At 34.7% G+C, this 144179-nt stretch overlaps 3 protein-coding genes, 2 long non-coding RNA genes and 12 other non-coding genes across 19 annotated transcripts; 7 read left to right on the top strand and 10 right to left on the bottom strand.

Moving 5' to 3' along the window:
• Positions 1-14209: 14209 nt before the first annotated feature.
• LOC127855926 (heparan-alpha-glucosaminide N-acetyltransferase-like) lies at positions 14210-35671 on the bottom strand. Of its 2 annotated transcripts, XM_052391841.1 has the most exons (17): positions 35538-35671; positions 32436-32605; positions 28345-28475; positions 26989-27104; positions 26068-26137; positions 25452-25521; positions 24907-25001; positions 24509-24616; positions 23945-24093; positions 22782-22894; positions 22208-22329; positions 21789-21915; positions 19783-19869; positions 18143-18217; positions 17148-17218; positions 16752-16864; positions 14210-15448 (listed from the first exon to the last, which is right to left on the bottom strand). In XM_052391841.1, the coding sequence occupies exons 1-17, from the start codon at positions 35584-35586 to the stop codon at positions 15273-15275; spliced, it is 1842 nt and encodes a 613-aa protein (XP_052247801.1). In that variant the 5' UTR covers positions 35587-35671; the 3' UTR covers positions 14210-15272. The 2 variants fall into 2 exon arrangements, with proteins under 2 accessions (XP_052247801.1, XP_052247802.1); XM_052391842.1 differs by lacking the exon at positions 14210-15448 and having other exon boundaries at positions 19758-19869.
• A 2826-nt stretch (positions 35672-38497) lies between these two features.
• On the top strand, positions 38498-38569 carry Trnat-ugu (transfer RNA threonine (anticodon UGU)). Its single transcript has one exon. It is a non-coding gene; the product is annotated as a tRNA-Thr (tRNA).
• A 5634-nt stretch (positions 38570-44203) lies between these two features.
• Trnat-cgu (transfer RNA threonine (anticodon CGU)) lies at positions 44204-44275 on the bottom strand. Its single transcript has one exon. It is a non-coding gene; the product is annotated as a tRNA-Thr (tRNA).
• Positions 44276-44418: 143 nt separating this feature from the next.
• On the top strand, positions 44419-44490 carry Trnat-ugu (transfer RNA threonine (anticodon UGU)). Its single transcript has one exon. It is a non-coding gene; the product is annotated as a tRNA-Thr (tRNA).
• An 18906-nt stretch (positions 44491-63396) lies between these two features.
• On the bottom strand, positions 63397-63468 carry Trnat-cgu (transfer RNA threonine (anticodon CGU)). The gene has a single exon. It is a non-coding gene; the product is annotated as a tRNA-Thr (tRNA).
• A 139-nt stretch (positions 63469-63607) lies between these two features.
• On the top strand, positions 63608-63679 carry Trnat-ugu (transfer RNA threonine (anticodon UGU)). The gene has a single exon. It is a non-coding gene; the product is annotated as a tRNA-Thr (tRNA).
• A 9251-nt stretch (positions 63680-72930) lies between these two features.
• Positions 72931-73002, top strand: Trnat-ugu (transfer RNA threonine (anticodon UGU)). Its single transcript has one exon. It is a non-coding gene; the product is annotated as a tRNA-Thr (tRNA).
• Positions 73003-75435: 2433 nt separating this feature from the next.
• Positions 75436-75507, bottom strand: Trnat-cgu (transfer RNA threonine (anticodon CGU)). The gene has a single exon. It is a non-coding gene; the product is annotated as a tRNA-Thr (tRNA).
• Positions 75508-82951: 7444 nt separating this feature from the next.
• Positions 82952-85208, top strand: LOC127855166 (uncharacterized). The gene is made up of 3 exons (XR_008037380.1): positions 82952-83096; positions 83421-83521; positions 85083-85208. It is a non-coding gene; the product is annotated as an uncharacterized LOC127855166 (long non-coding RNA).
• Positions 85209-85769: 561 nt separating this feature from the next.
• LOC127855704 (uncharacterized) lies at positions 85770-122040 on the top strand. Of its 2 annotated transcripts, none has more exons than XM_052391485.1 (6): positions 85770-85960; positions 87340-87375; positions 87687-87836; positions 88733-88829; positions 89390-90015; positions 121903-122040. In XM_052391485.1, exons 1-6 carry the CDS (start codon positions 85837-85839, stop codon positions 121995-121997), a joined length of 1128 nt encoding a protein of 375 aa, XP_052247445.1. In that variant the 5' UTR covers positions 85770-85836; the 3' UTR covers positions 121998-122040. The 2 variants fall into 2 exon arrangements, with proteins under 2 accessions (XP_052247445.1, XP_052247444.1); XM_052391484.1 differs by lacking the exon at positions 121903-122040 and adding an exon at positions 102425-105163 and having other exon boundaries at positions 85771-85960.
• Positions 94644-94716, bottom strand: Trnat-ugu (transfer RNA threonine (anticodon UGU)). The gene has a single exon. It is a non-coding gene; the product is annotated as a tRNA-Thr (tRNA).
• Positions 95375-95446, bottom strand: Trnat-ugu (transfer RNA threonine (anticodon UGU)). The gene has a single exon. It is a non-coding gene; the product is annotated as a tRNA-Thr (tRNA).
• Positions 107034-107105, bottom strand: Trnat-ugu (transfer RNA threonine (anticodon UGU)). Its single transcript has one exon. It is a non-coding gene; the product is annotated as a tRNA-Thr (tRNA).
• Positions 113515-117374, top strand: LOC127855706 (uncharacterized). The gene is made up of 3 exons (XR_008037646.1): positions 113515-113646; positions 115622-115700; positions 116696-117374. It is a non-coding gene; the product is annotated as an uncharacterized LOC127855706 (long non-coding RNA).
• A 4489-nt stretch (positions 122041-126529) lies between the features above and the next one.
• Positions 126530-126601, bottom strand: Trnat-ugu (transfer RNA threonine (anticodon UGU)). Its single transcript has one exon. It is a non-coding gene; the product is annotated as a tRNA-Thr (tRNA).
• A 686-nt stretch (positions 126602-127287) lies between these two features.
• Positions 127288-127359, bottom strand: Trnat-ugu (transfer RNA threonine (anticodon UGU)). The gene has a single exon. It is a non-coding gene; the product is annotated as a tRNA-Thr (tRNA).
• Positions 127360-138158: 10799 nt separating this feature from the next.
• LOC127854646 (uncharacterized) lies at positions 138159-143167 on the bottom strand. The gene is made up of 3 exons (XM_052389708.1): positions 143009-143167; positions 141045-142111; positions 138159-139328 (listed from the first exon to the last, which is right to left on the bottom strand). Exons 2-3 carry the CDS (start codon positions 142101-142103, stop codon positions 138159-138161), a joined length of 2229 nt encoding a protein of 742 aa, XP_052245668.1. The 5' UTR covers positions 142104-142111; positions 143009-143167.
• Between the last annotated feature and the right edge of the window lie 1012 nt (positions 143168-144179).

Here is a 144179-nt window from a genome sequence, read left to right as displayed (position 1 = left end):
GTAGACTTTTACCGAGATCAATACGAGGTCTTATTATTGGTAAAAGCGGATGTGGAAAAACTATACTATTGTTAAACCTTTTACTTCAACCAGGCTGGTTAGACTACAACAACTTGCAAGTTTTTGGCAAGTCGCTATTTCAGCCGGAGTACAGAATTATTAAGAAAGCGTTTGAAGAAAAGCTGCCTAAAGAAGAGATTCTGAAATTGTTTGCCGAACAAGACTATATAATAGAGAATGACGTTTCACCAGCTCTTTTAGTTGAAGAAATGGCTAAAATTTTAGATAAGCCAGCTGATATTGAATGTAATTTTTTTGAAACGTCTGATGATGTACCTGATCCTAGAGACTTGAATAGCTCTAAAAAGAATTTAATGATTTTTGACGACCTTCAGTTGGAAAAACAAAACAAATGTGAAACTTATTACATAAGAGGACGCCACAGCAATGTAGACTGCTTTTATCTCGCACAAAACTACTTTAAACTTCCAAGACAAACAATACGTGAAAATGCAAACTTTATGTGTTTGTTTCCACAGGACATGAAAAATATTAATCACATCTACTACGATCACGTTTCAACTGATATGTCAAAAGAAGAATTTAGAAATTTTTGTAAAGTAGCCTGGGACCGTCCTCATGGATTTGCTGTTATAGATCTTACTAGTAAAAAAAATAATGGTAAGTATAGATCAGGATTTGACTATTTTTACATACCTCAATAATAAAAAAAAATATATATAAAATGGAACGAGTACTAGAACAAATGTTGGCGGAAATAAAACAAATTAGAATTAATACCAGTCCGAAAAATTCTTTTTATATTATATTGCAGGGTAATAGCTCAAGAATTTGTACTTCTTTAGGACCACCAATTCAACTAGATGTAGACAAAACATATGAAATGGCCCTAGTTAGTTTGGAGACCTACTATTCATTTCCAAATATAGACTCTTCAAACAATAACTTTCGCTATAGCTATGACGACGGAAAAAATTATGTTGATATAAATATTCCCGAAGGTTCATACGAATTGGATGATATAGGCGATTACATTCAACGAATAATGAAGGAGAATAATCATTACAAATCTGACACGGACGAGTACAATATAACCCTAGAGCCGAACGACAACACACTCAGAACAGTACTAAATATAGCACCAAAGTATAAAATAGACTTTACACCTGCAAACTCTATAAGATCGTTATTGGGTTTTAATGCTAAAATATACTCATCAGGATATAATGAGGCTGAAAATATTGTCGAAATATTAAGTATTAGTAGCTTGAAAGTAACTAGTGATATAATTAGCTCATCATATGTTAACAATTCGACTGAAAACGTAATATACAGCTTTTTCCCTTCGGTTGGACCCGGGTATAAAATTATGGAAACACCAGCTAATTTGGTTTATTTACCAGTTAATTTGTCGACAATTTCGTCAATTGAGACAAAACTCACCGATCAGAACGGAAAACTTATAAATATGCGTGGTGAAAATATTTTTATTAAATTTCATATAAAAGAAAAGTAAAAAAAAACTTTTTTTTATATCATATATAAAATGAGTCGTTTCGTAAATGTATCAGTAAATATAAGCGAAGGTCAGAAAGAAAAAATTAAAAAAGCTATTCAATTAGGAGCTCCCGTGTCTATTCGCCTATCACACGAGGATTTATCTGGAGAACACATGCTAGCCCTCACTCAAGCACAGATTAACAAAATGACAAAAGCTTACCAAAGTGGTAAAGGAGTGACGATTAAAATGTCGAAAACACAAATAGAACACAACAAAACAGTTGAAGGGGGATTTATTGGAGCTATTTTACCGATGTTGGCTACCGCGGGTAAGTTTCTTATGTCAAGCGTTTTACCAGGACTTGCAACCGGTTTGCTAACCGGTGTAGGAGCCGCAGCCGGTAGTAAAGTTGTCGACAAAATTAGTGGATCGGGTGTTTTGTATTTAAAAAAAAACGGAAGCGGTTGTAAAGTAATACAAGCAGGTAAAGGATTGTATTTAGCTCCGTGGAAGAAAGGTAGTTCGTTAGGACAGGGGCTGTATCTTAAATCTGGAAAAGGAATGTACATGAGAGCAGGATCAGGATTGCTACTAGGACCGAATTCACCATTTAGCAGTATTCCAATACTAGGAATGCTTTTATAAAAAATATTTACATATATAAAAATGCAAAGATATATGCCACCAATTCACAAATTTATTCACAAGCATAAACGACCAACACCAGCGGCAGTTAAATGGCTGCCACACGAGAATCTTGCGCATCCTGCAGAACAACTGCATGGTAAATGGATTATTTCGATGCAGCAATCGCTCACTATTCAACCGAAAGAAGCACTTCCTATTAAATTAAAAATAGGTTTACGGCTAGTTCAAGGTGTTTGTTCGGTATCGCTCAAACAAAGTTTAAAGGAAAAGAAATGTAGTTTACTAGATGGAATTATTGCTGAATCTGTTGACGACATAATTGTTACAATTCAAAACAACTCAAAGGATGCAGTTAATATTGTTGAAGGTGAATCTTTATGCTTTGTTACACATCAGTTGCTTTAAAAAATATTTTTTCAAATATAAAAATGGAGTACAAAGAGTCAAAATGTATTGCTAAATTATATCCATCTTTACCACCAGTTGCCGTTCCGTCGGCTCCTCCAGAACCGACTAGCGATGAAGGAACTGCTCAGTCATACAGGCTTCAAAAGATAAACGAAATTCAAAAAGAAATTGCCACAGAAAGAGACAAGCGTGCAAACTTGTCTAAAAAGTATCACAGAGGAGTGAGAGTTATAGCAGGAGTGGACTACGCTCTTGTTGTTTCTTCAATGGTGCTAGGTGCGGCGGGGATAGGAGTATTGAGCACAATCATTGCGGCACCAGTTGCAATAGCAATGGAGGGAGCTGCAATAGGTATAGGACTATTGTCTATCATTGGAGGTCAAACCAATAAAAAGCTATTAATGAAAGCTGAAAAACACGAAAAAATTAAAACACTTGCAGAAGCAAAATTGAACACAATAAGTGATCTTATATCAAAGGCATTGGCAGACGATCAAATTTCCGATAAAGAATACTCACTGATTCTAAGTGAACTAGACAAATTCAATCAGATGAAAGAAGAAATAAGATCTAAAATAAGAGTAGGTATAGACGAGGAAACAAAACAGTCCCTTATTGCGAAAGGACGTGAAGATGCAATTTTATCGTTTCAAAACATGTTTAGTAAATCGAGAGAAAAACAGACGAACACCTCTCAATCAACGTAATTTTTAACGTATAAAATCACGTTAAAAATCACGTCAAAAATTACGTCTCAAATCACGTCAAAAATTACGTTAAAAATCACGTCAAAAATTACGTCTCAAATCACGTCTAAAAACATTATTATTTCTATTTAAAAATGTCGTTTTTAAAGATAACAGATCCGGAAAAAAGGGACTCCATGGTGCATGAGTATCTTATGTTAAGAAATAAAATTCGTCAAGACTCTTTATCTGAAAAGCTAGGAGACATTGATCAACACATAGAACTAACAAAACTTTACAAACCTATCACCGATTCGCAAAGAGAGTTAAAAGAAGCAACGTCAAGTGCGATACAAGCACTGCCAGCAGCATTAGCAGCTACAACACCAAATGCCATTACTTTCCCTCAATACCCAAGCATACAAGCAGAAGAGGATAAAAGACCGAAAGAAACATTAATAGAACTAGGTTCAATAGCAACTGAATACTTGAGATCGATGGCGGGCAAACAATTAACCGATAAAACATTTGGACTGTATGATAAAGGTGGCGCTTTTTATATTGGAGATTCAGAGGTAAAACTATTTGGAGATGATATAATTGTTGGAGAAACAAAATATAATGGAACCCAAGGACTTTGGGAGCTAATAACATCGAAATATCCTGATTCCGATAAATATACTTCACAAGACATTGACTCCTACAAAACAATTTTACTAAACACCAATGCTATTGTGAATCCTGACACGGGAAAGGTTAAATCAAGTTCAGGAGAAAAGTACAGAAAAATTATTAAACCAATCTATGAAGAATATTTAAAACCTAAAAAGACACCCAAAATAATGAACTTATTCAAGAAAAAAGGAGAAGGAATAGCGTTAATGCCTTCTGATCCAAACAGACTCGTTGAAATGCTTACATTACGAGTTAATAGTTATAATGCAGGTAATACTGGAGTAAAAAATGAAATCATAGACATAGCAGATGAACTGGTGAGACAAGCGGTAATAGACAAAGAATATTATAAAAAATTAATGTTACGTATTTAAAAAATGATTGTTAAACGCAGGTATAAAAAAAAATACGTTATCGGCGGTTCTGGAATGTTTGATACCGTCTCAAATTTCTTTAAGCGAATGGTAGGATCAACGGCTGCGAAAACTGCTGCAAATGTCGCAAAAACGGTGGCATCAAAAGTGAGTAGCGCATCGAAAACAGAAATAGGTAAAACGGCTATCGAAGCCGGAAAGTCGGTTGTAAAAGAAGTTGGTTTAAAAGCTATTGATGTTGGAAAAGATGTAGCTATAGCCAAAGCTAAAGCTTTAATTGATGGATATAATGCGCCAAAAAATCACGAAGTAACGCAAGAATCGAGGGATGCGTTAGCGTCTCTCGTAAATATGGGTTCTATTAAAGAAACAAACATTAACAACTTGCTTGCGGGTTACGGCATCGGGGTGAAGAAAGGTGTCGCAAGGGCAAACGCAAGGGCAAACGCAATATCAATTCAAGATCTTGTAAAAAGGTTGAACACAGGATCCGGTCTTCGTCTGGCTTAAAAAAAATTATTCTTTCTTATAAAAAAGTAAGAATGTCGAGCGAAATATTAAATTTTACAGAAGCTATAACCGTTGATGAATCCATTGAAAAATATGAGTTTAAGGCGTATGAGTCTGTAAATGGTACGAATTTAAATTCACCGGGTACCATAAATATCGATATCGGGATGTATGATGTATTTGCTCATCCAGCGGAATCGTACCTACTCATTGAAGGTAAACTAACTAAAGCTGATGGGACTGCATACGCAGACGCTGACATGGTAGCGTTAACAAACAATGGGCTTATGCATTTATTTTCCAATATTACGTATAAGCTATCCGATCAACAAATAGAATCGGTGAATCATCCAGGACAGGCTACAACCATGATTGGATTGCTAAAGTATCCGAATGGGTTTTCAAAAGCGCAAGGACTCAATCAGCTTTGGACTAAAGATACGACGGCAGCAACTGATGTAAAAGATAACGATGGCTTTAAAATCAGGCAGGCATACCTTATTAAGATGCCAGACCCTAAGGGAACATTCTCGTTCGTTGTTCCGCTGAAACACATTTTCGGCTTTTGTGATGACTATGACAAGATTGTGTATGGATTTAAACATACGCTCGCACTTGTTAGAAAAACTGACGACGATGCCATATTTAAAACAACTCCACCAGCGGATGGAGGAGCAGCGCCTGCTGCGGGTAAAGTAAGCATTGATAAATTGGCATGGTTTATGCCTATGATTTTACCTGCAGATAGTGAAAAATTTCAACTGTACAAATCAATTGAATCAAAGGTAACAGTACCCGTTCCTTTTAGGTCTAGACATTGCGAAAGTATTACAGTGCCACAGTCTACATCGTTCAACTGGAGACTAAGTGTAAGAACACCAACCGAAAAACCGCGATACATTTTGGTTGGATTCCAAACTGCGCGCAAAAATTCGCAAACAAAAAATGCAGCGCTATTCGATCATTGCAAACTAAATAACATGTATGTGACTGTTAACAATCAACGATACCCTGAGGCTGATTACAACTTATCTTTTCCAAACCAAAAATTCTCACGAGCTTACTATGAAGCGGCTAGATTTAGCGAAAAGTTTTATGGAATGGATCCGCTGGTAACACAGAGTAACATTACACCGGCGGATTTCAAAGACCTGTTTCCTATTATGGTGTTTGATGTCAGCAAACAAAGTGAGCGGTTAAAATATGCATCGGTAGAAATGCAAATCCAGGCAACATTCACCGAGGCTGTGCCGGCGTATACAGAAGCGTACGCAGTTGTTATTTCCGACCAAATGATAAAATTTACCTCTGACGGATCTAAAATGTATATAGTAATGAAATAATAAATTAGCTTAAGTTTTTTTTTTTTTATTATTAAAAAAATGAAGTACACAAAGAAAGTATTAATTAAAATGCTCGAAAGTATTAACGTTCCTGCTACGACTAATCAAAGTATAATGGAGTTAATGTTAATTGCAAAGGAAAACGGACTAGATTGGAAACGAGAAGATGTTGTTATACCAGAACCTAATGAAAAAAGACGGCGGGGCAGACCTATACAGTTTTCGCCTAAAGTAATTGTTAAGTTAACGAATGTTGAAACTGGAGAGGAAACAACCTATAACTCAAAATACCAAGCAATAAAAGCGCTTGGTTGTAATATAAAAAAGAGAAACAACGGACAAGTGGTAAATGGAATGAGGTATGAGGTCATGTTTTTATAAGCAAAACACATGCTTATAAAAAAATTGAAATGATCTATATATTTTTTTTATATATATAAAATGAATAACAAAACTGTAAAAGAGTTGAAGAAAGCCGCAAAAGATCAGGGTCTGGGCGGATATGCGAAGCTCACAAAAGCTGAGTTGATAGCGAGGCTGAGCGGACACAACGATGAGGATTCGGGTGATGATGTATGGGAAAATGCAAGGGAGGATGCATGGGATAATGATGTATGGGAAAATGCGAGGGAGGATACAAGGGCTGAACCAGCTAAAAAACCTACTATGATAAATAGGTTATTTAATTGGGCTGTTAAACCTGTAAAGACTGCTGTAAAAAATAGCTATGATTGGGCTGTTAAACCTGTAAAGACAGCTGCAAAAAATAGCTATGATTGGATTATTACACATACACCAGAGCCTTTAAGAAAAGCAATAAGCGAAAAGGCTAATGCGTTTAAAGCAGAAGTCGAATCTATTTATAATAATTACTATAAGAAGCAGCAAAGAAGTGAAAGTGCCATTAAAATTAGTGAAAGTGCCATAGTAATTAAAGAAAGTAAAACTGCACTTAAACGTTTTGCAAGGCAATATGTTATTGATGGGGTTGAAAAAACTGATGCTCCAACATTTTTAGATATTGTTAAACCCGAAGTTGTAAAGTTTATGAGCAAACATCGTCAAATAAAAATGAATCTAGTGCTAGTGTGTGAGATGGAGCGGCATTCTATGGAACATGAAACTGGTGTAATCGAAAAAATACCCTTTGTTTCAAGAACTGAAATAGTATTGGAGGGAACTGATGTTGCTGAATTATTTACCCAAATGGTAGATAGAATTTTGGAATCGTTTGCAAATTTTCAAATGAAGGGAAGCAATTGGAGGCTAAAGTCCGTCATTAGACTGGAAATTAACACCGGTACGTATAAGCCGTTAAAAGGTAAATCATACATTCCATTGCCGAAAGAGTTGGCTGCTAAAAAGGCAATTATTAACATAAAGAATGAAGATGACGAATGTTTCAAGTGGTGCGTCACGAGAGCATTAAATCCTATTGTAAAACATTCCGAAAGAATAACCGAAGAATTAAAGAAACACGCAAAGTCGTTAAATTGGGATGGTATTAAATTTCCTGTTGCAGTGGATGAAAATGTAATAAGTAAATTTGAAAGAAACAACAACTTGAACATCAATATATTCGGTTATGATTCTAAAAAAATGAATATTTTCCCACTAATAATAAGTAAAAACAAAAGTGAAAAGGCTATTGATTTATTGCTGATTTCAAATGGAAAAACAAAACATTATTGCTTAATTAAAAATTTTAACAAATTAGCTTCAGGGCGAACTGAAACCAGTCACAATAAAATGAATTATTGTAAAAGGTGCTTAACAGGTTATCGAACAGTTGAGGGTCTTCAAAAACACAATGAATATTGTTCATTACACGGCGCACAAAAAATAGTGATGCCGGCAGAGGGAGCCAAAGAGTATTTCAAGCATTACTGTAGATCAATGAGGGTTCCGTTTGTAATATATGCAGACTTCGAATCGTTTATCGAGCCTATTAGTTCTTGTAATCCGAATCCTGCGACGTCGTTTACACACAAGTTCCAAAAGCATACGCCTAGCGCGTTTTGCTATCACGTGGTATGCTCTGATGGTTCATTGTATAGTCGAGAGCCAGTTGTGTATTCAGCTAAGAATCAAACAGATGATGTCGCGCAATTATTTGTTAACTCGGTTGAACAAACCACTAAGGATATTTACAACAAATTTAAATTTTCCGCGGAAAAAATATTCACAAAAGATGATCAAGTTAAATACGATGCTGCAACCACATGTTGTATATGCGAAGGTGACAAAGGCAAGTTTAGGTTAGAAAACAACACTGATAGCTATACAAAGGTTCGCAATCATTGTCACTTGACTGGAAAGTTTAGAGGAGCGGCACATTCAAAGTGTAATTTAGGGTATAAAATCCCTAAATTTTTTCCAGTATTACTACACAATCTTTCTGGATATGACTGTCATCTATTTATTAAAAAGTTAAGTATTGGAGGAAAAATTAGCTGCATTCCAAATAACGAGGAAAAGTATATTTCGTTCAGTAAAAAGGTTGTTTTTGACACGTATACAAACAAAAAAGGACGGAAAAAGCCTATTTATCGTGATATTAGGTTTATCGATACCTATAGGTTTATGCGATCGAGTTTGGATGATTTATCAGGAAATCTTACCGATGATCAGTTTCATGAATTGGCTAAGGTCTATAGCGGTAATGAGTTTACACTCTTGAAACAAAAGGGCATCTTTCCATATGATTATGTGAGCTCTGTTGAAAAACTCGCAGAAACGTCATTGCCCCCAAAGGAAGCATTCTACTCAAAGCTCTCGGGTGAGGCTATTAGTAATGATGATTATGAATTTGTAAACAAAGTATGGAAGGCTTTTGGCTGTAAATCAATAAGAGACTACCTTGAACTCTACATAAAGAGTGATGTCTTGCTGCTAGCCGACGTTTTCGAAAACTTCAGAGATGCTAGCAATAAATACTATAAACTAGATCCGGCATGGTATTATACAGCGCCAGGACTATCTATGGATGCGTGTCTTAAGTTGACAAAGGTAAAACTTGAGCTTATAAACGATTATGACGTGTTGCTAATGTTAAAGCAAGGTATTCGAGGTGGGGTTAGTACAATTTCAACGCGTCTTGGTATTGGAAACAATAAGTATATGGGCAATGATTATGATGAAAGCAAAGACTCATCGTTTATCATTTATCTGGATGCTAACAATCTCTACGGGTGCGCGATGAGTAAGCCACTTCCAACCGGGGGGTTTAAGTGGATGAATGAAAATGAGCTTAACGATTGGAAAAACATTTCATGCACAGAAGGACAGGGGTGTATTTTAGAAGTTGACCTGGAATATCCTGATGAATTACATAATCTTCATAATGACTATCCATTAGCCCCTGAAAACATTATACCTAAGGGATCAAAAGTTAAAAAGCTTATTCCAAACTTGAACAACAAAACCAAGTATGTAGTACATTATGAAAACTTGCAGCAGTATGAAAAGCTAGGGCTCAGAGTTACCAAAATTCACAAAGGAATTAGGTTTAATGAAAGCCCATGGTTAAAAACATATATCGACTTGAACACTAAATTGCGAACAGCTGCAGCTAACAACTTTGAAAAAGACTTCTTCAAGTTGATGAACAACAGTGTGTTTGGAAAAACAATGGAGAACATCGAAAATCGTGTTGATATCCGATTGGTTAATAATAATACTCAGGCGGAAAAGCTCGTTGCAATGGTTAATTTTGACCGCATGACTATATTTGATGAAAATTTAATAGCAGTACATATGAGAAAAACCAAGTTATGTTATAACAAACCCATTTATCTCGGAATGTCTATTCTAGACTTGAGCAAGACAATCATGTATGAGTTTCACTATAATTACATCAAGGCTAAATATGGGCAAATGGCCAAGCTATTGTTTACCGACACAGACAGTCTTGTCTACGAAATTAAAACTAAAGATTTTTATGCAGACATTTCAAACGATGTTGAAAGACTGTTTGATACAAGCGATTATCCAAAAGATCACCCCTCAGGAATTAAAACGGGTGTGAACAAAAAGGTTATCGGAATGTTTAAAGATGAGGCAGCTGGAAAACAAATAGAGGAATTTGTTGGACTCCGAGCTAAACTGTATTCTTGTAAAATGTATGAAGGAAAGGAAAACAAAAAGTGTAAGGGGGTAAAAAAGAGCGTTATCGAAAACACCATTACGCACAACGATTATAAAAACACGCTGTTTTCTCGTCAAGAAGTGCTAAGACCAATGAACGTTTTCAGATCATACGCGCATGAAATATATACTGAAACGGTCAATAAGGTAGCTCTTAGCGCAAATGATGATAAGCGTGTTATACTAAAAGACGGTATTCATACAATGGCTTATGGACATAACCTCCTAAGAAAAAAACAAAATGAGCAATAATCTCACAGACAATCAAAAAATAATAATAAAAAAGTTTAAGAGCGTGGGTGGGCGTGTTGTCCCCAACATCCCCATATACAGCACGTTCTCAAGCACATCACAACTTATTGATGTCGCAAAGCAACTAAAAAGCTTAAACGTTAGAGTAAGGTATGTGCGCGACAATTATCCCAATATGCCGGGAACACACTGGACGGCATGAATCAAAAACAAAACATTAATAGCACTTTATAAAAATGAGTTTTAATACTGAAAAGTATATTAATGTTGAAGGAGTTGTCTTACCAAACGAACCTCTTTCCAATTTCCAGTTAATAGATGCCGCTAAAAAGTTAAAAATTAAACACTTTAGGGGTGTCTATGTTCGCGATGAACTTCCGAAAAGCCCTAAAAAGGAAGAGTGTGGAATTCTAAATCTATGCGACTCGCGAGGAAATGGTACACACTGGACTGCATGGATCAAAAAAGGTCATGAAAAACTGTACTTTGACAGTTATGGGTTAGCACCGCCTGTTGAACTCGTCAGCTATATAAGGAATCCTGTGTATTATAATAGCGAAAGAGTACAAACGGATGGTGAGGTATTTTGTGGTCACCTATGTCTTTACATTCTTAAACAATGTGAAAGCGTAAGCTTACAACATGTGATAAACTCATTGTATTAAAAAAAATGTGTATATAAAAATGTCTGTAAACAAATTTGGTCAAACAAACGTCGGATCATCGCAAAGAGTGATTTCAGGAGGGGTTACATTATCACAGGCCATTAATACGTTCTTAAGGCGAGATGGTAGAAATGCCGCTGACGCAAATATTAATATGGATTCTCACAATATAATCAATGTATTGGATCCTGCTAATGCTCAAGACGCTGCAACGAAAAATTATGTTGATAATCGCGCTGTTTCAAAGTCTGGAGATACTATGACTGGTGAACTAAAAATGCGTTCTAACAAAATAAGAAGTGTTGGTGATCCTATTAATGCTCAGGATGCTGCAACTAAAAGTTATGTTGATAAGCATCTTCCATTAGCAGGTGGTGCTTTAACAGGTGTACTAAATATAAACTCTAACAAAATAATCAATGTATTGGATCCTTCAGACGATCAAGACGCTGCAACTAAACATTATGTTGATAAGCATATTAGTATAGCTAAAGAAAACATAAGTGTGCCATGTTTAAGTGGATATATTCCTGCTTTGGAAAAAAATGTTAGTGTAACTGGGTTTATTGCTACTTCAAGCCCAGTAATTGGTCAAGCTTTTAAACCATATAATGCTTTTACTCATCTTAATACTGATGCGTGGGTTATTACTGGCTCAGGATGGATTACAATTGAGTGTCCTGAACCAGTAAAAATTTGGAGAATTGCGCTATTAGCTGAAAAAAATATGACAATTACAAAATGGCTTTTTGAAGGTAGCAAAAATGCTACAGAATGGCGTATTCTTCTTCAATCTAAAGATAAGCTGTATGGTACAAGTTCTGCTGTTACGTTTTTTTCTATACCGCCTTTTCCATCTTCTACAACTATTGATGAATATAAATTTTATAAACTTACTATAAGCTCTGGTGCATCTGATGAGACAATTGGTATTCAATATATGCAAATGTATGCTTTATCAAACTAATATAAATAAAGAATCCTTAATATAAAAAATGAAATTTTATCCGTTTTTTCTTGAATGTAGTAAGCGTGAAACTGATAAGGAAAATAAAAGGTATTTGGAGCTTCTAGGGTTCGGAAAATGTGGTATGATTATTGACAATGATGATGGAACGTCTACCTTATTAAAATTCAATAAAACGTTTAAAATACCAAAAACATACAGCGTTCAACTGCATGATGAACTTAATAAAATGCTCGAAACTAAAAACAATGAGTTTGAAAAAATGGAAGCATCCATTAAAAAGTCAATGAAACAGTGGGTAAACGTTAAAAAACGGGATCAACTTAGGTTAATTGACAAATACGTGTTAAACTTAAAGTGTGATATGAAGGAGAAAAAATATCGCAAAGGTGCTATTACCACGGCATTCTTACTCGGAATGATCAAACCAAACGACATTGTTTACCAAGACTTTGAAATTAAACATATAAACGAAATATTTTTCAAAGGCCTTCACGAATAATGGAAGTGGTCAAAAGTCCTCGAGCCGCCGCGTTTGCGAATGGGATGCCGCCCTGAAATATGAAAAAGATATTATACATTTATATATATATAGAATTTCCTGAGGGATATATAATATCTTGAAAAAGATATTATACATTTATATATAGAATTGCCTGGGACACGGATGGGAAACGGATGGGAAACGGATGGGAAACGGATGGAAAACGGTTGGGAAACGGTTCTGTCCCAGAAGCCTAATTTTCCCTCTACTGGTGTTCAAGCCAAAGTCATTGCATTCCTACGGTTATGTTATTTAAGGTTGAAAACAAATGTTCGCTTTAACAGCGAAGTGTGGTGTGACAGGTCAAAATTATTATTTCCGATAATTGCAACATAAACGCTGAAATTTGGATATGCTTGCTGATATAACTAATGTAAAAGGCAATATGCACAGCGTTGATTCCATTAATTCTTTAAGTAAATTAGTTTATGATTGTTTTATCATTCTATTGCAATACGTATACGTTTATTTCACCATTTACGTGTTTTTATGTAAAATATCGTTTAAACATCTGATAAATTAACAAAATTAAATCGGCTCAATGACAACTTAATGTCAATGTTTATTTAAGTCAAGTGGTATACTTATTGATTAGAAAAATATGCCAGATCCGTTTCAGCAAATTGTATGCAGAAGTATTCACATTTTACCGCAATAAAACTTGGCTGGAATGAAACTTTATTTATCATTCAAGTTTAAAATTATTTCCCAAAATGTTAACTTTTGCGGAGACTTCTTATTTCGTGGTATACCTGTCTTCCTACCACAACCACCAAGATCAAACTTAAAGGTCAACGGTTATATTTGGCTTGAAACAACGTGTCTGGACTGTCCATTGATCATTCAGAATGCGCAAATGTTCACCATCTGTAGACGACGTGTCGCGTGTAAGACCAACATCCATAGCTAAAAGGTCAAGGTCAAACTTAAGGTCAAAGGTAAAATCCAAGCAATATTGTTCTAATTCACCATTCTCTTTTTAAGCAACTTACCACACATGTTCACTTTATGGTGTTCAAGAACTGATCCCCTTGACCGAATCAAGGTCATAATGCAAATTCAAATTTCCGATTTGGGAACACTGCTGCTTGCACACCTGTAACTTTAATATTTATGAATCATTTGAAAAGTAATAAATCACATATGTTCACCGCGTTGAGAAAGTGTCGGGCCCAAGTCGTTTAGTTAAAAGGTCAAGGTCAAATGTACAGGTCGAAAGTTAAAAAACGTTATGATGCAGCTTTTAAAATGCATGCATTCTTAACAATGGCCTTTACATGTTTCCGACTGGTACTTAGTTCTAGCCTTTCCGTTATTTCGTAAAGTTAATATTTTAAATATGAAAATGTTCTTTGTCAAAATTACACCCAAAGCCCCTTGTCACAGTAAATGCACCCTTAAGTTCATCTTTCAACGAAACCCAATAACGGAACTCAAAGGGTACAAGAAATAAACACAGAAGGCACGCCTCAGACTCATCTATATTTTATATTTGAGGCGATATGTAACTAGTGAGAAACGTGCGACAGGTCAAATAGTTTACAGCAAATAAAGGAAGTGTATTGTTATCGATGTGACCACCACTTCGAAATGGTTAATGCATTTCTAAATTACAAAATACTATTTATGTATTTTGTATACATGTAGTCTATTATTTGTTTTTTCTTCAGATTTATTAAGCTAAATCTCCGAAAATTAAATCAGTTTATTACATAAAATTCAAACATTTTACATGGGTCAGTTCTTTAAATAATGACGAAAACCCACATACAACACTTATGTTTGATGTATCGTCTATAAAATTAAGGATATTTGTTACAAAAATACCTTAGGCAAATTAAAACAAAGAAACCAAAATAAATGATTATAAAACAAACACAAATTTAATAACCTGAATGGAAGACGATAGCAAACAAAAAAACTGAGTGGACGACGATCGCAAACATTAGATTTGAATGAACAACGTCCTCAATGAATACGCATGAATTGAAGACATCGACATAAAAGGCAAATTATCTCAGTGCAATTGCATAAACGGAAACGATGCCAAGTTATCGACATGAATGTAAGACGATCACAAAGCATGGAAATTTATATGAACCAAATAGAAAGCAAAATAAATGAACGACATTCACACATAACAGAAATTAACGGCGAATCAAAAGACAAATAGATCAGTATTCTTGCTACAGAGAACGAACATCCAATAAATTTTCTATATTAATGGAAGAAGAATACAAGTAAAATTAACAGCAATGAATTCACATAATTATTAATTTCCAACTCAGTAGCAAAGTGAAAATGTCAATATGCAGCCAGCAGACAAATAGAACAGCCTGCGAGTGACTTCTAGTATGTTTTGGTTTTGTGCTGCTTGCTATTCATCAGTATCTTGGACTTTGAAACAAAGCCTTTAAAACTTGAATTATTACGACAGGTTTTTAATTTAATTTGATTTTTAAGAGACTACAAATGAGTCAATGTTCGTATTTCAGTGGTGTTACTTTACAACATATAACACTGATTTATGAATCACAAAGCAATGAAGATCTTCTTGCAGTAGAGGACAAAGGCGAGGCTGAGCCAGATGATGACGTCCCAGAGCGCCTTCAGGAGCAGCTTCCAGTGCACGGGATCCACGTGGAAATTCACCGGGAAGAACCGATAGAAGATGTCGTGGCACAGATACAGGATCAGCGGGTTCATGCCTATGAGACGAAGATCATATTCATGAGCATATTGAGGGTTGAGTGCGAAAATATCGTATCTCATACGGAGATGTTTAGAAGATACAACTGTTTTGCAATTAAGCTTCGAAATAGTTGTTCCACGTATTGCATTGAACTTTACTCATAATCTTCTGAAGTGTTACGTTTATTCTAACGAACGTAAAATTGAAAAAGACTGCGAATATATATGGAGTAAACATATAATACAAGTACTAAGTTGAGAAACTATATATAACGAAGTAGAGGGGAACTAAAATCATCGTCTGTCTGACCATCCGTTCGTCTCTGTGTCTTGGTCGGACTACATGGACTTTTGTCTGTGCATGTCCGCCGAAACAACCTCGTCAAATGAATTTCTCGTAAACCTTTCAACGTACACTTTTAGGTTTACATAGTTTGTTCTTATGGGATCTGCTGCGTATTTATCCCACGGTACAGATGACAAAATAAGCCCCGTTTTCCACACAGAATCGTTATCACAATATTATTAATACCGTTTTTACTCTTAGTTTTCGGACATTGTAAGTTTTTCTGACCCCTCTTTTTAGCGGGTCAAAAATCCTGGCATATGATAGCAAAATTCAGTGAATCGTTACATTTTCCTAATTTAGGTGCAATAGCCTGTATTCCGGATCTCCGGTAGATAATAGATGCAGCCACAGGGACCGAACGACCGAATACACTTTGAAGTTTGCACACCTACGGCACATAAACGTTTCACCCGCAAGCAAGTTTAACCTATTTATGCTAGCTGACTCACCCATTCTTCTAAATTGGATCAACTTGTTTCCAAAATTAGGGATGTCTAGTATATATTTTTCTATATTTAGAATATTTCTTACAGAAATTCCTTTAAGCAAACAGCGCAGACACTGATGAGACGCCGCATGATGATTTAGAAGGATGGGAGCGTCCACTAGGCATAAATGGGTTAAGTTACTTCAATGTGAGCCTATTGCAAATTATTATTTAGTAACCACGCGTGTGTAGATTTGAATAGACGCGTTATTACCATGTGGTCAAAGTCAAACATTCCACAACTTAATTTATAATTTATACGCACTGAATGGTGGATATAGTGTTTGCGATGTAACCATGAGATCATGTGGTTTGATCCCAACGTAACATCTTTTAAAGACACCACTTACTGATTATTCTCAGGAAACTAACTCGACCTTTTAGTTTAATTTGTCTAAACAAATAGGTTGTAACTTAATGTAGTTCAGGAAAACATAACAAACCAGACGCCAATGTGATTCACAAACTATGTCGTCATACACACCTGCGAAAATGAATGGTTCCCCGCCCCAAAGTTGAAGGATGTCCACTATGACGTAGAGGAAGGCCAACAGGAAGTAGCCGAAACAAGCGGTGACCAGGCTGAAGGACACTGACCTGAAACCGAGGCTAACAGTCATCAAACAACAACAACTACAGCAACAACAACATTTTCGCGTACTTACATCTCGATCTCTGGTCATCAAAACTTATGCTAATTTTATAACTATCATATTTAATGTTAAAAAAAACAAAACTTTAGAAATGAAGCAATTTAAACTTATTTTTTCTTATTTTTTTTTTAAATAAATTAAATGTGATTGTACCCAATTATAACCCTAGTAAACCAGTAGCGCCGAATGCGATTTTCGTCCATGTTTTTCTCGGACGATACACTTACCACAAGTTCTTGTTGAGAGGAATGATTCCGTCGTTTTTTGAGCAGTTACATAACGCGGCCCCGATAGCACCCTAAAATATATAAATGAAGAACATAAATTAGTTTGTAAATATGGTTTGTGTCAAAGAGTGGCATACACGACTTACCCGTTATCCCATCGTCATGCGATTGCATATTATTCCATAGATCGCTTTTAAGATGGGCTTCTTCGGGGCATTTTTTCTTATATGACAAATGCACATCCATCCCCCCTCTCATACTCATACTAAAACCCTTCATACAAAGTTCTAGAATCGGATAATGGATAAGTCAATATATTCAAGTTCATTGTTTGACGGAAAATCTTCTTATATGTAACTACAAAATACAGGTCATTTCGTTGGAGATGTAAACGTCTCAGTTTCGGAATAATAGTAAAGAAATTTTCATTAACATTTGTTGTTTGTTCTTGTGGTAACTCTTAAGTTCTAATATGGGTCGAGTCCATTTACAAACATTGCCAGGGAGCGTTACAGTTTTCCGTGTATGGCTATTATGAAACCACTTAAAAACTCAAAAAAGTCTCATTTTTGTTCAATATGCATAAAAGTTGCTGGGAACATTTTTTATCATGGTATCTCAGTCGAGGTCGAAATTGGTTCCGGTCCGTTGAAAACTATGGCTTCAAGGGACTAGGGCAGTTTTCCTTATATGGCTATAGTTACACCTTGTGAACACTCAATAAGTCATGTTTTTGCCAAATCAGCATCAAAACACTTGTTCCAATGATCGTACTCCAGGAAAACCCAAGGTAAGAAGTCACATTTATTAAATAAATATCACAAAAGCTGCTTTGAACAGTTCAGTATCATCGGTTCTCATGTGCGCGATATAGGACATTTATCAATTCGTTTAAACTTTCTTCGCCGTCCGGACTAAAGAATCGTTGTTATTTATTACTCGATAAACAACGACAAATCGAAAAATAATTCCTTTACACATGTGCGTTAACGTACCGTAACTAGCGCCCAGAAAACTAGACGGACGAGGCGCCCTCTGTGGTCCTGGTATGTCATGAACACACGTCCAGCCTGTGAAGAACATGAGCCTCGTTCTGAGAATTCTGGGCTTCATGCATATATATTGATTTAATGACATCCAACAATGTTAAAGTAATAAAAAATCTGGCTGTTTTTGTTCATAAAGCTTTTGAAATGAGAAGAAATTTTAATGAATAACATGATCAAAGGCAACTGTTTTAAGGTGAAAATATTGTACATTATACTATTAAAGGGATCTTTTCACGGTTTGGTAAATTGACAAATTTGAAAAAAGTTGTTTCAGATTCGCAAATTTTCGGTTTAGTTATGATATTTGTGAGGAAACAGTATTACTGAACATTTGCCATGGTCTAATATAGCCACTATATGCATCTTTTGACGATTTAAAAATCTTAAAAATTATTAAGCGTTGCAACGCGAAACGATTGCATAATTTGGAGAGTTTTGTTTTTGTCGTTTAAATTTGTGAAACTACGAAGATTGCTTATATAACGTATAAAATACGCATGCTATGTATGCTTGGCAGGATAGCTCAGTTGGCTAATGCGTTTAAACTTCAGGATTCCGGGTGTCACTGGTTCGAGCCCTGCTGCGGGCTACTATTTTTCCTTTTTTAAATTTTATTTTTGATTTTTTACTGGAGCTTTTAAAATTTAATGTTAACATTTATCAATATAAAGCATTTAATGACAAACTTCAAAACATGCCAAAATCTGTGAAAAGGCCCCTTTAATAATACTATTATCGCCAAGTGTTAAAAACTATTTATTTAATATGCATTATGTATGTTACGTATGTTGACGACATTGACTATGTTTATATGTGTGTGATTTGTTATGTGTGTGATTAATTAATATGTCAGCTTGTGTTTTTTTTTAAAGATTGCATAAGACAAGAGCATCTTGTAGTTGGTTCGACCGACTTAGATATTATCGAGTTTCGAAAGTAGTCACTAACATGCATTAAGCCCGGGTTTCCGAGAACGCGACTCAAATATTTAAACCCTGAATCATAAAAGCCAAAAGGTCAAATCTTTACACCGGTATACGCTAAGACGGCAGATAAAGCATTCTGGACCTCGTCAAGCGATAGGTTATATAATAAAATGGAACAATTATGAACGAGAATAAACTCATATCAGGAAAAAAGATGTAACTTTATGTATATCATTACGATTCTTTTATAAATACTGTTGAACAAAAATGATTAGTATACATTTGTTTGTAGATTTGTTAAATAACAGTGATTAACTTTATGTAAACCTGTAGAAGATTGTGCATTTAAATTTCATCAAAATATCATAAAAAAGAGAACAAAATAGGTAATTGATAAATATTTTTACAATTACATGTTATGTTATATTTTAAATGTGCGGTATAAAACGAAAAACGGAACTGCGTAAAACGTCAACTGAAATCAGCAGGTACTTTATTTAGGCAGACTTAAAAGCAATGCATGATGTCTATGACTTCATTATATACGGTTTATTTCATTATAAAAAGCTATACAATTGCATCAATCAATAAAGTTAATCGAATTTAAACAAATATGTGCGCCAGTCTTAGCTTACAAAATTGGGACCGGATGTGGTGTACCTGGAGCCCGAGGAAGCAGAGGAAGGCGGCAGACAGCGTGCCCAGTATTCCCTCCGGGTCATATGGCGCCTCGGTCTGATATATAGCCTGTAACAATATTCACTGCGATTAGTTGGTGATCAACATACCGGACAGGTGGTTTCACTTCGTGTATTCCGGCTTCCCATAATAACAAATGGCACACTGATATAAAATTAAATACTAGTAGCTGGACATTGCACTTATAATCTAAAATTGTTCCAAAATGTCGAGGGTTAAGTAGGTTAACCCTTTCAGTGCGGGAACCGAATTTTAAGGCCTTTGCAAACAGTTTGGATCCAGATGAGACGCCACAGAACGTGGCGTCTCATCAGGATCCAAATTGTTTGCTATTATGATAGTATTCTTTGAAAAAAAATCGAAAAAAAATGCGAATTTTATAAATTCAGCAGACGACATTTAAGCAGACGACAAATTTCCCAGCATGCAAAGGGTTAAATAGGCATCAGTGCAGGGACACACTCCGGATCATCACATAATGCAGCATCAGGCGCGGAAGGGACTCATATGCTTCTAAACACACTCACACACACACTTTACGATACATGTATGGCCATTCATTATGTTCAGCTGTATAAATTGTTTGATTGTGTTTGACTTGTACTGTATAGTATTCCCTTTTATACATATCTTGTTTTTTCCTTTAAAAGGGCCTTTTCACGTTTGGGTAAATTGACAAAATTGAAAAAAGTTGTTAAAGATTTACAAATGTTTGTTTTAGTTATGATATTTGTGAATAAACAGTAATACTGAATTAACCATGCCCTTAAATAGCCATTATATGCATCTTTTGACGATTTAAAAACCCGAAAATTATAAAGCGTTGCAACGCGAAAAGAATTAATAATTTTGAGAGTTCTGATGATGTCGTTATATTTTGTGAAACTACGAGGATTGCTTATATAAAGTATAAAATACATCTGTTAATGTATTCGGAACAATGGCCGAGTGGTATAAAAGGTAGACTTTTTACTCCAGGAATCCAGGGGTCAGTGGTTCGAGCCCTGCTGGGGGTTACCTTTGTTTTAACCTTCTTTTTTTTCATTTTATTCTTCATTTTTACTGGAGCTTGTTGTATCCAATGTTTACATTTATCAAAATACAGCAGTTAATGACAAACTTCAAAACATGCCAAAATCTGTGAAAAGGCCCCTTTAAAACTTTCATATTTAACCACATTATGGGAATGAAAACAACAGAATAATGTATCATTTTGAATGTAGTCTTTTTAACATATCAAATTGACTGCTGGCGACATTTTTTTGTAAACTTCTTGCAGTTTGATGGAAATTAATGTATTTCGTTTCGCACGCCTTTACAACTGTAATGCAGTATATAAATAGTGAAGCAAATAAGACTTATACTTTCACTATTCGTTTACTAAAAAGCAGAGACGTATACTCAGAAGTTCAGAACTAATATACACTTTTTTCAGTGATTTATTTTAATTGCCACTTATGAAGTAGAAGTCGTTTTGAAGAATGTTATGTCAGCATATTTGGTCAATAATAAAATATTATGAAATTAAGGCGTCTTAAACTATTGTGTAGATAACATGTTTCCATAGAAGTTTATTTCTAACAAGCAACCGGTAACCGATTAAGAAATGTATTGCTGATTTAACTGACATGAATTTTTACAGTGCTTAATTATGTAATTTATCGGCAAATTTAAGGGGACGGTACTAAGATCACTTGGTATATATAGACAGGATATACGCACAGAAGAAAATGACTTAAACAACAGAAAATCAATTGGTGGTAAATTATACTGTTTTAAATAATTAAACAAATATTTAAACAAAATAACAAGAGAAACTAAACTGCATGTATATTTTTATAGTTTTTTTATGATGGCGGTTATGTTTTATACGCTTCCACATGGTAACGGCTGTGTAACAGCAATCAGTTATCCACGAGTCTAGCTCTAGCATAAGTCCTCGGTATCCATTGTCGACAGCAGGTTACCTTGGGCGTAGGGTTGCCGTAAATGTGCGAGTCCCCCAGCACCAGTCGGTCTATGTAGCCTGCCGCTCCTCCCGTGCAGCGCACGTGCGTCTTGCCCTCGTGCAGTCCTCCTGGGCCTATGTAACCGCTGAACAGAGAACCACTGACGTTATTTCCTAAGGATTTGATCCATTGAAACTGTCAGACGGATCGCGTGATTAGTTGGACGGACATGCATGTCTTGAAGGGAGATCAAAGTATGCTAAGCTAGAGAACGCCTTTGTAGTTCCTTTTGGTACTTGAAATGTTTGTTTTGGCATATGTTCTATGTTACGATAATTGATTTTTACTCATGCATTAACTTCCTGTAAAATTGCATCAATATATTTTCGATCGTTACGAATACAATTCCTCTTGCATAAAGTTTTTTAAACACTCACGTCGGACATCCAGGAACCGGTAGAGCAAAAGTCAATGCCAGATAGACGGCTAGCATGCTCAGACTTAACAACCATTCCGGAAGTAAGTAAATGACGTCACGACACCACGCCCATGGTTTTTCCTACCAATAAAAGACCATTAAATACAAAATTTAATACCCATTTCTGTGATAAGTCAAACGCGATAAAGCGGTTCAAATGCCGTTTTAGTATTTATTAAGTAGTAATTGCACACCATCGATGATTGCAACGTGTTGTTTATATGTGTATGCTACAGTTCGTACAAATGTATGAACTGAAGTTATAAATTCTTTTCTTGCACCGAGTCCACCGAGGCAACTTTCATTGAACCTTTTGCGACTCACATGGTAGATATCGAAACAGAAAATTAATCAATACGTATGCAGCGTTAAGAGGTTGGTTTAAATACACAATATTGATTCGGATTGTTCTTTATAACCCGGATCTTAACAATTTTGGCTAAACAAATCTCATGTCGCGTTTCTATTGTCGCGATTCTAATGTCGCGTGCCTAATGTCGCGTTACTACAGTCGCGTTCATAATCCTACGTACCTTTCCGCGGTCGTCAGCTGTTGCGAACACCGTCTCCATGGCGGCGACAAGCAGGTAACAGAGGCTCAGGCGCTGTAGCACCCCGGGGATGCGCAGCTTCCGGAGGTCCACCGCTGTCAGCGATAAAAACATCACGCACATGTACAAGATATAGCGAATTCAGCCAAACCTCTCTTTCGAGACCCTGCATGGCAAAACTTAATATAGGTCTTTTGCACATGCTGTCTCTTCGATGTAGGTTGACTTGTAAGGGCAATTAGTCTTTTGACTTCCTTGTATATGTATGCATGCTTGCTGCTTTAATGTGTACACAAATGTTTAAGCATTGTTAAGGGTTTCGTCGAAACAATCCTAATAATGGTTCAAATGCATCAACTCTACCAAATACTAGTATAACACTTGAAGCACATGAGGTCCACGTAAACGTTATTTATATAATTTGAAAGATTAATACCACATACAAGTCTAGCTTTAATATAGTGTATAACAGAAATGAAGTGCAATTATCTTATTCGACGACAATCGCCAACCGATGTGTTGACATTTCAACATGCACTATTTCTTATAAAATGATTAATAAGCATTAATCAGTAATAAGTTAACAGAATATAGTTTATACTTTGTACCACTTTCCAAAATATTTATTTTTACGTTTAAAGTGTTGGAATGTGATTGGTAGTTTCTAAAATATTTTAATAAAAAGTACAACATAAATGTTATCATTTGCTTGGCATTTTCAGATATTTGTTCAGTTTCGTTGCTTTTTTGATATGAGCAGAGTCTACCGAAAATGGGTCTTATGATATATGCGACTAGCGCATCTTCGAACCAGACTGCGCGATCGCGCCATCTGGTCAGGAGCTACGCTGTCCGCTATAACGTTACGCAATGTTTTGTAGTCTCATCAGCTGACAGCGTAGCTCCTGACAAGACTATACGCATGCGCATGCTGGTCTGGACTTTACGCGACCGCATATGGCATAAGACCCATTTACGCATGACACGGCTCATATTGTGTTAAATGTTTCTATTTTAGCTGCGTCTGTATGAGGCAGGTCACTCCAGTGGAAGTATAAACAAATAAACACAAATTTTACTTTATATACTTGAAAAAAAGGTTATTGTGTGAATGTGTCAACGACCACATTGTTAAAAGCACCTACGTCCCCAGTTTGTATTCATGACGATTCCGAAAGCAAACAAAAGGGCGCTGCGTCGTACAACCTTCCACAAGATGGCAGCTCGCGACTTCCGGCGCTTAAGCATAGACCGGAATGAGAAATTCATGGAGACGCCCATGATGAAAACAAACCTGTTGGTATAATGAATAAACAAGCACATAGACATATAAAGTATAGCAATAACATTTAAGTGAGTGTGACGATGTTCAACTATGCTAGTTAATACGTTTTGACCTGACTTGTCTGTGGTATATTTATATTATATAATGGAAGCTCATTTACCAGTGTCTGTTATATAACTAACAATGACAGGAACGCTCACGCCACAGTCACAAATGTCATATAATATTTTACATTGTTAAGTTGCGTTGTTTACATTACTGATACTTACTGAATACATTGTTGTTCATCGTGTAGATACATATGTTACCTTATACCTATATTGAAGACTCTAACTTCGAGTCCACACTTTCATAACCGTGTGAAAGTGACACATTTTTTTACATTATTGAATATTTGTTTTCAAATAAATGACAGCCTTGTTACCATGGAAACACGAGGTCCGCTATGGTTATGCCGTTCCAAGGCGGGTGATCAAAGAACCAGTACCCTCCACCCCCGTAGTTAATAAATATCATCATCAAGAGACTCAGCCTGAGAGGGAATAACAATAATAACAACAATAATAATAATAATATGAAAAAATGTTATAATAATGTTGTTATTCTTATTATTTTACCAATAACAAAAAACGTTTAAACGACTAGACCCATGCAGTCAAGTTTGATCTCGTGCTCATACACTAAACAAATTTCAACGGAAAAGGCCAACTTTATCAAATGTTGTTGTTTTTAATCTTTCCCCTTGCATTGTACATATTTTGTAGTAAACGCATAGTTAAACAGTACATGTATATATTTATAAGAAAAAGATCACAACGCTACCCGCGAAAAGTATCGAGCGAATGCAGACGCTGCCGCTTGGAGTGGGTGTCGGGTGGGATCTCCTCCCTGACGGTGCTCTCCGTGGGTTTCATTTCCTACAAACCAAATAGGACGCCATCTAAGAAAAAAGGTGCTAAATGTATGTGCGTAAAGTCTCGTGCTAGATTTGCCTGTGCAATCCGCACAGGCTTATCCAGGACGACACTTTCCAACTAAGCTAAATTTTCTTTAAGAAGAGATTTCCTTATATCGAAATATACCATAACAGTAAAATATGTCTTTCCTGATTAGCCTGTGCGGACTGCACAGTCTTATCTGGGACGACACTATACGTATATGCATTAAGCAACGGTTCCCAATAGCGAGGCTCAACTATACTGTTTGTAGCGATATAGATGGAGCTGTAAAGAGACCTATGGATAGAGTGTCAATAAAAGATACAAACAACATTGTATTTAAAAAAACGTAACTATGTTTTACACAAAAAAATGTTCAGCCATATGTGAAGCTGAATAAAGTGGAACCTTGAATAAAAGTCATGCTACCATAGTTTTGTCTGGTGGTTGTGTTAGATAGGATTCTACACTGTACTCCTTCTTGCGCGAGAGTCTCTTCCTAGAAAGTAACATAAGGCTTGAAAGTGCATCGTACCAATAAAGTTAATGCGAAGTCTTACTTATAATTCCGATTGCGTATATATAATGCCAATAATAAACACACTAAACAAACCGTGCTGTAGTAATTGATAAACTATATAAACAGGTAGACTTACTAGAAAGGTTTGAAGCCTACTTTTGGTAAAATTATCATGTTAGTCCTAAACGACAAATGCACGTGTAAAGAATATGCTACAGGTTTTTTTAAACCATATGTTTCATACAAAAATGAAATCTTAATTTATTCGCAAGCAACTCAATTCGCGATAAAAACAAACCCACCCCATCTTACTACCACCAACAATAATTTAATCGACGATAAAAACAATACTCATATAAACTAGCAGCAACCCAATTAAAATACATTCATTTGATGTAACAATACCTTGTACACGGTGTAAAATGTTTGCATACCTTTATAAATTTGAGTATTAAAAAACTACGTGATGGGACTGTGTTATGTGATAAACGTTGGACAGTTTTTATACTTGTACTTGTTTATTACCGGTAGACGCAAGCGATGATTTTAACAATGATCCAGAGCCCGACTATCCCTGCAGCCACGTACAGTATAGCTGAAATATGACAAACATGTCAAGCAATTGGAGTTCGAATTAATAATGGATTTTATACCTGTTTACGTTCAACACCGACGTCAACGCTGAAATGATCACACGTATACTTAAATCCGTCTTTCGAAAATGTATCAAAGCCCATATGCGGCAAGCGAAGCTCCTGACCAGCCTGCGCATCCGCCAAGATTGTCCAGGAGTAACCCTGTCCGCTTTAAAGTTACGCAAGGTCTCGTGTTCTCGCTGATGCGCAGATCGGTCTGGTGCTACTCTGGCCGCATATGGCATAAGAAGCATTTTCGCATAACTAAACACATGTGATGATAACTCCATCCAAACTTTCTGAATGCCACAACTCATGGGTAATAAAAAAAATGATATTGATTTGCCTTTACAGTAATACGACGAACTATTTTTCTGAGTAAAAGAGACAAAAACATTTTACGCGCGCAAACGCAAGTGAAAATGAGTCCATGTTCTCACTTTACCGATAAATTATTTTACGGCATAAGCCCAAAAGCAAACACCTTTTCTTTGTTTTTTATTCTCTTATTAATAAATATGATAAGTTTTTATTTAGATGTTTATTAGTATTTGTTCTTATTGATTGACATTGCAGAGACATGTTGCATTACAATAAATGTAACGTCATTGTTAACGTAACCGGTCGGGGCGTCTACTGGCCCTTCCTGTCGACATAACAACTAGGGCCGTCACGTGGTTAAGTCTTTTTTTTACCTTTGCGCATTTTATAAACACGTATTACATCAATTATCGATCTTTGTTAGAAAAGCAAATAAAATGAAAGTACGAATAAGCACAAGTCAACGCTATTAACAAAGCAACCAACTTACGCAACTCTGCTGATGCCGGATCATTGGCTAAGGAAATGTCACATGACGAAGTCTCGAAATCGGACTGGTTGAAGAACAACCAATAGTCGCCGTTCTCTCTAAACTTTTCAGAAAATCTGAAATTGTATATACTGTTTTTCAAAACGCGTACATACATTTTAAATTTATATTTTATCGCACAAAAAAACACAAATAAAAGAACGGTACAATTTATGATGATAACATTTGCACTCCTTTTAGATTTTTTTTAATGTAAAAAATACATAGGTATTAGTTATTTATCATGATCACGATTGTAAAATTCACGCCGCCGGTTTCATTTGATGCGATGTTAATAAGTAGAAGCACTGATTGAGTATACCCGGTACCAATTTACAATCAAAACAACATTGTAACAATGGGATTTAAAACGTTTTGCTTGTTTAGTTTTGTACCAACGTTACGTAATTTAACCAGTTATGAAAAAAAGCGTGAGGTACACAACTATTTATTTGGCAAACAACACACACACGCAAAAAATGCAATAATATGCATAATGGGAAATAGAGTCATTTCAATAACGGTTTAATAATTCACATGCATGTAAACTTATTTGATAATTGTATACATATCGCAACACTTGAACGCAAAATATGCTGAGTACACGCATCCAATTCTAGTGGACTGCGTCTGTGAACTTAACATACTATTAATGGATTGAGACCCCACCAAACACCTCGCGTTGATTATCTCGCCAACATATTAAAGGTCACTACAACCGTCACAAAAACTACATTATTATCGACGGATTTTGAATTATTTTTCTTAGTTAATGAAACTTTTTGCAATGGTCATTATATCTGAGTTCAATACTTATTGTTTGTTGTAAATAGTGAAAACAAAGATAACTTATTTATGAATTGGTTCACCAATAAAAGAAATTCTTGAATAGAGCATCTACACATGCTTTGTTATGACGGCATTGTTTCGATGATAGCTCCAACTAATAAAAGGTTTACAACACCTTAAATGCTTACCACTACCATAACAAGTACACAAAAAGCCTTGGAGGGAATTTTAACTTTAAATATGTCTGATAAAAGAAAAATAAACACACTTTTATGCACAATTAGATTTGTTACATATACCGGTAACAATCTGTCAAAGCCGAAGCAGATAAAAGAAAATTAATTCTAGAATGAAAATAAAATACACAAATAAAAAACAACAACAAAATATTCAATCAATCATCATCACGGGGTTGAATGGACGACAAGGATTGGTAGAAGATCTATATTCGGAACCAGTCAATCTGTGAGCGGATGTTGCTATATGATATGCTGGGAACAAGTCTAATCTCTGAGTTTACGGACCCACCTGCAGATAGTGGCCTGCACATCCTGCATGATGACATCCATCCGTATCTCCATGTCCGTCCAGAAGGTAGTATTGACCTTGACCGCGAGGGAGGTGCCGTGAGGTACCTTGACCAGGTACACCGAGTCGCACTGACATAGACAATAGACACTTAACCGTGAAGGTGGTGACGTGAGGTACCTTGGCCATGTACACCGAGTCGCACAGGCATATACAATAGACACTTGACCGTGTAGGTGTTGCCGTGAGTTACCTTGGCCATGTAAACCGAGTCGCACAGGCAAAGACAATAGACACTTGGCCGTGAAGGTGGTGCCGTGAGGTACCTTGGCCAGGTAAACCGAGTCGCACTGACATAGACAATAGACACTCGACCGTGAGGCTCTTGCCGTGAGGTACCTTGACCAGGTAAACCGAGTCGCATAGGGAGAGACAATAGTCACTTGACCGTGAAGGTGGTGCCGTGAGGTACCTTGACCATGTACACCGAGTCGCACTGACATAGACAATAGACACTTGACCGTGAAGGTGGTGCCGTGAGGTACCTTGGTCAGGTTCACCGAGTCGCACTAACATAGACAATAGACACTTGACCATGAGGTACCTGGGCCAGGTACACCGAGTCGCACTGACATAGACAATAGACACTTGACCGTTAAGGTGGTGCCGTGAGGTACCTGGACCAGGTCAACCGAATCGCACTGACATTGACAATAGACACTTGACCGTGAGGATTATGCCGTGAGGTACCTTGGCCAGGTACAACAAGTCCCACTGACATCGACAATAGACACTTGACCGTGAGGATTGTGCCGTGAGATACCTGGGCAAGGTAAACCGAGTCGCACTAACATAGACAATAGACACTTGACCGTGAATCTGTTGCCGTGAGATACATGGGCCAGGTAAACCGAGTCGTACTAACATAGACAATAGACACTTGACCGTGAATGTGGTGTCGTGAGAAACCTGGGCCAAGTAAACCGAGTCGAACTAACATAGACAATAGACACTTAACCGTGAAGGGAGTGCCGTGAGGTACCTGGGCCAGGTAAACCGAGTCGCACTGACAAAGACAATAGACAATTGACCGTGAAGGTGGTGCCGTGAGATACCTGGGCCAGGTAAACCGAGTCGCACTGACATAGACAATAGACACTTGACCGTGAAGGTGGTGCCGTGAGGTACCTTGGCCATGTACACCGAGTCGCACTAACATTGACAATATACACTTAACCGTGAAGGTGGTGCCGTGAGGTACCTTTGCCATGTCCACCGAGTCGCACTGACATAGGAAATAGAAACTAAATCGTGAAGGTGGTGCCGTGAGGTACCTTGGCCATGTACGCCGAGTCGCACTGACATATACTAAAGACACTTAACCGTGAAGGTGGTGCCGTGAGGAACCCTGGCCATGTACACCGAGTTGCACTAACATTTACAATATACACTTAACCGTGAAGGTGGTGCCGTGGGGTACCCTGGCCATGTACACCGAGTCGCACTAATATTGACAATAGACACTTAAACGTGAAGGTGGTGCCGTGAGGTACCTTGGTCATGTACACCGTGTCGCACTTACATATACAATAGACACTAAACCGTAAGGGTGGTGCCGTGAGTTACCTTGGCCAGGTACACCGAGTCGAACTGATAAAGACAATAGACACTTAACCGTGAGTGTGGTGCCGTGAGGTACCTTGGCCAGGTACACCGAGTCGAACTGTCATAGACAATAGACACTTAACCGTGATGGTGCTGCCGTGAGGTACCTGGGCCAGGTACATCGAGTCGCACTTACATAGACAATAGACGCTTAACCGTGAAGGTGGTGCCGTGGGGTACTTTGGCCATGTACACCGAGTCGCACTGACATAGACAATAGGCACTTAACCGTGAAGGCGGTGCTATGAGGTATCTTGGCCATGTACACCGAGTCGCACTGACATAGACAATAGACACCTGACCGTGAGGGTGTTGCCGTGAGGTAACTGGGCCAGGTAAACCGATTCGTACTGACATAGACAATAGACACTTGACCGTGAAGGTGGTACCGTGGGGTACTTTGGCCATGTACACCGAGTCGCACTCACATAGACAACAGACACTTAACCGCGAGGGTGGTGCCATGGGGTAGCTTGGCCATGTACACCGAGTCACACTGACATAGACAATAGACACTTAAACGTGAAGGGGGTGCCGTGAGGTACCTAAGCCAGGTAAACCGAGTCGCTATGACACAGACAAAAGAATCTTGACCGTGAGGGTGGTGCCGTGAGGTAACTTGACCAGATTAACCGAGTCGCACTGTCATAGACAATAGACACTTGACCGTGAGGGTGGTGTCATGAGGTACCTTGGCCAAGTTTTCAGAACCGCACTGACACAGACAATATACACTTTGCCGTGGGGGTGGTGCCGTGAGGTACCTTGGCCATGTACACCGAGTCGCACTAACATTGACAATATACACTTAACCGTGAAGGTGGTGCCGTGAGGTACCTTTGCCATGTCCACCGAGTCGCACTGACATAGGAAATAGACACTTAATCGTGAAGGTGGTGCCGTGAGGTACCTTGGCCATGTACGCCGAGTCGCACTGACATATACTAAAGACACTTAACCGTGAAGGTGGTGCCGTGAGGAACCCTGGCCATGTACACCGAGTTGCACTAACATTTACAATATACACTTAACCGTGAAGGTGGTGCCGTTGGGTACCCTGGCCATGTACACCGAGTCGCACTAATATTGACAATAGACACTTAAACGTGAAGGTGGTGCCGTGAGGTACCTTGGTCATGTACACCGAGTCGCACTTACATATACAATAGACACTAAACCGTAAGGGTGGTGCCGTGAGTTACCTTGGCCAGGTACACCGAGTCGAACTGATAAAGACAATAGACACTTAACCGTGAGGGTGGTGCCGTGAGGTACCTTGGCCAGGTACACCGAGTCGAACTGTCATAGACAATAGACACTTAACCGTGATGGTGCTGCCGTGAGGTACCTGGGCCAGGTACATCGAGTCGCACTTACATAGACAATAGACGCTTAACCGTGAAGGTGGTGCCGTGGGGTACTTTGGCCATGTACACCGAGTCGCACTGACATAGACAATAGGCACTTAACCGTGAAGGCGGTGCTATGAGGTATCTTGGCCATGTACACCGAGTCGCACTGACATAGACAATAGACACCTGACCGTGAGGGTGGTGCCGTGAGGCAACTGGGCCAGGTAAACCGATTCGTACTGACATAGACAATAGACACTTGACCGTGAAGGTGGTACCGTGGGGTACTTTGGCCATGTACACCGAGTCGCACTCACATAGACAACAGACACTTAACCGCGAGGGTGGTGCCATGGGGTAGCTTGGCCATGTACACCGAGTCACACTGACATAGACAATAGACACTTAAACGTGAAGGGGGTGCCGTGAGGTACCTAAGCCAGGTAAACCGAGTCGCTATGACACAGACAAAAGAATCTTGACCGTGAGGGTGGTGCCGTGAGGTAACTTGACCAGATTAACCGAGTCGCACTGTCATAGACAATAGACACTTGACCGTGAGGGTGGTGTCATGAGGTACCTTGGCCAAGTTTTCAGAACCGCACTGACACAGACAATATACACTTTGCCGTGGGGGTGGTGCCGTGAGGTACCTTTCCCCGGTACACCAAGTCGCACTGACAAAGACAATAGACACACAGGCGTGCGTTATAACAGATAGTAAACCCATAATGGTTAAATACGATGTAAACAGTTCTTGAGAATCGAACTAGAAATATGCAATGGGCATTCAATATAGCAAAGTAATTGTATATATTCGAGCAGTATTTAAGCAGAGTACATGTATAATATGCATTGTTGCAACGCACTGACACATGCACAATATAAGATTGCAGACATATTTTAAGTTACAATACAGTAAACTATATGTAATTACTTCTGCTCTATCGCTATCGCACGGTTACATCATACATTAAGTATTGTAGTTACACAATACAAACTCAGTATTATATATATATCTGTAATGTTATTGGTTAAGCTTGCTGAACTGCACAAATTCATGACTTGTATTACCTTCCAGCATTCCTGATTGTGGTAATACACTTGGAGGTCAAATGTCACGGAGTTGTTGAAGGTCAACCATCCCTCGTCGTAAGAGAGATCCGCTTTGTCGTTAGCCCGATAATTGTTATGGTTAGTAACGAACTGCTTTTCGTCTGGAGTCAACTCTTTCAAGCCATGCCCTGCAAACATGACAATTTAGCATGTTGACAGAGTGAACACCCTACACAGCCTAACGGATATTTAATATCCTTATAAGAAATATCAGATTTGGGTTACCGCGGCAAGGTCAGACTATGATATTCAAAGTAGGTCGCGAGCGATGAAAAAAACAACAACAAGAAAGCATATAGTAAATATAAATGAAAAAGGAAACACTTCAATATGTCAATAAGTGCAAGTGTCGAGTTTATGCTTTGTGAGTTAAAACTATACTTTAAAGTCAACATACAGGTGTATGAATGTAGTTCTTTGCTCATACGGTCAAAACTATGACAGCATTGAACGACTGATGGCGAGTAATTGAAATAAGCAACTTAATGGCAAATGAAATGCACCCATTTGTACCTAAAAGGATACGTTTAAAATTTAATATCCGCATTACCATTTTACATCGAGCACATCTAAAAGCTCGTAGCGAACCATCTAAAAAATGTTAAGTATATGTATAATTATTATAAATACTTATATAATTATTATACATACTTATATAATTATTAAACATACTTATGTAATCATATCATCTATGCAAACTGGTTAAAATAAAGAAAAGGCTATAATTACACACGTGTATTATAAAATAATATATTCCGGAGCCTACAAAACAACAGCATATACAACTTGTAGAAGGATATGATATCTCCGCCCCCTTTACAGTTGTGTTGAAAACGCTGCTTGCATTTCTTAAAGATATTCTCGATAGTCATCGACTGGTCGATGAAGAAAATATTGGATAGGCCAAACAGTTGACCCGCATAATTAAGATTGAGGTCATCGACTACGCATACCACATTGGCCACCTTTCGTGTTCCCTCATCCATATAATGCAGAAAAACTAAGCGTTTTCAAGAAGGAAGGACTAGAGATCAGCGTCAACAAGACCGTTTGCATATTAATAAACCCAGGTAACACTCAAAGCATACACAAAGATGGACACGCCCCTGAAGTTCTTCACGTATCTGTGATGCATTTTAAGCAACGCGTGGAGAAGGGCACAAAGGAATTCGTCGAAGAGAGGATATGGAAATCCCGCCATTCGTTTCCAATCCCGAGGCACGAATACGATAATGGGAAAATATATTGCGTGGTAAATTTCTAATTATCGCCTTATGTATTCTTATTTTCGATCTTTATATTTACACCTGCGAGAACGGTAACATATGATACTAGGGCACAATATAACGATGTGAGATCGCGATATGAGTTTTTAGAGCTGGCATCGAAATCTTACATCTTGAATTCACTGTTTGGTAACGTGCTCGCGCGTTCTCGTTGGTTCCCTAGTCGCTTAGCAATAGAACACATATAAAAATCGTATATACCCGCTTTAAGCTTTTATGCACAGCGTCATTACAGTGCATTGCACAGAAGGACATGCATTGCTAGCTCGTTGAAATTAGCCAAAGACAGCAACACGTTATTAAGCCATACAGTGTTAAATCGGTGTTGACGTAGATTTTGTTGATGCCAGACCTTAACAATTTAAGTCAAGATCGGTTACCGGAGTACGCTGAAATACAGTACATTAAAGATACGTATGTAGAAAGGTGTCACTGTGTATACGCATGTAGACGTTGACACTTCAAATAGTATGTGTCGTACGGGTATCTTTAAATAAAAAAGTGTAATGATACTGTTCCTTGTAAGACAGTGTTATCAGTGTTTGAATGAAGAGCGAATTATATTTAATCCAGTAATCCAGAGGGTTCGCCTTCAAATCTCAGCTATTGTGGAATTTATCGACACTTTATTCATCGTTAAGACATATAAAGTCGTCTGTAATCAACGAACGAGTTATGTATGTATTAAGGAACACGTTGCGATATTGACATATGTGTACGGTTAACTTATTTTAAAGTTTTCCTTAAAGCTTATTAAACAGTTTTCCGTAAAGCCACTTTAAAGAAGATAAGCAAAACGAGCGTGTTGGGCTATCAAAGTTTACTTTTGTTCACCTCTTTTTGCAATTTCTTTCACTCATTTAAATTGTTGACAAATTGTTTGTATAGGTTCTTGTGTATGTTTTGTATTGTGATCTCCAATTTTCTCCCAAGGTCTCGCTAGCAATCACGATAGAAACACTCACAAATGCATTACGCGCCTAGTGACACGCACGTGTATTCAATCATATAACTTTTGAAGATTGCAAAATGAATTTCATTCCGTCCATACATTACAGTAATAATGATGTATTGTCTGACTCCATGTACATCAAATGGGAAGTGTTTAAGTGTTTAAGTAAGACGAATGATAAATACCAAGCTATATACAATGTATGTTATATATGTGAATTTTGTGGCGAGCTACGTTTTATTAGCACTTGAAATGTGTAATGTATACCCGTTTGAGTCCGATAAGAGGCGATATGAGATCTTCAGATGCTCTAACAAGTTTATTTTATGCAAAATTGTTAGGAATATTTCAGTCATATTTATTTATTGAGTAGCAAGCAAAATAAAAATAAATTTTACTGATTATTTGTGACCCTTACTTGACTACGCAAATCATGTAAACGTATGAAGACAAATAAGTTATTGTTTGTTTGTAACGAACAAGTAATTTAAAAAGCAACAAAACGCGATATATTATACGTTTTACAAATCAGTGAAAGAACTGAACTCTCAAAGAAAAGAAAAATAATGATTGTATTTTTTTAAATAATTACTGGAGGTATGCTTTGCTGACGTGAGACAATTTAAGTCGTTATTCGTGTGTAACGTTTCGAATTTCCTCCAACACGTTAAGTCGTTATTTACGATATTTTTCAATGTATTGATGTAAAAATTTGAATCTAAACGTCCGTCACTAAACGTGTTTAAAACACATGATATAAATTCTCGATTTGAAACTTGATCAAAGAACAACCAACAATACAATAAGAATTAAAATACTAACCGTTGTGAACGAAGGTAAATACAAGTACCAGTATATTAGGCCTGAACATCCTGGTGTGCAGTTTTAGAAACGCTACTATAAAGTTTGAAGTCGATTACGCTGACAGCCACTCGACAAGGTTGCGGTTTAGTGATAAATAACGGATAAAGCGGCATGTGCACAGATTGCCTTATTTAGATTTTATTTGTGTGTGTGTAACTGTTTCCGTATATGAAAGGGATGGGAATATAAACGCTCTTGACATAAATGCAGAAAACAACGTTTCGTTTATACGTTTCGAAAAATTATCGCTTCAACTTGAGCTAATTTATAACGCGATTGCAACGCTTAATTTATTGAAAACTCGAGAATGTATCTGCTGATTTTGTTAATATGTTTAAAACGTGTATCATTTATATAATTTTAAAAGCCCAGATCTAATAATGCAGCCACGAGGACACAGCTTTTTATGCGTCGAGTTTTAATTCCTGCGCGACGAACCTTTTCTTTCCTTCTTTTATCATTACGGTGTTAATGTCTAGATGGGTTTTGAAAAAAATTTCTGGCGTTAATTATACTCAGCGGAAACAGTGCCTGCCAATCAAATTGCGCCATTGATTATATCTTTCAGGGAATGCATACTATCAAAAACAGTTTCAAGTATTTGAGAACGAATTAAGTGATTATATGTTGTAATCAAAATGGTATATTTTTATTCACGGAAACAAATAACTGTTTTATTTAGCCTACACAAACTAAATTATATTGCGCATGCGTGTTTATTCGAATGCATTTAATAATGTATTCATCAAGTAATAGTTTAATCGGGGTCGGTCTGTATAATTTATTAAGAGTAATGGTAATTTCGGGGTTGTATTAACATTCGTGGTCCAATCAGGGAATAAAATAAAAATAAATATATCATTAAAAAACGGAATACATGTTATTGCATTGCGTGACATATTTATACTTTAGGGTGTAGATGTATCGTTGTAAAAAATTAGGGACTACAAGCAACATACTTTAAAAATCTGCAGGACAATAAAATGTATTGATCTGTTGCCAACATAATGAAAATACCCCTTAAAACGTGAAACGTAAAGGTAAGAATTTTCAATTATGCACTTTCAATACATTTTCTATTGTTTACAGTTAACTGATTAGATGGCGATTTTTGTTATTTTCGTGTTATTTTTTTTTAAGTACGTTTCCTTTATATTTTAGGTACTATTTCACATATTAATTGTTTATACTATTCTCTTATTTTCTGGTCAGAAATGTTGAAATCATGATGACCCAATATAAACTGTTGAAATCTCTGAAACGTATAGATTTGTGTTGATTTTTAATTACATTTTTTTAGACATAAATTCAAAGTGGGCGTGACTTAAAAATCTGCAGAGTTACATGATAATCTCAACTATGGGCGGGGCTCGAATAGTTACAATGCTCTTTTATTAAAGAAAGTGACCGGAGTAAATTTTGTGCATCGATCAGTGTCGTAATAACACTGTCTTTTATTCCAAATTATCGGAAAGGCATTATTTGGTCGTTGTCATGACAGTTTAATAACAAATACCTTTATCCTGTTTTCTCGATTTAATTAAGTGAACTTATATATGTTCCCGAAACGGCGTGAATGTTTACGGCCTTCACGAATGCTTAGTACTGTTTAGAACTACTCATATCATATGCAATAGTTATTGCATTTGTTTTATAAACGTATCCAGTCCTTTAATTTTTATTTAAGATGCTTCACCGATTTCTTTCTTAAAAAGGAAACTTCATTTAAACTTACCGCGCATTTATTGCAGGCCAGCATGTTAAACTACCGCGCTTTACGTGTTTTCAGCAGACGCTTATGAGTTATCACCTTGATAAACCGAGAATGAGTTGATCATGGACTAATTTTGTAGGCGGAAACGGCTCTCAATCCACACTCTCGCAAACGCCATAAAATTGGGAATGTTTGATTTTTCAATCACTCTTACTGATTTGAATATATTTAATGACTTTATGTTAATTAAAAGTAAGCTTTAAGCTAGGCTATTTATTAAATAGGGGGTAAATATCGCGAATAACTTTTTCTGACGTATACAGTAAAATGTTTGTGTTTGTGTGCCCCACACCCTGACCTATAATGTCTCAGCCGCGACTTAGTGTGCATGGACTTGATAACACGTTTTGTTTTCCTGTTACAGAAATCGCCATTCCATCATAAAAGATGTGTTCGTAAAAGCAAAGCGAATACACCTTTAACATGTACATTTTTTGTAACGACTTTAAAACGTGCTTCTATTTGATGATTGAGTGTGCGTGTGTGTATTTCAAAATATTCGGAAATTCCCGTCGCCAAAACCACGATCGATTAAGACGCAATAGTAATATAACGATATTACGATAGAAACTTCATCAAAGCGCTGACTACAATAATGATGCTTTTCCGTAAAATTTGGTTTAACAATAAGTTATTTGTTGCAAATATTGATTGCAAAGAAAATTAAATGTCATGTTATGTTCTTGAGAAAAATGTGAAATATTTTCGAAATACAAATCGGTATACGTTTTAGTATACCAGTATTTAGCATGATTAAGAAATTGAATAATTCCGAAGCATTCGTCTTTGTATTAGGATCGGAGTTAGTGTTCGTGTGTCGTATGAATAGATATCGTTGCAGGAATTAAAAAAAAACGTTAAACTAAGTTTTGATTCACATGGTACATGTATGGTATACATGCTGGCGAATTCAGCTGTACAGCCGTTTTCAATTTCAGAATTAAATATCTGGCTTATTTCGCATTTTTCGACACATGTTCTTCTTAACTTCTATTTTAATTAATATTGAAATATATATCTAATAAGTTTTTTACACATTTTATATAAATTCATAAATATTTGACAAAATCGTATAATCTCGCTTTAATGGTATATGTTACTGCTCTTTGATAGATTGTTAAATATGAGGAAATAGCGCACATATGCCTCCATAGCTCAGTGGCAGAGCACTGGTCTTGTAAACCAGGGGTCGTGAGATCGATCCTCACTGGGGGCAAAATGTGGATTCTTTTCATGTTCAGCTAAATTGTCTAAATTAAAATAATATCAGTGCTCCAGCTAGGACTAAATCGAAGGGGGCCGCGCCCTGCCCTCCCGAACCTCCGCCCTGCCCCCCCGAACCTCCGCCCTGCCCCCCCCTTCAATTTTTTTTTTTTTTTTTTTTTTACATATGATAATTCATAAATCTCTTATTACATTGTAATTAGTTTAATCCTCATTGTAGACATTATATTTGAATGGTTTAATAATCATGGGAATAATACAATTATTTATAACATATAAATTAACATGCAATAGAAAGCATTCCAGAAACACCCGCGCGCTCGAACGTGCCCTTTTCACAAAATACTGCGCGTCGAAAGTGCCCTTTTCACAAAATACTGTGCGTCGAAAGTGTCCTTTTGACAAAAAAGCTCCCCTGCCCTTTTCAAATCCTAGCTGGAGCACTGTAATATTAATACGAATAATTATTATTATCGTTACTGTTTTTAAACTTAGTTATTTTTGCGTTTTTTATAATAAGTACAGCTATTTTACTGTATTATTAGTCATTATTGAATTATAAACGTATATATGGATAGACTACTTTTAAAAAACTACCGATACACAATAAACATAACTGTTTAGTTAGGTCGATCTTTTCATGATGATGGTCTAGAATATTTGTTATGAAACATTTGCTTCATGGTGCTGGTGCAAAACGGTCAGAATGGATAAAACACTCTCGACACCAATTATTTGTAAAAAACATTATACTTATTATAGTAAATTCACACATGCAATCATGAAAAGGCGATGGAAAACATCCGATAAATAACAAGTCTAATCAATGTGTTGAGTTAAAGCATTATAACGAACATGTACAACCCAATGCATCTACAATAATCAGTTGATCCCACAAAGCATCGACACACACTTATCCGTTTACTAGTTTCAAATTTTTGTCGATGCGAACAGCATCGTCCAAGGTATCATAAACCATCAAAAAAAATTCACAATGGCGACCTATGTAAAAGACCGAGCCAGTCCGATTGAGATAACTCGATTTTTCAGTTACTTCCCTTTTGCATTCGCCACTGCGTAGGAGATTGCTCGTCATTGATAACATTCTCCTAGCAAAGTTGTCGTTCGTGTTTCAACATTAAACAATGGCCGCCGCCATGAGAGTCTCGATTCAAAACTTTCTTACTGCATAAACTGGCTTGTTTCGCTATTTAGAAGCTGCCATTTAGGATATATGAATTATTTATTCACTAAATCTCCGCTTATGACAACAATAGTTGGAATTCGAAGGATATATACTCGATGTGAATGAAGGACTTTCTGGATCGTAACAGCTTGACACCGCAAAACTGGCATACTGGTATTTTTAGTTATCAATATAAGTCACATTGTGCTTTATAAATTGTATTCGAGCATTTTGCGACTTATTGAATGACTATGATACCCGATATCAACATTTCATCGGGGATTTGCAGATCACCAAGCTGTCCTGAAATTCAACATTGATTTCAAACTCTTTACTGGTTTGTATACTCTTTCTTAGTGTTAGTACTTTTTATCATTTTAAAGTTAAATGAACTGTGTCACAGTAAAAGAGACATTAAGGCGATTGTGGCCAGTTTGGATCTAGATCAGCCTGCAGTCGCTTGAAAGCTGTTTGCTTAAAAGCGTTTTTCTGACAATAACAAATAATTTAATTTGATACTGACTTGACTGCGCTTTTCCTGTGACCTGGCTCAAATAATAGAATTGTCATTAATCAAATGATTTATTTCGAACATTAATCAATTGTTTTTCTTGTCCCTCGGGATCAATGACTCCAGCACTTTCCTGTTGAGAATTGAATACTGCTAAAGGCGATGCAAGGGGGCGTGAGAGATGTTGCACCTTCCAGTTTCGCTCGATTGTTCATTGTCGGCTTGGGTACTACGTACATGTACCCCGGGTACTCTTAAGTATACTTACATGTATCCCGGGTACGGTAAATATACTAAAATGTACCCGGGAAATTTAACCCTAAATCAGTCGTTGTCGACTTTTTTTTGTAATAATTATATATACACATCAGGGCTTAACACTAACTTTTTTCAACTAGCCCGTTCGGGCTAGTAAATGCAGAACCTACTAGCCCTGACCAATCTTTCATGTGCCCTTACCCAAGTATTATAAAAACCTTTATATTTATCATTCAACTTGTATTTTCCTGTGCTTGGAGATGCGCTTTTATAATTAAATCATTCTTATTAGCTTGCCTTACTAATGCTATTGAATTCAATATTCATCTATTTAAGACATCTATTTGTAATCTTCACGCCATTTCTGGAGAAATTTTCTTGTTTTTTTTTATTTCCTCATACTTTCTCTTACTTTCCTCCTTCCCTCTCTTTTGGTATCCGAGGAACCCTCATCCCCACCCGTAAAACCAAACTTAAACAACGACATGAACGTTAAAACCTTTTTTACATAGATTGCCGGGTTACCGTCTTACAAGAAATGGTAAGTGAATCTTAGCAAAATAACGTGTTACGGTAGTTGTAACAATTGTACAGGGTTTACTCTCTACTAAAAGCCGGGATCGACCATTAATATTAGTTTTGCTAATTGAATTGCGTAAAAAATATTGTCAAAACACTTCTAATATAAATAAAGTCTCTATCTTCCTCTAAATGGATTTATTAATCGTCTAAAGGATGGAATAACTTTTCCATAATGACAACAAATTAAAATTATTTAAAATTGATAAATAACTATTAATTTTATAGTTACTTTGTGTTAATGTCGAGTTTTATACCTTCATCATTCCAGACGATCCTGGGCGATCCCGGCTTTTAGTTTCAAACGTATTTTCATTGAGAAAACACGTCACCTCGAGGAAACCAATCAAAAACCGTGTCTAGCGGCATTCCGTTTAAAAATAGGTACTGACGTGTTTTACCAGGAAAACCGCCGGGGATTTTCTGAATTGTCGGCCTCTTTTTGATTGCAATCAGGGGGTTCCGAATCTATTTCGAGATACGATCCGTTTGTTGTCTCCGAACTCACTCTGGGATTAAATTGTCATCTGATCGTACTGTATTAAGATTTTTGCATCTTTGAAAAGCTTATTTAAAACGCAGTTTATTGATATAGAACATATAATCCCGCCCAAAATACACACGACCGGTCAAGCATGTTCCTGGGACATTGGCTAGCCCGGACCAAGGTACAGGCAGTGAATGTCGATCGGACGTGCCTTAGTGTTAAGCCCTGCACATTTATGTCAATTTTCTGTAGAATGGCCTCTATATTAACGGAACATATACTCAAAAAGCATGTTGATGCAGTGTTTTTTGAAGAGAAGTGTGTTTAAGATAATCGGTTGCGCGTTTTACGACATCGGATTTTGGGCGCGAATACAACTCGGGTACAGTCTAATATGGACCGAGTACAATTACGTTTATTTACCGTACCTGGGGTACATGTAAGTATACTTAGAGTACCCAGGGTACATGCATGTATACTTAAGAGTACCCGGGGTACATGTAAGTAGTACCAGAGCCGACAATGACCAATCGAGCTCCATTATCCCTCATGAACCGACTCAAAAAACCGAGTCGGCAATATTTGACTTAATTTTTGGTTTGGTTGCTCTCGAGGGATCGACAATTTCAGAAATTCCCTAAAAGCCCTACAGGTTTGATCCCCAGAAGCGACATTGAAAACTAGCATACTTTGTTATCTAAAAGACTGCTAAAACTGATATACAATGATAATGTGAATTTTCTCTCACATGATGTTCAGAAGTCATATTATATACAAACTTACAGCAGTAGTAAACAACTGGACAATAATTAATGAACGCATCTTTCATTTGTCTTTGACACTTTGATTTTGACATGGCCTAGATTTAAATATGTGACTTGACTTTACCAGCACTCTTGTAACAGAGCTAAAGTTTAAATGTACCATTGAAGATCACCTAAATCCAGATTTGCTTTTATAGACGTGTGGAAAGTTTTAAGGGTGTGACAAGTAAGCAAAAATTGGTCATTACCCAGAGGCCACAACTGATCTATGACTGTATTAAAACAAGAAAAATCAGTGCCTGATTTAGATTTCCTTAGAAAGTTCAATAAAAACAAATTTCATAAGCCTGGTAACAGTTTAACGGTAATGCTACCAATGTGTCACACCAGGGCCTTGAATTTGAAATCTAGGACATGCATGGTCATTTCTTCATGAAATACGGACACAAAATTGTATTTTAAGTCCTTAATTGACCTGGCTATAGTTCTCAGATTATTTAAAGCTCAATCAGTATATTTATATCATTATTTATGCTTTGTGTATTGTAAACATATACACAATCATGCAGTTACATGATAGCAATAAATAATATCAAAGCTACCCTTACTATAAAGGTCATTGACAAAGCCTATGGTCAAAATGTGAACACATTGAGTGTAATCGCCCTCTCGTGCCAGCAAAAACAACACGTTGACAGGTTGTCATTTTTGACAGTTCTACTTTCATTTTGTGATATCAAACTATTAACAATTATGTGGCTGAGAAAAATATCGCCATTGCTTTTTATGCCCCCGGTAGGGTGGCCTATATCAGTTGAACTGTCAGTCAGCCAGTCAGTGTGTCAGTCTGTCCGTCCGTCCGAAAACTTTAATGGCCATAACTTTTTAAATATTGAACATAGCAACTTGATATTTGGCATACATGTGCATCTCATGGAGCTGCTAATTTTCAGTTGTGAAAGGTGAAGGTGAAGGTCATCCTTCAAGGTAAAATGTCAAATATAAAGCGTCTGTCTGTCTGTCCAAAAACGTTTACATTGGCCATAACTTTTTCAATATTGGCGTGCATGCGTATCTCATAGAGCTGCACATATTGATTGGTGAAAGATCAAGGTCATCCTTCAAGGTCAAGGTCAAAGGTCAAATTTGCAGGGGGCATTGTGTTTCACAAACACAGCTTTGTTTAATATATTTTCTGGACATTTCTTAAAAAAACTTACATCAATACACGATTTTCTTCGTTAATTCAATCATTCCTGACAGACTTGTGTACATATTTCGCTTACATTTTGACGCGCGTAGGTAGGACCGCATTACCGCTTCCGAAATGTGTATTCATACTATTGCCTTCGAGGAACTTATCTGATGTTTGACGGAAAGGACCGAAAATGTGCAAGTGTGGGTCAAGTTCCCCACAGGTACTACTTTCCCGTTCCCCCAATTTTTTGTCCGTACCTAAAATTGTTCATACCCAATTTTTTTTTCGTACCCAATTTTTTTTCATCCCCAATTTTTTGTTCGTACCCAAAAAATTTTCGGTCCCAATTTTTTTGTTCCCAAATATTTTTCGTACCCAAAATATTTTTTCGTACCCAAATTTATTATCATACCCAATTTTTTTTCGCAAAATTTGTGTACCAATTTTTTTTCCGTATCAACATACACAATTGTTGTGATTGTGGTGATGTAGATAAACTTAACTTGATGCTTTTATATCCATCCTCTCAAAAGCATCGTCACACCAGTACTGTCAGTACTTCGATTTCCATAAGTTGTTGGTTAACTAATTTATAACGAGTGCTTTATAAAAACTGGTCTAAAAACTACACCACAAACGTCAATGCCTCCAGTGAGGTTTGAACTCACGACCCCTGGTTTACGAGACCAGTGCTCTACCACTGAGCTATGGAGGCATGAATTAAGTTTTAAGTTTAGCATATTCATGTTTAAATTAGGTCCTTATTTGTTTAATGACTGCAGATATAAGCTATCTTTCAATGCTTTATATATTCCTCATATTTGTTTTTTTTTTCAAAATGAATACTGGAGAAGATGTGCCTCCATAGCTCAGTGGCAGAGCACTGGTCTTGTAAACCAGGGGACGTGAGATCGATCCTCACTGGGGGCAAACATGTTGATTGTTTTTTTGTAGTGCAAATATCTTTATAAAAATGATAATACCAATACTAATTGTGAGCATTACTAGTATTTTACGAGGTTACGTTTGAGTGTTTAATCATTACTAAAATCATTTTACTGTGTTATTAAAAGGAAACATCAGTAAAATAACAAGTCAAAATAATATGTCGAGTTAAAGAAAACATTATGAAGATAAGGTACAACCCAATGTATCTACAATAATCAGGTCATCCCATACAGCATCGATACAGAGGTAACTTTATACTAGTTTCACAATGTTTTCAATAAGTTGTATGTTTAGTTATTTATAACGATCGCTTTATAAGAATTGACCAGCCCTTTCTCTGAGTAAACTTAATGCCAAACAACAACTCCTCCAGTGAGGTTTTGAAATCACGACCCCTGCCGTACGAGACCAGTGCTCTATCGCTGAGAAAATAATATCCGTTGTATTGCGCTGTAACAAACTTCTGGACAAACACCTGCAATTCAAACACTTGCTGGAGGCAGATTTTGCCGATGAGATGTCATATAAAGATCCGAAACAACAAGTTCCAGGGCGAAAACGCAAGAGAAACAAAATACATATACCATTATACAAACGAAATGATGGTGGATAGGCGACACTCTGCGAAGAGCACAGCCCAAAATTGCAAGACAGGCATTAAGCTAAGAGGAAGGCCAACAAACTCCTGATGTAGACGCCTTGAGAAAGCTTGGGTCATGGAACAGCAGGCGTTAAGTGTTAAAAGCCATATGCTTCGACTGTAGTGAAGATGACTTAGAGGACTTAAAAATTAGTAAGTATGCATAACTATGTGCTACCCTTGGACAGGCTGAAATAGGCGTATAGAGAACCTATCCAGTCTCATAATGAATAAAGTCTGCAAAGTGTTGAGGTAGTTCAAAGATTCACATTCAGGAAATCGCACTACATAATACTGATACAGCATATTTGATATTATCTTGGTTTCGCAATCTCTCATTGCAATCCTTGCAATCATGCATCTCATTCACTCTATTTTACATCTTATTCCCGTGAACTTGCATCGTGTTTTCGCGTTATCACGCCTTGAAATTGAAGGGTCGACCGTGTAAAATAACGATCCAAAAGGGCGAGAATATGATGCAAGATTGCGATATGACGAAGCACGATTGCGATAATGCGAAAACAGATTGTGAGGTACATTTCCAAATTTTGCCTCGTGTATTCGTATTTTCGACCTTTATATTTACACCTGCGAGAACGTTAACATATGCTTCTAGGGCACAATATAACGATGTGAGATCGCGATATGGGTTTTTAGAGCTAGCATCGAAATCTCGAAACCTTACATCTTGAATTCACTGTTAACGTGATCGCGCGTTCTTGTGGGATTCCCTAGTGGTTGCAATCGCGAACAACGTATGACCCTAACCATAACTAGTAATTTGATGAGTAATTTTGCGCTTAAATATAGACACACGACAACCACTCCATTGTGGAATGCCTATGGGCAGTTTAAAATATGGCAGACACATGGCTAATTTCATATGACAACTTTTTATTTTAATTTATCAATCGATAAAAAAAGAATAAAAAAAAATGCTTTAATATATCTTTATTATAAAAAAATAAAAACAATTAAGCTTCTTATATGTACTTATTCCTTAACTTTGACCCAAAAATAAATCAAGTGCATGATGGCGCAAAACTGCCTTACGATAACTGACACATGAGCAGTAAGTTTAAACAAGATTTACATACTTTTCTAAATATTATACTGTTTTTAAGGAACATGTATTTTTAAAATATGTTTCATTCAGAAGAGAAAGTTTGCTTATTTGAATATTATGCATACATTTTTTTTTATTCTAGGAGATTTTTCTATGGAACATGTAATTTCCCAAAAATTTGAGCACATTCTTTAGGGGCGTTTCATGTCATTATATAAATGCGTTTTTGAGCACTTTAAAATAAAACTATGCATTCTAGAAATATGAAGAGTACATCAATAATCTTACAAAGTTAAGCTTTTATACACAGCGGCATAACATTGCCATGCACAGGGAGACATGAATTGCTAACTCGTTGAAATTATGCCAATACAATACAACGTTATGTTCTAGGTTGCAGTGTTGTAGCGGATATGGTGTCCGCCTAGCGACCAGGAGGTTAGATCCCAACTGTGTGAGCGTTCTTTCGATCTCCCCATAGACACCAAGTACTGATCCCAGGAGACGGACTCGATAGTGTTTTAAATAAGCATTAAGCTTTCTATGCAGCCAAGTTTAAATAAATAAGTTAAAAAATAACGTCATGACGCCATACAGTGTTAAATCGGAGTTGACGTTGGAGATTTTGTTGATGCAAGACCTTAACAACTTAAGTCAAGATCGGGTTCCGGAGAACGCTGATATACAGTACATTAAAGATACGATTGTAGAAATGTGTCACTGTGTATACGCATGTAGCCGTCAAAACTTCAAATAATATGTGTCGTACGGGTATCTTTAAATAAAAATTGTAATGATAGTTTTCCTTGAAAGACAGTGTTATCAGTGTTTAAATTAAGAGCGCATTACATTTAATCCAGAGGTTTCGCCTTCAAATCACAGCTATTGTGGAATTCATCGACACTTAAATCAGCGTTAAGACATAAAAAGTCATCTGTAATCAACGAAACAGTTATGTATGTATTAAGGGACACATATGTTGCGATATTGACATAGGTGTACGGTTAACTTATTTAAAAGTTTTCCTTAAAGCTTATTAAAAAGTTTTCCTTAAAGCCACTTTAAAGAAGATAAGCAAAACGAGTGTGTTGGGCCATAGAATTTTACTTCTGTTCACCTTTTTTGGCAATTTCTTTCACTCATTTAAATTGTTTACAAATTGTTTGTATATGTTCTTGTGTATGTTTTGCCTTGTGATGTCCAATTTTCTCTCTAGGTCTCTCTAGCAATCACGATAGAAACACTTACAAAATGGATTAAGCAACTAGTGACACGCTATGTATTAATTCATATAACTTTGAAAGATGGCAAAATGAATTTCATTCCGTCCATACATTACAGTATTAATGATTTATTGCCTGAATCCATGTACATCAAACCAAACTGAAAGTGTTTATGAAAGACAAATGAAATTTACCAAGCTGTTTATGTTAGATAAAGTGAATTTTGAGGCGAGATACGTTTTATAAGCACTTGAAATGTTTACCGTATACCCGTTTATGTCCGATAAGAGACGATAAGAGATCTTCAGATGCTCTTACAAGTTTATTTAATGCAAAATTGATAGGAATGTATCAGTCATATTTATTTATGAAGAAGCAAGCAAAATAAAAATAAAAATTACTATTTACTTGTGACAGTAACGTGACTACGCCAATTATGTAAACGTATGAAGACAAACAAGTTAAAGTTCATTTGTAATTAACAAGAAATTTCAAAAGCAACAAAAAGCGATATCATACGTTTTACAAATCAGTGAAAGAAATGAAATCTCAAAGAAAAGACACATCATGATTATATTTTTTTTTAAATAATTACTGACGGTATGCTTTGCTGACGTGAGGCATATAAAGTCGTTATTCGTGTGTAACGTTTCGAAATTCCCCCAAAACGTTATGTCGTTATTGACGATATTTTTCAATGAATTGATATAATGTAAACACTTGAATCTAAACGTCCGTCACTAAACTAGTTTAAAACACATTAAAACACATTATATGAATTCTCGATTTAAAATTTGATCAAAGAACAACCAACAATACAATAAGAATTAAAATACTAACCGCTGTGAACGAAGGTAAGTAAAAGTACCAGCATATTAGGCCTGAACATCCTGGCGTGCAGTTTAAGACAGTTTTTAGTCGATACGCTGGTAGCCACTCGAGAAGTTTGCGGTGCAGTAATAAATGAAACATTATCGCTTCTAATTGATTTAATTTATAACGCGTTTGTAACGTTTAATTTATTGAACACTTCTGAATGTATCTGCTGATTTTGTTAATGTGTTTAAAAACGTGCATCATTAACATTATTTAAAAAGCCCAGATCTAATAATGCGGCCACGAGGACATAGCATCAAGTTTTAATTTCTGCGCGACGAACCTTTTCTTTCCTTCTTTTAATATTTCGGTGTAAATTTCTAAGATGGGTTTTGACCAAAATTTCTGGCGTTAATTATATGCAGCGGAAACAGTGCCTGCCATTTAAATTGCGCTATTGTTTATGTCTTTCAGAGAATGCATAATATCAAAAACAGTTTCAAGTATTTGAGAACGAATTAAGTGATTATATGTTCTAATCATTATGGTATATATTTATTCACGGAAACAAATAACTGTTTTACTAAGCCTACACAAACAAATTAATATTGCGCCAGTGTGATTATACGAACGCATTTAATAGTGTATTAATCAAATTATAGTTAGTCGGTATGTATAATTTATTAAGAGATAATGTAAATTTCGGGGTTGTATTTATATTCATGAGCCAATCATGGGCCAATCAGGGAATTAAATAAAAATAAATATATCATTAAAAAACACGGAATAATTGCATTGCATGACTTATTCATAATCTATGATGTAGATGTATCGTTTTCAACAATTAATGACTGCAAGTAACATCCAAATCTGCAGAACAATAACATGTCTTTATATGTTGCCAACGTAACGAAAATACTCCTTAAAACGTGAATTGCATTTTAAAGGTAAGACTTTTCAATTATGCATTTTCAATACATTTTCTATTGTTTAGATGGCGATTGTTGTTATTTTCGTGTAGTTTTTATGCAAGTACGTTTCCTATTTATTTAAGGTACTATTTCACATACATGTATATTAATTATTCATACTATTCGCTTATTTTCTGGTCAGAAATGTTGAAATCATGATGACCCCAATATAAACTGTTTAAATCTCTGAAGCGTATAGATTTGTGTTGATTTTTAATTACTTCTTCATCGAAATAAATTTTAAGCGGACAAGACTTAAATTTCTGCAGAGTTACATGATAATCTCAAATATGGGCGGGGCTCAAATAATAACAATGCCATTTTATTAAAGAAAGTGGGCGAAATAAATGTGTGCTATCAGTCAGTGTCCTTAAAAAACTGTCTTTTATCCCAAATAATATCGGAAAGGCAATATTTGATCGTTTCATGACAGTTGAATTACAAAAATGTTTTAGAATGCATCCTGCTCTTAAATTTTGATTTCAGATTTTTAACCGATTTCTTTCTTAAAAGGGACAGTTTATCTTTAAGTTACCGGGCATTTATGGCAGGCCAACATGTTAAACTACCGCGCCTTACGTGTTATCAGTAGAAAAATAGGAGTTATCACCTCCATAAATCGAGAATGAGTTGATCATGGACTGATCTTGTAAGGTAGGATGGTGGGTTGGGTGGAAACGGCTCTCGCTCCCCACCCTCGCAAACGCAATAAATTTGAGAATGTTTGATTTTTCAATCACGCTAACTGATTTGAAGGGCTTACTGATTTGAATAAAGACGTTTTCATTAAATGAATTTATGTTAATTTCCAGTAATATTTTAGCTCGGCTTTTTTCCTAGGTCGTCAATATCGCTTTTTCCGAATGATAAAATAACATGTTTGTGTTTGTGTGCCCACACCATGGCCCAAAATATATAAGCCGCGCCTTAGTTCGCATGGACTTGGTAACACTTTGTGATCTCCTGTAACAGAAATCATAATTCCATCATAAAAATGTATTGGTAAAAGCAAAGCGAATACACCTTTAACATGCATATTTTTTGTTACGACGTTTAAACTTGCTTTCATTTGATGATTAAGTGGTATATGTGCGTGTGTTTATTTCAAACTATTTGGAAATTCCCGCAGCCAAATCCGCGATTGATTACGACGGAATAGTAATATCACGATATTTCATCAAAGCGCTGACTACATTAACTTGTGCTTTTGTTTAACATTTGGTAACACAATAAGTTATTTGTTGCAAATATTAATTGCAAAACAAATTAAATGTTATGTTCTTGATAAAAATTTGGTATATTTTCGAAATACAAATCGGTATGCGCTTTAGTATACCAGTTTTTAACATTAAGAAATTGAATAATTCTGAAAACATTTTTTTTTCCAAATGATTGATCACTTTCAACTTCATATGAGTTTCAGGCAGATCTTTACTAATTTATAATTTATTTACGTTTTAAATATGACAATATTTTTTACTGACTGCATGTATAATATAAAGAAGTGAAACTCCAGCTGCTGGAGCAGTATTGAATTCTCATTATGAACAATTAGTTGGGCCTTTATTTAAGGCAAGTGACGGATTGCCCAAACAGTACAAAACAGCACAATACAAACCAACATAAACACAAAATATGAATAAAGCTGGGGTCACCGCCTTGGAACGGTCAATGCAAAGCATTGGTGGTTTAAACCGGTTATAGAGCGCTCAACCTCACATTTGGCCAAGCAATATTCATAATACATTTAAGTGTAAATAAAATTTAACGTCATAGCATTGTAACTCAACTAAACAATAATAAAAGGGAATTAAAACGAATTCAATTTAATTACAATTTTATTACTCAATGGTATTGATTAAACCAGAGCAACAGAGTTACAACTTTTTGACGAACGATCAAATGAAACTACAAACAAGTGTCAACTACATTCCTTCTTTATAGAAAAAGATTTAAGAATATAGCGTCATTAAGTTAATAATTCAGATAATCATCGCGCAAATACAGGAAAAAGCAGCAATAAAGGGTGTAAAAATTCCATATAAACTTGCTTGGTTGTTTATGTGACTGCTAAAAAATAAAATAATAATAATTTAATCAAACAAGAAACGCCTATCAGAGAGAAAATATAAATAAAATTGAACGTTATAAACCCAATGACCTATGCATGTAGATGACAACTGAAAAGTTGATCGTATGACGTCAAAAAATCCATGTACCCAGGAACAGAGAAAGAGTTATTACGTAATTGACAAGCGAAGACACAATGACGTGAACAAAATCCAGGGGCAGTACTGTAAAGTAATAATCAAACTATTAATGGGGGGGGGCTACTGAAAAATTAAACTACTAATAAAACAAGTTTAGTTGATTAAATATTAAGAATCAAATGTATACAAATGGTAATTCCATTAAAGCGACATTATTGGAATCAAACAGTATATAGGTGTTTTGACAACTGACGACAGAAATGATTTGATGTATGATGTGAGTCCAAATGTAGTTTTCATGCAGATTTGTGCATACGACACAAAGACACAATTTTGTTCAATAGTGAAAAATGCCTTTAATATCACTAATGATTCCAAATTTTAAGAGAAGAAAGATATAGTGAATCGAAAACCATCAAACACGTGTTTTTAAGTACATAAGCATCGTATGCTTTTGATAAAAACAAGTTAATTAAATTGAAAAGTTTAATAAGAACATTTGGTTTAACATATTTTAATTTGCGGACACGCTTAAAAACATCTCCATTAAATGATTGATGGGAAATTCCATTATTTAAATGCCATTTTAAAGAAACCTTATATTTTAAAATTAAATCAGCATACTAAGAGTAAAATTTAGCGGATTTACTTCTTAGGTTATGATACAAAAATCCTTGTTTTAGCAAATTTTTTTGTCAAAATTATATTACGATCATTAAAATCTTTAATACATGAACATGCTCTGGCATAACGTACCAACTGCGAAATGTAAATACCATAGGAAGGTCCTTTAGGGATGTTGCCATCTAGGAACGGAAAATTCACAATACCAAAGTTAAAGTCGTCCCGTTTGTCGTATAAACTAGTTTTGATCAAATTATTATTAATAGTTAAATGTAAGTCTAAATACGCAGCGTCTGTATTGGATATACAAGATCTATATAAGACTAGTTCTTTTGGGTAGATTTTGTGAATATATTGTTCAAATAATGGATTATCTAAATTTAGTATGTCATCAATGTACCTACTAGTAAGGTTAAAACAATGAATCAAATCTACTTGCTTAGTTTTAGATAATTCTAACATAAATTCGCTTTCATAACAATATAAAAAAGGTCAGCTATAAGTGGCGCACAATTAGTACTATAGGAACGCCAATAATTTGTTTAAATGTTTACCATTAAATTCAACAAACAAGTTATCCAGAAGAAAAGTAAGTGCTGCACAAAAGTCAAGACCAGTCCAAATGATGTTATTATCTAATATCTGATTAGTAAAAAAAGCTGTTTTAGTGTTCAAAGCTAGATACAAACACTTCTCTCTAGCAAAAGTTTTTTCAATCAAAGAAACAAGTTTGGGTTTTATTAAAGCGTGTGGAAGCGTTGTATATAGTGTAGACAAATCATAAGTACTTACCTGTGACACCTTATATTTTTTCTTTTCAATTTTATCAATAACTTCTAAGGAGTTTTTTTATTGACCAAAATAGGTTAATATTACTATTTTCATAAACTTTATTACAAAATTTAGCTATATGATATCTAATAGCACTCAATGCAGATGTAAGATACACTGATAATTGTTTGGTGGTACAAGACACTGAATTAGCGATAAAATGACTTTTATATGGCGTCTTATGTAATTTAGGTATCCAGTAAAGTGATGGCAATTTCTTGTCAGTAATATTGACTATCACATTTATTTTTTTGCATTGGGCAATATGGTCGGCAATAATTTCATTAGGTTGCTTATTGTACTCACAATATGATGTAGTTTGTGAAAGTTCTTGTGAAATAGTTTGAACATAAAACACTCGTCATATTATTATAACATTATTAGCTGCCTTATCAGCAGGAACTATGATGAATTTCGATTTTAAGTCTTCAAGCAATTTACAGAGATTTTGTTTATTAAATTAAGGTGAATGTGGTAGGGCCAAAGGATGTGTATCATAAAAACATATTTTATTCATGGCCATACTAAATATTTTTGTTTTCCAATCATTGATTGCAGTTATTTCAGCATTTTCCTTCCTGCACCATTAAGTGCAATAATCCTGTATGGATGTTACGATTTTCTTAATGCAGTCATCGAAATCAACAGGAATAGGCAGTCTGTACTTAGGGCCTCTGCGTAGTAAATTTCTAAGGTTTTTATTTTGAATGAAATTAATGTCCCCAGTAATAACATGTCCAACTGGACCATATATATTTGGAACTATAACAGTCACATAATGTAGGACAATTTCTTATTACATTTATATCTGTGGAAATAGAATTATAATTAAAAACGATACTTCTTACAGCTTTACTATATTTGTAGCAAATAAGTGGTGATTCAGTATTGCGGAAATATGGGGGAATCAACCGACGTACATTTTTATCATTGAATATTTTTGGAAGGTCAATTAAATCAAGACCTTTGTTACAAAACTCAATTTTGATACGATTTCTAGTTTTGTTAAGTGCATTTTCAATAAAAGGTTTAAGATAGTAGTCAGTGAAAGATTCAATAATACAAGCAAATTCATATAGAGGGTCAGATTGAAGTAAAATAAGTTTACACTCCTTATCAATATGCGCCTACGAAAAAACAGAAAGAGAACAAAGTGCACTTAGTAATTTATGTTTACCCCCATTTTGTAATAATGTGTAGCAGTCATTTAAAGAAAGCAGACGTTTAAATTTACGCCTTAAATTGCCATTTTTTCCTTATGCCGGGTGAACGTTTATTTCTTAGACGTTTACTAAACAGAGAAAATGAATAAATAAGCCATGTTTCAATTGTTTATATATGCTTCATATTTGATATATTGTTCAATATGAATGATGGATGTGCGTTAAGACACACTCTTTATAAATCTGAATTGGTTGTGTTCATTTCAAACTTGCGATTTAAAAAGCTATTAGATAATTTTGAAAAGTGAGTTGAGTCTAAGATTATGCAACAGCGAACCACTTTAGTGTCTTCAGCGCTTTGATTCAAATATATGATCGATCCTAACTCTGACAAAATGTGGATTCATTGTATGATCTTCACACATTTCTTAATAAAAATAATAAAAATATGAACTGGGGGCAAAATGTCGATTGTTTTTGACGATGCTGCTCCAGCAGCTCGTCTAAGTTATCATATCACGAAAAAATTCTTGACAATGGCGAGCTATGTAAAAGACCGAGCCAGTCCGATTGAGATAACTCATTTTTTCTTATCGGCTGATTAGCATTGATAACATTCTCCAGCAGAGTTGTCGTTCGTGCCTCAACATACAACAATGGCCGCGCCCATGAGAGAATGTTCACACTCCTGTCAAAACTTTCTTACAGCATACATCGACTTGTTTGGCTATTTAGAAACTGTCATTTAGGATATATGAGTTATTTATTAATTAAATCTAAGCTAATGTCAACAATGGATTGAATACGAAGGATTTATTTGATGTGAATGCAGGACTTTCTGGATTTTGACAGCTTCGCACGGCAAAACTGGTATTTTAAGTTATCAATTTAAGTCAAATTTAGCTTTGTAAATTGTATTCGAGCATTTTGCGACTTATTGAATGACTATGATACCCGATATCAACATATCACATGGGATTTGCAGATCACCAAACTGTCCTGAAAACATTGATTACACAGTTTTTACTGAAATTACTGGTTTGTATTATTTCTTCTTTCTATTTTAGTAATTCATATCATTTTTGAGTCAAATGAACTGTGTCACAGTAAAAGAGACATTAAGGCGATTGTGGCCCGTTTGGATCGAGATCAGCGTGCAGTCGCTTGAAAGCTGTTTGCTTAAAAGCGGTTTTCTGACAATAACAAATAGTTTAATTAGATACTGATTAGACTGCCCTTTCCCTGTGACCTAGCTCAAATAACAGTTTTTTCATTAATCAAATGATTTTATTTCGAACATTTATCAAGGTTTTTTTTTCTGGTCCCTCGGGATCAATGACTCTAGCACTTTGGTGCTGAGAATTAAATAATGCTTAAAGGGATCTTTTCACGTTTTGGTAAATTGACAAAACTGAAAAAAAATTGTTTAAATTTGCAAGTTTTCGTTTATGTTTTGATATTTGTGAGTAAACAGTAATACTGAACATTTACCATGGTCTAATATAGCCATTATATGCATCTTTTGACGATTTAAAAACCTGTAAATTCTATAGAGTTGCAACGCGAAATGATTGAATAATTTGGAGAGTTCTGTTGTTATCGTTTAATTTTGTGAAAGTACAAAGATTGCTTATATAAACTATAAAATACGTCTCACCAACATACTTGGCAGGATGGCCGAGCGGTCTAATTGAGTTTTACTTCAGGACTCCAGGGTCACTGGTTCGAGACCTACTGCGGGCTACTTTTTACCCCTTCTTTTTGCCCCCCCCCTTCGAAGAAGAGGGGGTATATTGTTTTGCACATGTCGGTCCGTCCGTCGGTCCGTCCACCGAATGGTTTCCGGATGATAACTCAAGCCATGATCATGACTCGCAGATGACCCCTATTGATTTTCAGGTCACTAGGTCAAAGATCAAGGTCACGGTGACTCGAACCAGTAAAATGGTTTCCGGATTATAACTCAAGAACGCCTAAGCCTAGGATCATGAAACTTCATAGGTACATTGATCATGACTCGCAGATGACCCTTATTGATTTTCAGGTCACTAGGTAAAAGGTCAAGGTCACAGTGACAAAAAACGTATTCACACAATGGCTGCCACTACAACTGACAGCCCATATGGGGGGCATGCACGTTTTACAAACAGCCATTGTTTAATTTTAAGCTTGGTGTTTAACTGGAGCTTTTTAGATCCAATGTTTACATTTATCAATATAAAGCATTTAATGACAGACTTCAAAACATGCCAAAATCTGTGAAAAGGCCCCTTTAAGGCGATGCTAGGGTGCGTGAGAGATTTTGCATCTCTCATGAACTGTCTCAATAATACCGAGTCGGCAATATTTGACTTAATTTTTGGTTTGGTTGCTCTGACGAGGGATCGAAATATTTCAGAATCTTCCTAAAAGCCTAATGGTACAGTGTCGTCTTTGATTGCCTGAGGTTACTGTGCTGCGGGTTTGATCCCCAGAAGCGACATTGACAACTAGCCAACTTTGTTTACTAAAAGGCTGCTAAAACTGATATACTAAGATAATGTAAATTTTCTCTCACATGATGGTCATCAGTTATATTAAATAAAAAAATCGCAGCAGTAGTAAACAATGGGACAATAATTAATGAACGCATCTTTCATTTGTCTTTGACACTTTGAGTTTGACATGGCCTAGATTGAAATATGTGACTTGACTTTACCAGCACTCTTGTGACAGAGCTAAAGTGTAAATGTACCATTGAAGATCACCTTAATCCAGATTTGCTATTATAGAAGTGTGGAAAGTTTTAAGGTTGTGACATGTAAGCAAAAATGGGTCATAACCGAGAGGTCACAACTGATCTATGACTGTTTAAGCAAGAAAAATCAGTGCCCGATTTAGATTTCATTACATAGTTCAATACACTAACAGTTCTGCCAAACCCACCAAATGATATTATTGAAGATATAAAATCAGAAATATTTAATTTCATATGGGACGGTAAACCTGGTTAAATTAAACGAACTCAGTTAATTCAATCTGTAGAAAATGGAGGTATCAAATTAACGGACATTGACTCATTTTTGAATGAAATCAAATGCTGCTGGGTTAAAAGATACCTAGATAATACCAACACCAGGAAATGGAAATTATTCTACCAGAAAATCTTTAAAAAATATGGTGACTCCTTACTTTTTGAACGTAATATCGACAATAAAGTTTTAGATGCAATTTCAACCAAAAACATATTTCTATCGAATGTTCTATCGGCATGGTGTAAAGTTACTCATAATTTAGAAACCAAAATAAACAGTAAAATTATTTTATGGAACAATAAAGATATAACTACTAACAATAAAACGTTTTTTCTATAAACATTGGTTTGAACAAAACATAAAAGATCAATTGTACGACTACAGAATAAACGACTTCTATTCTTTTGAAAACGTATGCTACATATACGGAATACCTACAAGTAATTTCCTGATGTACTACACATTGATCAAAAGTATACCCATGCATATTAAAGCTGCTAACAATACAAATAACACACCGAGCACATCTAAAAGCTCGTAGTGTACCATCTAAAAATGGTTAAGAATATGTGAACATATATATCTGTATACTAATGTAATCATATTATCTATATATGCCAACTGGTTGAATTAAAAAAAAAAACTCTATAATTACACAGGTGTATTATATAATAATATAATCCGGAGCCTACAAAACAACAGCATATACCACTTGAAGAAGGATATGATATCTCCGTCCCCTTTACAGTTGTGTTGAAAACGCTGTTTGCATTTCTTAAAGATATACTCGATAGTCATCGACTGGTCGATGAAGAAAATATTGGAAAGGCCAAACAGTGGACCGGAACAATGGAAAAATATATTGCGAGGTAAGTTTCTAATTATCGCCTCGTGTATTCGTATTTTCGATCTTTATATTTACACCCGCGAGAACGTTAACATATGATACTAGGGCACAATATCACGATGTGAGATCTCGATATGAATTTTAGAGCTGGCATCGAAACCTTAAATCTTGAATTCGCTGTTTGGTAACGTGCTCGCGCGTTCTCGTTGGTTCCCTAGTCGCGAAGCAACGAATGACCCCATAAGTAGTAATTTGGTGAGTAATTTTGCGCTAACATATAGACCCACGACAACCACTCCATTGTTGAATGCCTATGGGCAGTTTGAATAATGGAAGACACATGGCTGATTACATATAAACACTTTTTTTTAATTCATCACGCGATATAAATAAGGATTTGTCATAAAATATATCTTTGTTATTCAAAGTTAAAAACAATAACCCTTGTAGTATGTAATGGTTCCTAAACTTTCACACAAACAATCAAGTGCATGGTGGCACAGAACTGCCTTACGATAACCGACACATGAACAGTAAGTTCCGAACAAGACTTTTCTAAATATAATATTTTTTTTATTTTTATGAATAGATATTTTAAAAATTTGTCTATAATGCATACATTCTTTTTTTATTCTATGAGATCTTTCTTTAGAACATGTAATTTCCTTAAAATTTGAAAACATTTTTTAGGGCCATTTCATGTCATTATATAAATGCGTTTTTTGAGCGATTTAAATCAAAACAATACAATCCAGAACTATGAAAAGCAAATCAATACCCTTACAAACTTAAGTTTTTATGCACAGCGGCTTTACAGTGCATTGCACAGAAGGGCATGCATTGCTAGCTCGTTGAAATAAGCCCAAGACCGAACCACTTTATGACGCCATACAGTGTTAAATCGGTGTTTACGAAGGAGATTTTGTTGATGCCAGACCTTTACAGTTTAAGTCAAGATCGGTTACCGGAGTACGCTGAAATACACGGGCGTTAATCACGCGCGCCACCTCTTTTTAACCTGCATTATTTAATGAGCCAATGCAACTTCCGAGGTGGCGCTCAGGCCCGGATGTTTTGAAATTTCATGGATAATTTTACAGGGTGATTATGTTTTATATGTCTATTCAACATATTTCGCATTCTTTTTACAATCGGGTAATGTAGTGCGATTCAGCGAAAATTAATTCATCCAAAAATGTCAAAAACATACATTGTCAACCCATTTAAAAACGTGAGAACCTTTATAAGTTGTGGCATGGTGGAGTTTTAAAAAGCATTTCGATGAGTTTTTCTTGTGTGACAAGAATATTTTGACCCAATTAAATCGCTAACGGCATCAAACGATTGCGTACAACATACATTAGATGCTACATGCATACAAATATTTGCTTTTTGCCGACGTTTTAGATGATTTTGCAGTTTTCCAAAAGAGATGGAGCCAATGCTTCGGATGTTGCGCTAATGATAGGAGGTGGCGCCAATGCAGGATGTATCAATTAACAGTCGTATCGCAATGCCATTATCACATGACGTACATTTGATAGATAATGTTATTTGTTATATTTACATTATGTTTTCAACGTACATACGAAGACCAAAATCTTTACAGAACATAAACACATTCTATAGACAATAAGATGCTTTTTTTTTAAATTTATAATGATCAACTAGATTAAGAAGTCCCCAACATGAATAAAACATTTTGTACGATATATATGAACCAATAATGTGTAATACTCAATTAAACCAATAACTCAATGTTCAACACTATCAAATAATCGACCGCACTAATTGTATACAGTGTGATAATTCACGAAATAAATATAAGACAATACGTCTTCTTGAAACTATGATTTTTGTCCCTTAATCCAAATGCTTACTTTACTAAAAGGTCAATGTCACCGAATCTTAATTAGGCTCATATATGTTGTTTTTCCCACGATCAAATCCAAAAATTGAAGATAGCTCGGTTTTTTATTTAAAAAAGCACGAAACTAAAATGTGATGAAGTAGACAACTTACACAAATTAATGTCAGTCCTGTAAACATAATAGAAACAATAACATAAATAACATAAAATATTTCACTTTAAAATAGCTAAAAATGTGCATTGGTGCCACCTCCTTATCTGAGCGCCACCTCCTTGGCATTGGCTCCATCTCTTTTTGAAAAATGCAAATGTATCTATTAGATCGGCTAGAAGCCGATGTTTTTGTGTACGCATTAACTTGTACAGGTTCAAAGAAATCGTTTTATGTAATGAGTGATAAAAATGGCTGGAAATTTGCTCGTCACACAGGCAAAGACATCGATTTGCTTTTACGAATTCTACTATGCCACAACTTATAAAGGTCCTCACGTTTCCAAATGGGCTGTTATTGTATGTTTCTGTACATCTTTGGATAATCGCTGAATCGCACCACATCGAACATTTTTAAAGAATAATGCGAAATATGTTGAAGAGCGCATTATATTTAATCCAGTAATCCAGAAGGTTCGTCTTCAAATCTCAGCTATTGTGGAATTCATCGACACTTAATTTAGCGTTAAGACCTATAAAGTCATCTGTAATCAACGAACGAGTTATGTATGTATTAAGGAACAAATATACTGCGATATTGACATAGGTGTACGGTTAACTCATTAAAATGTTTTCCTTAAAGCCACTTTAAAGAAGATATGCAAAACAAGCGTGTCGCGTTATCGAATTTTACTTGTGTTCACCTTTTTTCACAATTTCTTGCACTTAGATCATTACAATTGTTGACACGTTGTTTTAAAGGGTTTTGTGTATGTTTTGTCTTATGATGTCCAATTTTCTCCCTAGGTCTCGCTAGCAATCACGATAGAAACACTTACAAATTCATTAAGCACCTATTTACATGCACGTGTATTAATTCTTATAACTTTTGAAGATTGCAAAATGAATTTTATTCCGTCCATACATTACAGTAGTAAAGATGTATTGTTTGAATCCATGTACATCAAATGGGAAGTGTTTAAGTAAGGCAAATGATAAATACCAAGTTATATACAATAAATGTTATATATGTTAATTTTGTGGCGAGCTACGTTTTATTAGCACTGGAAATGTGTACCTTATACCCGTTTATGTCCGATAAGAGACGATAAGAGATCTTCAGATTCTCTAACAAGTTTATTTAATGCAAAATTTATAGGAATATTTCAGTCATATTTTTTATGAAGAAGCAAGCAAAATAAAAATACATTTTACTGATTAGTTGTGACACTTACTTGACTACGCAAATCATGTAAACGTATGAAGACAAATAAGATATTGTTCGTTTGTAACGAACAAGAAATTTAAAAATCAACAAAAACCGATATATAATACGTTCTACAAATCAGTGAAAGAACTGAAATATCAAAGAAAAGAAAAATCATGATTGTATTTTTTTTATAATAACTGACGGTATGCTTTGCTGACATGAGAAAATTTAAATCGCTATTCGTGTGTAACGTTTCGAAATTCCTCCAACACGTTAAGTCGTTATTTACGATATTTTTCAATGTATTGATGTAAACATTTGAATCTGAACGTCCGTCACTAAACTTGTTTAAAACACATGATATGAATTCTTGATTTAAAACTTGACCAAAGAACAACCAACAATACAATAAGAATAAAAATACTAACCGTTGTGAACAAAGGTAAGTACAAGTACCAGTGTATAAGGCCTGAACATCCTGGCGTGCAGTTTTTAAACGCTACTATACAGTTTGAAGTCGATTACGCTGACAGCCACTCGACAAGGTTGCGGTGCAGTGATAAATGACGGATAAAGGGGCATGTGCACAGATTGTCTTATTTAGATTTTTATTTGTGTGTGCAACTTTTTCCGAACATAAAAGGGAGGGGAATATAAGCGCTCCTGACATAAATATAGAAAACAACAAATCGTTTATACATTTTGAAAAAATATCGCTTCAACTTGATTTAATTTATAACGCGTTTTTTTACTTTTAATTTATTGAAAACTTCGGAATGTATCTGCTGACTTTGTTAATGTGTTTAAAAACGTGTATCATTTACATGATTTAAAAAACCCAGATCTAATAATGCAGCCACGAGGACACAGCATTTTATGCGATAGCGTCAAGTTTTAATTCCTGCGCGACAAACCTTTTCTTTCCTTCTTTTATTATTTCGGTGTAAATGTCTAGATGGGTTTTGACCAAAATTTCTGGCGTTAATTATATGCAGCGGAACCAGTGCCTGCCAATTTAATTGCGCCATTGATTATGTCTTTCAGGGAATGCATAATATCAAAAACAGTTTCAAGTATTTGAGAACGAATTAAGTGATTATATGTTGTAATCAGTGTGGTATATATTTATTTACGGAAACAAATAACTGTTTTGTTAAGCCTACACAAACTAATTAATATTGCGCGACTGTGTTTATACGAACGCATGTAATTATGTATTAATCAAGTTATAGTTAAATCGTGGTCGTTATGTATAATTTATTAAGAGATAAGTAAATGAGAAAGTAAATGTAAGACTTTTCAATTATGCATTTTCAATACGTTTTCTACTGTTTACAGTTAACTGTTTAGATGGCGATTGTTGTTAATTTATATCTGTTTAATTGTAATACATTGATAAAATATGTAACAATAACACAAAATAGATAAGAAAAATTATACATTAAAGCCGAATTTCATAAAATGCAGCAAAGACAAATTAGCGCCATGAGCCGATTGTGACGTACATATTTTCCTACAATAACCATTTTTGATAGATTGTTAAATATGAGAAAATTGTGCATATATGCCTCCATAGCTCAGTGGCAGAGCGCTGGTCTTGTAAACCAGGAGTCGTGATATCGATCCGCACTGGGTGCTAAATGTGGATTCTTTTCATGTTCAGCTAAATTGTCTAAAATAAAATAATATTAATACGAATAATTAGTATTATCGTTACTATTGTTAAACTTCGTTACTTTTGCGTTTTTTATAATAAGTACAGCTATTGTACTGTATTATTAGTCATTATTGAATTATTAACGTAGATATGGATAGACTACTTTTAATAAACTACCGATACACATTTAACACAACTGTTAAGTTAGATCGATCTTTTCATGATGATGATCTAGAATATTTGTTACGAAACATTTGCTTCATGGTGCTGGTGCAAAACGGTCAGAATGGATTCAACACGCTCGATCTCAATTATATGAAAAAACCATTACACTTCTTATAGTAATCATGCAATCATGAAAAGGCAATGGAAAACATTCGATAAATAACAAGTTTAATCAATGTGTTGAGTTCAAGCATTATAACGAACAGGCACAACCCAATGCATCTACATGAATCAGTTGATCCCACATAGCATCGACACACACTTATCCGTTTACTAGTTTCAATTTTTTTTTCCATTAGTTGTTGGTTAATTAATTCATTACGAGTGCTTTATAAAAACTGGTCTAAACATTACAGCACAAACGTCAATGCCTCCAGTAAGGTTTGAACTCACGACCCCTGGTTTACGAGACCAGTGCTCTACCACTGAGCTATGGAGGCATGAAATAAGCTATAAGTTTAGCATATTCATGTTTCAATTATGTCCTTATTGGTTTAATGACTGCAGGTATAAGCTATCTTTCAAAGGTTTATATATGCCTTCATATTTGATTTTTGAATGTGAATAATGGGACGATGTGCCTCCATAGCTCAGTGGGAGAGCACTGGTCTTGTAAACCAGGGGTCGTGAGATCGATCCTCACTTGCGGCAAAAATGTTGATTGCATTTTGTACTGCACATATCTTTATAAAAATGATAATACCAATACTAATTGTTAGCATTACTAGTATTTTACGAGGTTACGGTTGAGTGTTTAATCATTACTAAAATCATTTTACTGTATTATTAAAAGGCTTTGGAAACATCAGTAAAATAACAAGTCAAAATAATATGTCGAGTTAAAGAAAACATTATGAAGATAAGGTACAACCCAATGTATCTACAATAATCAGGTCATCCCACACAGCATCGATACAGAGGTAACTTTATACTAGTTTCACAATGCTTTCAATAAATTTTAGGTTTAATTATTTATAACGATCGCTTTATAAGAATTGACCAGCCCTTTCTCTATGTAAACTTAATGCCAAACAACAACTCCTCCAGTGATGTTTTGAAATCACGACCCTGCCGTACGAGACCAGTGCTCTATCGTTAAGAAAATAATATCCGTTGTATTGCGCTGAAAAAACTTCTGGACAAACACCTGCAATTCTTCGCCAACACTTTCTTAAGGCAGATTTTGCCGATGACATGTCATATAAAGATCCCAAACTACAAATTCTATGGCGAAAACGCAAGAGAAACAAAATACATATACCATTATACAAACGAAATGATGGTGGATAGGCGACACTCTGCGAAGCGCACAGCCCAAAATTGCAAGACATGCATTACCGGTAAGCTAAGAGGAAGGTCAACAGACTCCTTGTGTAGACGCCTTGAGAAAGCTTGGGTCATGGAACAGCAGGCGTAAAGTGTTAAAAGCCATATGCTTCGACTGTAGCGAAGATGACTTAGAGGACTTAAAAAATAGTAAGTATGCATAACAATGTGCTACCCTTGGACAGGCTGAAATAGGCGTCTAGAGAACCTATCCAGTCTCATAATGAATAAAGTCTGCAAAGTGTTGAAGTAGTTCAAAGATTCACATTCAGGAAATCGCACTACATAATACTGATACAACATATTTGATATTATCTTGGTTTCGCAATCTCTCATCGCAATCCTTGCAATCATGCTTCTCATTCACTCTATTTTACATCTTATTCCTGTGAACTTGCATCGTGTTTTCTTGTTATCACGCCTTGAAATTGAAGGGTCGACCGTGTAAAATAACGATGCAAAACACGATCCGAAAGGGCGAGAATACGATGCAAGATTGTGATATGACGAAGCACGATTGCGATAATGAGAAAATAGATTGCGAGGTAAATTTCCAATTTCTAATCGTGTATTCGTATTTTCGACCTTTATATTTAGACCTGCGAGAACGTTAACATATACTACTAGGGCACAATATAACGATGTGAGATCGCGATATGAGTTTTTAGAACTTTTATCGAAATCTCGAAACCTGACATCTTGAATTCACTGTTTGGTAACGTGCTCGTGCGTTCTTGCGGGATTGCCCAGGGACCTATACAATATACCTATTGTTTGTATAGGTCCTTGGATTGCCTAGTGGTTGCAATCGCGAAGCAACGAATGACCCTAACCATCACTAGTAATTTGGTGAGTAATTTTGCTCTTACATAAAATACTAACCGTTGTGAACGAAGGTGAGTAAAAGTACCAGTATATTAGACCTGAACATAATGGCGTGCAGTTTTAGGAACGCTACTTAACAGTTTGTAGTCAATACGCTGACAGCCACTCGACAAGGTTGCGGTACAGTGATCAATGACGTTTTAAAGGACTTGTTCACAGATTGCCTTATTTAAAAAGAATTCTTACTGTTTCCGTACATAAAGGGGAGAGGAATATAACCGCTTCTGACATAAATACGGAAAACAAAGTTTCGTTTATACAAACTCGTCGTTTATATTTGATTTCATGTATTACGCACTTGTAACGCTTAATTTACGTAATGCATCTGATTTTTTTGTTAATATGTGTTAAAAACACGCGTATCATTTACATAATAAAAAACAGATCTAATAATGCAGCCGTGAGAACACAACATTTGATGCGATAAAGTCAAGTTTTAATTCCTGCGGGTCGAACCTTTAATTTCCTTCTTTCATTATTTCTGTGTAAATGTCTAAAATGGATTTTGACCGAATTTCTGGCGTTAATTATATGCAACGGAAACAGTGCCTGCCAATTAAATTGCGCAATTATGTCTTTCAGGGAATGCATAATATCCAAAACAGTTTCAAGTATTTTATTAAAGAAAATGGGCGGAGTAAATTTGTGCTATCGGTCAGTGTTCTAATAACACTGTCTTTATTTCCAAATTATCGGAAAGGCATTATTTGATCGTTTTCATGACAGTTGAATAACAAATACCTTAATCCTGTTATCTCGATTCCATTTAACGGCGTGAATGTTAACGAACTTCACGAATGCTTAATACTGTTTAGAACTACTCCTTTAATATGTAATAGTTCTTGCATCCAGCTCTTAAATTTTTATTTCAGATGTTTAACCGACTTCTTTCTAAAAAGGAAAGTTTATCCATAACTTACCGGGCATTTATGGCAGGCCCACATGTTAAACTTCCGTGCTTTACGTGTTATCAGTAGAAAATTACGAGGTATCACCTTCATAAATCGAGAATGAGTTGATCATGGACTAATCTTGTAAGGTAGGATGGTGGGAGGGGCTTAAACGGCTTTCACTCCCCACCCTCACAAACGCCATAAATTTGAGAATGTTTGATTTTTCAATCACGCTTACTGATTTGAATGGCTTACTGGTTTGAATGAAGACGTTTTTATTAAATTTATGTTTATGTTAATTTATGTTAATTTACAGTAAGATTTTAGCTAGGCCTTTTTACTAGGTCGTCAATATCGCTTTTTCCGAATGATAAAATAACATGTTTGTGTTTGTGTGCCCAAAATGTATGAGCCGCGCCTTAGTTAGGATGGACTTGATAACACTTTTTGTTTACCTGTAACAGAAATCGTCATTCCATCATAAAAATGTGTTCGTAAAAGCAAAGCGAATACACCTTTAACATGCACATTTTTGTTACGACGCTTAAACGTGCTTTCATTTGATGATTAAGTGGTATATGTTTATGTTTTATGTTTATTTCATATCAGATCCAGAAGGCCAATAACAGCCCAAGTGGACAATGATTATGCATACAGTGTTAACAAATATGCAATATATAAGGATATCAATGTATGACAGTTGAAACATAAGTACTACCACTAGTTATGATAATACTAATAAGACTAATAATAATAATACTTCAACTAAAAATAATAATAATCATTATAATAATAATAATAATAATAATAATAAAATAATAATAATAATAATAATAATCAAAATAATAATAACAAATATTTTCTACGATAATGATGCAGGGTATATCATGTAAATTTACATAACATGCAATTCAAACTTATTGGTTTAATCACATCTAAAATCGCTAAAGCAAACGTATAATGATTATTATAATGATACTAATACAATGTATAAAATGTACATTGGCATACAATGCATTGCAACATTATTGATGAAATGACATATATAGCCGCTAAAGATAACCTGTAATAATTGTGATAATTATAATTATGATAATTATACATGACATGCATCACAAAAGTTATTGGTTGGATAACATATAAACAGGCAAAAGCGGGCTTGTAGCATTTTGTTAGCGTGTAAAGTGAATAGTAACCACCTCGTTATTAGTGAATAATAATTTGTGTAATCAGATATATAACATAGAACGAATAACTATGATTCTTTATAATTACACATTAGAGTAGTAAAAGCATGATATATCTTTTTGTATTTATTAAACTTATATATTGTTACAAAGGCTCTATTAAAGACTGTATAAAAAGTTACTATAAAATGCTAGTTATGTAACCTAAACCTAATGAATATAAAAAATACTATCATATTGACTGAAACTATTCATTTTTGCTAGCGCCTTGTCTTGGCTACCTATTCGAAATCGAAAAATAGATAGCAATAAGGCTTGAAAATGTATAAATAGATAACAAAATTATAATAATGATCATAAAGGACGTATAATATTCCTTTCTAAAACTTAGGGTAGCTGCCTTGACTGTATACAAAGTTACTAATAAATACTAGCACAGGCTTGACTATTTATTCGAAAAGAGATATAAAAAGTAATTATGAAAGCTAAACAATAATAAATATAAGAAGTTACTTTTTCATATTGACATAACTGATGTGCGTGTGTTTATTTCAAAATATTTGGAAATTCCCGCAGCCAAAACCGCGATTGATTACGACGGAATAGTAACATCACGATATTTCATCAAAGCGCTGACTACATTAACTTTTTCGTTTGCTTGAAATTTGGTATTACAATACGTTATCTGTTGCAAATATTGATTGCAAAACAAATTAAATGTTATGTTATGTTCTTGATAAAAATTTGGTATATTTTCGAAATATTAATCGGTATACGTTTAAGTATATCAGTATTTAACATTAAGAAATTAAATAATTCTGAAAACATTTTTTTTCCAAATGCTTGATCACTTTCAACTTCAGATGAGTTTCAGGCAAATCTTTACTAATTGATAATTTATTTACGTTTTAAATATGACCTTATTTTTTACTGACTGCATACAAAAGCCAAGTTTCAATTGTTTATATGTGCTTCATATTTGATATATTGTTCAATATGAATGATGGCGATTACGTGCCTCCATAGCTGAAGTGGTAGAGCACTGATCTTGTAAACCAGGGGTCGCGAGATCGATCTTTACTGGGGGCAGAATGTCGATTTTTTTGTACTGCTGATATCTTAGTAAAATGATAATACCAATAATAATTATTGTTTGCATTAACGAGGTTACGTTTGAGGTTTTTATCAGTATAACAATCATTTTTACTGTATAATGAGTAATTATTAAAATATCAACGTAGATGTGGACAGAACACTATTATTTGAACTACCGATACACTATGAAAATAACTTTAAAGCTAGTTTGTTCCCTATATGATCAGTTCATGATGCAGATCTATGCTATTTGTTAAGCAACTTTTTTCCATTGTGCTTGGGAGTGGATCAAACACTCTCTGCCCCGCTTACATTGAATACCAGTATACTTCGTTCAATACAATTCACAAATGCAAACATGAAAAGGCAATGGAAAAATCAGAACAAGAGCACCGCATAACGGGTGCCACGCTCGGCTGCGAAAGCTTGTCAGATGTTTTTTTTATAGGTCACAGTGAACTTGACATTTCAACTAGTGACCCCAAAATGAAAGTGGCGTGTAGAACTCATCAAGGTGCATCTGCATATGAAGTTTCAAAGTTGTAGGTGGAAGCACTTTGATTTTAGAGCCAATGTTAAGGTTTTAACACGACGCCGGCGGACGACACGACGAGCTGACTATAACATTAGCTAGGGTTTTCTCCGAAAACAGCCTCGCTAAAAATAACTATTTAAAATAATATGTCCGGTTAAAGAAAACAATATGAAGAACAGGCACAATTCAATATATCTTCAATAATTAATTTATCCCACACAGCATCGATGCACAAGTGAACGTATACTTGTTTCACAATGTTTACAGTAAGTTGTAGGTTTAGCTATTTATAACGAGCGCTTTATAAGATTTGACCAGCCCTTTCCAATCCTTCCTTTCTCAATGCCAAACAACAACTTCTCCAGTGAGGTATACACTCACGATCCTTTGTTTACAAGACCATTGCGCTACCAATGAGCTTTAGAGGCATAACATTTGCTTTACCTTTAGCATGTTCAATTTTTAGTTGTTCGCTTGCGAACAACTAAGGTTAAGGGCAAGTTTTGCAATCCAGTTTTTATCATTATCCTTAACCTGATCACTGCCTGCAGCCTGCATACGCACCGAGAAATTATTCACGTTTCAGTTCTTGAACTACAATCATTTACAAATTAAAACATTATATGAATATCATGTTAACTAAAATAATTTTGAAAGGATCATTTATATTAAAATTAAAAAACAAACAATTTGTTTAGCTATACTTGTCGCGGAAGAGTAAGTTTATGAATGATTAAAAAAGCCCACTACGTGCTTCGTTAGACAAATGGTTTTCTTTCCGCAGCACAGTTCATCCCAAATCTGAGGCTAGTAATAGACGACTTTTGCGTAACCTCTTCGATAGCGCTTGACTGATTTCTGGTTGTACAGCGGGAGGGGTCGGGGGGGGGGGAGGGAATCTGAAATGGCTGGAAAATGTTCGGAGATTCGCAATAGACTGATCTCGGAATTCGCTCGAGTTAAGAAAACCCCACTTATCACCCCGGTACAAATAACGCCGGTCCATTATATCAATCAATGATACTTATGACTTGTGAATACAGTGATTTAAATAATAGAGGTTGATACGGTGTGTGTTTTTGAAAGGATTATAAACACGCACAGACATTTCCTTTTCTGATCAAAGGGAGAAAACAGAAACACTCAATACCATTTTTCTAAGTGATCAATAGAACCATTGTTTCATTATGTTAAGCTAAACAAATGTTAAAAGGAAAATGTTTTATTGTAATATGCATATAAATTCTATTTCATTATGTCTCATAATGATACGTAAAACGTTAATTAAGAAAAATCGTGACAATCGGAAATAAATGATCCATATTCGCATAAGACACATTTCATATGGTGAATATGCGACAAACAAGTGACAACAACAACAAAAACAATTTTAACCTTTTTTGTAAATAAAATTATTAAAAAAAACGTTACTTTTAAGACTAATATTGGTGACGGGGTGGGGGTAGAGGAGTTACACGTTAATGTCAGTACGTGGCAATTAATAAAGATTAAATGGAAATAAATTTAATGCGCATTTAATTTCTTGCGAAAAATATTATAAAGAAAATTAATATGGTTTGCTTGAACCCGAAATTTTCCTGCCAAACATTTAAATCACACTTTCATAGCCGCGATTTGCGAAAATGGGTCTTACGGTCTATCGGCCAGCGGAGCTCAAGTTTTAATGTGGTTTGCTTGAGAGTTTAATACAATGCTGTTTAATACCAATACATTCATTATCATAATTTGTGCAGTGGTTCATTGTTTATTCGACTCAAACCAAGCGACGGGTAAATTCACGTTGTTAGTAAGCATCATACTTTACACTCAACCTGCATTCGCACAAAGAAATGGTCAACTAGGTGCTACGTTTCCATTATTTACTTCAGTTAGAGGTCAAAGTTTAATTGGTTAGTTATACATAGAAGTTTTTGTGAATGATACGTCTCGCGTAAGTGTATATTTTTGCATAATAAAAATACGACGTCATACTCAATACTACAGGTATAATAAAGACAACGACAAAAATGCTTTATACTCGCATTAAACGAATATTAGAAACTAAATATAATAAGAAATATCTTTAAAAAAAGATATTCGGCGAACATGCTGACTTTGAAATAAAGTTTGAATTTTATGTTCCTAAATTGAATTAAATTGAAAAACAAAAGTAAACGCTACGGGCGTTCACATCGTATGTGTTCTCACATGGCTTATTATGAGTTTATTGCTCCACCATCGAAATATAACGTGTGTTAATATGTAACACGCAGTTTTCTTTCGAAACATTCAAATCACACTTGCATAACCGCGTCATGCGAAAATGGGTCTTATGCCATTTCGGCCGGCGTAGCTTAAGCCCAGCCTGTGCATTTGCGTAGTGTGGTGAGAGGCGATGCTTTCCGCTATAAAATCACTCAAGGTTTTATAGTCTTATTATGTATCTTCTGACCAGACTGAGACATGCGCAGGCTGGGTGGGCTATAGCTTTGATGGGCTCATATGGTAATAAGACCCATTTTCGCATAACGCGGGTCTTTTTAAATCTCATTGCGAGTTGTAAATGGTGTATTTTAGCACAATGCATTTCGATATAAAATTGAATTCAAAAAAGCAAAAACTTAAAATAAGGGTAGCATATTCAGCCCTTCAGGAACGATTTTCAGACGTGCTGACCGAGAACGTCACACATTTGTGGTTAGATAATATAACAAATTTCCTCTTAAAGTGACACTATAATATTTCGGTAATGTTTGTTTTCTCATCTTGAAAGCAACACTGTGTTTATCAATGGCCAATTATGTCTTTCCTCGACGATTTAGTGACTCTGAAATTCTGCGAGATGGATTTTAACGCGTAATTGTAACTGGGCCACAATATGTGTCTATAGGTCGCTTGAACATGCAGAGAATAGTCCGGAATTCCGTACATTGAACAGTGTTACATCCTTTACGCTCTGCACAGACACAGTGATGAAGCCAAATTTCAGGTGATTTCTGTCGAATCAGCCTATATCATATTCGAATGAATTTATTCTTGTCTGCTGGCATTATGTATAGGTCATTTAAGGTGAAAAGCTGGGTAAAACAGCTATGCCGAAAAAGCGTATGAGTGTTCTATACCGATGTTAAGGTCAGAGGACTGGTTGACACCGTGTGATCTACTGGGTTAACAAGTAATGCATAAACAACAAAGTACAGGTCAATAGTGCTGTCTTTATGGATACCTAATTCGTGAGTAAAAAGTACTGCTCGCAGATTTATTTATTTGATTAATTTCATCAATTCTCTTATTGTTTATTTTGAATTGTATATTGTTTCAAAAGTTTTGAAAGGGGAATTTCCATCATGAAATTATATTCTTAGTGTGATATTCCCACAATGTTTATTTAATATAATGGTGATCGCAATTTTTTTTTACATGAACTTGTTCTCATTATAACATTTACATAATAATTGTAATGCTTTTAGAACGTCTAAAAATAACATGTTGTTGTTATTTTGTTTAAGTTATCTCTTACACATAAATATGATGATAAACAGCGCGCACACATCTAGAACTGTGCGTTAAGACACACTCTTTATAAATCTGAATTGGTTGTATTCATTTCAAACTTGCTATTTAAAAAGCTATTAGATAATTTTGAACAGTGAGTTGAGTCTAAGAATATGCAATAGCGAACCACTTTAGTGTCTTCAGAGCTTTGATTCAAATACACGATCGATCCTCACTCTGGCAAAATGTGGATTCATTTTATGATCTGCACACTTGTCTTCATAAAAATAATAATGATATCAATCAGTCTTATAAGTAGTAGTACTATTATTAAACGATGTTTCGTTTCGTTATTAGTTGTAGGTTTAGTTATTTTTATATCGAGCGCTTTATATAAATTGACCCGCCCTTTGATGAGTTCAATGGTTTATCTAATTGCTATTTTGAACAACATATATTGTTAAATATGAAAATGTGCGCATGTGCGCCTCCATAGCTCAGTGGCAGAGCACTGGTCTTGTAAACCAGGGGTCGTGAGATCGATCCTCACTGGGGGCAAAATGTGGATTCATTTTATGTTCAGCTAAATTGTCTAAATTAAAATAATATTAATACGAGTATTTATTAGTATCGTTACTATTTTTAAACTTTGTTACGTTTTGCGTATTTATAATAAGTACAACTATCTTACTGTATTATTAGTCATTATTGAATTATAAACGTAGACATAGACAGTGTAACATGAATTGAACTACCGATACACAATAATAATACATGTTAAGTTAGTACCTTCCGTATATGATCATTTCATGATGATGATCTAGAATATTTGTATGTGAACGTTTGCTTTCATGGTGCCCAGTGGCAAAACGTTCAGAGTGGATTATACACTCTCGGCCCCAGTGCATAGTTCCGCTCACTGATCCGTCCTTAGTGATTGTTGCTACGCTTCACACGCTACCTCCAAAATGGCGTCCGCTGATGCTGAAGCATCTGATATGCTTGTTAATATTTCTGACAATATTCCAGTTAAATTCCTATCAAATTATGATAAACTAGCTGATATAATTTTAAATTGAGGTCTAAATTATTACACTCAAGGATACATTCATAATATAAAGATTTTTAATGAAGAAAACCGTGTGCGTGTCGTCGCTGAATGCTCAAGATCAATGCGGTAAAATGAAAAAACCACATCGTTTAAACATCAATTTGTTTGATGAAAAGATTACAGAATCACTTTGCAGTTGTAAAGTCGTGTGAGTTATTATACATGATTATTCAAATATTTAAAAAGTATTAATTGATATTGGTAACATCTATATTAATCGTTAGTTTTTTATGTAAATTGCACAATGCAGAATATTAAAATTATTTCAGACTGACTGGGCACTGCTGACACATCATAGGGTTGCTTAGAACACAACAGGGATTTAAACTGCATAACATTTCCGCAGTTCCTAGCTTACTTAGCTGTACAAGTGTTTCACAACAATGGCATGCCCCAAGAGTAGAAAAGATCAAGCCCGTTCCAATAAATCACGTTGTTGTTGCCATTACAGATTTTAATGTACTTGCCGACAATTCGCAAAATGATTCCAACGAGACAAAGATATATCCCCGAAAATATATTTTAAGATATTGATTTGAATTAAATAAACACAAATCGCAGATTTGTAAATTCCAACGGATTGGGTGAGATCAACAATAATCACAGAGAATCAATAAACATCACAATTAAAGTGATATTATGGGCATTTTTCGCTTTTGAATTAAGCTGAAAAGAATTTACAGGTCAAAATAGTTCGTTAATATGTGGTTACTTACAAAGATTCTACAACTCATCTTGCTACCAGTTGTTTATTAAAAGAATATAGTACATTCGATATTTTACATGACTCACCAAGTCCTTTAAGCCGAAATGATCCGTAAACCAAAATTGTGTCTTTGTGTCGTATGAACTAATTGGCATGAAAACTACACTTAGATTCACATCGTATCATTTCTGTCGTCAGTTGTCAAAACGAAATTACGGTTGATATTCAAATGCATTAGTTTTCTATTTCCGGGATATTGTTTTAGTATATTGATGCTGCATTAACAAAATAAGTGTGTATGAAGTGAAAACTCCAAAAAATAAACAAGGGTTGCGATAGACACCTATAAACATAGCATATACTGTTACATGCCCATAATATCACTTTAATCGGTTGAGATCAACAGTTATCACAGATGAGCAATAATGAACACACTTATTCGTATGAGATCAACCATTATCATAATCAATTTAAAACATAATAATAAATATAACACCAATAATCATATTAAAAACAGGAATACCAAACAAAACACCACAAGATAAACGATAAGAAACATAATGTTTTGGATGCAAACTCACACGTAATACTATATATTATTGTATTCAAGTCTGGTTTTTCACTAATAAAGAAAATAATCGCGGTACATTTGTTAGAAATATTTAAGAAAAAGGTTAAATATAATTCTTGGTGATGACATCGTCATATAACTAGGCAAGGTGATTTTCAGATCTGTGCTTTGATAGACTACTGCGATGTCTGTACATTTTGAAATTATTTGATTAATACTTTCGTTAGCAACACTTTTCACTTTTGATTTAACGAATGACGTGTGAAGCGTAGCAGCAAGCTGTCTGGCAGCGGAAACAGTACCGCTATTTGATTGGTTGAAAATACGACTGCAGGAACTATGCCTTACATTGAATACCATTATTCTTCTCATAATGGAATCACACTTGCAATCATGTCAAATCTATTTGTCGAGTAATATAAAGGATAATAACGAAAAGGCACAACCCAATTTATCTACAATAATCAGTAAATCGCACATGGAATCGACACACACTTAACCGTATACTAATTTCACAATTTTAAACAGTAGTTGTTGGTTTACTTATTTATAACGAGCGCTTTATTAAAATTGATCAATAAGTAAACTTAGGCCAAATGCCATTGCCTCCAGTGAGGGTTGAACTCACGACCCCTGGTTTACGAGACCAGTGCTCTACCACTGAGCTATGGAGGCATAAAATAAACTATAATTGTAGCATATTCACACTTAAAATATGTCCTTATTGGCTTAATGACTGCAGATACAAGTTATGTTTCAGTGGTTTATATATATGCTTAATATTTCATATATATTTCAATATGAATACTGGCGAAGATGTGCATCCTTAGCTCTGTGATAGAGCACTTGTCTCGTAAACCAGGGGTCGTGAGATCGATCCTCACTGGGGGCAATATGTTGATCGTTTTTTGTACTGCAAATATGTTAATAAAACTGTTTATACCAATTATAATTATTGTTAGCATTACTAGCATTTTACGAGGTTACGTTTGATTTTTTTACCATTACTAAAATCATTTTACTGTATTATTAAAAGGCTTTGGAAACATCAGTAAAATAGCATGTCAAAATAATATGTCGATTTAAAGAACACATTATGAAAAACAGGCACAATTCAATGCATCTACAATAATCAAGTTATCCCACACAGCATCGATGCACAAGTAAATGTATACTTGTTTCACAATGTTTACAATAAGTTGTAGGTTTAGCTATTTATAACGAGCGCTTTGACCAACCCTTTTAATGAGTAAACTCAAGACCAAACAACAACTCCTCCAGTGAGGTTTAAACTCACGACACCTGCCTTACGAGACCAGTGCTCTACCGCTGAGCAAATTATATCCTTTGTATTGCGCTGATACAAACTTCTGGATAAACACCTGCAATTCTTCGTCAATACTTGCTTCAGGCAGATTTTGGCGATCGGATGGCATATAAAGGTCCCAAACTACGAAGTCAATGGCGAAAACGCAAGAGAAACAAAATACATATACAGACGAAATTGTGGTGGATAGGCGACACACTGCGAAGAGCACTGTCCAAAATTGCAAGACAGTCACTAAGCTAAGAGGAAGGCCAACAAACTCCCTGTGTATACGCCTTGAGAAAGCTTGAAATATGGATCAAATCAGCAGGCCTGATGTGTTAAAAGCCATATATTCTGACTGTTGTGAAGATGACTTAGAAGACTTAAAAAAAAAGTAAGTATGCATAACAATGTGCTACCCTTGGACAGGCTAAAATAGCCGATTAGAGAACCGATCCAGTCTCAAAATAAATAAAGCCTGTAAAGTCTTAAAGAAGTTAAAAGATTCACATTCAGGAAATCGCACTACCGAATACTGATACAACGTATTTGATATTATTTTAGTTTCTCAATCTCTCATCGCAATCCATGCAATCATGCATCTTATTCACTCTATTTTACATCCTTAGTCCCGTGAACTTGCATCGTGTTTTCACGTTATCACGCCTTGAAATTGAAGGGTCGAACGTGTAAAATAACGATGCCAAAATACGATTCTAATGGGCGAGAATACGATGTAAGAATTCGATATGAAGAAGCGCGGTTGCGTTATTGAGAAAATAGATTGCGAGGTAAATTTCGAATTATCGCCTTGTGTATTGGTATTTTTGATCTTTATATTTACACATGCGAGAACGTTAACATATGATACTAGGGCACAATATAACGATGCGAGTTCGCGATATGAGTTTTTAGAGCTGGCATCGAAACCTCGAACCTTACATCTTGAATTCACTGTATGGTAACGTGCTGGCGCGTTCACGTGGGATTCCCTAGTGGTCGCAAGCGCAAAACAACGACTGACCCTAACTATAACTAGACATTTGGTGAGTAATTTTGCGCTTACATAAAGACCCACGACAACCACTCCATTGTTGAATGCCTATTGGAAGTTTAAAATATGGCAGACGCATGGCTTATGTCATATAACAGTTATCACGCGATATAAATAAGGATTAAACAATGTTTTAATATATCTTTATTTAAAAAAAATTAAGCTAATAATATGTACTTATTCCTTAACTTTGACCAAATAATAAATCAAGTGCATGATGGCACAGAACTGCCGTACGATAACCGCCAAATGAGCAGTAAGTTTCAAACAAGATTTACATCCTTTTCTAAATATAATGTCAAAATAACTGGTGTAGTGAAGTTAAAGATATTATGACAAAAATTGGATCAAATGATCAGTTCACTAGCCGCCAACCAATAAATCTAGAAGAAGCCAAACAATCCATCACTGAACTTCATAAAACTGATTGGCGCTTACAAGTAACTCAGGTTTCCAAATTACGAACGTACATCCAATTTAAGACTGACTTTGAAAAGGAATCGTATCTTAATCTTAATTTAAAGCGAAATGAGTGGTCTCTTCTCGCACAGCTCAGATGTGGTATTCTGCCACTCCGCATAGAAACCGGGCGGTATGTTGGTGAGGAGCCAGAACAGAGACTCTGTAAACTATGTAACACTGCTTCAGTTGAAGATGAAATGCACTATGTATTGAAATGTCCCTTATACCAGGATAAAAGACTATGTTATCTTAGTGAAATTCTCACAAGTGATGAATTTATGAACATGAGAGACTGTGATAAATTTGTTAACCTTGTAAAATATCACCCCAAAAGATTAGCAAAGTATTTAGTAGCCTCATATTTGAAACGTAGGAGCAATTTATTCCATATATGAAGCAATTATAATGTTAATCCATTAATATAAGTTATTTTTGTTGTGAATGGTGACTGTATTTATAAAATCATATCATAATAAATGTCGCTGCCATACCATTTTAATTAAAGCATTGATAAGATACGTTGAACATTACATGCATGTTGCTGTAACACTTCATTCATGTTAAGTATATGTATAACACATTAGTATAGTATACATGTGGCGTTTTGTTACTGTTTTATGTTCTGAATCCATCAGTCGCATACTTAAAACCCTTGATATTGTTTATTTTCTTGAAGTGTAAATCTTGATCTTTCGACTCGATTAAGAATACACTTTTATTTAAATATTACAATAAATATTAGATTGTTTTCATGTTTCATCCTTGTAGTTTGAATTTTCGTACAAGGATGAATATTTTGATCATTACATACACTTTGAAGTATGAGTTTTGATTAAAATCAAATTATGTACAAATGTAACTTCATTGAAGTCAGAACTTACATGCCGCTATTTTTGGCGCTACATGTAATATTATGGAATGTGATTTAGCAGGAAAATACTAATTTACTTAACTTAATGACAATTTAGCACATATATTTTGCCTTATTAGAATGAAGAATATATATTTTTTGATTGACGTCTGAATTTGTGATATGGCCATATCGATAATTCTTGATATACTGACTATGTTACTGACCATTGAATCGCTAACTGTTTTCATGCTTAATGTTTTATCATGTATTATGTGACTTATAGGCCCGTTTGGGCCGGGTGCATGCCTTTTTGTAATTGTCTGTTGTTATTTCTATATATGTTTGCACATGTCACTTTAATAAAATATTTACTTACTTATTTACTTACTTACTAATAATACTGTAATATTTTTATGATTTTTTTTAATTTGTTTTATTCAGAAGATAAAGTTTGCTTTTTTGGATATTATGCATAAATTCTTTTTTGATTCTAGTAGATTTTTCTTTGGAATGTTATTTCCCAAAATGTGAACACATTCTCTAGAGCCGTTTCATGCCTTGATATAAATGCGCTTGTGAGCGATTTAAAAATCGAAACATGGCAGACTTTTGTGTCTCAGTGGGCCACGCATGCGCCAAGTTCGACCGCCCGCCTCGGTTCCGTCGTTTCCGATGAAAGTGTCGCCGAAGTTGCGCTTTACGCCCCGTATTAGCTCCGTAACCCGATAATGGGAGCGAATATAACGTTAACCAACATTTTAGGACAGTAAATTAGAACAATTTCGGCTGGTTAAGTAATTCGATTCGAATAAGGTTTTTTATGTTTTAGATTGTTTGAATGAATATTTTCACATACATATTTATGTCACTAATTAACAAAATAAGCCTTCTTGTCTAGCTTTAAATTAGAATATCAAGAAAATCAAGTAATTGCAGTTGCAACCATGTGGTAAAGTAGCATCCTTCTTATGAAATATAGCTTCATATCTCTAGTAACTAACATATATAATAATGCACTTAACCAATTAATGAGCCAACCTCTAAATTGATATATATCTTCACCATGTAAAACACATGCACCGAAAAACTAGGGTAGACCTTGCTATTTATCGACATGTTTTGGAAAAAAAAGAAATACGAGGAGACAGAGTAAAACCCGTTTATTTCAAAATCAGAATTCCTTCTTGTTTTTGTCGCCATGTGAAAGTTTTGTTATTGATTTATAAGTGGCGTTAGCGATAATAATAGGCACAAAACATTCCCCATTAATGTCTCATCGTTACACATTTTAAATTTTGATCTGTAAAACTTCTGTACAGGAAATTATGTTGGTAAGATTCATTATAATTTAAGTGTATATCCTGTAACACTTTAATATATAATGTATTTAATAGTTCTTCCTTGTAAAGTAATCCGTTAATTTATCACTACGACTATCGTTATCATTATTACTATGACTATAGTAATTATGGAAAGCCATAGCTGTCTAACGTTGTTACATTTATTTCTGTTTTCTTTAGAAGGTGTCTTATTAGGTCAAACCGTCGTGATATTTTGTCCATATTTGGTATTGACTTGTAAAAATACAGTCGTATTATGTCAAACAGTCGTGTTATCATGTTCAAATGTGGTTTTGACTCGTCAAAATACAGTCCTATTATGTCAAACCGTCGTATTATCTTGTTTAAATTTGATGTTGACTTGTCGTTTTATCTTGTCCAAATGTGATGTTTACTTGTCAAACCGTCATGTTATCTTGTCCAAATGTGGTGTTGACTTGTCACCAGATTTGGGCTAGATAACATTACTGTTTGACATAATAAGACTGTATTTTGACAAGTCAACATCACATTTAGACAAGATAACACGACGGCTCGACAAAATCAGATCAGTCAGTACCAGATTTAGACAAGATAACACGGCTGTTTGACATAATAGGACTGTGTTTTGACAAGTCAAAATCACATTTGGACAAGATAACACGACGGTTTGACATATTATGACTGTATTTTGACAAGTCAGCACCAGATTTGGACACAATAACACGACTGTTTGACATAATAACACTGTATTTTGACAAGTCAAAATCACATTTGGACAAGATTACACGACGGTTTGACATAATAAGAATGTACTTTGATAAGTAAGCACCAGATTTGGACAAGATAACACGACTGTTTGACATAATAAGACTGTATTTTGACAATTCAAAACCCCATTTGGACAAGATAACACGACGGTTTGACATAAAAGGACTGTAGTTTGACAAGTCAGTACATGTATCAGATTTGGACAAGATAACACGACTGTTCGACATAATAGGACTTTGTTTTGACAAGTCGACATCACATTTGGACAATATTACTGTTTGACATAATAAGACTGTATTTTGACAAGTCAGCACAAGTCATACGACGGTTTGACACAATAAGGCTGGATTTTGACAAGTCAACATCACATTTGGACAAGATAACACGACGGCTAGACAAAATCAGATCAGTCAGTACCAGATTTAGGCAAGATAACACGGCTGTTTGACATAATAGAACTGTGTTTTGACAAGTCAAAATCACATTTGGACAAGATAACACGACGGTTTGACATATTATGACTGTATTTTGACAAGTCAGCACCAGATTTGGACACAATAACACGACTGTTTGACATAATAACACTGTATTTTGACAAGTCAAAATCACATTTGGACAAGATAACACGACGGTTTGACATAATAAGAATGTACTTTGATAAGTAAGCACCAGATTTGGACAAGATAACACGACTGTTTGACATAATAAGACTGTATTTTGACAATTCAAAACCACATTTGGACAAGATAACACGACGGTTTGACATAAAAGGACTGTAGTTTGACAAGTCAGTACATTTATCAGATTTGGACAAGATAACACGACTGTTCGACATAATAGGACTTTGTTTTGACAAGTCGACATCACATTTGGACAATATTACTGTTTGACATAATAAGACTGTATTTTGACAAGTTAGCACAAGTCATACGACGGTTTGACACAATAAGGCTGGATTTTGACAAGTCAACATCACATTTGGACAAGATAACACGACGGTCTGACATAATAAGACTGTATAAAGACAAGTCAGCACCACATTCAGATAAGATAACACGACGGTTTGACATAATACGACTGTGTTTTGACAAGACAACAACACATATGGACAAGATATCACGACGGTTCGACATAATATGACACCTTCTAAAGAAGACAGAAAGAAATGTAACAACGGAAGGCAGCTATGGCGTTCCATAGTAATGATAGACGAATAACCATGACGACGGGCATGGCTTATTTTTGTCCACAACTACAAAGTTCACCATTACCACTACTCTTACCTCCATTAACACGAAGGTCATCCCCATCATCAACAATACGACAATAATCTCCATCATCACCATGACTATTAGCTACATCATCAAAATGAATACCACATCCAATTTTTAGTAACTTACAGGGGAACGATTCTGCTTAATTTCAGTTCAATATTGTGGAGGATCCTCTATGACCTCAAACAATGATCCCCAAACGAAACATGTTTATTATCAAATCAAAATATATATTTTCTCACGGATGTCATTATATTATCCTATTTTATATTTGGTTTATTTTAACTAGTTAAAGGGGCATTTCAAGTTTTGGTAAATTTACAAAATTATATGTTGTTTCAGATTTGCATATTTTCGTTTAAGTTATGATATTTTTGAGGAAATAGTAATACTCAACATAAACAATGCTCTAAAATAGTCATTATATGCATATTTTGACGATTTGATAACCTAAAAATTATAAAGCGTTGCAACGCGAAACGATTGTATAATTTGGAAAGTTTTGTTGCGGTCGTTATATTTTGTGAAACTACGAGGATTGCTTATATAAAGTATAAAAGAGTCACCCCATGAGCACGGATGGCCGAGTGGTGTAAGCGGAAGATTTTATACTCCAGGACTCCAGGGGTCAGTGGTTCGAGCCTATTTAGTGTTACATTTTTTAATTGTATACTTGTTTTATTACTGGATATTTTTAGGTCCAATGTTAAAATGTATCAATATAAAGCATTAAAGGACTAACTTCAATACATGCCAAAATCTGTGAAAAGGCCCCTTTGATGAATGTTTACTTATAAATAATTGACCCCATATTATTTGACTAATTCAAGTACCATTACCGTGGATGAAATATTCTTTCAATATCTGAAGGAGATACAAACAGCGCTTTACATGCATCCTGTCAACTAATTACAAATTTACTTTTATTCTTAAAACTAATTTCAAAGTCATAAGTTATATTACACAAAACTAAGCGCCTGACTCTAACTCAAAATGGCCATATAGGGCCTCCATACATATAAACACTTGTGAACACAGTCAAAATATTTCAATACATAACGTTTTCCTTCCTCATCAGACGATTTCACATTATGATAAATTTAAACGAATATTAACTTCCAGAATCAAAAACACATGCTTGTAGACAGATTCGCAATAATGAATTTAGGAATGCGTTTATTAAGCTTTCTTGCAGTCTTTGTATGGATAGTTACAACCGAAGGTAACTTTATATTGTATTAAGAGATAATGTTTGTTGGAGTGTTGTTCATCGGGTTATTTGCAAACGCTTAAGAACTATGATAAACGAACATTTTCAGATGTAAGAACATACTTTGATTCGTTTTTTTATGCTTTAATATGCTCACATATGGGGAAATATTATCTGTTTTAGTAAATTCAAATGTTTAAGATATTTAATATAAAACAGATCTCTACATAAAATGATAAGAGAACTTTAATTTTTGTGGGAATTAAAGGACGTTTTACCTTACTAAGGAGCGTTTTAAAGTCTTGCTTGACTGTAATTTACATCTTCTTCAAACAGGAGATGAATCACACAGTGGTTGTAAGTGTGGTAAAAAAGAGAAAAGTCGTTTTGGCGGTGATGCTTTTTGCTGCGGAACGCTTTTTGTGGATCCGGCCGAGGTAAAGTGTAAACCGATTTGTTTAAGACCAAATATAAGATTTAAACGCGATCCGTTGAAAAGGGGACATTAGAAGACATAAGTATTATAATGAATGTCCATGGTTTTCGTCAAGAATTATGTAATGTAAAACATAAAGAAATAACATAAACAAATCGTTTTAAATAACAAATTATGTTGATGTATTTGGGGTGTCGGAATTGAACGCTATCCAGTAAATACTATTTTTTATTTAAGCGTTCTTTTAAAGGACAGTTTAAAGAAGAAAAACTGTGATGTAAAAACGTTAAGCCTTCACTGTTTACCATTCTCGAAATTTTAACGATGGATGTTAATTAAACCAACGGTAATGACCTGATTTGAACAACTTGGTGTGAAGTTATGAGTACCGTACGCAAATTACTAATACAGAGCATAATGTGGCAATTTACCTTGTCTTGAAATAATAATCTTGATTCCAGAGTGTCTTCTGGATCACAAACTCAAATGAATATTCAGATTGTGTTCAATTTTTCTGCGCTCCACTCTCTGACGGTAACCATTGCAATCACAAGTTAAGCCCTCAACATCTAGAAGAACTATCAGTTTAAACTTAATTTAAGTCCTTTTCAACCACCGTCACCCCCACCCCCTCCACGCAAAAGGTCATTGTTTGGTTTACACCTGATTCAAAAATAAAGGTATTGTAATCGACCATCATAAGGGGTAGAGAAATGGCGGCAGGGACTTTATAAGAGTTAAGCTCTGAACCAGTCAAGTTGTAACGCACAGGCTGAGATAAATCACTAGCTATGCAAGTGAACCAGTCAAGTTGTAACGCACAGGCTGAGATAAATCACTAGCTATGCAAGACTGAACCAGTCAAGTTGTAACGCACAGGCTGAGATAAATCACTAGCTATGCAAGACTGAACCAGTCAAGTTGTAACGCACAGGCTGAGATAAATCACTAGCTGTGCAAGACTGAACCAGTCAAGTTGTAACGCACAGGCTGAGATAAATCACTAGCTATGCCTCTGAACCAGTTAAGTTGTAACGCACAGGCTGAGATAAAACACTAGCTATGCCTCTGAACCAGTCAAGTTGTAACGCACAGGCTGAGATAAAACACTAGCTATGCCTCTGAACCAGTCAAGTTGCAACGCACAGGCTGAGATAAAACACTAGCTATGCCTCTGAACCAGTCAAGTTGTAACGCACAGGCTGAGATAAATCACTAGCTATGCAAGACTGACACTCTGAACCAGTCAAGTTGTAACGCACAGGCTGAGATAAATCACTAGCTATGCAAGACTGACACAGATAAATCACTAGCTATGCAAGACTGACACAGATAAATCACTAGCTATGCAAGACTGACACAGATAAATCACTAGCTATGCAAGACTGACACAGATAAATCACTAGCTATGCAAGACTGACACAGATAAATCACTAGCTATGCAAGACTGACACTTTGGAGAGGGTTGGCTGGTATTTTTTGTTTAGTTTTAATAACATAATTGTTTTAAATCGATATTATATCATAACACACATAAATATGATATACCTATTTCTTTCCAGATATCCAGATGCCTCGGATGTTTGTATAACAACCATCAACATTTTCTAAATCTATATAACTGTTCACAAGAACAAGGAAAAAAACATCACCGCCAAACAGAAGTGAGCAGCATCTCTAATAGTAAGAATTAAATGCAAATGTGTAGGGTTCATATTCCATAAGCCTCATTACTTGTTCAAACATATAAGTTCAGAACTCTGTTGTTATATTACGTGCACAAGTGTTGTAACATGAATAGTTTACATATGCTATCAATGCGCACAATTTGATTGATCTCATCATTATCATATTTATCACTTGATTATGATGATGATGATTACGATGACGATGACGATGACAATGACGATGACGATGCTGATGATGATGCTGATGATGATGCTGCTGATGATGATGAGAAAAGTTCTAAAACAGAAACGCTTTGTTTGCAGAAAGACGTATATCCCAGTCCACCAAAAAATAAATATATTCATGCCAAAATAGAAAAAATCTTATCATATAAACTTTTATGTCAGAGAAAGATTTTTCGTATGTAACAAACGCATTTGATGATGGTCATGTGCGAAAGTGCTTGGTGCGAATGAACTTTATGTACACAAGTGTACTTACTCTATAGGCATTACATGCTACCATGTGTCAAAGAACCATGCTATTAATACTTGAAAAATCCGTATTATTCGAACGTTATAAATGTTGTTATTTGTATTTTGGTCGATATGATGTTCATCCGAATTATTTTCAAGAGTTCAAAAACCAATGAATAACGTGTTTGTTTTCATGTTTCCAGAACCAAGTATAAAAGCTCCTTGCGAATCAACTGCCACTGTTATATTTTGTCCACTCGAAGCCGATGAAATTTCAGAATGCCGCAAAGAAATAGGTATTACAACATTGCTTATCGACAAAAAAATGGCTAACATTTGACATTATTGCTCGCGTATAAGGTTTTCAACGTAAAATAATGCAGATAATAATTCGATTTATGAAACTACAATTTTACGCTCAATGCACCGTAGTCTCAAGGATTTACCATTGGTATTGTAATATTGTATACTCGCGCAGATGATTTCGTGTTTTGACGAATCGTGTTTTGTTTATATGGACCTCAACTGATATTATTTGTTGATGTTTTTATATCAGTTTATAATGTATTACTTTTTTCAAGTGAAATGAAGATTCAATTAATGTCGACTCTAGATAAAATACACTCGAAAGGTCTTTTAACTTAAACATGTATAATCCTGATTTCTTAAAAAAAAAATCCACTTTAAATTTCGCTCATAACTAGTTGAGAATAATTTCTACAAAGATTATTATACTTCATCAATGACGCTATGTTGCTGCGAACGGTTGTGGTTTACACATATTGCACGTGCACACGGACGTTTGCGAACAATTGTGATTTTCTTTCAAAAGCTATGCTTTTAAACGACAATATAATCGTACCAATTTTTCTTTAATAAGAATTGATAGTAAAAAAGCGGGTGTGCGCAAGAAGACGACTACAGACTTGTCGATCGTATTAGTAACCATGCAGATCGTTAACTTGCACCTTTGTTTGATGGAATTCGATTTAAAATAGCGTGTTTTTGCAATTAGAAGATTTAAGACATGACAATCGTAATAGCAGTCATGTAGAACACAAAGTCGTATCGCGCACGCGACATATGTATTACACAAGCGTCAAATCACACATAATGAACGCCCTGCTATCAAAATAACCCCATCCAACTATTATAAAAAATAGTGTGACGAGATGATTTAAACATATTTATTCAATAATAAGTTTTACAACATAATTTAAAATCATCTAAAATTTATAGGATTGTGACGAGTTGAACATTGATGCGAAGACATGACCTTTAGCACTTTGAATGGATACTTATTTAGTTCATGTTCGATTTAAATAGGCTGTTTAATAATATTATCTTAATGTGAAAAGTTTAAGATTGTTTCATTTTGTGACTTTTTATATCCGTTGTTGATTAGTTAAAGATAATTCACCGAAGCTTGAATCACTATGGATCGAAATTTACAGGATGTATACATATTTATATTATCAGATAAAGATATTTGTTTATATAAGTGCTGCGTTAGACGTGACCTTAAATTATATGTTTCACCTCACATATTATTCATGTCATAGTATTTTAACCAACAATACTATGTTATTGTGTTGTATTTAACACACAATCAGTAAATGTTGTATCGTACGTTATGTATTTGCATGAGACATCATAGTTCAAATCAACGTTTTAGAGTCAGTGATCGCCCAGTGCATTAAGGATCCATCAGGTAAGATACTTAAGTTTAAATAAACTGTATTTGATAATTGTCATTATTTAAATGTCGTTAACAAGTTATGTCTCAACTTAATCTTAATCTTTACATTTCCGTGCATGCCCCGCGATAAGTTTATAATATTGTTCACGTAAACAATGAGACATATTTTTTCCATATGTGTTTGATATATCTTGAACCATATAATTTTACACAATATAAGTCATTAAATAAAGAGTGAACATATTAAGTCTAGTATGTGCATCGTTGCTTCATGCGCATGACAATAGTTTTAAAAATGTCCGCATTTGCCTTTATGTTCGCAGATTTTGATGTGTCTACAACAGAAGCGGTGTCTACATCAGACGAAGTGTCTACAACACAAGAGGAAGCAGAAACAGAAATGGTTTCTACAACCATGCAAACGTCTCTACCGAACACTGATTCCGACACAACCCAGCATATGCCTTCAACTAGTATGTCAGAACCTTTAAGTGAGGAAGATAATTCGCAAAAAAACGGTCATTTTCAACACATTAACTAGAATTTTATTTTTGAGTTTATTTCAAAACTTATCTGGACGCAAATTTTCGTTTACCACAAAATGTTTCCCTGTCTTTTATTGTGTAACCTTTGTTTAAGTTAAACGGACTGTCAACCACGAATGACGAAAAAGAAAAGTTCTAAAATACCGTATTTTTACAATTACTAGTTTATATTGATTAAAATATCACGACTGGTATATAACATTACTTGAAAAAAGTTGTTACGTGTTCATATTTTCAGTATATTCGGTTATAAATTTAACTGTGTATGTCTACCTGCAGGTAACTTCTAGTTAACTATAAATAACGCAAGTAGATTGATCATCATCGGCACGTGGTAAAACCAGGAATGCAAATTATGCATGCATAGTGACTTGTATATATTTTATATATAAAATGATCTATCTACTTGCGTTATATATAGTGTCTATATCGTTATGTCACCTATTTTTGCGATGTACTTTCGATTTCACATCGCGAAATTTTATTACCAAATATACTGAAAGTAATGTTATAGACCAGTCGTGATATTTTAATAAATATAACTTATAATGGTAAAAAGTACGGTGTTTTAGAACTTTTCTTTTTTCGTCATTCGTGGTTGACAGTCCCTTTAAGTTCTCAACAGCAAAATAAATGATATCCGTATCAAATAAGCTTACCTTAGAAGAAAAAAATATCTTTGTAACAAAGAAAATTACCTTCGTAGCGCAATCAATTTTATTTGTAGCAATTCATAGTCTTTTATTGATGTGGTAATACAATATATTTATTTCATAAACACATTAAAATATAGCAATATAAAGTCAATATGTATCACATTTCAGTTCCAGGATCAACAAGCAGCTTAATGGTAGTTGGAATCGTCGTTGGGGTCTTTATTGTGATTGTCGCTGGAATCATTGTAATTATTCTTAGAAACACGTAAGCGATTTATTCTTGATCTGTTTTCTTGCAATGAACTCTCTCAATAATTGAAAATTGAAAGCCGACTTTGAGAAAGAAATCATTAACAAGTTTTGTACAATATACATATTAATTCAGGCACATGCTTATTTAACTTTGGTTATCGGTACATAAACCATGATTCGACGTTCTGATGCGTAGGTTTTTAAACAGGATTGCATACGGATGGGTTCATTTAAAGCTAATAATGAAGGCGGTTACACACACACGTCTATATATATATATATATATATATATATATATATATATATATATATATATATATATATATATATATATATATATATATATATATATATATATATATATATATGTGCAATTGAGTATTCAACAGTTCGTGAACATTTATGAGTAGTGTTATAAAGATAATTATTTTATTTGAAAATTAGTTTTAAAAAATGGAAAAGGTTGTATTTAGAACGACAAAACTGATATCATTGACATATTTACTTTATTTACCATCTTCGTGAGATTTAAAAAGACATTATTTCGCTGTTAATTAAGTTTGTGTTTTATAGTGGGCGCGCATGTTTCAAATCTACCGAGAGCAAATGGCATCAAAACAGGGGCGGCATGACCCATGAGTCGAATATAGATCCGGAGCTTCAACCTCGTGATCACTATGAGTATTTAGGGATGAGTGATGACACCACTGACTCAGTTGTCCTAGCTAGCAATGTAGGCGTCTTCAATGGAAATAATAGCGGTGGTGTGGCCACTGTTGAAGACGACTTGGCAATAGCAAAAAAGCCAGGGGAGCAAGAAAACTTTGCTGCAGCAAAGTCCGATTTCGTGTTGGAAAAAGAATGCATGAGTCAAGATTTCGCTCTTAAAGCCGGTTCATCTGAGAAACACAATTACTTTGTTTTAGAAGCACATCGCTTAGAATTGGAGAACCGAAAAGATGAGCCCAGTGACGAAAGGCATCCGTATTTTGTTTTAGAAAAAGAAGGCACTGGTATTCATGTTAATGAATATCCATCGGATGAAGTTAATGATTTATTTAAATTAGAGAAACCAGTCGTCGATGTCAAAATAGGCGTTGAGGATACTAATGATAGAAAATTCAAAATTGATGAATATGAGGACATTGATGACACACACTTCGAAGTGGTGAACAACGACTATGATTTCACCAGCAAAGGTTTGGGTGCGGTATTTTCAGAAAATACATACAGCAGACTTAATATAAACGGCGACGATTATGATCATATCGGAATGATTAAATTACAACCTTAGAGCAGTATACACGGAATAATTGTCGCGAACAGCTGGTGTTTGTGTACGGACAAATAGTGTATAAAGATATAGCAAACATATTACAACTTTGCGTGGCCTTAGATTTAGGAGCGAAAACATTTAAAAAATGATCTCCCTCATTTGTTTACTTGAAAATGGGATACCACTGCTAATGAAAATACATGTAGTTATTATTAAAGTAGGTTTTTATTTTACAAAATATTTTGTGTATGATGAAATTTAGTCTGTTTTTGTTGATTAGCCGTTCCCAACACAAATTGAATTTGCTAAATCTACTATTATCTACAATATTGCGTGATTTGTGCTCATTATACGACATTTTAGTAATACGGATAGATAGAATCTATTACGTATTGGTCGTGTTATTCGAACAGAATGAAGTAAAGTTATAGATAAGTAGATCTGTAATGTACAATGTATATAATATTAATTATCATAATCATAATTATAATTGCCATAAAGAAACTATATTTCTAGGTGCTATTAAACTAATATTTACAGATAATTTTATCCAAAATTGGAACGGCCAATTGGTACACTCGAGTAGTGCTCTTATCTTATAGAAATATAGCAAACTTTCAAATGTAACCATATTAAATATTATGTTATATTACAAAGTACAGATTTAGCTTATCTATGTTACGATTATCTACTCATAGATTAAGAATAGATAGTGGCAGATGGTCTAAACCCAATACTAAACCTGGTGAGCAAAGGACATGTATTACTTGTAACCGTCTAGAAGACGAATATCATGTTGTGCTTGAATAAAACTTATACTCAGATTTAAGATGTAAATATATACCTTGATATTTTAGAAATAGATCAAATATGCAAAAAAAATTAGAACTTATGTCTTCCGATAGTGAATCTGTGTTTAGAAAATATAGTGCATTTGTTCATGCTGCATTTTCAGTAAGATTAACAAACATATGTCTATTTATTAATGTTATCGACTTTGTTCACTAACTAAAATATGTAAATTACTATTGTTTTTGTTTTTGTATGTAAATTAATGTACATATATTTTATGCGTTACAAAAATGTTAAGTGTATGGTGCTAAAATAATTTAAAAAAATCGATTTAAATGTGTGCCTTTCTGAATTTTTATTACATGATGTATACTTTGCATGTCACCTACTATATGTTTTTGTTGCGAAATGAACACGTAATTTGTTCTGTTATTATCATGAAACATAATTTATTATACATCTCATGTATTTTCTATAATGTTATTGTTAAATGAATACAATGCACTATGGTTTTTGCATTACTCATCTTCGTCTGTATTTTCAGTAGTTTTGATTTTGTTCTTGTTATAGTCTCACTATGAATTTGTGCGACGAGTAAATGCATGTATTATTATCTGCAGACAATGATTGAGTGATATTATTTATGTAGTATGTATAATGTTCAACAAACTCGCTTACTCATAACTTAAGTACTCATCAGAAATATGTTTATAATATTATTACTGTTGTTATCAATTACATAAACTAAAATGTGTCCACATGGGCCATTAGCCTTCTGGAAATATTGTAAATAAAATCATTATCATATAGCATTAGTGTTAAAGTTAACTCGTTAACTTTTTAATAGACAGTTCCAATGTTTGGGAATGGAAGAAATAATATATGTTTCATTTTTCGTATAATGTATTATGCTTATTGCATTGTTACAGATTTTTGCACAAAACTTCAATGACATGTGAAAAGGGAACTTTCTTACTAAAACTAACAACAGCATATATTGCATAAATGCTTTTCTTTGCACAAACATTAAGGTCTCAAATATCGAAATACGCACGAACACAAAGTAGTATAAAACATTAAAAAGGACATATTTATTTTATGCTTTAACGGTTTATAGAAAAAAAAACAGCTACTTTTCAAACGTTCAAAAATAATAGTGAAAATGATCGATACTTTTTTCAGGTTTCGTGTAAAATGAATATGATATATCAGTTTTATAACGTTAATGTTCCTTGAAATCGCCAATTTTACCGCTAACATATGTTACCATTTAGTGAAAAGGCCTTTAATACATTAAACATCTGTTGGTTTACTATATAATCGATTTTGTATTCACTCGTGATGATACAAATAAATATCCTCACTCTTGGCTTGGCCATTCCTGGAAATATTGAAATATTTGAGTACTCGCTGATAATCTACTGACACCGAAATGATCCTACATTTATAAAATTATACAATTAAAGCGCTGAAGGCACTGCAATTGTTCGCCCTTTGAACATATTTAATATTACGTACAATCACAGGACATGGAGTTCGACGTTTGAACGTAGACCAATCGAACGGCCACGAAAAATGCAAACGCCAACATAATTTACTTTTTATTGTCTACAGTGGTGAGATTTTGAAAAAAAAAACGGAGAAAAATGCCACTTATTTACATCTCTCATCACTTTTATAGGATTCGAACAAACTCCACTTATGATTACAAAAATGAAAAAAGAAAGTCAACGTATATCTAAGATGGCGCTAAGGAAAAGTCTGTGAGTCTAACACAGAATGTACCACACCATAATTCTTATAATAAATGTATTGGTATCAACGACCATTGTATTAAATTCTCGATCAAATCAAATAAAAATATTGAAATTATTGTTGCTTTTTGTCACTTGGTTGTCGCATATTTACCGCTTAAAACGTGTGTTATTAATGGCACATGTATTCAAACCAAACGTAAGTGTTCGAAAATGAAAATTATACTACGGTAGATCACATCATTTGTGTCCTCACTTTGCATATTAAGAGTTTATTTTTTTCACCATCGAAATATATAGTATTCAAATATTTGAATAACATGCAGTTTTCTTTCGACACATTCAAATTATACATTTCTAGACGCGTCATGCGAAACTTGGTCTTATGGCGCGTTAGCTAGCGTAGCAAAGGCCCTGTCTGCGCAGTTGCGCACTCTAGTCAGCAGCTGCGCTGCCCACTATAATTCACGCAAGGTTTCGTGGTCTCACTAGGTATCTCCTTACCTACTGCGAGATTCCCAGGCTTGTCAATATCGACGATAGCTGCATATGGCATATGACCCATTTTCGAACGACGCGGATTTAGTACTGAATCAAAATGCGAAATATTATTTAAACATATATCACACACACAATAATAACGAAAATGATCCAACCAGACAGTTATGTTGCATTCTGTTGATCTAAGAGAACATTGATAAATTATTTCCAATTTTCACGAATTTTCCCAATGAAATTCGTTTCACTTATCATTATGAAACAATAATGGAATGGAATTCATATGAATATTAAAATAAAACGTTTTTCTTTTATGATAAATAAAACGTTTTTCTTTTATGATTTATTTTGCTTGATTTTTCCGTTTTTCTTCCGTTGATCTGATAAAGAAGCGGCTCTTATTAAGGTTGGTAACCAAAAGCCTCATCTTCGCAAGTGTATACATATGTGAACTCAAAGTCCAGCTGCAGATTTCATAGCCATATCAGATCCTCCCCCCCCCCCCACCCCGATGTCTTACCAGAATTCAGTCAAGCGCTATCAACGAGGTTACGCAAACGACGGTGTATTGCTATGGCAAGCAAAGTGCACATTATTGTCTTAAACCATGGTTCAACAGTGAAGTATATAGTTAAGAGACTTTTAACCCGGGTTTAAAGACTGGATTCACTGTATGTTCTGAATAACTATAAGTAGTAGTAGTACTATTATATTACGATGTTACGTTTGGGTTATTAGTTGTACGTTTAGTTATAACGAGCGATTTATATAAATCGACCATTCGATGAGTCAAGACTGCAGATATAAGATATGTTAAGTGGTTTATCTTCTTGCTAGCTGATATATTGTTAAATTTGAGAAGAGGCTCACATATACATGTACCTTCATAGATCAGAGTAGTCTTGTGCACAAGGGGTCGTTAGATCGATCCTCACTGGGGACATTTTTTTTGTTCAGTTAATTGTCTTAATTGAAATAATATGAATACAAATAATGATTACTATTATCTTGACTATTTTTAAACTTTGTTTCTTTTGCGTTTTATCATAAGTACAACTATTTTACAATATTATAAGTCAAAACCATTGAAGCATAGCTTATATCTGCAGTCATTAAACCAATAAGAACTTATTTGAAACGAAAGTATGCTAAACATCAATTTTGCGCCTCCATATTTCAGTGGTAGAGCACTGGTCTCGTAAACCATGGGTCGTGAGTACAATTCTCACTTTGCATTGTTTTTTGGCCTATAGCAATATTCTAGATCATCATCATGAAATGGTCATATACGAAAGTAACTAACTTAACAGTTATTTTTATTGTGTTTCGGTAGTTCAAATAAAAGAACTCTGTCCATATCTAGGTTTATAATTCAATAATGACTAAAATATAATAAAATAGTTGTGATAAAAAAGGCAAATATAACAAAGTTTAATAATAATAAGTATTCGTATTAATATTATTTTAATTAAGACAATTAAGCTGAACATAAAATGAATCCACATTTTGCACCCCAGTGAGGATCGATCTCACGACCCCTGGTTTACAAGACCAGTGCTATGCCACTGAGCTATGGAGGCATGAGTGCGCTTGAGTTCATATTTAACGATATATCAAAAATGATGTAGATAAACCATTGAACATTAGCTAATATCTGCAGTCCTTGACTCATCAAAGGGCGGGTCAATTTATTTGAAGCGCTCGTTATAAATTAGTTAATCAACAACTAATGGGAAAACATGTGAAGTGTGTGTCGTTTCTTTGTAGGATCAACTGATTATTGTAGATGCATTGGGTTGTGCCTGTTCGTTATAATGTTTTATATAACTCGACATATTGATTAGGCTTGTTATTGATCGGACGTTGTCCATAACCGTTTCATAAGTACGCAATGTAAGTGGGGCCGCGAGTATTTAATCCACTCTGACCGTTTTGCCCCAGCACCATGAAAGAAAATGTTGCATATTAAAATATTCTAGATCACCTTGATGAAATGATCATATACGGAAGGAACTAACTTAACAGTTATTTTTATTGAATATCGGTTGTTCAATTTAAATAACTCTGTCCATATCTACGTTTATGATTCAATAATGACTAATAATATAGTTTAAAAAAATGTACTTATGATAACAACACAAATATAACACAGTTTTATAATATTAACAATACTAATAGTAATTTTTTGTATTAATATTATTTTAAATTAGACAATTTAGCTGAATATAATCCACAGTTTGCTCCCAGTGAGGATCGATCTCACGACCCCTGGTTTACAAGACCAGTGCTCTGCCACTGAGCTATGGAGGCATGAGTGCGCATTATTTCATATTTAACGATATAACAAAAATGATGTAGATAAACCATTGAACATAGCTAATATCTGCAGTCCTTGACTCATCAAAGGGCGGGTCAATTTATATGAAGCGCTCGTTATAAATAACTATAAATTATTAGGAATGTATAAACCATTGAAATATAGCTTATACATGCAGTCATTAAACCAATAAGGACATATTTGAAACGTAAATATACTAAACTTTACCTTAATATCTTGCCTCTTTAGCTCAGTAGTAGAGCACTGGTCTCGTAGTCCAAGGGTTGTGAGTTCAAACCTCACTGGTTGCATTGATGTTCGGCCTGTAGGTAACTTAATACTAAATTTTTATAAAGCGCTCGTTATAAATTAGTTAATCAGCAACTAATGGGAAAACATGTGAAACTAGTAGACAGTTAAGTGTGTGTCGTTTCTTTGTAGGATCAACTGATTATTGTAGATGCATTGGGTTGTGCCTGTTCGTTATAATGTTTTATATAACTCGACATAATGATTGGGCTTGTTATTGATCGGACGTTGTCCATAACCGTTTCATAATTGCATTTGTGACTTAATTATACGAAGTACGCAATGTAAGTGGGGCCGCGAGTATTTAATCCACTCTAACCATTTTGCCGCAGCACCATGAAAGCAAATGTTGCATAACAAATATTCTAGATCACCTTGATGAAATGATACAAGACCAGTGCTTTGCCACTGAGCTATGGAGGCATATGTGCGCTTGTTCTCATACTTAACGATATATCAAAAACAAGAAATATCTTTAAAAAAGATATAAGGCGTTGATGTTGTAATGTTTGTGACCAGTGAAAGGAGATGGAATGAAGCTACCGTATATTTTAATGATGGCAGTGAGTGATAATAAGATTATATATTTTACTGTATTAGCAAATAAGAAATGAAGAACAATAAAAGGTGAAATTGTATGTTTTATTGTCAATAAGTATTGTAATGACTAGGTTTTCATTATTGAACGAGTAATACATTATTTTTAATTTTAATATTCATAATTATTATTTTAGTTAAGACAATTAATCTGAACATGAAATGAATCCACATTTTGCCCCCAGTGTGGATCGATCTCACGACCCCTGGTTCACAAGACCAGTGATCTGCCACTGAGCTATTTTTTTTAATCACCGTACACATTGGATGCATATCATTTGAACTGAAATATGAATATATGTAAATAACATGTAAATTACAATAAATTAAAAACTGTCATGATACAAAACATCCTCTAAACATTGCATCGAAACGTTTCTCCTTCGTTTACGAAGCAGTATAGCATTAATCAAATGTCTCTACAATTAAAAGAATCTATAGTTTACATGCCGTAGCATGGGGTTTAGCTTATCTCATACTCTGTCGACATCGGGTCTTTTGGTCGCATGTTCTTGCGACTCCTTCTATTACGACATCATTGACGGTTTCGTCGCCGGAAAAAAAATCATCACTTTGTTATCAAATTTAATTTAATAACAAATATGTATTTGATTTTACTGAAAGATACCGTAATGTATTGGTACATAAAATATGAACACATAGAAATTGTATTATTATTAGAATCAAAAACAAATATTTGTTTGTTATTTGAGTTTATTGTGATTAATTTTTTGTTAATTTATTTTATTTTTAATTTGTATTATTATTATTTAAAATAATGATAATGATGATTGGTCCACTTACGTTTTTGTTCCTCCAACTCCACAAAACGCTCAGGTCGACTGACGTCAAACATTGACGTTGCATGGTCTGTTGCTGCAGCATCAATAGCACCACAATTATCTGCCTCTTCGTTTAACAACAGAAGCGCCTGTGTTTGTTCAGTGACCATCGGTCCATTAGCCAAACGCAGTTGTACGTGAGTGACTTCCTCTGCATCTACATACATGTCCTCATCCTCATCGGTGGTATCATAGTGACGACACCTCATACATACAAAGCGCAGTTCGTGCTGGTTTCGAACGGCTTCACCATACTCTTCCTCCTTTATTCCAGTATTTCCACGCCGAATATGATCCCACCGTTGGCACTTGTCACAAGTGACCGCTCTAGAGGTGGAGTAAATTCTCCTTAAGCAAAATAAACACGGAGGCGCAGGCATTTTTACAAATATGGCAAGACCATGTCCATACCTGATATTTATATTGTCGTCAATAATAACTTTACCTTTAATTAATAATTAAAGGCGTGCTCACTCGATTAGTGTATATTATCACTTCGTGTAATAATTAACAACAATCAATATTTGTGTTATATATAGGGCGTAACTGATATGCAAACATAAGCCGTTGTCGTCTACAATTATAACGAGTGTCACACTTTACCTTTAATTGGTACTTACAGACGTGTTAATCAATTAGGGCATATTATCATGTACTGCAGGGACCTGTGTGTATAGGTCCCTGTGTACTGTTATAGATAACATCAATCAGTAAGTGTCAAAAATAGGGCGTATTCGAGATGCAAAAATACGAGTCACTAATGCGAGTGTCATGGCCCTATTGACAGGGCGATACCCATTATATATAAATCGCTTTGTACGAATTATAAAATATTTCATAAAATTGTATACTGTTAAATAAACTAATTGTATATTATATAGTACACTATGTTATATGAGAAATGGTGCTGAAAATATAATACGATGTAACAATTGGATTACCAAAGTACGAGACTTACTTCAAAACACGGGTTTTGTAGATGTTTGGATGTACCCAGAATCAGTAAATGCAAATGTATTTATTCCTATATTTAAAAATAGACTAATTGATATGTACATAGGTTTGTGGCTAAATGATTTAAACGTTAAAAGTTCATTAACTTTATACAAAGAATTGAAACATCGATTTGAACTATCTGATTACCTTAACATAATCCAAAACTTTAATTTGTGAAAATACATATCAAAATTAAGACTTTCGTCCCACATGTTAAAAATTGAATCTGGGAGACATACAAATATTCCTAAAAACGAACGCAAATGTAATATATGTAACTCAAATGATATTGAAGACGAATACCATTTTGTAATTGTATGTCCTCTTTATACAGATATAAGAAAAATGTATATTGACAAATTCTATTATAACCGACCTAATATGCATAAATTTATTCTTTTGTTAACAAATAAAAAAACCAAAGTCTTTAAATAAACTCGCGATATATTGTAAAAATGCTTTTAAAATGAGAACTGATACATTGAATGCAAACGTTGAGAAATTCGATGGCCTTAGTGCATTTTTAACACCTTTCTATGTACTAGTTTGGTTATTTCGCATTACTATGCATGTGCCTATTGCTTATATATTGTCAGTTTTGTATATGTAACGATGAACTGTAAATGTTCAAGTTATATGAATAAACTTTCTGTTCTGTTCTGTTCTGACGTTTTAAAATATACGCTTGACTGCTCAGCTTTATTAAATAGGAATATAAATGTGTTGTCTAAACATACATTGATAATCATAATGCTTGTATTGTTTGCATTTATTTGTTAAGATAGAAACACATGTTCAGTTTTTTCTGATGTAAGAAATTTGTATTACCGTTTTCACCACGCGGCATGTATTAATTTTAATAATTATGTAAGGCATTTTTATTATCTTAATCTTGTGGCAAATAGGCGCAGATGTTTATGAAGTAAATCTAAGTATTCCACATATTCCAAAGATGTTTTTACCTGTATACATATCTAAACAGAACTGTTATTCATTGTGCCATACCACTCTTGTTTAAAATTATCCACAAGTCTACATTTGACATCGCTAATAAAACTATTTACTTATACAACGTTTTTTTCACATGTGACACCCAATTTGTATATCCTTTATTAAATAGTTTAAAGCCACACACCTTGAAATGAACTGCATTGCATAGTTAATTTAAGTATAAATAAGAAACATATTTTATCTATGCCTATCTTTATTAGAATATACCTGGTGGTCACAAGGTAGAAATCCATCTTGTTTGCGCTTTAAAACTAAAAAAAATAATCGCGTTTGTCGAAATGGACGTTTACGTCTAGAAATCCTACTTTCGGTTTAAAATTTTAAACAAAATTATAAATTACTTGCTAACTAGGCTATAAATTTAATTACAACTTTGCACAGCTGCGAATTGCATCTATATTTATTAATTAACGTGTATTTCATTTCAAGGTGTGTGGCTTTAATGCTTGTTTGTAAACCGTTTGCATAATGATATTTTCATTGTTTAGAATTTTAAACCAATATTTAAGAATTTTAACAAACTTATTTACGTACAATGGATATTTTTCTTATTATCCATAAACAGCAACACTACATGTTTTTACTTAAACATGTCGTAATCGTTGGCAAAATTTAATATTTATGCGTTTAATTTGTCCGTTCAATATCATTTGTTTATGGAAAAGCCCATACTTCTGAAGCATAGATCCCACAAAAGACCCATACAACTGACAGGATATTTTTTGCTTCATGTAAAATTTATTGCATTTAAACAATAAAGTATGCATGGTCCTAAGAGCTTTACCAACCACATGTTCAATTTTGTCCAAGGATTAAATTAAAACGTTCAGTATAATTCAACACTGTTCCTAAATAATTCAAGTCATCAACAATTTCAGTATCATTCCCATTGTATGTCCATTTTTTGTTTTCTTTTAGTCCACCCCTTTTCCGAAATACTATTATTTTCGTTTTTGTTTTAGTAGTGTTAACATGTAACCCCCAAGAATTGCAATATAAATATAAATTATCTAAATGTAATTAAACTTCAGCAGGTGACAATGTCGTCAGCAAATACTATTAAAAAACACCCCAATATCATCAATAATCAAACCAGAGTTAATGTTATCTTGTAGGTAAAGTTCAAGATCTACAATAACTAGGGAAAACAAAATCGGCGACATTACCTCTCCTTTCCGTAGTCCACCCGCAGAACTTAAACATTTTCAACCATAATACATTGCTGTAAATGCTATCAAAACATTTCAACATATCAAAGTTTACAACATACAAACGTTAGTTTTCATTCAAATGATTTTGTGCAATCGACATAAAAGTATATTAAGCACCAACAGTTGAAAAGCATTTTCTATATCCGAATTGTGCATCCGAAATTATAGTGTTTTCATTGCAAAAAGATTTAATACGTTTATTTAAAACAATGGTAAATAATTTTCAAAAGCAACTTACTAGGGTATCCCTCTATAGGTGTTCACATCATTAACAACCCCTTTGGTATGCAAGTGGATTATAACCTTCTTTGTCAATTTATCGGGGAAGAAGCCCAATACGAAAATATCATTAAACATATCACACAAATGGGCAGAAAAAATATCACTACATTCAAGAAAATATTCATTCAAAATACAATATCTATCAGTTGATTTATTTTGTTTCAAATCGTATTTCAAGTTCTGGAAACACAGAATTGTCTAAACTTAAATAATATTTTAAACAAAAATCTTCTGCTTCAGTATTTTAAAAATCGGACATGTTGCTACTAAGTTATTCAAAAAACTTTTTTCTAAAGGTATTTTATTGTTAATAAAGCTATTATTTATTTGAAAATTTGCCAAAATTCCTTTGGTTTGTGTTTTCTTCATTTCTAATCTCCGACATTTTTTTCATGTAACACACAACTTTCTTCTTGCGTATTAAGTCCTTATACTATTTTAAGTGTACATAAACGTTTTCTGTTCAGACCTGTTTTACTTGAGTTAATATATGTAAAGCATCGTGGTACAAATTGTGTGCAGTATCGCATTCGTTATCACACCATTCAGCCTTCTTTATACAGTTATTCACATTAAAACTATGGGTTGTTTTATAAACAAAATAATGGATTCTCAACACTGCAAATGGTTTCAGTAAAACTATTAAACAGTTGAATGAGGCCGAGATCGTGGGAGTCGCTGCGGGATTGATGGGGTAATGGCTGTTCGGGGGCGATGCGCCCTGTTATCGGGTGGTTTCCGGTTGAATGCCTTGTTGTATATGTATTTGATGGTGAAAGTTTTTTTTTCCAGAAATGTTTGATTTTTCGTTGAAATGTGATTGTTTGTCATTCAGGGTGATGTTTTCATTAGTTGGTATCGTAGCCACACGCTGGCAACCTGTGTATATATATATGCAATTGAGTATTCAACAGTTCGTGAACATTTATGAGTAGTGTTATAAAGATAATTATTTTACTTGAAAATCATTTTAAAAAATGAAATTGGTTGTATTTAGAACGACAAAACTGATATAATTGACATATTTACTTTATTTACCATCTTCATGAGATTTAAAAATACATTATTTCGCTGTTAATTAAGTTTGTGTTTAATAGTGGGCGCGCATGTTTCAAATCTACCGAGAGCAAATGGCATCAAAACAGGGGCGGCATGACCCATGAGTCGAATATAGATCCGGAGGTTCAACCCCGTGATCACTATGAGTATTTAGGGATTAGTGATGACACCACTGACTCAGTTGTCCTAGCTAGCAATGTAGGCGTCTTTAATGGAAATAATAGCGGTGGTGTGGCCACTGTTGAAGACGACTTGGCAATAGCAAAAAAGCCAGGGGAGCAAGAAAACTTTGCTGCAGCAAAGTCCGATTTCGTGTTGGAAAAAGAATGCATGCGTCAATATTTCGCTCTTAAAGCCGATTCATCTGAGAAACACAATTACTTAGTTTTAGAAGCACATCGCTTAGAATTGGAGAACCGAAAAGATGAGCCCAGTGACGAAAGGCATCCGTATTTTGTTTTAGAAAAAGAAGGCACTGGTATTCATGTTAATGAATATCCATCGGATGAAGTTAATGATTTATTTAAATTAGAGAAACCAGTCGTCGATGTCAAAATAGGCGTTGATGATACAAATGATAGAAAATTCAAAATTGATGAATATGAGGACATTGATGACACACACTTCGAAGTGGTGAACAACGACTATGATTTCACCAGCAAAGGTTTGGGTGCGGTATTTTCAGAAAATACATACAGCAGACTTAATATAAACGGCGACGATTATGATCATATCGGAATGAATAAATTACAAACGTAGAGCAGTATACACGGATTAACTGTCGCGAACAGCTGGTGTTTGTGTACGGACAAATAGTGTATAAAGATATAGCAAACATATTACAACTTTGCGTGGCCTTAGATTTAGGAGCGAAAACATTTAAAACATGATCTCCCTCATTTGTTTACTTGAAAATGGGATACCACTGCTAATGAAAATACATGTAGTTATTATTAAAGTAGGTTTTTATTTTACAAAATATTTTGTGTATGATGAAATTTAGTCTGTTTTTGTTGATTAGCCGTTCCCAACACAAATTGAATTTGCTAAATCTACTATTATCTACAATATTGCGTGATTTGTGCTCATTATACGACATTTTAGTAATACGGATAGATAGAATCTATTACGTATTGGTCGTGTTATTCGAACAGAATGAAGTAAAGTTATAGATAAGTAGATCTGTAATGTACAATGTATATAATATTAATTATCATAATCATAATTATAATTGCCATAAAGAAACTATATTTCTAGGTGCTATTAAACTAATATTTACAGATAATTTTATCCAAAATTGGAACGGCCAATTGGTACACTCGAGTAGTGCTCTTATCTTATAGAAATATAGCAAACTTTCAAATGTAACCATATTAAATATTATGTTATATTACAAAGTACAGATTTAGCTTATCTATGTTACGATTATCTACTCATAGATTAAGAATAGAAAGTGGCAGATGGTCTAAACCTAATACTAAACCTGGTGGGCAAAGGACATGTATTACTTGGAACCGTCTAGAAGACGAATATCATGTTGTGCTTGAATAAAACTTATACTCAGATTTAAGATGTAAATATATACCTTGATATTTTAGAAATAGATCAAATATGCAAAAAATTATAGAACTTATGTCTTCCGATAGTGAATCTGTGTTTAGAAAATATAGTGCATTTGTTCATGCTGCATTTTCAGTAAGATTAACAAACATGTGTCTATTTATTAATGTTATCGACTTTGTTCACTAACTAAAATATGTAAATTACTATTGTTTTTGTTTTTGTATGTAAATTAATGTACATATATTTTATGCGTTACAAAAATGTTAAGTGTATGGTGCTAAAATTAATTTAAAAAATCGATTTAAATGTGTGCCTTTATGAATTTTTATTACATGATGTATACTTTGCATGTCACCTACCATATGTTTTTGTTGCGAAATTAACACGTAATTTGTTCTGTTATTATCATGAAACATGATTTATTATACATCTCATGTATTTTCTATAATGTTATTGTTAAATGAATACAATGCACTATGGTTTTTGCATTACTCATCTTCGTCTGTATTTTCAGTAGTTTTGATTTTGTTCTTGTTATAGTCTCACTATGAATTTGTGCGACGAGTAAATGCATGTATTATTATCTGCAGACAATGATTGAGTGATATTATTTATGTAGTATGTATAATGTTCAACAAACTCGCTTACTCATAACTTAAGTACTCATCAGAAATATGTTTATATTATTATTACTGTTGTTATCAATTACATAAACTAAAATGTGTCCACATGGGCCATTAGCCTTCTGGAAATATTGTAAATAAAATCATTATCATATAGCATTAGTGTTAAAGTTAACTCGTTAACTTTTTAATAGACAGTTCCAATGTTTGGGAATGGAAGAAATAATATATGTTTCATTTTTCGTATAATGTATTATACTTATTGCATTGTTACAGATTTTTGCACAAAACTTCAATGACATGTGAAAAGGGAACTTTCTTACTAAAACTAACAACAGCAAATATTGCATAAATGCTTTTCTTTGCACAAACATTTAGGTCTCAAATATCGAAATACGCACGAACACAAAGTAGTATAAAACATAAAAAAGGACATATTTATTTTATGCTTTAACGGTTTATAGAAAAAAAACAGCTACTTTTCAAACGTTCAAAAATAATAGTGAAAATGATCGATACTTTTTTCAGGTTTCGTGTAAAATGAATATGATATATCAGTTTTATAACGTTAATGTTCCTTGAAATCGCCAATTTTACCGCTAACATATGTTACCATTTAGTGAAAAGGCCTTTAATACATTAAACATCTGTTGGTTTACTATATAATCGATTTTGTATTCACTCGTGATGATACAAATAAATATCCTCACTCTTGGCTTGGCCATTCCTGGAAATATTGAAATATATGAGTACTCGCTGATAATCTACTGACACCGAAATGATCCTACATTTATAAAATTATACAATTAAAGCGCTGAAGGCACTGCAATTGTTCGCCCTTTGAACATATTTAATATTACGTACAATTACAGGACATGGAGTTCGACGTTTGAACGTAGACCAATCGAACGGCCACGAAAAATGCAAACGCCAACATAATTTACTTTTTATTGTCTACAGTGGTGAGATTTTGAAAAAAAAACGGAGAAAAATGCCACTTATTTACATCTCTCATCATTTTTATAGGATTCGAACAAACTCCACTTATGATTACAAAAATGAAAAAAGAAAGTCAACGTATATCTAAGATGGCGCTAAGGAAAAGTCTGTGAGTCTAACACAGAATGAACCACATCATAATTCTTATAATAAATGTATTGGTATCAACGACCATTGTATAAAATTCTCGATCAAATCAAATAAAAATATTGAAATTATTGTTGTTGCTTTTTGTCACTTGGTTGTCGCATATTTACCGCTTAAAACGTGTGTTATTAATGACAGATGTATTCAAACCAAACGTAAGTGTTCGAAAATGAAAATTATACTACGGTAGATCACATCATTTGTGTCCTCACTTTGCATATTAAGAGTTTATTTTTTTCACCATCGAAATATATAGTATTTAAATATTTGAATAACATGCAGTTTTCTTTCGACACATTCAAATTATACATTTCTAGACGCGTCATGCGAAACTTGGTCTTATGGCGCGTTAGCTAGCGTAGCAAAGGCCCTGTCTGCGCAGTTGTGCACTCTAGTCAGCAGCTGCGCTGCCCACTATAATTCACGCAAGGTTTCGTGGTCTCACTAGGTATCTCCTTACCTACTGCGAGATTCCCAGGCTTGTCAATATCGACGATAGCTGCATATGGCATAAGACCCATTTTCGAACGACGCGGATTTAGTACTGAATCAAAATGCGAAATATTATTTAAACATATATCACACACACAATAATAACGAAAATGATCCAACCAGACAGTTATGTTGCATTCTGTTGATCTAAGAGAACATTGATAAATTATTTCCAATTTTCACGAATTTTCCCAATGAAATTCGTTTCACTTATCATTATGAAACAATAATGGAATGGAATTCATATGAATATTAAAATGAAACGTTTTTCTTTTATGATTTATTTTGCTTGATTTTTTCCGTTTTTCTTCCGTTGATCTGATAAAGAAGCGGCTCTTATTAAGGTTGGTAACCAAAAGCCTTATCTTCGCAAGTGTATACATATGTGAACTCAAAGTCCAGCTGCAGATTTCATAGCCATATCAGATCCTCCCCCCCCCCCCACCCCGATGTCTTACCAGAATTCAGTCAAGCGCTATCAACGAGGTTACGCAAACGACGGTGTATTGCTATGGCAAGCAAAGTGCACATTATTGTCTTAAACCATGGTTCAACAGTGAAGTATATAGTTAAGAGACTTTTAACCCGGGTTTAAAGACTGGATTCGCTGTATGTTCTGAATAACTATTAGTAGTAGTAGTACTATTATATTACGATGTTACGTTTGGGTTATTAGTTGTACGTTTAGTTATAACGAGCGATTTAATATAAATCGACCATTCGATGAGTCAAGACTGCAAATATTAGATATGTTAAGTGGTTTATCTTCTTGCTAGCTGATATATTGTTAAATTTGAGAAGAGGCTCACATATACATGTACCTTCATAGATCAGAGTAGTCTTGTGCACTAGGGGTCGTGAGATCGATCCTCACTGGGGACATTTTTTTTTGTTCAGTTAATTGTCTTAATTGAAATAATATGAATACAAATAATGATTACTATTATCTTGACTATTTTTAAACTTTGTTTCTTTTGCGTTTTATCATAAGAACAACTATTTTACAATATTATAAGTCAAAACCATTGAAGCATAGCTTATATCTGCAGTCATTAAACCAATAAGAAATTATTTGAAACGAAAGTATGCTAAACATCAATTTTGCGCCTCCATATTTCAGTGGTAGAGCACTGGTCTCGTAAACCATGGGTCGTGAGTACAATTCTCACTTTGCATTGTTTTTTGGCCTATAGCAATATTCTAGATCATCATCATGAAATGATCATATACGAAAGTAACTAACTTAACAGTTATTTTTATTGTGTATCGGTAGTTCAATTAAAAGAACTCTGTCCATATCTAGGTTTATAATTCAATAATGACTAAAATATAATAAAATAGTTGTACTTATGATAAAAAGGCAAATATAACAAAGTTTAATAATAAGTATTCGTATTAATATTATTTTAATTAAGACAATTAAGCTGAACATAAAATGAATCCACATTTTGCCCCCAGTGAGGATCGATCTCACGACCCCTGGTTTACAAGACCAGTGCTCTGCCACTAAGCTATGGAGGCATGAGTGCGCTTGAGTTCATATTTAACGATATATCAAAAATGATGTAGATAATCCATTGAACATTAGCTAATATCTGCAGTCCTTGACTCATCAAAGGGCGGGTCAATTTATATGAAGCGCTCGTTATAAATTAGTTAATCAACAACTAATGGGAAAACATGTGAAGTGTGTGTCGTTTCTTTGTAGGATCAACTGATTATTGTAGATGCATTGGGTTGTGCCTGTTCGTTATAATGTTTTATATAACTCGACATATTGATTAGGCTTGTTATTGATCGGACGTTGTCCATAACCGTTTCATAATTGCATTTGTGACTTTATTATACGAAGTACGCAATGTAAGTGGGGCCGCGAGTATTTAATCCACTCTGACCGTTTTGCCCCAGCACCATGAAAGAAAATGTTGCATAACAAATATTCTAGATCACCTTGATGAAATGATACAAGACCAGTGCTTTGCCACTGAGCTATGGAGGCATATGTGCGCTTGTTCTCATACTTAACGATATATCAAAAACAAGAAATATCTTTAAAAAAAGATATAAGGCGTTGATGTTGTAATGTTTGTGACCAGTGAAAGGAGGTGGAATGAAGCGACCATGTATTTTAATGATGACAGTGAGTGATAATAAGATTATATATTTTACTGTATTAGCAAATAAGAAATGAAGAACAATAAAAGGTGAAATTGTATGTTTTGTTGTCAATAAGTATTGTAATGACTAGGTTTTCATTATCGAACGAGTAATACATTATTTTAAATTTAAATATTCATAATTATTATTTTAGTTAAGACAATTAATCTGAACATGAAATGAATCCACATTTTGCCCCCAGTGTGGATCGATCTCACGACCCCTGGTTCACAAGACCAGTGATCTGCCACTGAGCTATTTTTTTTAATCACCGTACACATTGGATGCATATCATTTGAACTGAAATATGAATATATGTAAATAACATGTAAATTACAATAAATTAAAAACTGTCATGATACAAAACATCCTCTAAACATTGCATCGAAACGTTTCTCCTTCGTTTACGAAGCAGTATAGCATGAATCAAATGTCTCTACAATTAAAAGAATCCATAGTTTACATGCCGTAGCATGGGGTTTAGCTTATCTCATACTCTGTCGACATCGGGTCTTTTGGTCGCATGTTCTTGCGACTCCGTCTATTACGACATCATTGACGGTTTTCGTCGCCGTAAAAAAAATCATCACTTTGTTATCAAATTTAATTTAATAACAAATATGTATTTGATTTTACTGAAAGATACCGTAATGTATTGGTACATAAAATATGAACACATAGAAATTGTATTATTATTAGAATCAAAAACAAATATTTGTTTGATATTTGAGTTTATTGTGATTAATTTTTTGTTAATTTATTTTATTTTTAATTTGTATTATTATTATTTAAAATAATGATAATGATGATTGTTCCACTTACGTTTTTTGTTCCTCCAACTCCACAAAACGCTCAAGTCGACTGACGTCAAACATTGACGTTGCATGGTCTGTTGCCGCAGCATCAATAGCACCACAATTATCTGCCTCTTCGTTTAACAACAGAAGCGCCTGTGTTTGTTCAGTGACCATCGGTCCATTAGCCAAACGCAGTTGTACGTGAGTGACTTCCTCTGCATCTACATACATGTCCTCATCCTCATCGGTGGTATCATAGTGACGACACCTCATATATACAAAGCGCAGTTCGTGCTGGTTTCGAACGGCTTCACCATACTCTTCCTCCTTTATTCCAGTATTTCCACGCCGAATATGATGCCACCGTTGGCACTTGTCACAAGTGACCGCTCTAGAGGTGGAGTAAATTCTCCCTAAGCAAAATAAACACGGAGGCGCAGGCATTTTTACAAATATGGCAAGACCATGTCCATACCTGATATTTATATTGTCGTCAATAATAACTTTACCTTTAATTAGTAATTAAGACGTGCTCACTCGATTAGTGTATATTATCACTTCGTGTAATAATTAACAACAATCAATATTTGTGTTATAGAACAGAACAGAACAGAACAGAACAGAACAGAACTTTTATTTTCACCCAAGTATATAACATATACAATAAGGGCAATATAACAAAGTACAATTTTTATAACAATATTTTGACTTCCGATAATTTAGCAACAACAGCACATATTATCCAGCGAGGGTGGGGGTATTCAGAATAAGCATATATAAAGATATTGACTACGAGAATGTGGGAAAAGTTAATCAATTACAAAAAACACCAAATTATAATACATAGTGAGCAATGCATGAGAATGAAATAACGGTTCGTAATTGTGTAGCCTAATTTGTCAAGGATTCTAATATTATTAGTGATCTTTAACCTTAATTATGCGGGGTTGTCTTGTTCACACGTCACTTAACTTTGCACGCGCTGTTACCGATAGCAGTTTTCAGGAAAGTAAAATGTTTATAGACGAGTTAATTGTTATTGTTTACATTCGGGATTTTCCGCGCATGCGCACTGACTGGTTGGCAAAAACACTGGTTACAGTAACGTAAAACATGTATAAAGGGCTTTTGTTTAGTCAATAAATTGATAATAAAAACGAAATAAACATTAAAACTCTTTAAAAAAAAGTGCAAATATAGCATATTTAGTACCAAATAAATGTATATTCACAAATAAAATTTCCTCTTCATAAAAATACGAAGTAGTTATTAGCATAGAGTAAACGTGATCGGAAGACTTAAAACTGACAATTCCACAAAACAAAACAATAAATTAGCCGTATTCTTTCTGATAATAAGACTTGAATAAATTATATTTAAACACTAATAAAACATATTTTAATTGTATTATAATTTTAAGTGGTGTGGATAGTGTTTTATTTCATCAGCGATCAATAGAGTCAGAGGTGCATTTAATCAATTATAAAAAAGCCCTAAAAAGCGGAATACAGTACTTTTTTTAAATATTGGGGTAATTTTCTTTTACATTGAATGAATTTACGTTTCGTTTACATTGAATGAATATTCAATTTACCATACAAACGGAAAACCCTGCATATTAATTACGCAAATGTAACTGTCTTTGCATGTATATTGAAATCTCTATTAGTAATAAGGAGTGATAAAAATATAGCATTTTATGATAAATGCATATATTTAATTTATCTAACGGCCCCTTTTGTGACTGCTTATGTTCATGATCGTGTTTCGGACCCTGCAGTAATGTACAATCTTTACACATAATAGCGGAGTTAACTATTGCCGGTACCCGTTAAATACCTTAATTGCATAGCAGTAAAATTGCACAATATTTAAATGTATAGTTATTAAACAATGTATTATTAAGTTTAACTGGCTAATAAATATATACACACGTTCCAGTTAATACATTTCCGACAAATGTCTTCATTTTTGTTAAAATGTTAAAATATTTCATAAAAAATTAACTTATCAGTATTTTTAGCTTTAAAATGTGGCTTACAACAGTTTGATGTGTGCTGCGTGGATGCAATAGCGTGTATCCCCGTACATATCTTCGATGTTGTTTTATTTTCAGCCTTCAGAGGCTGGTGGCGGTATTGTGTTTTTATTATTTTTTAAGAATTGTTTTAATGAAAATTCAATACTGCTCCAGCAGCTGGAGTTTCACTTCTTTATATTAAATGATTGCTCAGTATGCCAAGAGATGACATAGAGGTATCGTGACTTATGTTTACTGACCAGACACTCGTCTGCAACATGTGGTTTATGCAGGGGTCCAAGTGTAGGTCCCTGGGTTTATGACACCATGTTTTCTTTGTAATTGTCTGGACAGTATCCGATCATAACGAGATAATCGGTTTGTGATAACAAAGGTGCAATTATACACCGGGATATAAATGCTGCAACAAAGAGTGCCAAAATTAGTGTGAACAATTAAATAAAACAATTACATTAAATAAAAGAATTTATTGAATGTGTAAGAAGGTAAGTTTCAAATCAGTTACCCTATGTCGCGTACATACAATTGACCTATTCGTTGTTTGTTTTTATCCTTATTTGTTTTCGTTCATTAAATTTAATTCATTCTGAAAGAATTTCAATTTCTGAGAAGTTTTTAACTATAAAAGGTTGCGATGAAGTGCCAAGTAGAGAGATTTTTGTTTAACCACATACCGAGCTCTTAGATTGTGTTCCACTCCCGAGTTCGTTGTCAGTAAAAACAAATAATAATAACAACAATAAAATCGTACCAAAGATGCATTTCCTTGCATGCTAATGTTTTATTCAGACATAATTAGTAAAATTATATTTGATATTGTGCATGATTATCATTAAAAACGAAGATTTCGTCAACCTTCTCTATATGCGCTTATATAAATTGCACCTCTTTTGCCAACCAGTGGGCGGAGTCTAAACTTTGCAGGTGCGTGTGACGTCACGCGTTAACTCGTCTATTTAAAAAGTGCAGGTTAAAACAGTGCGTTTAAGGCGATAGTGCAACTTGCAGTTGGTAGCTTTAATTTCTGTATTCGGAATAGTTGCAGACATGTTTTTTCGTGATTTATTCGCTCGACTGCACCCGCACAATTAAATTTGCCAATGGGCGAATGGATAATGTCGGAACAACCCGAGGCCATGATAGCTGTACTTCTCAAGGACACAATAGATAAGGTACTACCGTTAGGATTAAGCAAATTGTGTGTACTGCATGCAAAAGGAATGAGCAAGGCCTAAGCGGTATCAAGAGGAGATTTTTTGTCAACTTACTATTATAATGGTGGTATGAGTCGGCTTATTTAAAACAAAACGATAATTCGTGAATCGAGACGGTACAAAAATATGAAAATCACTAGCAAAAGGAATTGTTATAAGTTATAAACTGATATTATTATTATTGCAATATATTCTATGATTTTTTATTTTGTTATTATTTTTTTTAGCTGCTTTTCCGAGAAAGTATTTGTTTAAGAAGCCAGGGTCATGAAAAGCAAATAAATATATGTACAGATTTTTAACATATCAGAATGATGCAAAAGTAGACGTAGTCATGATATATAAATTATCAGTTAGCGAGTGAAATAAAGGATATAACAAATTTATGTACATTTCTCACATTGATACACATTTTAAGTATTAACAAGTAATTAAATAAGCATAAACGTTCCTCATGCTTAACAATTAATGTTTTTAACGGTAAAGTATAGATGTACATAGGACTGAAAATGTGTCATGTAAATTGAATTTATGGAATTTATTTAATTTCAAGTAGGTAACTAAAGTCAACTTTCTATTATACTGGTGGTATAAGTCGGCTATTTAAAACAAAACACAAATTTGTAGATAGAAATGGTACAGAATTATAAAAATCACTAGCAAAAGGAAATTGTAGTAAGTTATAAACTGGTTATTATTATTGCAATTTATTCTATAAATTTTTGGCCGGTTTTCCGAGGAAGTATTTGTTTAAGAAGCCATGGTCATGAAAAGCAAATAAATATATGTACAGATTTTTAACATATCAAAATGATGCAAAAGTACACATAGTCATGATATATAACATTATTAGAAAAACACAACCAAATTAATATAATACAATCATCAATTAGCGAATGAAATTAAGAATATAGCAAATTTATGTACATTTCTCACACTGATACACATATTAAGTATTAACAAGTAATTAAATATAACTTATAAGCATAAATGTTCCTCATGATATATAACATTATTAGAAAAACCCAACCGAATTAATATAATACAATCATCAACTAGCGAATGAAATTAAGAATATAGCAAATTTATGTACATTTCTCACACTGATACACATATTAAGTATTAACAAGTAATTAAATATAACTTATAAGCATAAATGTTCCTCATGCTTAACAATTAATGTTTATAACGGTAAAGCATACATGTACATAAGACTGAGAATGTGGCATGTAAATTGAATTTATTCAATTTCAAGTAGGTAACCACAGATTATACAGTAGTAAACGGATGTAAGAAAAAAGTAGACTCTTTGAAGAAGCAGTAATGTAGTTATTATCATTAAGGGGAGACTATTTAGACAATAATGTGCCCTAATTAATAATAAAAAGGATGGCTATACAGGTTTTGAAATGAAATTCATTTCCAAGTACATAATAACGCATTAGATCGAGACTTAACAAAAACTAACAATCAATTAGTGCACTGTAGTAGAACATATACTATAATTTGGTGGTCTGGTGGCATTTGTATTTATAAACAAATGTGTACTTGTATTGAATCTTTGTTAGCGTCTAAATTTACTGAATATAAAGCGTATAAATTTGCTTGTATTTTTAAGTAAAGGTAAGGATTCTGATGATAAGAATGAGCTAAGGGAAGCATTATGTGTGTCATTACCTAAGAATTGTTCTCTTTCAGTATTAAAGAAATCGCAGTTAAGGAGGTAGTGCATGGTGTTCGGTGCCAACCTGACCCGAATTACATAGCCTGCAGACTCTATCTTCAAATGGGGTTCCGTCGTATCGGCCTGTCTCGACTGGAAACCAGTGGTTAGCAGTCCTGAATTGGAATAGGTAAATGTATTCTTTTTTGGTGAGTTTAATAAGGTAGTTTTCAAGGGATGGTGATTGTTTGAAGCTGGTATATATTTGTCCTTTGTGTGTTTGCTGTAATTGGTGGTGCCATTGGGTTTTGAACTGAGTTAGTAACTGTGATTTAACTAAGCGGTGGATATTAATTTGGTTTATTTGAAACTGATTATCCCATATGCTACTTTGGTTAACTGATGTGAGTATTTCTTTTATTTTGTTTGACCATTTAAAATTTGAGTTTGGGAGGTTCATCATGTACTTTAAATCTGATGTGATATTTTCTGTTCTTTGCCTTGAAGAGTTCTACACCAGAAGGAGATCATACGAGTTTTAATATTGATTGCAATTGGATGCCTGCCAAGTTCACCGTATAGAAAAGATATAGGAGTAGATTTTCTGGCTTTAGTAATTTTTCTGAGGAAGTTGTTGTGTACTCTCTCCAGAATGTCTATGTTTTCAAAACCAAATATTTCTGAACCATATGTTAAAATTGGTAGCACTGTGTGGTTGAAAAGTTTAAGGATTAAGTCTATGGGAAGTTCTGCGTTGTTTGCTCTAATATATAATAGGTGCATTGCTTTTGTTGCTTGTTCAGCTAGGTGTTTTCTTGCGTTTAGGAAAGAGCCATTGCTGGAGAGTGTTATCCCTAGGTAGTGGTAACGGTCAGTTATGTCTATGGGATGGATGCCTAGTGTGAAATGAAAGTTTTGAAGTTGTCTAGCACCGAAGATTATAATTTTAGTTTTGCTGAGGTTTATTTTTAAATGCCAATTCTCGCAGTTATCATGGAAAATGTTTAAGCTATTTTGGAAGTCAGTTTTTGAGTCAGAAATGATAACAGTGTCATCAGCATAAAGTAATATAAGTAGTTTTAGCCACAAAGTTAGGTCTTCAGGATTTGTAAGTTCTATGCCGTTTGAGCCTTGGAGGTGCATATGTGTTTGCAGATCATTAAGGAAGAGGGAAAATAGGAGAGATGACAGGTTTTCACCTTGTCTTACGCCAATTTCTGATATGAATGGTTCAGATATGTTACCGTTAAGTGAGATACTAGATTTGATGTTGCTATACATGTTTTGAACTAAAGTGAGAAATTTACCTGTTATATTTTGTTTAATTAATTTCATTAATTCAATTAGTGAGTGAAGTGTAAATATGTGAGAACAGGAATAGCCTTTTCTAAAGCCAGCTTGATTTTCATCTAAGATATTGTTTTCATTTAAGAACTTAGTTAATCTGTTGTTAAGTATTGAAGTAAAAAGTTTGCCAAGACAGCTGAGGATAGTTATGGGTCTGTAGTTACTAGGATCTTTAGGGTCACCTTTGTTTTTAAATATGGGTATTATAATTCCATTGAGCCAACTTTGTGGGATGAACCCGGTTTCTAGTATGTAGTTAAATAGTTTGCAATAAACAGGCATAAGTAGATGTTTTGTGGACTTAATGTATTCGTTAAGAATGTTGTCAAATGGGCTAGGAGTTTTTGAGTTTTTAAGGTTTGAAATACATTTTTCTATTTCGTCTTTGGTGATTGTTGAATTAAGTGTGGTGCTTGTATAATGTGATTGGTCGTTTGTGTCATTGAAACGGTTGTCATTGATAGTGTTTGTATTTAGTTCTTTGAAGTGTTCCTGTAATTCTTCTAGAGTTGGTGTAGTTGTGATTTTTGATTTTGGTTTTAGTTTGTTAAGATATGACCAATATTGTTTGGGGTTTTTGTCGGACATTGATCGAAGTTTGTTTGACATGTTTTGTTTGTTTGCATTAATATGGTGGTTCATTGTTTGTTTGTATTTTTTGCTGGCGTTCGTCATTTCTTTTTTGTTAAATGTGGTTTTGTTGCTATTATAATTTTTTTTGGCAGTGTGATACTTTTTGCGTGCTTTGAAACATTGAGGACCAAACCATGGTTTATTGTTAGCTGAATGGTTATTTTGAAAATGTGTTTTATTTTCAGGGAAGGTGCTGGTGGATGCTTGATGGAAGATTGATTGCAGCTCATCAGTTATGTGCTCTATGGTCTGCTGCGATTTGGGGTAAGTATCCATTTGGTTAAGTATTTGGTCAATCGCATTAGGGTTGATATTGCTAACAAATTAGCTGGCGAGATCAGGTTTCCATTTTGGTTTTTGACTAGTGTAAGTTTTACTTTTTGGAGTTATATTTGGATGATTGCTATGTGATATATTTATTGACCATGAGAGTGCATTATGGCCATCCGAGAATATTGGGTCAGTTTCAATGATTTGAAATTCCGAAACAAAATAGAAAAAATCTGATGAGGCAATAACATAGTCTATTGTGGATTTATTTCTGAATGTAAGCATATCGTGATTATTTCCAGAGGTTAGTCTACCGTTTAGAATGAAAATGTTGTTGTTCTTACATAAGTCTATAAGACGGAGGCCATGTGCATTCGTTCGATGGTCTTGAGAGGTGCGGGCAAGTGGGACGGATAATTTTTCAAGAGTTTTGTATTTGTCTTGTTGACTCTGTATGTCGTCATCAATATCGAAAATGTCACTTAAATGTGGGTCAGTGGTTATGTAATCTTTCATGCTGCCTACTCTGCCATTGAAATCACCTGCAAGAATTACATATTTATGGTCACTACATATCTGGGAGATTTCATTTTCAAAGGTCATAAATTCATCGTCGTTAAAAAATTTAGAGTTTACGGGTGGGACGTATACAGCACCAATGACAATATTTTCGTCAAGCATCGTTAGAGATTTATCAATAGAGATCCAAAGGGCATATTCGCAATTTGACTTTAAATGTTAATTGAGGGTACAAGCTTGTCTTTAACAAATATACCAATGCCACCAGACTTGCGTTTATATTCTTGCTTTCTATGGTTCGCAAAATAATCATAGTTATTTATCTTTATAATATCGTGTGTATCAGTGTGAGATTCACAGATACAAAATATATCATAACAACCTATGAAATCAGTGAATTCCTGGTAATTTAGTCTTTTCTTGATGCCGCTAACATTTAAAGTTCCTAATTTTATGGTGTTTACTTTCAGGTTGGATGAGGGTTCTGTCCCCCCACTGGCCTAATGGCTATGGTTGCTGTCTGCTGTGGTCCTACTATGGTTATTGGACTGTGGAGTGTCCCTAGAGGGCACACGGTTATCAGTACGCGCAGAATCCCAGGGGCGTTGGATGCTGGGCACAGATGACTGGGTGTTCAGTGGAGTTCTGGGAGATACTGGAGGATGATTACGAGCATGAGCTTTTGAAGAATTAGGAGAAGCAGACTGCGAGCGTCTTGATACGTGTTCAGAATTGGGAGTTAGAGTATTGGGAGTGATGACCATGGTTGTTTTCCTCTGGTTAGCAGAGGTTGTGATAGGCTCTGGCGGGATATTGTTCCTGGCGCTTTGGGGAGGAGGGACACTGTGTGCCTGATTCGACCGTGGTACTTCGGGGAACGTGGCAGTTGGAGTAATGGGAGTGGCGACCGCAGTTGTGTTCCTCCGGTTGCCAGAGGTTGTGATAGAAGCTGGCGGGATATTGTTCCAGGTGCTTTGGCGAGAACGGAAACTGTGTGCCTGACTCGTCCCGAAGACTTCGGAGATTGTGCGAACTCTGTTACCGTTTAGAATTGAGTTCCAATATAAATAGGGCGTAACTGATATGCAAACATAAGCCGTTGTCGTCTACAATTATAACGAGTGTCACACTTTACCTTTAATTGGTACTTACAGACGTGTTAATCAATTAGGGCATATTATCATGTACTGTTATAGATAACATCAATCAGTAAGTGTAAAAAATAGGGCGTATTCGAGATGCAAAAATACGACTCACTAATGCGAGTGTCATGGCCCTATTGACAGGGCGATACCCATTATATATAAATCGCTTTGTAAGAATTATAAAATATTTCATAAAATTGTATACTGTTAAACAAACTAATTGTATATTATATAGTACACTATGTTATATGAGAAATGGTGCTGAAAATATAATACGATGTAACAATTGGATTACCAAAGTACGAGACTTACTTCAAAACACTGGTTTTGTAGATGTTTGGATGTACCCAGAATCAGTAAATGCAAATGTATTTATTCCTATATTTAAAAATAGACTAATTGATATGTACATAGGTTTGTGGCTAAATGATTTAAACGTTAAAAGTTCATTAACTTTATACAAAGAATTGAAACATCGATTTGAACTATCTGATTACCTTAACATAATCCAAAACTTTAATTTGTGAAAATACATATCAAAATTAAGACTTTCGTCCCACATGTTAAAAATTGAATCTGGAAGACATACAAATATTCCTAAAAACGAACGCAAATGTAATATATGTAACTCAAATGATATTGAAGACGAATACCATTTTGTAATTGTATGTCCTCTTTATACAGATATAAGAAAAATGTATATTGACAAATTCTATTATAACCGACCTAGTATGCATAAATTTATTCTTTTGTTAACAAATAATAAAACCAAAGTCTTAAATAAACTCGCGATATATTGTAAAAATGCTTTTAAAATGAGAACTGATACATTGAATGCAAACGTTGAGTAATTCGATGGCCTTAGTGCATTTTTAACACCTTTTTATGTACTAGTTTGGTTATTTCGCATTACTATGCATGTGCCTATTGCTTATATATTGTCAGTTTTGTATATGTAACGATGAACTGTAAATGTTCAAGTTATATGAATAAACTTTCTGTTCTGTTCTGTTCTGACGTTTTAAAATATACGCTTGACTGCTCAGCTTTATTAAATAGGAATATAAATGTGTTGTCTAAACAAACATTGATAATCATAATGCTTGTATTGTTTGCATTTATTTGTTAAGATAGAAACAAATGTTCAGTTTTTTCTGATGTAAGAAATTTGTATTACCGATTTCATCACGCGGCATGTATTAATTTTAATAATTATGTAAGGCATTTTTATTATCTTAATCTTACGGCAAATAGGCGCAGATGTTTATGAAGTAAATCTAAGTATTCCACATATTCCAAAGATGTTTTTACCTGTATACATATCTAAACAGAACTGTTATTCATTGTGCCATACCACTCTTGTTTTAAATTATCCACAAGTCTACATTTGACATCGCTAATAAAACTATTTACTTATACAACGTTTTTTTCACATGTGACACCCAATTTGTATATCCTTTATTAAATAGTTTAAAGCCACACACCTTGAAATGAACTGCATTGCATATTTAATTTAAGTATAAATAAGAAACATATTTTATCTATGCCTATCTTTATTAGAATATACCTGGTGGTCACAAGGTAGAAATGTCGAAATGGACGTTTACGTCTAGAAATCCTACTTTCGGTTTAAAATTTTAAACAAAATTATAAATTACTTGCTAACTAGGCTATAAATTTAATTACAACTTTGCACAGTTGCGAATTGCATCTATATTTATTGATTAACGTGTATTTCATTTCAAGGTGTGTGACTTTAATGCTTGTTTGTAAACCGTTTGCATAATGATATTTTCATTGTTTAGAATTTTAAACCAATATTTAAGAATTTTAACAAACTTATTTACGTACAATGGATATTTTTCTAATTATCCATAAACAGCAACACTACATGTTTTTACTTAAACATGTCGTAATCGTTGGCAAAATTTTATATTTATGCGTTTAATTTGTCCGTTCAATATCATTTGTTTATGGAAAAGCCCATACTTCTGAAGCATAGATCCCACAAAAGACCCATACAACTGACAGGATATTTTTTGCTTCATGTAAAATTTATTGCATTTAAACAATAAAGTATGCATGGTCCTAAGAGCTTTACCAACCACATGTTCAATTTTGTCCAAGGATTAATTTAAAACGTTCAGTATAATTCAACACTGTTCCTAAATAATTCAAGTTATCAACAATTTCAGTATCATTCCCATTGTATGTCCATTTTTTGTTTTCTTTTAGTCCACCCCTTTTCCGAAACACTATTATTTTCGTTTTTGTTTTAGTAGTGTTAACATGTAACCTCCAAGAATTGCAATATAAATATAAATTATCTAAATTTAATTAAACTTCAGCAGGTGACAATGTCGTCAGCAAATACTATTAAAAAACACCCCAATATCATCAATAATCAAACCAGAGTTAATGTTATCTTGTAGGTAAAGTTCAAGATCTACAATAACTAGGGAAAACAAAATCGGCGACATTACCTCTCCTTTCCGTAGTCCACCCGCAGAACTTAAACATTTTCAACCATAATACATTGCTGTAAATGCTATCAAAACATTTCAACATATCAAAGTTTACAACATACAAACGTTAGTTTTCATTCAAATGATTTTGTGCAATCGACATAAAAATATATTAAGCACCAACAGTTGAAAAGCATTTTCTATATCCGAATTGTGCATCCGAAATTATAGGGTTTTCATTGCAAAAAGATTTAATACGTTTATTTAAAACAATGGTAAATAATTTTCAAAAGCAACTTACTAGGGTATCCCTCTATAGGTGTTCACATCATTAACAACCCCTTTGGTATGCAAGTGGATTATAACCTTCTTTGTCAATTTATCGGGGAAGAAGCCCAATACGAAAATATCATTAAACATATCACACAAATGGGCAGATAAAATATCACTGCATTCAAGAAAATATTCATTCAAAATACAATATCTATCAGTTGATTTATTTTGTTTCAAATCGTATTTCAAGTTCTGGAAACACAGAATTGTCTAAACTTAAATAATATTTTAAACAAAAATCTTCTGCTTCAGTATTTCAAAAATCGGACATGTTGCTACTAAGTTATTCAAAAAACTTTTTTCTAAAGGTATTTTATTGTTAATAAAGCTATTATTTATTTGAAAATTTGCCAAAACTCCTTTGGTTTGTGTTTTCTTCATTTCTAATCTCCGACATTTTTTCATGTAACACACAACTTTCTTCTTGCGTATTAAGTCCTTATACTATTTTAAGTGTACATAAACGTTTTCTGTTCAGACCTGTTTTACTTGAGTTAACATATGTAAATCATCGTGGTACAAATTGTGTGCAGTATCGCATTCGTTATCACACCATTCAGCCTTCTTTATACAGTTATTCACATTGAAACTATGGGTTGTTTTATAAACAAAATAACGGATTCTCAACACTGCAAATGGTTTCAGTAAAACTATTAAACAGTTGAATGAGGCCGAGATCGTGGGAGTCGCTGCGGGATTGATGGGGTAATGGCTGTTCGGGGGCGATGCGCCCTGTTATCGGGTGGTTTCCGGTTGAATGCCTTGTTGTATATGTATTTGATGGTGAAAGTTTTTTTTCCAGAAATGTTTGATTTTTCGTTGAAATGTGATTGTTTGTCATTCAGGGTGATGTTTTCATTAGTTGGTATCGTAGCCACACGCTGGCCACCTGTGTATATATATATGCAATTGAGTATTCAACAGTTCGTGAACATTTATGAGTAGTGTTATAAAGATAATTATTTTACTTGAAAATCAGTTTAAAAAAATGAAATTGGTTGTATTTAGAACGACAAAACTGATATAATTGACATATTTACTTTATTTACCATCTTCATGAGATTTAAAAAGACATTATTTCGCTGTTAATTAAGTTTGTGTTTAATAGTGGGCGCGCATGTTTCAAATCTACCGAGAGCAAATGGCATCAAAACAGAGGCGGCATGACCCATGAGTCGAATATAGATCCGGAAGTTCAACCCCGTGATAACTATGAGTATTTATGGATTAGTGATGACACCACTGACTAAGTTGTCCTAGCTAGCAATGTAGGCGTCTTTAATGGAAATAATAGCGGTGGTGTGGCCACTGTTGAAGACGACTTGGCAATAGCAAAAAAGCCAGGGGAGCAAGAAAACTTTGCTGCAGCAAAGCCCGATTTCGTGTTGGAAAAATAATGCATGCGTCAATATTTCGCTCTTAAAGCCGGTTCATCTGAGAAACACAATTACTTTGTTTTAGAAGCACATCGCTTAGAATTGGAGAACCGAAAAGATGAGCCCAGTGACGAAAGGCATCCGTATTTTGTTTTAGAAAAAGAAGGCACTGGTATTCATGTTAATGAATATCCATCGGATGAAGTTAATGATTTATTTAAATAAGAGAAACCAGTCGTCGATGTCAAAATAGGCGTTGATGATACAAATGATAGAAAATTCAAAATTGATGAATATGAGGACATTGATGACACACACTTCGAAGTGGTGAACAACGACTATGATTTCACCAGCAAAGGTTTGGGTGCGGTATTTTCAGAAAATACATACAGCAGACTTAATATAAACGGCGACGATTATGATCATATCGGAATGAATAAATTACAAACGTAGAGCAGTATACACGGATTAACTGTCGCGAACAGCTGGTGTTTGTGTACGGAAAAATAGTGTATAAAGATATAGCAAACATATTACAACTTTGCGTGGCCTTAGATTTAGGAGCGAAAACATTTAAAAACATGATCTCTCTCATTTGTTTACTTGAAAATGGGATACCACTGCTAATGAAAATACATGTAGTTAGTATTAATGTAGGTTTTTATTTTACAAAATATTTTGCGTATGATGAAATTTAGTCTGTTTTTGTTGATTAGCTGTTCCCAACACACATTGAATTTGCTAAATCTACTATTATCTACAATATTGCGTGATTTGTGCTCATGTTTTATTATACGACATTTTAGTAATACGGATAGATAGAATCTATTACGTATTGGTCGTGTTATTCGAACAGAATGAAGTAAAGTTATAGATAAGTAGATCTGTCATGTGCAATATATAAAATATTAATTATCATAATCATAATTATAATTGCCATAAAGAAACTATATTTCTAGGTGCTATTAAACTAATATTTACAGAAAATTTTATCCAAAATTGGAACGGCCAATTGGTATACTCGAGTAGTGCTCTTATCTTATAGAAATATAGCAAACTTTCAAATGTAACCATATTAAATATTATGTTATATTACAAAGTACAGATTGAGCTTATCTATGTTACGATTATCTACTCATAGATTAAGAATAGAAAGTGGCAGATGGTCTAAACCCAATACTAAACCTGGTGGGCAAAGGACATGTATTACTTGGAACCGTCTAGAAGACGAATATCATGTTGTGCTTGAATAAAACTTATACTCAGATTTAAGATGTAAATATATACCTTGATATTTTAGAAATAGATCAAATATGCAAAAAATTATAGAACTTATGTCTTCCGATAGTGAATCTGTGTTTAGAAAAATATAGTGCATTTGTTCATGCTGCATTTTCAGTAAGATTAACAAACATGTGTCTATTTATTAATGTTATCGACTTTGTTCACTAACTAAAATATGTAAATTACTATTGTTTTTGTTTTTGTATGTAAATTAATGTACATATATTTTATGCGTTACAAAAATGTTAAGTGTATGGTGCTAAAATTAATTTAAAAAATCGATTTAAATGTGTGCCTTTATGAATTTTTATTACATGATGTATACTTTGCATGTCACCTACCATATGTTTTTGTTGCGAAATTAACACGTAATTTGTTCTGTTATTATCATGAAACATGATTTATTATACATCTCATGTATTTTCTATAATGTTATTGTTAAATGAATACAATGCACTATGGTTTTTGCATTACTCATCTTCGTCTGTATTTTCAGTAGTTTTGATTTTGTTCTTGTTATAGTCTCACTATGAATCTGTGCGACGAGTAAATGCATGTATTATTATCTGCAGACAATGATTGAGTGATATTATTTATGTAGTATGTATAATGTTCAACAAACTCGCTTACTCATAACTTAAGTACTCATCAGAAATATGTTTATATTATTATTACTGTTGTTATCAATTACATAAACTAAAATGTGTCCACATGGGCCATTAGCCTTCTGGAAATATTGTAAATAAAATCATTATCATATAGCATTAGTGTTAAAGTTAACTCGTTAACTTTTTAATAGACAGTTCCAATGTTTGGGAATGGAAGAAATAATATATGTTTCAGTTTTCGTATAATGTATTATACTTATTGCATTGTTACAGATTTTTGCACAAAACGTCAATGACATGTGAAAAGGGAACTTTCTTACTAAAACTAACAACAGCATATATTGCATAAATGCTTTTCTTTGCACAAACATTTAGGTCTCAAATATCGAAATACGCACGTCAACAAAGTAGTATAAAACATTAAAAAGGACATATTTATTTTATGCTTTAACGGTTTATAGAAAAAAAACAGCTACTTTTCAAACGTTCACAAATAATAGTGAAAATGATCGATACTTTTTTCAGGTTTCGTGTAAAATGAATATGATATATCAGTTTTATAACGTTTATGTTCCTTGAAATCGCCAATTTTACCGCTAACATATGTTACCATTTAGTGAAAAGGCCTTTAATACATTAAACATCTGTTGGTTTACTATATAATCGATTTTGTATTCACTCGTGATGATACAAATAAATATCCTCACTCTTGGCTTGGCCATTCCTGGAAATATTGAAATATATGAGTACTCGCTGATAATCTACTGACACCGAAATGATCCTACATTTATAAAATTATACAATTAAAGCGCTGAAGGCACTGCAATTGTTCGCCCTTTGAACATATTTAATATTACGTACAATTACAGGACATGGAGTTCGACGTTTGAACGTAGACCAATCGAACGGCCACGAAAAATGCAAACGCCAACATAATTTACTTTTTATTGTCTACAGTGGTGAGATTTTGAAAAAAAAAACGGAGAAAAATGCCACTTATTTACATCTCTCATCATTTTTATAGGATTCGAACAAACTCCACTTATGATTACAAAAATGAAAAAAGAAAGTCAACGTATATCTAAGATGGCGCTAAGGAAAAGTCTGTGAGTCTAACACAGAATGAACCACATCATAATTCTTATAATAAATGTATTGGTATCAACGACCATTGTATTAAATTCTCGATCAAATCGAATAAAAATATTGAAATTATTGTTGTTGCTTTTTGTCACTTGGTTGTCGCATATTTACCGCTTAAAACGTGTGTTATTAATGACACATGTATTCAAACCAAACGTAAGTGTTCGAAAATGAAAATTATACTACGGTAGATCATATCATTTGTGTCCTCACTTTGCATATTAAGAGTTTATTTTTTTCACCATCGAAATATATAGTATTCAAATATTTGAATAACATGCAGTTTTCTTTCGACACATTCAAATTATACATTTCTAGACGCGTCATGCGAAACTTGGTCTTATGGCGCGTTAGCTAGCGTAGCAAAGGCCCTGTCTGCGCAGTTGCGCACTCTAGTCAGCAGCTGCGCTGCCCACTATAATTCACGCAAGATTTCGTGGTCTCACTAGGTATCTCCATACCTACTGCGAGATTCCGAGGCTTGTCAATATCGACGATAGCTGCATATGGCATAAGACCCATTTTCGAACGACGCGGATTTAGTACTGAATCAAAATGCGAAATATTATTTAAACATGTATCACACACACAATAATAACGAAAATGATCCAACCAGACAGTTATGTTGCATTCTGTTGATCTAAGAGAACATTGATAAATTATTTCCAATTTTCACGAATTTTCCCAATGAAATTCGTTTCACTTATCATTATGAAACAATAATGGAATGGAATTCATATGAATATTAAAATAAAACGTTTTTCTTTTATGATTTATTTTGCTTGATTTTTCCGTTTTTCTTCCGTTGATCTGATAAAGAAGCGGCTCTTATTAAGGTTGGTAACCAAAAGCCTCATCTTCGCAAGTGTATACATATGTGAACTCAAAGTCCAGCTGCAGATTTCATAGCCATATCAGATCCTCCCCCCCCCCCCCAACCCGATGTCTTACCAGAATTCAGTCAAGCGCTATCAACGAGGTTACGCAAACGGCGGTGTATTGCTATGGCAAGCGAAGTGTACATTATTGTCTTAAACCATGGTTCAACAGTGAAGTATATAGTTAAGAGACTTTTAACCCGGGTTTAAAGACTGGATTCGCTGTATGTTCTGAATAACTATTAGTAGTAGTAGTACTATTATATTACGATGTTACGTTTGGGTTATTAGTTGTACGTTTAGTTATAACGAGCGATTTATATAAATCGACCATTCGATGAGTCAAGACTGCAAATATTAGATATGTTAAGTGGTTTATCTTCTTGCTAGCTGATATATTGTTAAATTGGAGAAGAGGCTCACATATACGTGTACCTTCATAGATCAGAGTAGTCTTGTGCACTAGGGGTCGTGAGATCGATCCTCACTGGGGACATTTTTTTTTGTTCAGTTAATTGTCTTATTAATAATTGAAATAATATGAATACAAATAATGATTACTATTATCTTGGCTATTTTTAAACTTTGTTTCTTTTGTTTTTTATCATAAGTACAACTATTTTACAATATTATAAGTCAAAACCATTGAAGCATAGCTTATATCTGCAGTCATTAAACCAATAAGAAATTATTTGAAACGAAAGTATGCTAAACATCAATTTTGCGCCTCCATATTTCAGTGGTAGAGCACTGGTCTCGTAAACCATGGGTCGTGAGTACAATTCTCACTTTGCATTGTTTTTGGCCTATAGCAATATTCTAGATCATCATCATGAAATGATCATATACGAAAGTAACTAACTTAACAGGTATTTTTATTGTGTATCGGTAGTTCAATTAAAAGAACTCTGTACATATCTAGGTTTATAATTCAATAATGACTAAAATATAATAAAATAGTTGTACTTATGATAAAAAAGGCAAATATAACAAAGTTTAATAATAATAAGTATTCGTATTAATATTATTTTAATTAAGACAATTAAGCTGAACATAAAATGAATCCACATTTTGCCCCCAGTGAGGATCGATCTCACGACCCCTGGTTTACAAGACCAGTGCTCTGCCACTGAGCTATGGAGGCATGAGTGCGCTTGAGTTCATATTTAACGATATATCAAAAATGATGTAGATAAACCATTGAACATTAGCTAATATCTGCAGTCCTACTCATCAAAGGGCGGGTCAATTTATATGAAGCGCTCGTTATAAATTAGTTAATCAACAACTAATGGGAAAACATGTGAAGTGTGTGTCGTTTCTTTGTAGGATCAACTGATTATTGTAGATGCATTGGGTTGTGTCTGTTCGTTATAATGTTTTATATAACTCGACATATTGATTAGGCTTGTTATTGATCGGACGTTGTCCATAACCGTTTCATAATTGCATTTGTGACTTTATTATACGAAGTACGCAATGTAAGTGGGGCCGCGAGTATTTAATCCACTCTGACCGTTTTGCCCCAGCACCATGAAAGAAAATGTTGCATAACAAATATTCTAGATCACCTTGATGAAATGATCATATACGGAAGGAACTAACTTAACAGTTATTTTTATTGAATATCGGTTGTTCAATTTAAATAACTCTGTCCATATCTACGTTTATGATTCAATAATGACTAATAATATAGTTAAAAAAATGTACTTATGATAACAACACAAATATAACACAGTTTTATAATATTAACAATACTAATAGTAATTTTTCGTATTAATATTATTTTAAATTAGACAAATTAGCTGAATATAAAATAAATCCACAGTTTGCTCCCAGTGAGGATCGATCTCACGACCCCTGGTTTACAAGACCAGTGCTCTGCCACTGAGCTATGGAGGCATGAGTGCGCATTATTTCATATTTAACGATATAACAAAAATGATGTAGATAAACCATTGAACATAGCTAATATCTGCAGTCCTTGACTCATCAAAGGGCGGGTCAATTTATATGAAGCGCTCGTTATAAATAACTATAAAATATGAAGAATATATAAACCATTGAAACATAGCTTATACATGCAGTCACTAAACCAATAAGGACATATTTGAAACGAATATATACTAAACTTTACCTTAATATCTTGCCTCTTTAGCTCAGTAGTAGAGCACTGGTCTCGTAGTCCAAGGGTTGTGAGTTCAAACCTCACTGGTTGCATTGATGTTCGGCATGTAGGTAACTTAATACTAAATTTTTATAAAGCGCTCGTTATAAATTAGTTAATCAACAACTAATGGGAAAACATGTGAAACTAGTAGACAGCTAAGTGTGTGTCGTTTCTTTGTAGGATCAACTGATTATTGTAGATGCATTGGGTTGTGCCTGTTCGTTATAATGTTTTATATAACTCGACATATTGATTAGGCTTGTTATTGATCGGACGTTGTCCATAACCGTTTCATAATTGCATTTGTGACTTTATTATACGAAGAACGCAATGAAGTGGGGCCGCGAGTATTTAATCCACTCTAACCGTTTTGCCCCAGCACCATGAAAGCAAATGTTGCATAACAAATATTCTAGATCACCTTGATGAAATGATACAAGACCAGTGCTTTGCCACTGAGCTATGGAGGCATATATGCGCTTGTTCTCATACTTAACGATATATCAAAAACAAGAAATATCTTTAAAAAAGATATAAGGCGTTGATGTTGTAATGTTTGTGACCAGTGAAAGGAGATGGAATGAAGCGACCATGTATTTTAATGATGGCAGTGAGTGATAATAAGATTATATATTTTACTGTATTAGCAAATAAATGAAGAACAATAAAAGGTGAAATTGTATGTTTTATTGTCAATAAGTATTGTAATGACTAGGTTTTCATTATTGAACGAGTAATACATTATTTTTAATTTTAATATTCATAATTATTATTTTAGTTAAGACAATTAATCTGAACATGAAATGAATCCACATTTTGCCCCAGTGTGGATCGATCTCACGACCCCTGGTTCACAAGACCAGTGATCTGCCACTGAGCTATTTTTTTTATCACCGTACACATTGGATGCATATCATTTGAACTGAAATATGAATATATGTAAATAACATGTAAATTACAATAAATTAAAAACTGTCATGATACAAAACATCCTCTAAACATTGCATCGAAACGTTTCTCCTTCGTTTACGAAGCAGTATAGCATTAATCAAATGTCTCTACAATTAAAAGAATCTATAGTTTACATGCCGTAGCATGGGGTTTAGCTTATCTCATACTCTGTCGACATCGGGTCTTTTGGTCGCATGTTCTTGCGACTCCGTCTATTACGACATCATTGACGGTTTCGTCGCCGGAAAAAAAATCATCACTTTGTTATCAAATTTAATTTAATAACAAATATGTATTTGATTTTACTGAAAGATACCGTAATGTATTGGTACATAAAATATGAACACATAGAAATTGTATTATTATTAGAATCAAAAACAAATATTTGTTTGATATTTGAGTTTATTGTGATTAATTTTTTGTTAATTTATTTTATTTTTAATTTGTATTATTATTATTTAAAATAATGATAATGATGATTGGTCCACTTACGTTTTTTGTTCCTCCAACTCCACAAAACGCTCAGGTCGACTGACGTCAAACATTGACGTTGCATGGTCTGTTGCCGCAGCATCAATAGCACCACAATTATCTGCCTCTTCGTTTAACAACAGAAGCGCCTGTGTTTGTTCAGTGACCATCGGTCCATTAGCCAAACGCAGTTGTACGTGAGTGACTTCCTCTGCATCTACATACATGTCCTCATCCTCATCGGTGGTATCATAGTGACGACACCTCATACATACAAAGCGCAGTTCGTGCTGGTTTCGAACGGCTTCACCATACTCTTTCCTCCTTTATTCCAGTATTTCCACGCCGAATATGATGCCACCGTTGGCACTTGTCACAAGTGACCGCTCTAGAGGTGGAGTAAATTCTCCTTAAGCAAAATAAACACGGAGGCGCAGGCATTTTTACAAATATGGCAAGACCATGTCCATACCTGATATTTATATTGTCGTCAATAATAACTTTACCTTTAATTAGTAATTAAAGACGTGCTCACTCGATTAGTGTATATTATCACTTCGTGTAATAATTAACAACAATCAATATTTGTGTTATAGAACAGAACAGAACAGAACAGAACTTTTATTTTCACCCAAGTATATAACATATACAATAAGGGCAATATAACAAAGTACAATTTTTATAACAATATTTTGACTTCCGATAATTTAGCAACAACAGCACATATTATCCAGCGAGGGTGGGGGTATTCAGAATGAGCATATATAAAGATATTGACTACGAGAATGTGGGAAAAGTTAATCAATTACAAAAAACACCAAATTATCATACATAGTGAGCAATGCATGAGAATGAAATAACGGTTCGTAATTGTGTAGCCTAATTTGTCAAGGATTCTAATATTATTAGTGATCTTTAACCTTAATTATGCGGGGTTGTCTTGTTCACACGTCACTTAACTTTGCACGCGCTGTTACCGATAGCAGTTTTCAGGAAAGTAAAATGTTTATAGACGAGTTAATTGTTATTGTTTACATTCGGGATTTTCCGCGCATGCGCACTGACTGGTTGGCAAAAACACTGGTTACATTAACGTAAAACATGTATAAAGGGCTTTTGTTTAGTCAATAAATTGATAATAAAAACGAAATAAACATTAAAACTCTTTAAAAAAAAAAGTGCAAATACAGCATATTTAGTACCAAATAAATGTATATTCACAAATAAAATTTCCTCTTCATAAAAATACGAAGTAGTTATTAGCATAGAGTAAACGTGATCGGAAGACTTAATACTGACAATTCCACAAAACAAAACAATAAATTAGCCGTATTCTTTCTGATAATAAGACTTGAATAAATTATATTTAAACACTAATAAAACATATTTTAATTGTATTATAATTTTAAGTGGTGTGGATAGTGTTTTATTTCATCAGCGATCAATAGAGTCAGAGGTGCATTTAATCAATTATAAAAAAAGCCCTAAAAAGCGGAATACAGTACTTTTTTTAAATATTTGGGTAATTTTCTTTTACATTGAATGAATTTACGTTTCGTTTACATTGAATGAATATAAATTCAATTTACCATACAAACGGAAAAACCCTGCATATTAATTACGCAAATGTAACTGTCTTTGCATGTATATTGAAATCTCTATTAGTAATAAGGAGTGATAAAAATATAGCATTTTATGATAAATGCATATATTTAATTTATCTAACGGCCCCTTTTGTGACTGCTTATGTTCATGATCGTGTTTCGGACCCTGCAGTAATGTACAATCTTTACACATAATAGCGGAGTTAACTTTTGCCGGTACCCGTTAAATACCTTAATTGCATAGCAGTAAAATTGCACAATATTTAAATGTATAGTTATTAAACAATGTATTATTAAGTTTAACTGGCTAATAAATATATACACTCGTTCCAGTTAATACATTTCCGACAAATGTCTTCATTTTTGTTAAAATGTTAAAATATTTCATAAAAAATTAACTTATCAGTATTTTTAGCTTTAAAATGTGGCTTACAACAGTTTGATGTGTGCTGCGTGGATGCAATAGCGTGTATCCCCGTACATATCTTCGATGTTGTTATATTTTCAGCCTTCAGAGGCTGGTGGCGGTATTGTGTTTTTATTATTTTTTAAGAATTTTTTTTAATGAAAATTCAATACTGCTCCAGCAGCTGGAGTTTCACTTCTTTATATTAAATGATTGCTCAATATGCCAAGAGATGACATAGAGGTATCGTGACTTATGTTTACTGACCAGACACTCGTCTGCAACATGTGGTTTATGCAGGGGTCCAAGTGTAGGTCCCTGGGTTTATGACACCATGTTTTCTTTGTAATTGTCTGGACAGTATCCGATCATAACGAGATAATCGGTTTGTGATAACAAAGGTGCAATTATACACCGGTATATAAATGCTGCAACAAAGAGTGCCAAAATTAGTGTGAACAATTAAATAAAACAATTACATTAAATAAAAGAATTTATTGAATGTGTAAGAAGGTAAGTTTTTCCAGACACATAAAGGTTCAAATCAGTTACCCTATGTCGCGTACATACAATTGACCTATTCGTTGTTTGTTTTTATCCTTATTTGTTTTCGTTCATTAAATTTAATTCATTCTGAAAGAATTTCAATTTCTGAGAAGTTTTTAACTATAAAAGGTTGCGATGAAGAGCCAAGTAGAGAGATTTTTGTTTAACCACATACCGAGCTCTTAGATTGTGTTCCACTCCCGAGTTCGTTGTCAGTAAAAACAAATAATAATAACAACAATAAAATCGTACCAAAGATGCATTTCCTTGCATGCTAATGTTTTATTCAGACATAATAAGTAAAATTATATTTGATATTGTGCATGATTATCATTAAAAACGAAGATTTCGTCAACCTTCTCTATATGCGCTTATATAAATTGCACCTCTTCTTTTGCCAACCAGTGGGCGGAGTCTAAACTTTGCAGGTGCGTGTGACGTCACGCGTTAACTCGTCTATTTAAAAAGTGCAGGTTAAAACAGTGCGTTAAATCATTTCATTCGGATCGTTAATCTCGTGTCGAACGGACGTGTTTCTTGCGTTAATCGGATTATTGGATTAGCTTAAATATTTTTTATCTTACAACCGTGTTCTTCAACTTAGAGTCTTAGAAAATCTCGTAACAAGCTCAACCTTAAGTCAGGGTCTATCCTCTGAAGTCCTACTTCGGAGATAGTGCTCTAACAGCAATAAGCTCCAAGTGAATCAGTGTTAGGAAATTAAGGGAAGATAAGAATTATTCAAATCAATAGGATCATAGTTTTCTTTCTTTTTCTACTTTTCAACAGAGTCTTTAGGAACAAATCTATCAGAAATTACTTAATCAGTGGACTAGTGAACCATAAGCAATTACAGGGATTAATAGAGGATAATTAAATAAGATAACCCAAGTCGGATCAATATCATTAGTGATTTAATCAGTGATTTAATTAGTGGTTTAATCTCTCTTAAGTGTGATAAAGTGGGTGGATTTTGAGAACAAAGAAGGGTCGCGGAAGTAGTAAGTCTTGTCAAGTGCCAAATCTAACATTATTTACCACTTTTACCACCTTTAACCCATTGAACTAATCCTTTTTCTCAACAGCTAAACAGTTAAACTAGTTTTAGGTAGTAGAACATTGACTGTACCAGAAATTAACTTGGGTTATTACTTTTCTTAGTTTACCTCATTAGCACGCCAGTAACATTCCGCTTTAATACAACCGCGCACCTGCCGGTATCTCCATCACGTCCGCGCGCTCCAATATAGGTGACCTACTTTAGAAGTACTGACTTAAACCGCCGATAATACAACGTAGATCGTGTACTAATAAGACCAACCCACAAGGGAAAAATGCAACGTGTCACAAAAACGTTAACAATGAAAACCTATGCCAATGTAACCGCCACGTTAATGGTGACTCCAAAGATTCAAAAATCTTCTTTCCGCGCCGGTGACCTCTCAATAGATTCGGAGACGGGTACACCTTACACAGTCACGTTGACCCCTAAGGAACCCCTGACCCCCAATCAACACGTCCCGCGCAACTCGGATCCAAGCCCGGATACCATCCCTGATTCTATCCCTAACTCTCCCCAATTCATGGCCACTCTGATAACAAATGACGCGACGCATCAGACAAACTCTACCCCCTCAAAGGTCAATCAAACCCTCAATGACAAGCCGGAGAATGTACCTAATAAATCTCCCAGGCCTCAGTCCACTAGGCAATCCAACAACTATGACCCTGGACAGGCAATATGGCTCACCCTCTGCCTTGGCACTGTCGCAGCGATCTTCCCGCGCAACAAGGCCAAGGCAATTGGTGATGCTTTTGTGAAGTTCGTTGGATCAGAACAAACCAAACCGCTTAAGGAAGTTAAAGCCGGACTGCTATTTAAAATAAGAAAAGACGCGATCAATAAAGCACATCAATTCTCCTATGGTAACTACGACTTTAAACTGACCGAACAACCAAAACTAGGCAAAGGCATAATTCATGTCCCCCTAAATGCGAACATCGAGAAACTAAAGAATGAACTAAAATCTAAACCTAACGTAGAGGCCGTCCATAGTGGAGCAAGAAACAAATTTATAACAGTTACGTTTAAATCCGAAAACGCGCCAACCAACATCCTAGGCCACAACGTTAAGCCCGCACTATTCGCCAGCCTACGGTGCTTTAAGTGTCAGATGTTCGGCCATGCATCGCACGTTTGCAAAAACAATGCGAAATGCCCACACTGCGCGGGTAAACACTCGCACGCGTCGTGCACATCAAGGAACACTAGGAAGTGCGCAAACTGTGGTGGAGGCCACAGTGCGGCGTATAAGGGGTGCCCAGTGTACCTCAAGTACCAAACCACTATTAACAACAAAAACCTTCGACTTACTAACAACTACCTTAATAACATGTCTACAACAAATCAGCGCCCTAATCTAGAACAAATTGCTAAACAACTTGTAGGTAAATCTGAAGCTGAAATACTAACTATTCTCAAAAATAAATTCCCTGAAAAAGAGGCTGAGCAACTCAACATCAAACCAACTCCGCCCGTGCAACCATCACCAACGCCCGTTCAACCCACACAACCAAAACAGGTTATGAATCCTCCTCCCACACAACAACAACAATCACAGCAAGCAAAAACCCACAAACCAACCATTAACGCTAACAACCCGGTCACCCCCAAACAACAACAACAAACACCACTACGCACACAATTCCAACGTCCCAACTGGCAACCTAAAAACAATGAGAGCTCGCCTCTACACATCCATAGGAAAAAACTTAATTTGAACCGATACCGCCCGAATCCTATCATCATGAGACATAGCCAGCACAAAAGGCAAGCGCTCGCGCCGCCGTTCCCGATATACTTCCGTCACGCGTACGGTCTATATTAATAGAATAACTTAAGCTTGTGCAATCTCCCAATACAAGCCCCTCAATGGCTACGACAGCACCTAATATTACGTCAAATCTAACCGTAATGTCGTGGAACGCCCGAGGGGTTGGCTGTCATGAAACCAATAACAAATTGTATGATACTATGTAAATAATAATGAGATACATGTTGTATGCATCCAAGAAACAAACTTTAGAAGCAAAAATAAACAAGTTCAATTAAAAGGATACCAAGAACCCGTGAGATCAATAGAAGGGAAAAAGGCAACGGCCACGGGGGTAGCTATATATGTAAAATTGGGAATCCCATTTACTGAAATTAAGATTAACCAGGATTGCCCGATTGAGTCGTGTGCTATCACACTCTACCTCGATAAAAACCTGTCCTTTCGTATCCAATGTGTCTACGCTCAAACTGTAGAAAATACTCTAAAAAACTACTCAAAAATTTTTCACTCACTAGACCATAGACAAAACAATATTATCATTGGCGATTTTAACCTCAAACACCCTTGCTGGAACCCCGAGGGCGATCCGCGATGTGATGATCATGCGGAAAATCTATTAAAATTACTAAATAACACAAGCCTCAATTTCTTAAACGACGGGCAGGTCACGAGACTAGCCGACCGCGCCGGCCATTCCGACAGCGCAATCGATCTCGCCCTTATATCAGCTAAATTACAAGCGATAAGCGACTTTAATGTACTCGACAATTCATTTGGTAGCGACCATCTCCCTATCGTGGTGAATTTAAAACTGAAAATTGAACACACCCTTCCGTCAATACAACATAAGTGGAAAATCCATGAGGCTACACCTGATCAATGGAATAACTTTAAAGTTCAATGCAATAACGAATTTCTGCCCAACAAAGATAATACTGACTCTAACACTCACTTCCATTCCTATCTAAATAAACTCACGACAGCGCTAGACAATTCTATTCCTATAGCCAACAAAAAACCTAAAAAAATTAAACGCTCAGTACCTTGGTGGAACGAGGAATGTGAAACCGCTATTAAATACCGAGAAAAATGCAGGAAAAAATGCATCATAATCAGAACGGGCCCCAAATATGAAAAACTTAAAGAAGCCCGCGCTAAGGTAAAACAAGTAATTAAAAAAGCAAAACTAGATAGCTGGAACGAGTTCTGTAACAATCTCTCGTATAAAACCACTAGCAAAGAACTTTGGTCTCAAGTACACCGTATGCAAGGCAGACCGCCTCCTATAACTCCGATATTCCGCATCAATAATGAAATACTTGTAACAAACGCAGATAAAGCTACGGCCTTAGTACGCCACTACCAAACGGTAAGCAGTGACGAAGGCTACTCGCGAGCCTTCATAGCGCGAAAACTTAAAACTAAAAACGAATTTCCAGAATGGCTCGAATCTCATACACAGACCAAAACTCACAAATACAATTCGCCTTTTAGCTTATTCGAACTAGAAACAGCCTTACTGACTTGTAAAAACGGCGCGCCAGGTGATGATAATATACATTACAAAATACTGAAGCAACTCCCTCTCTCTGCAAAACAAGAGCTCCTTGCCTTATACAATAAATCATGGGCCGAAGGCACCCTCCCGGATGAATGGCATGAGGCAACAATTATACCGATCCTCAAACCTAACAAACCCAAAGAATCTCCAGCCTCATACCGGCCGATCTCGTTAACATCAACGTTTACAAGACTAATGCAAAAAATGATTAAACCTCGATTATGCGCTTATCTTGAAAAACACAACCTAATTTCGAAAAATCAATCAGGGTGTAGAGCCCACCACTCGTGCGAAGATCATATAGTGCGCCTCGAAGCCGACATCAGAAGAGCTCAAAATCTAGGCCAATCGGTAGCAGCTGTTTTCTTAGATCTCACTGCCGCGTTCGATAAATTATGGAATGAACATGCGATCTATATGTTACATACATTAGGTATAGAGGGCACCATGCTCAAATGGCTCGCAGCCTTCCTCACAACGCGGAAAATAAAAGTAAGACTACATGACGCGACCTCCGAAACGGTCGACACAACAAACGGCTGCCCTCAGGGAAGTGTCCTCTCCCCCATATTATTTTCCGTTACAATGAATTCGCTAGAACGCACGATTCATAAACATAATGCACAAAATAAAACAGGCCTAATTGATCTTTCCCTCTTTGTAGATGACAGTGCCATATGGACTACCTCATGGTCGCCTAAACTAGCAATTGATAAAATTCAAAACGCACTGACTGCTATAGAAACTTGGAGTGCATCATACGGCTTTCAAATTAATCCCTCTAAAACTCAAGCAATTGTTTTTTCTAACCGCGCATCCAAAGCAACTTCTAAAAAAATCTCAGAACTTCCGCAATTAACACTATGTGGCGCTCCGCTCCGTACCTCGACAAAATTACCTTCCTAGGAATGACATTTGATAAATACCTAACATGGGAAGAACACATCCTCAAATTAACAGTGCGCTGCCAGAAAGATCTTAATTTTCTCAAATGCATTCAAAAAAATAACTGGGGCACAGACAAGAAAGCACTGATGAGTATTTACAAAGCCACTATCTGGGCAAAGATAAATTGCGGAAGCATAGCATATAACTCAGCCAGCGGTACACTACTAAAAAAAACTACAAGTTATCCAAAACACGGCACTCAAAATAATCACGGGCACACGTAAAACCACAAGCACCGTTCTTATCCATCTCGAGTGTGGAATGCTTGACCTGGACCATCAAAGGCAAATAAATCAAATGAAGTATTACGCGCGCACTAATCCTATGGAAAACAACCTACCGATCAACTCAAAGGTCACCGAAGACCCGGCCTACCGTAAACCTAAAAGTCGCATTGGAGTCCCGTACGCGCAAAATGTCCGAGCGCTTAATTTATACTATAAAATTAACGAAATTGAACTCCAACCACCTACCTACTACAGCCTTAGTGAAATAGTAAAACCCAACATCGACTTTCATCTATCAACACTGATTAAAAAATCCGAAATCGACTCCAATAGCGCAACCATAGCCTTAAATTACATAAATAATACATACGGCGGGTACACACAGATTTTCACAGACGGTAGTAAAAACGAGGATTTAAAATTAGCCGGCGCTGCGTACGTAGTATACAACCCTCAAAATGTCATTATCCACCACAACAGATTAAAACTTAAAAAAGAACTTTCCATATTTGCCTGCGAGCTAGCAATAATTGATAGATTAATCGAGACTTACCTTAGGAAGTCGATGGTTGATCGTAATTTCATCTACTGTAAATCCCCTTAAGAGCTCAACACGAGAGATGACGCAGCTTTCGCAACAGAGATAATCAGGCTTCAGAGTAAGCAAGGTTTTAAGTAAAAACCTTGCAAACAAATTTTTAGAAAATAAACATTAATAATATGGGCGGGTGTCCATTAGACTGGGCGGGCGTGTTGAGCTCTTAAGGGGATTTACAGTAGATGAAATTACGATCAACCATCGACTTCCTAAGGTAAGTCTCGATTAATCTATCAATTTCATCTACTGTATAACCCCTTAATGAGCCCCACACGAGATTTTAGAGAATTTTCTATAAATTTGTAGGAAATATTGGAGGCAAAGAAATAAGACAAACATTGTTGCATATAGATATGTATGTCCGTTTATTTACATGTCTACCTCATTTGTTCAGCACAGCAGATTGAAAATTAGTGGTGTTATGTACTATTTCCCGTGAATAGAATCTGGCAAATGTCTTTGCATTTGTCCACCCGGCTGCTGCCATAATTTGATCTAGTGCAACCCCTCCTTTGCTAGCTTTGGAAGTTGCTGCTGATCTAGTGCTATGTGGTTTGTACTGTTTGTCAATACCGGCTGAGGTTAAGACTTTCTTTATCCAGTTGCTAATTGTGGATTTGGAAACATGTTTGAAAGGACTAACTGTACTTATGACTAAATAATCATCTTGTCTTAACGATTCGGTTATATCGAGGTATTTACACATTGTTTCCACAATACAAATGTCCCTTCCCCCCTCATATCTATGAAGAACAATGGACCTCAAATGTGTTCCTGGTCTGGAATGTTTTAACAATTGTTTAGGTGATATGACGATTGTTTGCTTGTCTGCACTGATTTGAATATCAGTAGTTTTGAGGGAGTGTAGAGTTTGACATCTCTGTCCAGTGACTAGTAAGAAAAGCATGCATAATTTGTGGGATAAAAATGCAAGGTTATCAGTTTTCAGTGAATGTAAAAAATCAAGAACAATATTAACATCCCATATGCATTGATAACGTGGGAAAGCTGGTCGTGTATTGAAACAGCCTCTCATAAATCTTGATAAAATGTCATCATCATGAATGTTTATATTGCCACACAGTTTTAAGAATGTACTAAGTGCGCTTCGTGCTGTATTTAACGCACTATAACTAAGACCTTGTTTGAATAAAGATGTCAGAAAATTAATAACATGCTTTAGATTGGGTTTAATGGGATTCTTCGATTGTCCACAGTAGTTAATCCATTTCTTAATATATCCATCATATTGTCTCTTTGTAGTTTCTCTCCACGATCCGAGGATAATGTCTCTAGCTTGTTTTGAAATTCCTTTGTTTTTGAGCGATTTCCTGATAAGCGAAAAAGTCCTAGTCTCATTTTGGGAAGTGGATACATTTTGTTTGGTTTGTGTGGAAGTGTCAGAATAGATTTCGGAAGTGGAAGTAGATGGCATGATCCGCTGATCAACTGTAATAGACTGGGCCACCATGGCTGTGTTGGCCAAATTGGGCCCACTAGAACGGCTTCTGTCCTGTCTTCCACCACTTTCTGTAGCACCTTTGATATTAAACTGAAAGGAGGGAACATATAAAACACACATGATTTCCATTCGAAAGTAAACGCGTCTATTTGATGTGCTTTATGATCTGGAAACCTTGAAACGTAAAGATCCAATTTGTTGTTGAGCTTAGAAGCAAACAGATCCACCTGCATGTTATTGTGAATATTCATGATTTTCTTGAATACATCATCATTCAATGACCACTCAGTATCATCATTAATTGTTCTAGATATCTCATCAGCTTGATGATTTTCCGTTCCAGGCACGTGTGCCACTGACAAATGCAATTTCTTTTCTAAGCACCACAGCCATAACTTTCTTGCTAAGTTATGTAGTTCATCAGTTCGACCGCCAAAATTTTTTAAGTATGCTACACTATTCGTGTTGTCCATGTAGAGTTTGAGATGTTTGTTCGTTTCATTTTTACAGAACGCCATAACCGTAAGTTGGCATGCCTTTAATTCTAAAATATTTATGTGCATACTTTGTTCCCCTGCGGACCATATGCCCCCTGTTTTTTGGCCGTTTGTTTTGTTATATCCACCCCAGCCTGTTTTTGAAGCGTCACTGTATATGATAATATCTGGTGGACCATGATAAATCTTTTTGTATGAGGATTCAATATTGTTTATCCACCATTGTAACGAAGGGTGTATTGATTTGGGAATGTTCATATAACTGTTGAAATTGCTATTGTGCTTCGAAAGCGCGTGTTCTTTTATTTTTTCTAATGGTCTGATAAATAGTGTTGCATATTCAACCCCCGGAGTGGCCGCCACTAATTTACCGATAAGCTTGGCAAACTCCCTTATTGTTGTCCTCTTTTTTGTTACCATGGCTTGACACATGTGTCGAATTTCTTCCTTACGGGTCATGGTTAGTGTTACAGTCATGGTAATAGAACATAATACAAATCCTAAAATTGTTAATTGTTGACATGGTAGTAATACTGATTTTTCTATATTGATAGTAAGGCCTAGACGGTCAAATAATGTTATTGTTTCTATAATATTTTGCTCACATTTAAGTTTTGTCTCTCCTTGTAAGCATGAGTCGTCAATATATGCTGTACTGACATAACCTTTTGATCTTAAATAAGCATATGCAGGTTTTAACACTTTAGAAAATACTCTTGGGCTGCTTGATAAGCCCATGACTAAGGCACAGAATTGAAATTTTCTACCATCAAACACAAACCTCAGCATGTGTCTGTGTTTTTTTCGCTACTTCAATGGAGTAGAATGCATCAGCTAGATCAACAGAACCCAACAAACAATTTTGTCTCATGTTTGCCACCGCCGTAGCTAATGTTTCCATTTTAAAGTGAATTTTGTTTGTATAGTCTATATTAAATGGTTTTAAATTTAAAATAATCCTGATTTTGTCATTTGATTTTGGTCTATAAAAGATGTTTGATATAAATTCGCCGTCATATGGTCTATTTTCGATTTCTTCAATTATACCAGTTTTCAAGAACATGTCTATTTCCCTTTGAATGCTTTGTTTTTCCCTCTCATTAAATTGGTATGGCATAGGTGGATTTTCTTGAATAGGTGAACTGTTTACTTCTAGCTTGTAACCACTTATTGTATTTAAAATCCAATTATCGCTTGTTAGTATTTCCCATTCTTTAATTGCTAATTTCGTTTTACCTGCTTTAAAATTTTCTTTGGTATTTTGTAAAAAACATGTGCGTTGACTAAAGTTTATCTTTAGGTCACCTACGTTTATTTCTGTTTGGGGTGCATCTTGAAATTTCCCCTGCGTTTGTGCTGGTATGCGTGGTTGTTTCTTCTGAATTGATTTGCTCCCGGATTCCACCTGTGCTGATTTGGGCGCTGGCCTAAAAAAAGGCTTCCGTTGAGTTGGAGCGTAGCGCATGTTGACGATTTGTTTGGCTCCTTCGGTGGTTTTAATAGCCTCTGGAATCTTTTCGAACAGCTTTTCTGCTGAGGAGTCCAAATTTCCTAGATGTCTATAGCGGGGTTGCAATTCCTTTTTTAGTTTCTCTCTTCTGTAATTGGTCGTCTTCTGTATCCCATTGGTTGCCAATTTGAATGCGTCCGATAACAGCTGTTTCAGTACTTTATCTTTGGATGTTTGAATCCTCTCAAGTGCCTTTATGATTGGTACCGCTACTTGTGCAAGCGTGCTGTGAGACTTTTGCAGGATAAAGTCTGAATGTCTTGGAGACTGTTTTAATTGTCTCCACAGAAATTCATCAACCTTGGGGACTTGAAGGAACTCGATGTTGACTGGCCGTTTATGTCTGTTCAGAATCTCTTTGATTTTTTCTTCTGACTGCTTGTTTTTTATTGCCTTGTTTGTAATCTCAGCGATGTTAGGTGATACGGCCTCACCAGTTTCCGTTGTTTCAGTACAGAATTGCGTTAACTCTGTTATAAGATCGCAATCCTCCTCATCCGAACAGCTTTCCTCATCCAAATAACCCTGCAGTTCGTCTATTTCTGCGTCCATTGGTTCCGATTCCGAATCGGAACTTTCGGCAACTGTAACCGCAGGTGCTTGTAACTGTTTGGACGGACCCGACTGGCACATATCCGAGTCCGAAATTCGTGACTTTTTTGACGGCCCCGCCTCTTCTTGGTTTTTGCGTTTAATTTCTTTCACGTCTTTTTGAAGGTTTTCAATGGTCGATTTCATTTCACCCACTGATCGTGCAATGTCCGCAAATTTACTCATGTTTTTGTTCAGTTCTTGTAAAATTTCTTCCCCTCTTTGCTCAGGGGCCCCTGGAGGGTTATGTCCTGGCTGATCGGACATTGTATGTTCTACAAAATAAAATTAAACCCCAGTATAAATGTTTGCTCCATTTCCCGTTAGGGTGAACATTTAAGTATTATTACCAGCAGTTTGCGGCCAGAATAAAATAATATCCGTTCATACAATCCCTATGGTTATCCCGGATTGTTTAATTGCCATGTTTACAACCGGCCGTTGAACTATCAGTAATTGTAGAACAACCCTCAATGAGTATTCTGCGCGGCGCGTTTCAAAGCCACAAAACAGGATACGTAAAACACGCCATGCGACATGCGACAATTGCAGCGATGTTCGCTGTATCTACTATGCTAGGTAGCGCATACGAAAAATCAAGCTCTATCAATAGCGTGTAACAGCGTAGTTTATATTGACCTACTTTTGAGGACAATATTGTTTGCCTGTTGGCGGTAAAGCAGATATTTTTCTGCGTATATTAATATGTTCATACACAAGTTTATATATGCGCAATGTATGTCCGATTATATGAATATGTTTACGGATGAGAATGTAGGGTTCTCATTGATCTGGATTTGCCAGTATGTATTCGTCCCAGTGTCCGTTACAAATTAATTCGCCATTTTTGGACATGGAGCCGTTCAGGCATTCGCAGTGTTACTGCGAGTTAATGAGAATACACATCCGTATTTTAATTATATAGCGTTTGCATTTTAACTTTGCAATGTGATTTTCACTTGCGTTGCAAATTTTTTGCACTCGCAGTACTGCAAAAATGGTAAACTAGGGACACTTATCCCTCCTGTACATCATTTCTGACTAATAAAAACTGCATAATTATTGTCGACACTATTGCTGGCCAATAAACCCCGTATGTTTTCCGTCTAAAACATGAAAATTCGCTTGAAAGAACAACGATGAATATAATAAATATTATTATTTCAACTTACCCGTGTGTGTGCTATTTATTGTACGTGAAAATTCCGAATTTACACAGATTGAAAATTTTGTCGCCTGCTCCGCTGCTGATAAGCCTCGTCTCTGATTATCTCTGTTGCGAAAGCTGCGTCATCTCTCGTGTGGGGCTCATTAAGGGGTTATACAGTAGATGAAATCAATGACGCAGTAAGGTGGCTTAACACGCTTAACACGCACGAACAGACTAACTACGCGATTCTAACCGACTCTCTTAGCGCATTGCAAGCACTACACGCAGGATCCTCGAAAACGCGACCAGATTTGATATATGCAGCTCTAAAAGGTATCACAAAACTGACTAATAAAAACATATCTCTTAAACTTATTTGGATACCTAGTCATGTAGGCATCCCGGGCAATGAATACGCAGATAAACTTGCCAAGTTAGGATCCCAAGACGGCCTACTCTCTGAGCTAAAACCCAGCACACGCGAAATTATAGCTATCATAAACCAAAAAGCGTACAATGAACAGGACTACAAATGGTCAAAATACTGCACTGAGCATGATTTACCACTTATCACTAACCCCAGCCATAAGATCCATATCTATAGCCCCATTAAGCAAGAAGATAGGGCATATACACGTATGCGCTTAGGGGTGACTAGGTTACACGGTGATAGCTACGAAACTGTTCTGTGCCCCAAATGCAGTGTCCCAGACACCTTCGAACATTTGTTCTTCATATGCCCTCAACACGCGGCCCAAAGACTAGAACTAAGTGCAGGTATAATAGCAGCATATAACAATATCTCTGTTATAATTGATCGCAGCCTACTGTTAATGCCCCCGAACAAGATCGGATCAGTTATACGACAACATGTTTTTAAATTTTTGCGGGATATCTCAATAAAATATAAATACAATAATTGCATCGCATATTAGACAAACAGTTAAAATACTCCGATAAGCGAGCTTCCACTGCGTATGACTTATTAAAATATAATATAAATATTACAAGTTAAATACACAAGATACATTGTTTCCTTAGCAATCTAAATATTATAAATATTACAATATAAATACACTAGATAAATTGTTTCTCTAACAAACTAAGTATTGAACGGTAGACCCGAGTGGGACGTCGCGTTGGTGCGGGAGACGCCGCAGGGGAGTGGATATTATAATAGTATATATATGTCT

This window comes from Dreissena polymorpha, chromosome 13 (genome assembly GCF_020536995.1).
Source record: "Dreissena polymorpha isolate Duluth1 chromosome 13, UMN_Dpol_1.0, whole genome shotgun sequence".
Classification (NCBI taxonomy): domain Eukaryota; kingdom Metazoa; phylum Mollusca; class Bivalvia; order Myida; family Dreissenidae; genus Dreissena; species Dreissena polymorpha.
This window is presented reverse-complemented; position numbering and strand designations above follow the sequence as displayed.

What these genes read in the sequence shown, in the direction of transcription:
- LOC127855926 (XM_052391841.1), bottom strand. Translation starts at nt 35,586, where the DNA reads ATGTTCAGGCCTAATATACTGGTACTTGTATTTACCTTCGTTCACAAC. An exon ending in ACAATCAGGAATGCTGGAAG is followed by an intron (nt 28,476 to 32,435) that starts GTAATACAAGTC and finishes TGTCTATGTCAG; the next exon opens with TGCGACTCGGTGTACCTGGT. An exon ending in TTTTCTGGGCGCTAGTTACG is followed by an intron (nt 17,219 to 18,142) that starts GTACGTTAACGC and finishes TATATATTTTAG; the next exon opens with GGTGCTATCGGGGCCGCGTT.
- LOC127855704 (XM_052391485.1), top strand. Translation starts at nt 85,837, where the DNA reads ATGAATAACGTGTTTGTTTTCATGTTTCCAGAACCAAGTATAAAAGCT. An exon ending in CCAGCATATGCCTTCAACTA is followed by an intron (nt 87,837 to 88,732) that starts GTATGTCAGAAC and finishes ATCACATTTCAG; the next exon opens with TTCCAGGATCAACAAGCAGC. An exon ending in GTAATTATTCTTAGAAACAC is followed by an intron (nt 88,830 to 89,389) that starts GTAAGCGATTTA and finishes TGTGTTTTATAG; the next exon opens with TGGGCGCGCATGTTTCAAAT.
- LOC127854646 (XM_052389708.1), bottom strand. Translation starts at nt 142,103, where the DNA reads ATGTCCGATCAGCCAGGACATAACCCTCCAGGGGCCCCTGAGCAAAGA. An exon ending in CACCCCAAACAGAAATAAAC is followed by an intron (nt 139,329 to 141,044) that starts GTAGGTGACCTA and finishes CCCTCCTTTCAG; the next exon opens with TTTAATATCAAAGGTGCTAC.